This window comes from Sciurus vulgaris (genome assembly GCF_902686455.1).
Source record: "Sciurus vulgaris genome assembly, chromosome: 1".
Taxonomy (NCBI): Eukaryota; Metazoa; Chordata; class Mammalia; order Rodentia; family Sciuridae; genus Sciurus; species Sciurus vulgaris.
The window spans coordinates 169,504,499-169,648,677 of NC_136461.1; the positions used below are offsets into that span (position 1 = coordinate 169,504,499).

Consider the following 144,179-nt stretch of genomic DNA (forward strand, 5'->3'; position numbering starts at 1 on the left):
AGGCCCACTGCAACCCTGGACTAGGTGCTTCGTTTTCTCGCTGAAGAACTTTCCCTGAACGGGGAAAGCGCCTCTTGGATCTAGCGTCAAACTGAGCGGTCTGTCTAGGCAGCCCAAAAGAGGAGTGGCCTGAGGGCTGGCCACGCCCCTTTCGCCAACTGAGACGACGATTGGTCCGGAGGCGCGGTGGGGACGCAGGGAGGCGGACCCAGGAGCTCAGTTCCGGCTCGCGCCGCCATTTTGGGCCGTGTGAGCTTCTCAGACGTTCCGATTGTGTCCTCTCTCTGGGTCGGTTCGGCAGACCACAGGCTCGGGGCCTGCGTTCGAGTGTCAGGTTGGAGCCCGGAAACGCCTCTGGTGGTAGCGGCGGCGGAGGCAGGATGAGCGCGGAGGCTGCGGACCGGGAGGCGGCCACCTCCAGTCGGCCCTGCACCCCGCCGCAGACCTGCTGGTTCGAGTTCCTGCTGGAGGAGTCGTTGTTGGAGAAGCATCTGCGCAAGCCCTGCCCGGGTAAGCGTCGCACCTGCAGCTTTTGGGTGGTCAGGATTTCTGGGCCACCGAAGCTTGTCGGGGCCTCTAGCAAACCCCCTTGGATTAAATATCCCTGTGCCGGGATGCAGCCGCGGAGGGTCGCAGAAAACCTCGAAACAAGGCCCTTTCGCCCTCTGTAGACCCTTTTCACTGTTTGGGGTTTTAGTACGGTTCCAGTGGCTGTTTGGGTCGGGGAGGGTGGCCGGAACCCCCCATCCCCACCCGCAGTGCTGGACGTTGAACTCAGAGGGAGATCAGCGCCACTGGGCTAGGTCTCCAGCCCTGTTTTGAGATAGGGTGTCACTAAGTTGCCCAGACTGGCCTTGAACTTGTGGTCTTCTTGCCTCAGCTCCCGGAGTAACTGGGATTACAGGCGTGCTCCACCGCATCCGGCACCCGAACCCTATCTGTACAAACCCGGGGTGGTATAAATTCAGGGAGGTGAGGAGGAACCACCTGTTCTGATGCAGAGCCTGACGCTAGTTATTGTCTTAGATTCTTGTTTAACTCTTTTGTTCTTCAGTGAGAGAATTTTATATTCCAGAGCTGGCTGTGTGTTACAATCTTTGAAAGCAGGAACTGCTATACAACTGCAAGTTGGTTATTACATAGTGATGGTAATGCTTAATATTTCACTTAAATGGGCGTTTTGGGGGAAAGGAGGGAAACTTCAAGCATTTCTGGAAAGAGGTAATGGTATGAAAACCTAAGTTTCTTGCTTTAGTTCAGATCCAAATATAGATTGACTCTAACAGGCTGGCCTTAACCAAAGGTTGTCTTCAGAGACTAGTGTGAGAAGTTAGTGTACTTTACATAGGCAGTTTTATTACATATACTGTGTCTTTTTAGTTCATTTCATTTGACAGAAATCAATTGTTTTCCAGGCACTGTACTTAATTCTTTACATCTGTTATCTGAATTAATTCAGTCGCAGAATAATCCTGTGACATAGGCGGTATTATTCCTCTTTTGCATTGGAGGGAGCAGGTGCAGAGAGGTAACTTATTGGAGAGTCCTCTAACTGTCGACTCAATAGTTCTACAACCTGCACCTCTTTCCTCTAATTGGCATTGGTCATTTGCTGAACTGGGAATGACTACATTCTTTCCTGTGAAGTGCTTTCTTCTGTACTGTTTTATCCCTTCTTCCTTACCCATGCTTCTAGATCTTCTTCTTTAACCCCTAGGTGTATTTCTTATATATTGTATTTCTTAGTCTTTATAGCTGCACAGCTGTTTGGATTCCATTTATGACAAAACAGGGCTGGGGATATAGCTCCGTTGGTAGAGTGCTTGCCTCACAAGCACAAGGCCCTGGGTTCAATCCCCAGCCCTGAAAAAAATAAGATTTATGACAAACAAAAACAGTACGGTGAATTCTTTTTGTGTCTCCATCATTAAAATTTAAATTTAGGAATTTATTTTCTTTTAAATCCTAGATCCTGCACCAGTTCAACTTATAGTTCAGTTTTTGGAACAGGCTTCCAAACCTTCAGTTAATGAACAAAACCAGGTTCAACCTCCACCTGATAACAAGAGAAATCGTATTTTAAAACTTCTTGCTCTTAAAGTTGCTGCACATTTGAAGTGGGACTTAGACATATTAGAGAAAAGGTATAAAGATTTACATGAAATTTCATTCGGAGTACTATTTTCATATTTTTATTTCTGTGTATGTATTTAGGATATTGGCCTTTAAAATGAAAATTTTTTTCTTATGTTTTCTTGGTAAAATATGCAAGTATTTTTCACAAAGTACAAAAAGCATTTAAAGCAGGGTGTGCCTAGAGTTCCAGCACTTGGAGACTGAGGTGGGAGGATCACTTGAGCCCAAGAGTTAGAGACCAGGGTGGACAACATGGAAACTATTAAAATGTTGATTTGGCTGGATATGGTGGCACCAGCCTGTAATCTCAGCAATTTGGGAGACTGAGACAGGAGGATCACAAGTGCCAGCCCAGTCTCAGCAATTTAGTGAGACTCTGACTCAAAAAATAATAAAGATTGGGGATGTGGCTCACTGGTAAAGTGTCTGTGGTTCTGTGGTACCAAAAAAAAAAAAAAAAAAGACTGATTTTAATTTGGGCTTTTTTGTTTAAAAAACAAATACTGTCAGGCCCATGGTTAGGAAAATTATTTGCTTTCATCCCCTTCTTAGTTTAAAAAGAAATATGTCATAGAAAATAGGGAAAATTTCAGAAAAGAAATGATTCTGAAGAGAAGTACTTTTTAACATTTTCTTGTTTTTGGTATGTTTTTGGGTTTTCAGTGCTGAAAATTGAACCCAGGGCCTCAGGAATGTTAGGCAAGTGCCCTACTGCTAAACCACACCCCCAGCTCTTTACATTTTTCCTTTTGGTCCTGGGGATACCCAGAGACACTTACCCCTAGCCCTTTTTGTTTTTTATTTTGTGACAAGATCTTACCAAGTTACTTAGGGCCTCACTGCATTGAGGCTGGCTTTAAACTTTTGATCCTCCTGCCTCAGTCTCCCAATCTCTGGGATTACAGGCATGTGCCACTGGGCTCAGCTGCCATTTACGTTTTTAAACAAAGTAGTGATTATATCTTGTGTACTGTTTTGATTTTTTTTCACTTAACATCATTAATTGTTTCTTAATTGACAGTCATTTTGTTTGTTTCTAGTTTTTCACTATTATAAATCCCAGGCTCTTAAATATCTTTGCCCATGAACTTTATTTGTATTTGAGGTATGTTTTTAGGATTTAAATTGCTTGATCATGTGATACACTGTTTTTCTTTTTATTCCCTGGATTCTAGGGATCAAACCTAGGGCCTCTCCCATGCTAGGCAAGTGTTCTACCACTGTGTACAACCTTAGCCCTCCAGATGGATAGTCGGACAGTTGATGATAATAAGCAAATTTAAAATTTTTAGATGTGGAATATATATTATACTGTGATGATGTTAAAAGTTAATTTTCTGAGATATAATCTAAAATATTTACAATTTGGAAAATGGGTTAGATTAGAAATGAAACATTGGTCATTTGCTGATAATTGTTGAAGGCGGATGATAGGGGTTCATGTTCTACTTTTTGTATATGTTTAATTTTTTTTTTTTGTAATTAAAAGCTTAAAAAGTTTTTTTGAAATTTGATAGGCAGACCTGAAGATTTGACCTTTTGGAACAACGTAGTTATTTTCAGTGATGATTTAGAATTGTATATTCTGTGCTTCTGAAGCAGTTAACATGCAAATGTGTACCTTTTGTTTCTTTTAAGTTTGTCTGTTCCAGTATTGAATATGCTTCTAAATGAACTGCTTTGCATCAGTAAAGTTCCTCCTGGGACAAAGCATGTAGACATGGATCTGGCCACTTTACCTCCAACCACTGCCATGGCTATACTTCTCTACAATAGATGGTAAATTATTTCATAAACCCAGAATGTGCTGGGCAACCTCTGTTTTATTGAACTCTGGCTTTCAGGGTTGTGCTTTTAAGGCTGTCCTGCCCTAGGGGATTCTCAGAGGATCTTTGGAGCTATGAGTGTTTTGATAGCGCAAATTTGCGAATGTGTATATTAAAAGCATGCTACTAAAGTGTATATACATATATATCTATGTATACATATATATGTATAAAATATATGTCAAGACTTCAAAGATTTATGCTACAAATCTAAGTAGTATTTGAAGAAATAATCGAAGTGACATTTATTGGTATATTAAATTTTGTTTTTCCTGTCTTTTCTTCAGGGCAATTAGGACAATTGTTCAAAGTAGTTTTCCTGTCAAGCAGGCAAAACCTGGACCCCCTCAGTTAAGTGTGTAAGTTGGCATATATGACCCTTGCTTGGCATTTTTTAATCAGAATTAAAAAAAAATTTGCAAGTTTTAAATAAACTGTTATAGATGAAGCAGAGCAGAGGGCCTACATAAAGGTTTATTTGGAGGAGTTAAGAGGGTTGGAGAATCAGATAGTGCTCTAGAAATCTGGGATAGAGAGCACTGAAGAGGTAGGGGAGCATTTTAGGAATTGTGCCATTCATCTGAAAGTAGTGTATTTTTTTTTTTTTTTTTTCAAAATCAAAGCTAATTACAAAAATTTGAACATGAAGTTTTAAGTTTAATTCTTAAATTTCAGGTAATAGTTTATCCTCATTTAGTGATCAAAAGCATACTTTCTAACTTTATAGAAATGAGCTTTTGTTGTCAGTAAGTTTTACTCTTGAGAATTTTGTTATGCAAAGCAGATGAGAAAATACTGGCAAATTATTGAGCCTCCATAAAAGTAGGTATTTTGTGTGTGTGTGTTTTTAAGCATGAAAAGTAGTAGCATTAAAATACTTAAGCTCACCTTAAAAAATGATGCTTTTCAATTTAGAATTTTTTAGTCTTGAGAATAACATTTGAATGATCTTTATTTATCTTTTAGTATGAATCAGATGCAACAGGAAAAAGAGTTAACAGAAAACATTTTGAAAGTGGTAAGTATTGGCATTAGTTACATCGTAACAGTCCTGGATTACATTTTTAGCATGAATAGATGCATCTTCTAAGGTATGTGAGAGTTGTTGAGGTCTAGATGCATTGACAGAAATTTTTACTCTTAGAATGTAGATAGTACTACACTCAATTATACAGGTTTCAACTCCAGTGGTAGAGTACTCTTATCACCAATTCTGTTGTTGAATGTTTCATGATTTAAGAAATCAGTTTACAGGTGATATATTATATATTGTGTTTCTAAAAATTCCACAAGAAACATATATAACTTTGTCTTTTAAAATTATTCCTATAATCATGCTGGGCATGGTGCTGCACACTTGTAATCCCAGCAGCTCAGGAGGCTGAGGCTTAGACTGGAGGATCACAGTTCAAATCCAGCCTCAGTAAAAGTGAGGCACTAAGCAACTCAGTGAGACCCGGTCTCTAAGTAAAAATACAAAATAGGACTAGGGATGTGGCTCAGTGATCAAGTGCCCCTGAGTTCAATCCCCAGTACCCCTATCTCCCAAAGAAATTATTCCTATATTCAGAAAATTGTAATTTTGGGGGTTGGGGGAGGTTGCTGGGAATTGAACCCAGGATTTACACTCGTGGTAGCAGGCACTTTACCCCTGAGCTGTACACCCCAGTCCATACCATTTTTTAAAAAAAATGATGATTTCCTGTAATTTAAATATTATTTCTGTTTAATACCTACAGTATCCCAGAGATATTATAAAGGGAGGGATGGTAAATAATCTTTATCTGTAGACAAGAAATATGCTGTAGAACTTGGAATAGGGAAACAAAAACCCTGAGTCATTTTACCTAGTGCCTAGTAAAATGATTGGTGCTTTGAGGCATATAGACATTTCTTGAATAGAAGTGGAGCAATGCAAATTTTTATTATTTGTTATTAATTTTTGGTATCATGGATTGAACCCAGCGGCACTTTGCCACTGAGACATATCCCCAACCCTTTTTTATATTAGAGACAGGGTCTCATTGAGTTGCTTAAGGTCTCGATAAATTGCTGAGGCTGGCTTTGAACTCATGATCCTCCTGCCTCAGCCTCTCAAATTCTCTGGTATTACAGATGTGCATCACTACACCATTGCAAATTTTTATTTTTAATTTTGTTTTTTGTACTGGGGATTGAACCCAGGGGTGCCTTGCCACTGAGCTACATCCCCAGCCATTTAAAATTTTTTTCTATTTTGAGACAGGGTCTTGCTAACTTACTTAAGGCCTCTCTCATTTGCTGAGGCTGATCTCAAGCTTGGAATCCTGCCTCAGCTTTCTGAGTCGCCAGGATTGCAGGCATGTACCACCACACCCAGCAGTGCAAATTTTAAAATAATTTTTACTAACCTTTTATGAAAAAAAGCAATATTTTCTGTATTTTGTTTTCTGATTTCATAGTAGGAACTTTTAATTTTTAAATTTTTTTCCTTTAAGATAACTTCATTTCCGTAAATTTAATTATATTCTTGCTGTGTTGGAAGTTTTTTTTTTTTTTTTTTTTTTTTTTTTTTTTTTAAACTAGCTCAGTACCCAAGCTACTAAATATCTTGTAAATATTTTTTGGTTAATATAATCACTATTTTTGTATTTTAATTCATTTATTGTATTTTATAGCTAAAAGAACAAGCTGCTGATTCTATTTTAGTACTGGAAGCAGCCCTAAAATTAAACAAGGATCTTTATGTCCATACAATGAGAACTCTAGATTTGTTGGCTGTGGAACCTGGCATGGTAAATGGAGAGACCGAGAGTTCTACTGCAGGATTGAAAATCAAAACTGAGGAAATGCAATGCCAGGTATTTATTTCTATATTTTATTACTGCATGACAAAATTTTTTGTTTAATATGAGATCATTCTGATACGTTTAATTGAACTTATTTCTGCCTTTTCGGTTTTGACTGAAGATGCTATTAAGTTTGAATTTATATTTTACACAATTTATAAGATTTGAGATTTTTCTAAAAAGGAAAATTTCATGTGCTCTATTATCTCTGAAATAGTTTTCCAATTGTATTTAGAAGACAGTTTAAATACTAGAATACAGTGAGTGTAAGACTGATTTGCAGTTTATTCATGACATTAGAAGTCTAATTAGATCAAAACTAAACAAAACCTTCCAAACTACTATTTTGCTATACTGAAAATCTAGGCTGCTAGAGAAAATATCTAGCTTTTTGTTGTTTTTGTATTGGGGGTAGAATCCAGGAGTATTCTACCACTGAGCTATATCCCAAGCCCTTCTTATTTAAAAAAAAATTTTTTGATACTAGGGATTGAACCCAGAGGTGCTTTACCACTGAGCTATACCCCCAGTCCTTTTTATTTTTTTTAAATTTTGAGACAGGGTCTTGCTAAGTTGCTGAGACTGGCCTTCAACTTGTGATACTCCTGCCTCAGCCTCCCAAATCCCTCGGATTACAGTATGCATTACCTTGCCTGGCTTCTGCATTTTACTGACATAGAACCTTGAGTACAATAGAAATTTTAAAGTGGTCATTGAGTACTACCTAAAGAGGTCCCTTAGATTAGTACCTTTAATCTATATTCTTTGTGTAAATTGGTATGAATATTTTCATCACTAATTCTGGAAAGGGGCAGAAGTAGTTAACATGGTGTTGTAAAGGGACTTTTCAGATTTGTTGACTCCACAGTTGAAGGTAATAAGTTTTTCAAAACCTGGTGAGATAAGAGTTCATAGGAAAAAAGAAAAGTTTGTAGTAGTAATCATTGATGAAACTTGCATGTGAGAATGTTTCTGGTATTTACTGTGTATCTTATAGTCTTTCAGAATCTGTTTTAAAAGCTGTTGGTGCTGTGTGGTGGCTCATGGTTGTAATCTCAGTGACTCAGGAGGCAGAGGTGGGAAGATTACAGGTTCAAGGCCATTCTCAGCAGCTCAGCGAGCCCCTAAGCAATTTAGGGAGACCCTCTCTCAAAATAAAAAGTAATAAGGGGTAGGGATGTAGCTCAGTGGTTAAAGTGCATCTGAATTCCATTCCCAAAAGAACAAAAACAAATGAACAAACTGTTGGCAACACTTCTGATCTGATCTTCACCACATGGTGGTTGACATAACCTGGGGGCGGGCAGGGGGGAAACAGCTGGGCTGGAGTTGTGGCTCAGTGATAAATCGCTTGCCTGGCATGTGTGAGGCCTTGGGTTCAATACTCTGTACCACGTATAAATAAATAAAATAAAAGATCCATTGACAACTAAAAAATATTTAGAAAACAAAACTATAAAACACTTAGATGTGCTAGGTTAGTTTTATCAGATATTCTCTTAATTACATAGCTGAGTTATAATTCCTGTTTTCGGAATTGAAAATTAGTGGTAATAACTGATTTTGCCACATGGTAATGTTTAAAGAATCTTTATAATACTAAAATTCACTTAAGATTCAAAAGTATTTGTATCATTTACCATAAAACGAAGGCTTGCTGAACTTCTGTAATCCCAGTTACTCAGGAGGCTCAGGCAGGATTGCAAGTTTGACACCAGCCAGGCGACTTAGACCTTAATGTGAGTGAGGTCCTGGGTTTAATCCCCAGTATCACTGGTGGGGGTTGGGGGAGGGAGCTGTTTCTGTCTAGTGTAGTTGGTTTCATTATCTCATTTTTAGTTTTGTTTTTCAGTCTATTGACTACCTTATAACTATAGAATGTAAGCTCATTTTAATGGCTTATTATTTACTGTAGTAAAACTTGAAAAAGAACTTAATTTTTTTGTATTCTCTTTGCCTGGAAAGGAGAATTACATTAAACTATTGTGTGTGTGTGTGTGTGTGTGTGTGTGTGTGTGTGTTTTAATCCTTTAGCACCCTTCACTGCAGATATAAGAGGCTCTCTAGAATGAAAATCAGGCAGATATTTGATGTTGACTAAATAGTACAAAGCAGTGTAGAGGCTGATGAGAATTAACCTTGATTCATTGAACAGAATAAACTGTGTATGAAGTATAACAATAAAGAAGTGTTCCATAATGAGTACCAGACACCATTATAGCTTAGGTATTTGAAAGAAGAATAAGCATTCGGTGGCTAAGTTTGGTTTGGCATAAATGGAAATAAGGTGTGTAGAATGAAGTTCACTTGTTCCTAGGATACTGTGTGAATGGGAAATTGAGAGGACTGATGTGATTACAATACAGGAAAAGAGACTTTGAGAGAAAAATTAAGGCAGATGCTGGGATCCTTAAAGATTGGTCAGTGAGATTGTACTTTCTCCTATATGGCCAGGGTGGGGAGGTTGGTGGGGGGATAATTGAAGAACTTTTAAGTCAGCTCAAGTAGACTTACATGGGGACAGGTGAGCTCAGTGGTAGAGTGCATGCAAAGCACTGTCTTCATTCCCTAGCACCAAAATAAATAAAACAACTGCTTTCTCAGCCATGTGTAGAATAAACGTGCTGCATAATATTAGGAGTCTAGGAATCTGGATTTAAGCCTGGGCTCTGCTAGTGTTTGGTTCCATGTTTTCCATGTCACTCTCTGGAACCTATATTTTTGTTTTGGTATTGGAATTTGAGTCCAGGGCCCTTTATCACTGAGCTGTATCCTGGTCCTTTTTTAAAATTTTGAGATAGTGTCTTGCCAAGCCGCCGAGGGTCTCACTAAGTTGCTGACCTTAAAATTTGTAATCCTCCTCCCTCAGCCTTCCAAGTCACTGGGATTATAGGTGTGTGCCACTCCTGGCAGGACCTTAGTATTCTTTACTTTTAAAATATTTTTTTAGTTGTTGATGGACCTTTGTTTATTTATTTATATGCAGTGCTGAGAATTGAACCCAGTGCCTTATACATGCCAGGCAAGTGCTCTGCCACTGAGCACAGTCCCAGCCTTGGACCTTAGTATTCTTTAAATGACCAAAGTGACTAAATCTGAGTTGTCTTTGAGGTAGGTGTGCTTTTAGTGAATCTGGGCATCAGTCTAAAAAAAGTTCCTGGAAAAATATAGAAATTATGCCTTTAGAAAAAGACAACTGGAAAAGTAGTATTTTTAGCCATCAATCTAAATTCCTGTTTAGTTGGTCTATTATTATAATAGATTTTTGTTTTCCTCCTCATTTGGGGGACTCCCTAGCATCTGTTCCCCTCTTCTATGCTAGAAGAATTCCTTATCTTTGGGACTTGGTGGAAAGCAGACCCTGCTTCTTAGGTTAGAAACTCAAAACTAAATAGTGACTTAGTGTCACTAAGCTTCATCCAGCTTGAAGGTAGGCATATCACAGATGAGTACAGTTAATTTAAACTGAATTAGCATCCTATAGATAGAAGAAGTGGGACTGATAGACAATCTGTTGTGGTAGGCAGTAGCAGCATCACTAGTTAAATCTAGTTTCAAGGGGCAGTACTTGGAGAATGCAGCGGCCACCTTTGGTGTCAAGTACTGGTGGCATAAGCCACCAGTGGTGGGTGACATAAGCTGTGGAATCTAGTGTTGAGATGGGTTACAGTGGTATCCACACCAGTTTTGGATCTTGTCCTGACTACTTGACTCACTTGCCTCTTTTGTTTTCCTCACCTGATTCTTTGGCCTTCACAATAGTTTTATAGGCTAACAGAAATCTTATCATTAAATGAGTTTTCTGCTTAAGTGAGTTGGAGTTGGTTTCTATTTTATTATTCATCAACAAAAATTTTTTTTTTTACCCTTATCTTTTTTCCTTTGTTTTCCTGACATAAAGATCATTTTGAGTTCTGTCAACTTTAAGGTCTGTGGAAAATTATTAAGCAATTGGTATTCATTCCATTTTAGGTATGTTACGATTTGGGTGCAGCATACTTCCAGCAAGGCTCCACAAATTCAGCAGTTTACGAAAATGCCAGAGAAAAATTTTTTAGAACCAAAGAACTAATTGCAGAGGTAAATACAATCATCATCTATAGATTTTTTGGCTTTAATTTTCCTGAAGATTAAAAACATTTTGGGGGGGGAGGGTATTGTAGTTCAGTGATAGCATACTTAGCATGGGGAAGGCCCTGGTTCAGTCCTCAGCAGTACCACTAACAGAAAAAAAACCTCAGTGTGTTCAGTTGCACTAAATTTGAAGAGTTCAAAAAAGTACTAAAAACTGGTTTAAAAAAAAAAAAATCTATATTACTACTACCTGGAAGTAACCCCTTTTACTTTTTTTTTCCCCCTCCCCTCTGAGGGGCTGGCGATTCGAACCCAGGTCCTTGTGCATGCTAGGCAAGTGCTATCCAACAAGAGCTATTTTTCAGCTCTCCCTTTTGCCTTTTAATCATATTTTCTTCTTTCTGTATGTTCTTTTTAAAATATATTTAGTTATAGATAGCATAGTACCTTTATTTATTTATTTTTATGTAGTGTTGAGGATGGAACCCAGTGCCTCACCCATGCCAGGCAGCCCCTTTCTGTATGTCCTTAAACAATTCAGCTCATATTGTATTGTATTTTGTATCTTGCTTAAGTCTTTGAAAAGGCCTTTTAAATTTATCATTCTGATAAGTGTGTGATTTTTTTGTTTTGTTTTGTTTTGTTTTTGGTACCAGGGATTGAACTTAACCACTGAGCCACATTCCCAACCCTATTTTGTATTTATTTAGAGGCAAAGTCTCACTGAGTTGCTTAGTGCCTCACTGTTGCTTAGGCTCGCTTTGAACTTGTGATCCTCATGCCTCCCAAGCAACTGGGATTTCAGATGTGTGCCACCGTGCCTGACTTTGTGGGTGTTCTTTGATTGACTTTATTTCCTTTATGTTTGGGCACTTAAGTTATTTACTCTTCTTTTATTTTTATTTTTATTTGGAATTAAACCCAGGAGTGCTCTACTACTGAGCTACCTCCCCAGCCCTTTTTAATTTTTAATTTTATTTATTTTTATTTATTTATTTATTTATTTTTGGGTGCTGGGGATCGAACCCAGGGCCTTGTGCTTGCAAGGTAGCACTCTACCGATTGAGCTATCTCCCCAGCCCCTTTTATTTTGTTTTGAGATAGGGTATTGCTAAGTTGTCCAGGCTAGCCTTGAACTTATTATGCTCCTGCCTCAGCCTCCCAAATAGCTGAGATGATAGGTGTGCACCATGATTCCTGGCTATGTTATTCACGCTTTTTTTTTTTTTTTTTTTTTTAATTTAGTATTTTTCTAGATGTTGATGGACTTTTTTTAATGTGGTGCTGAGAATCAAACCCAGTGCCTCACACATGCTAGGCAAGTGTTCTATCACTGAGCCACAACCCAGCCCAGGTTATAGTCACTCTTTATTATAAAGCTATATTTGTGTATTAAGAATAAACTTCTGTTCAGATTTTAGAATTGTTTAATTCTTATAAATACTTACCATGTCATTGTTGGTTTTTTTTTTTTTTTTTTTTTTTTTTTTTGTGGTGCTGGGAATTGAACCCAGGCCTTGTGCATGCAAAGCAAGTACTCTGCCATCTGAGCTATATCCCCAGCCCTAGTGGTTATTTTTTAAAAGCAATAAATTTGTAAAACCAAATTGCTTTCCAACTTTATTTTTCTGATCAGTAGTGTTTTACACTGCATTTACTGAATCAGTGTATTTAATCATTAGTATTAAAATTTATTTTGTTAATAGGGAGAAATATAATATCTTTAAAAATTTACCTCAATTCCTACTGAGGATAGACTTTAAATCTGATTATTGCTGGACATGGTAGCATATGTGTGTAGTCCCAGAGACAGGGGGCTGAGGCAGGAAGATCACAAATTTGTGCCATACGTGGTGGGTTAGTAAGGTCCTCAGCACCTCAGTGAGACTGTCTCAAAATAAAAAGGATGGGGATGTAGCTCAGGAGTAAAGTGTGCCTCAGGGTTCAATCCTCAGTAGAACACTTGTCTAGCATGTGTGAGGCCCTGAATTCAGTACTGCTATATTGATTGAGATGACTACATTTTAAGATTTATAACTATGTTTTTGTATGCCATGTGCTTGGAAACATCCCTGCTTCAATCTCTTCTTTCCTTAGAGAAATTAAAATGCCTTTGAGATTTAATTTAGTTTGTTCTTTTCTGTGTGTGTGTGTGTGTGTGTGTGTTAATGGGAATCAAACTCAGGGCTTCATGCATGCTAAGCAAGTGTTCTACTATGGAGCTTTTACCCTTAGACTAGATATTTTATAGATCTATTAGGAATTCCAATTTAACCTTGCCCAAGGAGCTCATCAGATTTCTAATTCAGTGTGTTTTCTTAAGTATAGTAATGTAAAACCCTCACTTTCTCAAATGTGTCTCTTAAAAAAGATGTTTTTGGTAGCAGCATTTCTTTTCTTCCTAATTGAAGAGTTAGAGTTTTCTGTACTATCTCCTTTGCATTTCTGACTCACATGTATTTAAAAATATTTAAGCTTGTTTTTAACATTGTTCACTCTTTGTTAATGTCTTATTTGTCATGCCTGGATAGAGAAATAATAATGTCTTCCTTTTTTAATTTGACCCCAAAACTTTAAACCAGGGGTTGGCAAAAAAAAAAAAAAAAAAAAAAAAATTTGGTGTGGGAGGGGTAAAGGGGCAGGTGGTAAATACATTAGACTTTGTGGTCCATATTCAGTTTTTGTCTGACCTTCTTTTTTGTTATCATTTACAATCCTAAAAATTGTTTTTATCTCAGTGAACTAATAAACAATAGACCACAGACTGCATTTGTCCTATGAACAGTAGTTTGCTGATCCCTCCTTTAAATGTTTAACCTTTTTATTTTTTATGGTTCTTCCAGATTATAACTTTCTGTTATCATTTTCTTGTACTGTTAAGAACATTAAGGGGGTACTAGATTATTGTTTATATTACATTAATGGATAATGATATATAACTCTTACTTTACAGATAGGTTCATTATCTCTTCATTGTACCATAGATGAGAAGCGGTTAGCTGGCTATTGTCAAGCATGTGATGTTCTTGTACCTTCTTCTGATAGTACCTCTCAACAATTGACTCCATATAGTCAAGTCCACATTTGTTTGAGATCTGGTAACTATCAGGTAAGATATAGATGGGGATGCACTGGTGTAGCTGAAAAGTTTTGGAAGCCAGACAAAAAAAACTGAGTTCCAGTCGTGATTTTACCATTTACCAGTTGTATGATTTGGGCACATCACTTAAATCCACCGACTGGCTTAAAAAGTAGTGGTAATAGTTGCCACATTTCGTAAGTGTTACACAGATGTTTTTTTATTGTTGATATTGTCCTTTTTTGACCGAATAGAATTTGCCCATCATCAATTAATTCTGTAAGAAACTCTGGAAACAGAACTTTTAACTTAAGTTATAGGTAGATAGCTTTTAGTTTTATGGATCCTGAAGATTTTTGTTCTTTTTGAAAGTATATTTTTGTATCATAGCTTTATTCACCTTTGTAATACTACAGCAGGAGGAGAGTATGAACAAAGTGGTTTTGTTAGGTTGTTACGCTCATTTGCAAAGCCTACTTGCTCTTAAGCTTGGTTGTCATCTCAGGGTGTTGAGCTATCTTGCACCTCAGTGCTTATCTTTAGCTTTGTAATGAAATCACTGGAAGTTAGAGTGTGTACTTTGAAGTATTTATTGGAAAACTTTCATTCTAGAGAGTGAACAGTGCCTTCATGTTATTTAACTCAAAACTGAAATCATGAAATGACAAAGCTGTAACTTACTTTCAGTTTTATGTTTCCATAGATGAAGGGGTGGCGGGCACAACACTTTCTTCCCTTGTTCCTGATTCTTCTTTTAATATTGCTTTCCCCTATGTTAGAAAATTAAATTTTCTTTTTTAAGAAGTATATTTTTAGTTGTAAATGGACAAAATACCTTTATTTAGTTAGTTATATGTGGTGCTGAGGATTGAACCCAGTGCCTCACAGGTGCTAGGCAAGCACTCTACCACTGAGCCAAAACCCCAGCCCTGAGAAAACTAAATTTTCTTCTTTCTTTCTTTCTTTTTTTATATTAGGATTGAACTCAGGGGCACTTAACCACAGAGCCACCTCCCCAGCCCTTTTTATTTTTGATTCTGAGACCAGGTCTTTCTAAATTGCTTAGGGTCTCGATAAATTGCTGAGTCTGACTTTGAATTTGTGATCCTCCTACTTCAACCTCCTGAGCTGTTGGAATTATAGGTGTGAGACACTGCACCTGGCAGAAAATTAAATATTCTTGAACATGAATTATAGATGTGGGAGAATTAAGTCTAGAGATCTTTCGGTTAACCACTCTCTAGAGCAGACTTATAGACGAGGGTCCATATGGTAATATACCGATTTTTTTTTTTTTTTTTTTCTCTCTTCTCTGGGAATCATTGAACCCAGGGCCTCACTCATGCTAGGCAAGTGCTATACCACTGAACTACAAGCTGCCCAGGTTGACCTCAGATTTGCTCTCCTCCTTCCTTCGCCTTCCCAGTGCTAGAATTATAGACAAGTAGCTGGGTTTATAAGCCCAGTGGTTCTACAGTTTGAAAACACTTTTATCAGCACTTTGGTGGTAGTGACTGATTAGCTTCGTTTTCAGAAATCCTCTTCCCATCTCCCCACCCTATCACCCCTTCTTTCTTTTTTTCGTTTTCCATTGCTTGGCAAGACTAAGAGGAAAAAGAATAACTTCAATAATGTGGGTATTTTTATAATTGACTAATATTTTAATATCATTTACATTTACTAGAATTTTTTTAGTATATGTTTTTTCTAGATGATTTAAATTATTTTTTAAAATATTTGTTCTGTGAAGCAAATTTAAAGTTTAAAAATTTTTTTATAAAGAGGTTGGATTGCTTCTTACTGATTTATTTTCCCCTACCTCTCATTTTTTGATCCATGATTTTCAATTTTAAAAAAAAGGGAGGATTTTTTTTTTTTTTTTTTTTTTTGATATCGGGGATTGAACTCAGGGGTCACTGAACCACTGAGCCACATCCCCAGCCCTGTTCTGTATTTTGTTTAGAGACGCTGAGTTGCTTAGCGCCTCACTGTTGCTGAGGCTGCTTTGAACTTGAGATCCTCCCATCTTTGCCTCCTGACCTGCTGGGATTACAGTTATGCACCACTGTGCCTGGAAGGATAATTTTTTTTTATATAATTTTTTTATTTGTTTTTTTAATATATGAATGACTGCAGAGTATATTTTGACATATTATACATACATGGAGTATAACTTATTCTAATTAGGATTCCATTCTTGTGGTTGTACATGATGGGGAGTTTCAGTGGCAGATGATTTTTATTCTTTTTTTTTTTTTGCGGTGCTGGGGATCGAACGCAGGGCCTTAGGCTTGCAAGGCAAGCGCTCTACCAACTGAGCTATGTTCTCAGCCTCGATGATGATTTTTATTCTTAATCTAATTTTAGAAGTTTAGAAAGAGAATGTTTTCCCAGTAAAATATATTTATGATATTCTTCAATTTGTATTTTCCAGTATAGAAAGAATTTTTTAAAGTAAAAAAACTGCCATGATTTTTGAAATGGATACAATTTTATATATGTGTTCTAGGAGGTAATACAGATTTTCATTGAAGATAATTTAACCTTCAGTTTACCTGTCCAGTTCCGGCAATCAGTGCTAAGAGAACTCTTTCAGAAAGCTCAACAAGGGTGAGTAAGTTGACAAATTACTTTTCAGGTTTTGAACAAAAGAGCAAGTGCTTTCTGGTTTTGAAAAACCTATCTCCAGTTTATCTACAAATCTTTGACATTACTTTCACTTTTGTTAATATAAGGGAATACAACCAAAGGATACATTCTAAAGTTGTTTTTCTAGTTTGTTTTAAAAGTGCTTTCAGGGAGAAAGTTACACAAAGCAGAATTAATTCTGTAGCCTAATCTGTAACTAATTATCCCCTGATGAATGAAAAACCTATTCTTTTTTTCCCCCTGACTTGGTATATGATATTTACTAGTTTGTTTGAATATCCTGAAATCTTCTTAAGTAAGATTACCTGGGCTGGGGATGTAGCTCAGTAGTAGACTTGCTTAGCATATGTAAGGCCCTGAGTTTGATCCCCAGTTCTGGAAAGGGAAAGATTAAAAATGACAAAAGGAATAAATGACTCATTTTTGTGAATTTATTGTTGTAATGTACACCTTTTAAAAAATAATAAATAAAAATAACAGTGGATCTACTTTTTTACAGAAATGAAGCTCTAGATGAAATCTGTTTTAAAGTCTGTGCCTGCAACACAGTCCGTGATATATTGGAAGGTAGAACAATTAGTGTTCAATTTAACCAGCTGTTTCTTAGACCTAACAGAGAAAAAATAGACTTTCTTCTTGAGGTAAGATATTGTTCCCCTTTAGATTCATAATTAAATTTAATTAATTTGGTACTGGGGAATTAAACCTAGAGGCACTTTACCACTGATCCACATCTTCACCCCTTATTTTGAGTCAGGGTCTCAGTAAGTTGTTTAGAGCTTTGCTTAATTGCTGAGGCTGGCCTTGAACTTGTGATCCTCCTGCTTCAGTCTCCCAAGTTACTGGGATTAAAGGTGTGTGCCACCAAACTCAGCCATAATTCATAATTTTGCTTTTAAGTTTACCAGTGTCCCTTTACTATCTTTATTTACCTTCCTTTTCTGTGGCGGGTAGTTGATACTCTTGACAGACTGCTCTTCTACTTCATCTTCACTGTAGCTCTTTTGAGTTCCCCTCCTCCATATTTCTTCTACAGTTTTTATTGGATTTTTTTTGATCCTGCATTGACTTTTGTCCTCTCTTTAATGATTTTGTTTACACAACATTTGTCCTTGACTCTTTCATTTTCTCAATCCATATTTCATTCTCATACAGAGCTTCAGTCACCTGTTAAGTCATTGTGCACTAGAAATTCTCAAATCATTCCTCTAGTCTGTAATGTGAGCTGCAGAATCTGTGTTTTACTGGATTTCTCTACCTTTTTTTTTTTTTTTTTTTTAAAGGTACTGGGGATTGAACCTGAGGACACTTAATCACTGAGCTACATGCCTGCCCCTTTTTTAATTTTTAAATTTTTTGTTACCAGGGGATTGAACCCAGGGGCACTTAACCACTGTGCCACATTCCCAGCCCTTTTTATTTTTTATCTTATGACAGAGTCTCACTAAGTTACTTAGGGCCTCACTAATTTGCTTAGGCTGACTTTGAACTTACAATCCTCCTTTCTCAGCCTCCTCAGCCACTGGGATTACAGGTGTGCACACTACCATACCCAGCCCACCTTTTTAATTTTTTATTTTGAGATGGGATCTCACTAAGTTGATGAGGACCTCACTAAGGCTGCCCTCAAACTTGAGATCCTCCTGGCTCAGCCTCTGAACTTGCTAGGATTGCAGGTGTATACCACCATGCCTGGCTGAGTTTCTTTACCTCTTAACAGTTTGTTTGTTTGTTTGTTTTTTTGTATTAGACAATTAAACTCGGGGCACTCAACCGCTGAGCCACATCTCCAGCCCTATTTTGTATTTTATTTAGAGACAAGGTCTCACTGAGTTGCTCAGTGCCTCACTGTTGCTGAGACTGGCTTTGAAATCTTAATGATTTTGATGTAATAGGCACTGAGAGAACTTGAAAAATAATACCGCTTAATCAAAAATAGAGCATTGCCAGCATTCTAGAAGCCCTTCTTATGCTCTTTAGCAAACTCTCAGCTTTATCCTGAGGTAACCACTACCCCCCCTTTTTGTGTGTGTGTGTGTGTGTGTGTGTGTGTGTGTGTGTGTGTGATAACCACTTCTTTGCTTACCTTTGAAAATACCCGAAAGCATATTATTTGTCTATTTTGAACTTCATGTAAATGAAATCATAGAATATGATTTCTCACCTTTTTTACTGAACATTAAATTTGTGAAATTTATTCAAGATGTGTTCAGATACAGTTTTGTTTTGTTTTTTCCTCATTGCTGGAAGGTGTTAAAACTTTATATGGACTATGCCATAATTTATTTATGAAATGATGATGGACATTTGTGTTGCTTATTGTTTTTGGCAGTTATGTTGTTTGGAACATACTTGCGCATATATCCAGGTGCACACTTACACCAGTTTATGTTACATATCGAGGGAAAGTATGTCCACAACAATATAATATCAGAGATGATTGTTTGATGGTATCTCATTGAGATTTTAATTTCCATTTCCATATTGCTGAGATTTGACAACTTTTCATTTGTTTTATTTATTTATTTCCATGGTTCTATTGACTGAACCCCGGGCCTCCTGCATGCTGGGCAAGCATTCTACCAGAGGTACATCTCCTGCCCTTGTTTTTGTTGATATGAATTTTGTCTTTTGAGGTAGCTATTCCAAATGTTGTGCCTCATTTTTCTATTAGGTTGTCTTTTTTGTCTTTTTGGAAGGAGGTTTTGTTTTTTGTTTTTGTTTTTGTTTTTTCCTTTCTTTATAGGAGTTCTTTATTCTTTCTTTTACTAGTTTTAAATGTTGCGGATATCTTCTCTGAGTTTGACTTCTTTCGGTCTTATATTGTTCCAAATTTTAATATAGTCAAATTACCAATCTTTTCCTTTATGGTAGTGATTTCTGTGTGTTCAACATAGCTTTTCCTATCCTAGGGTATAAAGATAGTCTTCTCTTTTTGTCTAAAGCTTGATGTCATAGCCTTCTTTCCACAGTTAGGTGTTTTTAATCCAAAAATCCTTGATTTTTGTGTAACGTGAAGTCAGAGGTCAGGTGTCATTTTTCTTTTTTACCTGACTACCCATTTTTTCCAGCACAATTTATTATTTACTTCCATCTTTTGTTGTTGTTGTTATTATTTTTTACCAGTCTAGGGCCACCTCTTTTCTGTGCCAAGTGTGGATTTGTCACTGTGTCCCCCCCCCCCCGTCTCTGTTGGGAATATAACCCAGGGTCTTATGTGTGCTAAGTAAGTGCTCTTACCACTGAGCTATACCCCAGTCTGACTAATTTATTGTATGTAGTAATATTTAGTGTTATTGGTTTTTCTTATAACTCTTCCTTATCTGATTATGAAAGTTTCTTTCTATTCTTAAGTCACTGAGGGCTCTTTTAAATTGTGAATGATTTCTAGGTTTATTAAGTGCTTTTCCTGTGTATATTGAGATCTCAAAATTTTTTAATTTGGTAAAGTTTATTGATTTACATGTATTATATAGATCACCTCATGTTTAATAAATATATATATATATATATATATAGAGAGAGAGAGAGAGAGAGAGAGAGAGAGAGAGATGGAAAATATATCTGCATGTCTGCAACAAACCCAACTAGGTCATAATCTTTTTTAGATATAGCTTAATTTGATATGCTAATATTTGTAAGTTTTTTTTTTTTTAACATTCATGTGTGAGATAGATTGATGCATATACTTTTCTTATCCTGTATTTGATTTTTGGTGTTAAATAACAAATCACTTAGGGCATTTTCTTTCTTTCTTTCTTTCTTTTTTTTTTTTTCAGTATGGAGTATGTTAAAATGAAGTCACTGATTCCCCCCCCCCCCCCCCGTATTGGATAGAATTTACCAATGAAGCCTGGGCTGAAGACTATTTGTGATATTTTTGACACTCATTCAATTCATTATTGATTATAGAGCTATTCTGTTTTTTCTTTTTTTCTTGGGTTAGTTTTAGGAAGTTATTTTCTAAGAATTTGTTCACTTCATCTAAATTTTTACGTTTATTAACATTTTTATTGTTTACAGCATTTATAGATGTCTACTAGTCATGTTCTTATATCAATAACTTTTAAAAAATAAGGTGAAATTCCCATAACATATGCTCATATTTATCATAAATTAAATATTTTCTGTTGTTCCATGACACCTGTACAATGCATCTCTGTATGAGACCAGTTATGAAAGGAAATTCAAGTGTAAATTTCCATTAGAAGATGTCTTACAGATGATTGCGAACAATAGAAATTCATGTGTACAATTGAGCAAAATTATTAGAATATAAGCATATTGTATATAATACTCCAAGATGCTCAGATATGATTTGTACTGATAATTTAATCAAAAAATGGTATTGAGCGTAGTACTTATCAAATTGTTTTGTTTGTTTTATTGATATCAGCGATTGAACACAGAGGTGCTCAACCACTGAGCTTCATCCCCAACCCTTTTTATTTTTTATTTTGAGACAGGGTCTTGCCAACTTGCTTAGGGCCTTATTAAGTTGCTGAGACTGGCTTTTGAATTCATGATCCTCTTTCCTCAGCCTCCCGAGCCACTGGGAGTACAGGTGTGTGCCACCAAGCCCAACTGTTTGCTTTTTGAGACAGGTTCTCAGTAGTGTTGCTCAGGCTGGCCTTGTATTTCTTTTTTTGTTTGTTTGCTACCACGGATTGAACCCAAGGGCACTTAACCACTGAGCTACATCCCTAACCCTTTTTAATTTTTACTTGGAAACAGGGTCTTGCTACATTGCTTAGGGCCACACTAAATTGCTAAGACTGGCTTTGAACTTGCAATCCTCTTGCCTTAGTCTCCTGAGCTGCTGGCATTATAGGCATATGGGACCATGCCCAGCTTGGCCTTGTATTTCTTGACTCAGGCAGTCCTCCTGCATCAGCCTGCCAAGTATTTGACAATACCGGAAAACATTACCATGCTTGGCTTCTGTTATTTTAATAACAGCTTCAGTGAGTTATATTTCATACACCATGGGGTCCACCTAAAGTGTACAGTTTAGTAGTTTTCTTTACCCTCACCAAATCTCTTATTCACTCCTCTTTTTTTCTAAATCATCCCAAGCTTAGAATATACTTTCCTTTTTTTTTTTTTTTTTTTTTTTTTAATTTTACAACTACAGTCCCAGACCTTTTTCTTTTCTTTTTTTGAGATAGGTTCTTGCTAAGTGTCTGAGGCTGGCCTTGAGTTTGTAGTCCTCCTGCCTCAGTCTCCCAGATTACTGGCATTATAGGTGTGGTCCACTGTGTATGGCTCTCAGAATCTACTTACTTTCTGTAGATTTGTCCATGTTGGACTTGCCATATGAATTTTAAAACATTTTTTACAGACTGCATTTTGATTCATTGTAGATGACGTAGAGGAGGAAAATGGGGGGGTATAAAAAATGGTGGAATGAGACAGACATCATTACCCTATGAACACGTATGATTACACGAATGGTATGAATCTACATTGTGTCAACCACAGAAACTAAACAATGTACCCCATTTGTGTTTAATAGTTGGTCTTTTTTAACTGGCTTCTTTCACTCGGTGTAACATTCTCATGGTTCATATTGTAGCCTTTATCACTTATTCCTTTTTTAATTAATATTCCATTTTTCATTTATCGATTTGATGGACTTCAGCTTGTATAGTTTTTGTTTTTGTTTAGAAAATATTTAACACTTTGCCATTAGGAGCTCTTACATTAGTTACATTTTATTTTGTCTTCTTGTAAGTACTATTTAAGGAGGACTCTTAATCTATAGAATAAATTTAGAATAATTGAAAATATTGTTTGTACATAACTGATGTTCCCACAGTTAGTTTCCATTATTATTTTTATTGTTTATTTTTTCACCTTTGGTTATTTTCTCATCATTGGTTCTGTATTCATTAGCTGTTACTGATCATTGTTGTCAACTGTTTCTCACAGGAACTGTTGATTCCTACAGCTTATTACTTCATGTAATCTGGCTATATACCTTAAAAATTCTGAGACAATACTCTAATATATTAAATTATTTGTAGTAAATTATTCTTTACTACCCGTAAATACCTGCAGTTATTATAACAGACATTCTCTTTTTGTAGTGAATTCTTATTCATTGGTCTTATCTCTTGTCTTAAATTACTTAATCAGATCTGTGATTACTTTGGTTGAAACAGGAAAATTCAATTGTTTTAAATCAAAACTTTTAAAACTGATCTACATTTTTTAAAGTGCTTATATTCAAATGAAATTACTCAAATTCCTAGGTATGTTCAAGATCAATAAATTTAGAAAAAGCTTCAGATTGTCTGAAAGGAAATATGGCTGCTTTTCTAAAGTAAGTACCTTTCTCTTTTTTTAACCTTTGAACTTAATCCTGTGAGAAAGTATCTTTTATTACCTTTTTCTATTTGTCCTGTATATCTTAAAATCAGGCAGTAACTTGTATTGGAAAAGCCAGTTAAGTTCAAATTTGTGTAGCTAAGTGAAACTTTTGGATTACATAGTTACTTTTCTTATATATCATAGCACTGGTATTAAAATTTTAAATAATGACCAAAGGGAAATTTTAAAATCTATTTAAAGACATTGCGATATAATTTATGAAATAATAGCTTTTTAAAATGGCTTATTAATAGAAATTGATTCATATGATTATTTTCCTCAAACTAAATTATACACTTTTTTGTTTTATAATATTTCTTACTGATCTAGGAATGTGTGTCTGGGGTTGGAAGATCTGCAGTATGTTTTCATGATTTCTTCACATGAGCTTTTCATTACATTGTTGAAAGATGAAGAACGAAAGCTTCTTGTTGATCAGATGAGGAAGAGATCCCCTAGAGTAAATCTGTGCATTAAACCTGTAACTTCATTTTATGATATCCCAGGTTAGCACTCTAGTCTGCCAGCTAGACTGTTGACACATTTTTGCCCCTCTATTCAAATTTACATTGAAATATATTTAAGGATTCCCTTTCACTTGTTTTGGTTTATACTTTATAGATATTTACCTGTCTGCTATAGTTAAGATTTCAGATTTCTGTATAAGCAGTTAAGTGGTAGGACTCTGTCGAGCCTATGGTTAATAAACAATCTTTTATGAAGCCAAGATTTTGGATGAGTACATAAAATCTTGATGGAGAAATAGACCAAGATAACCCCACTGCTAAGTTGTTGGAATTAAAAACAAGAAGGGAAGGGGAGTGGTAAGGGATAGTGGGCCAAGAAAGATGAAAATTTTGATTTTAGCCTTTATCATTGTGCTGCCATCTGTTGGCCAAACATTCAGCTTTGGCAACATTGCCATTTTTGCTTATTTATTTAATGATTTTTCTCCCATTTTTGCCCTAATTCATAAAAAGTGGAAGTGCAGGCCATACAGCCCATCTCGTAGAGTGCCTGCCTCTCATGCTGGAGGCCTGGGTTCGAGTCCTCAGCACTCTGGGATTGTGGAAATAACAAACAAACGAAACCAACCTTCCATAAAAAGTGGGAAATACAGTGCTGTTTATTAATTAAAAACCATGAACTTCAAAACTTAGTATAGATGAGGCAAAGAATTCAGTTAGTTTAACATAAGCACAATTTTAGCTACTTTGACCCTCACTAAATTTAAATTGGTTGACTGACCAGTAATAAAGGAAAAAGTAGTAACATTAACACATGTGAAATGCTAGAAATATATTATTGAAGACTGACAACTGAGAGATTTTTTTTTTGGTATGTGGTACTGGGGATTGAACCCAGGGCCTTGTGCATGCAAGGCAAGCACTCTACTGAGCTACAACTCAGCCCTATAATTAGAATTTTAATGATCATTTTGGCTCTTTTCCCTCTTTTCCTTTCTCCTCAAAAAACCCACATGTTCAATGTTTATTATTCAAAAGTTAAATTTCCTACATGCTTTCATTTACACATTATGTTCAAAAATAGAAATCTCTGTACATGAATTATTCTTTCCATGTATTGTGAATATTCTTTCCATGAACCAGTTACTGACTTTCACTTTGTTTATATTTGCACTGTTTTTCACATACATTCACTTACTAATGCAGATGTATTTCAAATTATGGTAGGTTTTCTATGTGAAGATAAAGTTAATATATAACTTACATTATGTTGAATGAGTCAGTTCTCAAAACAATAGCTGCTTTCAACTTTGAATACTTACAGATATCCAGCTTTAGTTGTCATTCTCATAGGTTTACATGTATCTTTGAGTTAAATCATTATTAAATGGAACTCTTTTCTTAGCCTCAGCAAGTGTCAACATTGGTCAGTTGGAACATCAGCTTATATTGTCAGTGGATCCCTGGAGGATTCGACAGATTTTAATTGAATTACATGGTATGACTTCAGAGCGTCAGTTTTGGACAGTGTCTAATAAGGTAAGAAACCCTCTGTTAAGAATCCGTGTGAGGGGCTGGGGTTGTAGCTCAGTGGTGGAGTACTTGCCTAGCATGTGTGAGGCACTGGGTTTGATTCTTAGCACTACATAGAAGTAAATATCTTAAAAAAAGAAAAAAAAAGTGTGAATTAATCTTCGTTTTTTTAATCTAATCTATTAGAAGACCTGTCCTCTGGCCTTTTTGAGAGAAAGGACCCATTTTACTTAATTTTATAGTCGTCACCTGACCATAATTGTACATTTAACATACATTGGCAGAAAAAATTGAAAGTGTCCAAAAAAAAAAAAAACCCTAAAACCTCAAAAAACTATTAAATCAGTAACATCTGGGCTGGAGTTGTGGCTCAGTGGTAGAGTGCTTGCCTAGCATGTATGGGGCACTGGGTTCAATTCTCAGCACCACATATAGATAAATAAAATAAAGGTCCATTAACAACTAAAAAATTTTTTTAAAAATCAGTAACATCTAAAAATGAGTTTATATTTTGTTGCTGAAGTATCTATATGCATTTTAAATGTAGCTATAAATATATGTATAATGTATATTACCTATAATAATCTATAGCTAATATTAAGTACTGTTTAGGGTCCTTTTCTTCCCTGACCAGTGCTGGTTATCAAACCCAGGGCTTTGCTATTGCTAGGAAAACAGTCTACCACTGAACTATGCCTTGGGCCTTTGTTTTTAGTTTGTTTATTTGTTTATTTATTTAAATTTTTTTAAAAATTGTAGATGGACACAATACCTTTATTTTATTTATTTTTATGTGATGCTGGGGATGAAACCCACTGCCTCACACGATCTAGGGAAGTGCTCTCCCACTCAGCTGTAATCCCAGCCCCTTGTTTTTACTTTATTTTGTGTGGTATGTAGTACTGAGGATCAAACCTAGGAGTGCTCTGCCTCTTGAACTATATCTCCAGCCTTCCAACTTATGATCCTGAGTAGCTGAAATTATAGGCATTCACCACCTTGCTCAACTTGGTTTTGCTTTTTAATACTGTCTTCAAATCTGAAGCCTGCACCATGGAATCTCAGTGTATTAAAAGTTCTTCATAGAACATTTTTGGCTTTAAATGTTCTTTTAAAATGTCCCATCTAATTTATTTACCTATTTCTGAGGTTATCTATTTAAATATCTTGCAAGAAAAGTGCAAATGAAAATAGCTTTTAAAGCCCCATTTCATCCCGGTGTGGTGGCACAGGACTATAATCCCAGCGGCTTGGGAGACTAAGGCAGGAGGATCGTGAGTTCAAAGCCAGCCTCAGCAACTTAGGGAGGCCCTGAGGAATTCATTGAGACCCTTCTATAAATAAAATATATAAAGGGACTGGGGTTGTGGCTGAGTGGTTAAGTGCCCTGGGTTCAGTCCCAGGTAGCAAAAAACAAAACAAAACACCATTTCAGTGAAAGATAGCTTAGGCATAAAATAAACCACAGATGTAGGAGAAATATGTGGCCGTGCTTCTAATTAACTGCATACTACTCCTCCACCTGAAGGAGTAGTGGAAAAGCAACCAGAAATTCATTTATAATTTTAAGGGACTTAAACATATTTAAGCACAGTGAAATGAAAAATTATTCTAAACATTAGTTGGTCTTCCTTGCTGTTGACATTATTTATTAGTATTAATTTTTAAGGTGAAGAAATATAGCATAATAGTTAGAGAAGCAATTCTGAGGCTTAACTGCCTAAGTTTGAATTCCATCTCTGTACTTAACTAGTGCCATTATCTTAGAAAAGTTAACTTCTGTGTGCCTCAGTTTTCTCATTTGTGAAGTGGGGATAATAGTACCCATTTCATAGTATTATGAGGATAGCATAAGTTAAAACAAAGCTTCTAAATTTTATACATGCTTTCATTAACACATTAGGTTCAAAAGAAGGAATCTGTATATGAATTAATTTCTTCAGAAAGTTCTGATCCATGTAATTATTATTGCTCATCATAGTGAAAATGTTCATTTTGATTAGCATTTCATTATTTCTGTCATTTTTCTTTCTCTTTGAAAAATGATCTGTAAATGATTTTTCCCCCCAGTGCTAGGTCTTGAACCCAGGGATTCTCTACCACTGAGATATATCCCCAGCCCTTTTTATTTCATTTTTGAGATCAGGTCTTGCTAAGTTATTGAGTATCTCACCAAGTTGCTAAGGCTTACCTCAAACTTGCAGACCTCCCAAGTTGCTGGGGTTACAGGTGTGTGCCTGGTTTATGAATGATTTTATTTTTTTATGTTTGAATGTTACAGAAAGATTCTCATCTAGATTTGGCTTTCTTTGTTCTGTATTTTAATTTCTTCTAGTGGGAAATACCTTCTGTGTATAGTGGCGTTATCCTAGGAATTAAGGACAGTTTAACAAGAGATTTAGTATACATTCTCATGGCCAAAGGCTTACACTGCAGTACTGTTAAGGTGAGTAAAAGTGTGCATAAAATGCTTGTTATGAATATGCTTTAATAATTTTAGCAAAAAGTTAGGAATTAAAACATGTTATCTTTTCCTGGTCTTAAAATCATAGTGTAGACCTAAAAAGATTGGCCTAAAATTCCATTGAAAAGGCATTTTAGTCATATTTTTCTTTTACCCTTATAATTACACTGCAGTTGTTTCAGACATGTGGGTACCACTTTTATACCTTTTTAAAAGTGTAGATAGCAGGCATGGTGGTGCATGCCTTGTGGTTCAGCTACGTAGGAGGCTGAGGCAGGAGGATCACTTGAGTCCAGTAGTTAGGACCAGCCTGGGCAACATTGTGAGACCTCATTTGTCTCTTTTTTTTTTTTTTTTTTTTTTGCGGTACTGGGAATTGAACCCAGGGCCTTGTGCTTGCAAGGCAAACACTCTACCAACTGAGCTATATCCCCAGCCCGAGACCTCATTTCTTGAGTGAATGAATTTAGAGAGCATGAAAAGGTATCCTTTATATTCTTTACGATTTAGTTAGTAAGAGTGTATAAAAGGATTTAAAAAAATTGTTCAAATTACTTTTATAGTATATTTTATATAAAGAATATACAGTCTGAGAAGTTGAAGCATGAGCATAAGTCATTATGAGTGTAATTGTGCAACTAACAGTTTTCCTATTACGTAGGAAGCTTTAAGGTAGCATTTGGAAGGCAGGACTCCTGAGCTGAAGCTGAGGCTTAAATCAGGTAGCTATTTAAAGAAAGTCAAAGACATTGAAGACAGAGGATAATACCATTAGTAAAAGTTGAAAGATAAGAAAGAATGGTACGTGTGGGGATTGGAAGCAGTTCCCTTGATTACAGTGTTGTTAGGCAGGTAGTAAGGTAGCTGGGAAATTAAGATTCACACTGAGAAGACTCCTGTGAGCTTTATTAAAGAGATTGGTGTTTCTGGACCAGCAGTCCTACCTGAATCACACAGCTAGAAGTAGTCTAAGAAATAGACATTGTAGTTTAAGGAAGCAGTTCCTAGCTTCGCAACTTAATTTTTTTCCCTAAAATTGGCCTGAAAACATACACTTAGAATCCACGTGTAGTGTCAGTTCTCCATTCCCACCTCTGTTTTCACACTTACCCTTTTCCTGCTGACTAAACTACATGGGGTGGGAGAGCAGTATAATGTAACCAAGTTTTGAAACCAAGTGGTATAAATCCTCTGGTTTTGTTGTATTTGAAAGTCATGTTGGCTGTTATTGGTAGTTTGCTTTTTCATATAAATTTTAGAATTAGCTTTTTAGTGGCTAAATAAGAGTCTGCTATAGTTTTGATTCAGATTGAGATAAGTACAAATAAATTTGGAGAAAATTGCTATTTTAATCTTGTTTATGTACATAAGCATACTTTTATTTATGTCTTTATTCTCATCAGTTTGTCATTTTCATTGTACAACTCTAACACATGTTGTTGGATTTATCCCTAAATGTATGTTCTTAAAAATATAAAGTGTAGGGCTGGGGATATGGCTCAGTTGGTAGAGTGCTTGTCTCACAAGCACAAGGCCCTGGGTTGAATCCCCAGCACCACACACACACACACACACACAAAAAAATTTGCAAAAAAAAAAAAAGTAATATAAAGTATAATTCATTATTTGAAAGCCAGTATTTTCGATACAGCAGGAATTAATCCTTTGTATTTCCTTAAACTTAAGCTTTGAATTCACATACAAAGTAAGTACTTTTACAAGAGTAAGTAGAAAGTGAGCAAAAAAAAAATCTTCCTTTTTTTTTTTCTTTTGTTTGGACCAAAGGGGTATTTGAACCCAGGGGTATTTAACCATTGATCCACATCCCTAGACCTTTTTATTTTATTTTCTTATTTTGAGACAGGGTCTCAATAAGTTCTTAAGGACCTTGCTAATTTGCTGAGTCTGGCTTTGAACTTGTGATCCTCCTGCCTCAGTCTGCCATGCCGCTGGGATTACTGGTGTCCACCGTCATGCCTGGCTTGAGCAAAGAATCTTGAAGATAGTACTCTAGACCAGTGGCTCTTTTAAGTCTGCACTAGCAGGGCCTGTAATAGGAATTTGTTAGAAATGCACATATTTGAACCTGACTCTAGACATGCTGAATCATAAACTCTTGAGGGATAGGGTCTAGGATCCTATTGTAATAAGCTCTCAGGGTAGCTGTAATACAAATTAAAGTTTGAGAATTGCTGCTTTAGACCAACACTGATCAGTGGAAACATAATGTGGGACATGTATGTAATTTGTAATTTTTTAGTAACTCACATTTATTCTCGGTTTGTGTATTTTTAGTGCTGTGAATTGAACCCAGGACCTCATGCATGCTAGACAAGTATTCTACCAGTGAGCTGTATCCCCAGCCCTGTAGCCTGCATTTTTTAAAAATTTATTTATTTAATTTTTTTGTTCTCATTAGTTATATGTGACAATAGAATGCATTTATGCATTTTGATAAATCATACATAATGGAATATAATTTCTCATTTTTCCAATTACACATGTTGTAGGATTATAGCCCCCATTTTAAAAAGTAAAAATACAGTGATTTTAATGATACATTTAATTTGAATTATTATAATATCAAAATTATTTCAATGTGTAATCAGTATACTATATTGAGATATTTTGCATTCTTTTTCTTACCTGAGAGCTGTGTTCAAAATATACCATTTGATACTATAATTACCTCAGTTTGGACTGATCACATATTGTATGTGTAATAGCCATTTGGTAGCAAGTGGCTGCTGTATTGGACACTATCACTAGACAAATTGTCATTGACATTTTAATGGGAGGCATGTAATTGGCAGCTTTTCTTATACATCTAAAATAGCATATATTGGATACAAAGAGTATTCTGCAATTTTATATACATTAATTCTTTTGTTTATTCACTAAAAATTGTGTCAGAGGTAAAGAATCAGAAATTCAAAGTATTAAATTGTCCAAGATCACACAACTGGTAAGTGGCACAGTAGGAAGGAATAAAAAGAAGAGAACACCCTATAGAAGTATTTAGGGGGTACAATCTAGGGATTGGTGACTGATTTGATGTGGACAGCAAGAGGGAAAAAAGAATCAAGGATGATGCTTAGGTTTCTGGTTTGGGTCTCAGAGATGGCAATCTCAGTGAAATGTTCAGGAAACTTTTTAAAAGGCATATTATGGACTGTTTTGGCTTTTTTGTTTTTTGTTTGCTGGTGCTCAGGATCAAACCCTGAGTCTCAAGAGCTTTATTGCTGAGCTACATCCCCATCCCTTATGAGTTTATTTTTGCAATGTGTAATTTGAGACTGCAATTGGAAACATAATCCTGAAGCATGGGGAATGGTCTGGATTGGAGATTCCAGTGTGGGGTCATGGAAGATAACCCAAGAATTCACAGAGCATGGAGCTCAAGGGAATGCAACATTGGGTCCAAGAAAGAATGGTGTGATAGATATGGGGAAGTCAGATCTGGAAAGGGAAAAGAGAATGTTTCAAAAAATAAATAAATAAAAGTGCACAGCACTCGAAGGTAACTGAAAAATGTTTAATTGATTAGAAAACCTTTGGTTTGTGAAAGTTATTTCTTTGTAGTGATGGGAGTACAGTCAGATTATTAAAATGAATAAGACATGGAGAAAGATAATGAGTGAAAATTAGTCCTTAGAAAACTTGGGATAAGTAAATGCTAGAGAAAAAGATAATCTGGCTTCACTCCTTGAGATGAGCATTGTTAATCATTTAAATTAATTCTTTGTACTGAAGACACACTTTTTTTACTCTAAAGAAAAGGGACTCAGGCTATTCTGTTATTTCTTTTATAGGACTTTTCCCATGCTAAACAGCTATTTGCTGCTTGTTTGGAGTTGGTAACAGAGTTCTCACCAAAACTTCGTCAGGTCATGCTGAATGAGATGTTACTTTTGGATATTCATACACATGAAGCTGGAACAGGGCAGTCAGGGGAGAGACCTCCCTCTGACCTTATTAGTAGGGTACGAGGATATCTGGAAATGAGGCTTCCTGGTAAGACTGGTTCACAAAGTCAAATTCAGAAATTCAGTACCTAAGTAAGTGTGGGAATAGCAGTTAAAAAAAATGACTTTTTACTATCTATAAAAATTTCTCTAACAGAATTTTATTTGGCATTCATTTGAGAACATTGGGGAAAATGGAGGAAACTACTTCCTAGAATTTCTATAACACAGTACTACAAACTGGGTGATTTAAAACAAAAATTTATTGTCTCACAACACTGGAAGTTAGATGTCTGAAATCGAGGCGTTTCAGGCCATTCTTCCTCCAAAGGCTCTCTACCTCTTCCTGATTACCTCCCAGCAATCTTTGGTATTCCTTGGCTTGTAGCTAGATGTATCCAGTCTCTCTTTGTCTTTATGAAGCATCCTCTCTTGTGGTTGTGTCTTCTCTTCTTAAAAGGATATCAGTCATTTGATTTGGGGCCTACCTTAAACCAGCATGGCCTCATCTCAACTAGTTATATCTGCATAAACCCTGTTTTCAAATAAGGTCACATTCTAAAGTTCCAGGAGTCCATGAATTTTTATGGAACTATTCAGTGTGCTATAAAAGCTATATTGCAGTGATTTTGTTTTGTTTTTGAAATAGGGTCTTGCCATGTTTCCCAGGTTGCCCTGAAATTCCTAGGTTCAAGTGATCTCCTGCCTCAGCTTCATGAGTAGGTAGGGCTCTTGGTGTGTACCACCACACCCAGCTTATACTGTAGATTCAGGATAGTCTGTTAAAGAATCAAAATGTCCTTAGGAATACAAATTGAAGGTTTATTTCCCATAAAATGTCCTTGTATTGATTGTCAGTGTTCAAGGAGTTCATTTATGGCCACTTTAGAACAGAGTTTGAGTGCTCAATTCCACTGATAAATATTTTTTTATGAAAATTACCATATAGGACCAGATGTGGTGGTACACACCTGGGGAGGCTGAAGAAGGAGTATCACAAGTTGAGGCCAGCCTGGGCAACTTAGTGAGACTTTGTCTCAAAAAGGGGTGGTGTGTACCTCAGATGTAGCGTGGTACTCTACATGTTTAATACTATAACTAATAAAATTGAGTTGTAAAGAAATGTGCCCATGGGCTGGGGATATAGCTCAGCTGTTAGAGTGCTTGCCTTGCATGCACAAAGCCCTGGGTTAAATCCCCAGCACCACCAAAAAAAAAAAAAAAAGAATTGTGCCCAAATAGTTAACTCTGGCCCACTAGGGAACTTATGAGTCAATTATACTCTGATTTCCCACAGGGGGCAGGTAGTCATGAATCACAATCTTTTTAGCATTGTAGGTAGAATACCTTGGAGAGATTTAATGCATTAGTCCCCTTTGGTATCATAATGTCTTTTGGTGGGTAGTAGGGATTGAACCTACAGGGACTTTTCCACTGAGCCACATCCCCAGCCCTTTTTATTTTGAGACAGGGTCTCACTAAGTTGCTTAGGGCCTTGTTGTGTTGCTGAAGCTAGCTTCGAACTTATGATCCTCCTGCCTCAGCCTCTGGAGTTGCTGGGATTATAGGCATTTGCCACAAGCCCAGTGATACCATATTTTTTATAAGAATTGATTTAGTAATATGCTGGCACTAAGTGTTGATGGACACATGCTTGTTGTATATGTACTTTTTAAAGGTAAGTTGGTCTTCATACATGATTTTTCTCAGAAGTTTAAAACCTTAACATTTATTAGTGTTAGCTACATGTCAGACATTGTTCTAAGAACGTTAGTTGCCTCATTTAGTCCTCACAGCAGCTTTGTCAAATAGTTATTGTTGCATTATCCCCATTGTGTAAATCAAGTAACTGAGGTTAGAAAGTTTAAAGCATTGCCCAAAGTTACAAGGTAAGAGAGTGAACTATGATTTTATTAATCCCTCAGTCCAGCATTTAAGCCTGTGCTCTTACTCTTTGAAATTGGTGGAAGTGACTTAATAGTTAATAGTTGATGGTACTTCCCCTCCCTCACTTTTTTTGGGCTGGCGATCGAATCCAGGACCTCCCACATCCTAGGTGAACACTGCCACTGAACCACTCTCCCAGTTCCTTTATGACTTTTTTGGGGGTGTGGGTAATCAGGGATTGAACCCAAGAGTGCTTAACCACTGAGACATAGCCGCCCCAGCCCTTTTTATTTTTTATTTTGAAACAGGGTCTCACTAAGTTGTTGAGACTATCTTTTGAACTCATGATCCTCCTGCCTCAGCCTCCCAAGCCACTGGGATTACAGGCGTGAGCTACTTCAACTGGCTTCTTCCGAATGATCTTTTTCTTTTTTTTTTTTTGTGGTACTGGGGATTGAACCCAGGGCCTTGTGCTTGCAAGGCAAACACTCTACCAACTGAGCTATATCCCCAGCCCCTGAATGACCTTTTTGATTTAACAGTTTGGAGGTCATACCCCTTTTTTCCATTTCGTTTCATAAGGGGTTTATAATCTGTATATAGTTTATGTAAACTTTTAGCTTGTTGAATTTTCGACTTGTCCTATTGCTTGTGCTAGTTACCTGAGTTGAGAATAGACTTCTGCCTCTGACATTCTAGCTCTGCACCTCAGTGCCAGTGTAAGAGTTGATGTTGGTAGGCATGGTTTCTCCAGAGGTCAAGAGAGGGGGAGGGGATTGTCACCTGCCACCTTCTCTTCACTCCTTTTTTAAGGAAAAGAAACATCAGTTTTGCACAAGTTAGATGCATGCCCTCTATAGTACACAGAGAAGCACTCTCTTTTTTTTTTGTTGTTGTAAACAAATAGGATACATGTTGTTTCTCTGTACATGGCGTAAAGGCATACCATTTGTGTAATCATAAATTTACATAGGGTAATGTTGTTTGATTCATTCTGTTATTTTTTCCCTTCCCTCCACCCCTCCCATCCCTCTTTTCCCTCTATACAGTCCTTCCTTCCTCCAATCTTGCCCCCCTCCCTAACCCTAACTCTAACCCTAACACTAACCCCTCCCTCCCCCCATTATGTGTCATCATCCACTTATTAGCGATATCATTCGTCCTTTGGTTTTTTGAGATTGGCTTATCTCACTTAGCATGATATTCTCCAATTTCATCCATTTGCCTGCAAATGCCATAATTTTATCATTCTTTGTGGCTGAGTAATATTCCATTTTGTGTGTGTGTGTGTGTGTGTGTGTGTGTGTGTGTGTGTGTGTATATATATATATATATATATTCACCACAGTTTCTGTATCCATTCATCAATTGAAGGACATCTAGGTTGGTTCCACAATCTGGCTATTGTTAATTGAGCAGCTGTGAACATTGATGTGGCTGTATCTCTGTAGTATGCTGATTTTAAGTCCTTTGGGTATAGGCCAAGGAGTGGGATAGCTGGGTCAAATGGTGGTTCCATTCCAAGTTTTCTAAGGAATCTCCACACTGCTTTCCAGAGTGGCTGCACTGATTTGCGGCCCCACCAGCAACATATGAGTGTACCTTTCTCCCCGCATCCTCGCCAACACCTGTTGTTGCTTGTATTTTTGATAATCGCCATTCTAATTGGGGTGAGATGGAATCTTAGGGTGATTTGATTTGCATTTCTTTTATTACTAGAGATGTTGAACATTTTTCCATATGTTTGTTGATTGCTTGTAGATCATCTTCTGTGAAGTGTCTATTCATTTCCTTAGCCCATTTGTTGATTGGGTTATTTGTATTCTTGGTGTAGAGTTTTTTGAGTTCTTTATAGATTCTGGAGATTAGTGCTCTATCTGAAGTATGATTGGCAAAGATTTTCTCCCACTCTGTAGGCTTTCTTCGCATTGCTGATAGTTTCCTTTGCTGAGAGAAAACTTTTTAGTTTGAATCTATCCCAGTTATTGATTCTTGCTTTTATTTTTTGTGCTATTGGAGTCCTGTTGAGGAAGTCTGGTCCTAAGCCGACATGTTGAAGATCTGGACCTACTTTTTCTTCTATAATCTGCAGGGTCTCTGGTCTGATTCCGAGGTCCTTAATCCATTTTGAGTTTAGTTTTGTGCATGGTGAGAGATATGGGTTTAGTTTCATTCTGTTGCATATGGATTTCCAATTCTCCCAGCACCATTTGTTGAAGATGCTATCTTTTCTCCATTGCATATTTTTGGCCCCTTTGTCTAGTATGAGAAAATTGTATTTATTTGGGTTTGTGTCCGTGTCCTCTATTCTGTACCATTGATCTACCTTTCTGTTTTGTTACCAATACCATGCCGTTTTTGTTACTATTGCTTTGTAGTAGAGTTGAAGATCTGGTATTGCGATACCCCCTGTTTCACTCTTCCTGCTAAGGATTGCTTTAGCTATTCTGGGTTTCTTATTCTTCCAGATGAATTTCATAATTGCTTGCTCTATTTCTGTAAGGTATATCATTGGGATTTTAATTGGAATTGCATTGAATCTGTACAGCACTTTTGGTAGTATGGCCATTTTGACAATATTAATTCTTCCTATCCAAGAACATGGGAGATCTTTCCATCTTCTAAGGTTTTCTTCAATTGCTTTCTTTAGTGTTCTGTAGTTCTCATTGTAGAGGTCTTTCACCTCTTTTGTGAGATTCATTCCCAAGTATTTTATTTTTTTCAAGGCTATTGTGAATGGAGTAGTTTTCCTAATTATTCTTTCCGAAGATTCATCACTTATGTATAAAAATGCATTAGATTTATGTGCATTGATCTTATATTCTGCTCCTTTACTGAATTCACTTGTGAGTTCTAAAAGTTTTCTGGTGGAATTTCCTGGTTCCTCTAAGTATATAATCATATCATCAGCAAATAGGGATAGTTTGAGTTCTTCTTTTCCTATTCGTATCCCTTTAATTTCTTTGGTCTGTCTAATTGCTCTGGCTAGAGTTTCAAGGAAGATATTGAATAGAAGTGGTGAAAGAGGGCATCCTGCCTTGTTCCAGTTTTTAGGGGGAATGGAGAAGCACTCTTTTACATGGGTTGACCTAGTTTTATTTTAGGGAACAGGAAGTGAACTTAACTGACAACAGATCCAACCTTTCAGTTATAGTAGAAATAAGAGGAGGACATTAATTTTTCTAATACTACTTATGTATTTTAGGAGAGAGCCCCAAGTCTTAATATCTGTAGCTAAGTAGGGTAACTATTCAGACACATTTCCTTTTTGTTTGTCAATTTCAGCTAATTTGAATGTTAGACCAACTTTGGCTATTAAAGCCTATGACAAAGCATATGACTTTGCATTTTTAATGAATAACTGTATTGTCAGTACCTTAGGGCAGTTCTAATCTCTAAATCACTGACTCTCAAGCTGTATCAGAATCCAGCTCCCTACATTGATTCTCCTTTAAGCATCATTGCGCTAGCGAGCCAGCGTAACTGATGAAGAGAACTGGTGAATAAAGGAGGCCTTCGAGCCAAGCCCTGCCTTCAGCAAGATGAATAGAACAGTAACAGGCATGCATTTGGGGAACTATTTGTCTTCATTCTGTCTTTAGATGATGATGCAGATAATGTATTTTTATTTTGTTTTGCTGTGCTTTGCATATTTTTCATCCCCTCACATCCTTTTTTGGAATAAAGTGAGATAAAAATAGCCATAGGCACTGTCCAAGAAATATAAAAAGATTGAGGAATACAATTAGCTTGAAAAGGGGGAGCTCATGTTGATTTAACATTGTTAGTTGGGATTTAATTTGGTTTCTTTTTCCTAAAATACATTAAAATCTGAAATTACGTATTTTGAGCTATGAACTTTTGCAACATATTAGGATATATTTAATTATTTCAAAGGAAATGTTGAAAACGACTGATTTTTCTTACTTTTTTATTTGAAATTCTTTGTAGTATGGTAAATATTTTTTGAATGAGTAAATGACTTATGAATATTACATTTGAATCAGAAAAAATTAAAAAGAATAAACAGATGTATTGCAATTTTGTATAGTTTACCTATTTTCTGTAAACATGCTAAAAGTTTATACCGTACGATTTTGTACTTGTATAATTATTTTCTGCTCATTCGAATTACAAGTTTCTACAAGACAGGTACCAACTTTTAGACTTTAAGAGTGGATTATTGGGCTCTGAGGGATAATTTGCCTGATTAATAATTAATAATAGAGACTATGGACATGTATTGTTGAGAAATGTTAAACTTTATAGAGAAGAGTATAAAATATTAGCATTACTTTATTTTTCTTCTGTAGCTTTTTAAAAAAATTCATTTGAAATCTGAGCAGATGTTATGATGATTATGCCAACCATTTGTTTTTTAGATATTCCTCTTCGTCAGGTAGTAGCTGAGGAATGTGTTGCTTTTATGTTAAACTGGAGAGAAAATGAATATCTTACACTGCAAGTTCCTGCATTTCTCCTTCAGAGTAATCCATATGTAAAGGTAATTAAGGTTTTATCTAAATAAAGTGATTTTTAAAATGGTATTATACCTGTTTCTTTATACTACTTTGGGAAGTTGCCTAATTTTTATGATACAGTGTAAGAAGGGACAGATGTGTCTAGTTAAAATCATAGTATTTGATAATTCATGCGCTTGACTTTGCCCCTTTGAATATTTCTAATGCCCTATAACTCATGAAGATACAAATGCAAATGATGTGGTTAACAGACAACAATTTGGTATAATCGTAATGTAGCAAGAGGTTAGGTAAGGCTTGCTTCAAATGCTGTGTTTAAACTATAGAACCAGTGATGCTCTATACATTTTCCATTTGAACATCTTACCTTTCTTTAGAATCAATTTATTATTCTTAGTTTGATATGCCTGAATCTGTGTCATGTGTATTAATGAATTAGCATAGTTTTCACAGTGTATCATTTATTGAATTATTTTGATTATTCTGTTTGACCAAAAAAGTAGGAAAAGCATCAATTTTCATCTTTGTCATAGATCTTGCCTTTTCGCAAGAGAATCCACCTTAAGCAGTGGGCACCTCATGAGAAAACTTTCTAGGTACAGTTTGGTGGAACTGGGGTTTTCAGATGAACTTGAAATTATCCCTGCCACTGAACCCCCAAAGGAGCCATGATGTATAAAATTTAATGAGTAAGGACAGAGGGCTCTCTTTTACTTTGAAATTGTGGAAAGAAAATTCTAAATTTGACATAAACCTGGTTTTCTCCTCTGTATTTTGGGCTTTTTTTTTTTCTGCCTGTTGCTTTCAACCCATCACTGTTTTGGAGTTCTTCCTATGTCTTAGGTCATTAAGGCTGCCTTTAATCAGTCAACCCTTTCTGTAATCTTGCTTCATTATAGCTCATATTAGCAGTAGCTCCATCCCCAGGTGTGACCATTTTTGTTAGAGAAAAGTTGCTTTAAGGGCTGGAGTTGTAGTTTAGTGGTAGAGGCCCTGGGTTCAGTTCCCAGCACCAAAAAGAAAAAAGTTGTTTATTCCTTTTTCTGCCAACTTTTAATTTCCTTACTCTTTTCCTGTTTATAAAATGAGTAAAGGTAACAAATGTGTTTGTGCACATGTGTAAGCACTATTTTCATCTCAGCTTTGAACTTTCACCACAGTTAAGGTCATGGTGTGTGCTTTCCATTATATACTTTATTATTATTATTATTTTTAATTGTGGTGCTGGGGATTGAGCCCAGGGCTTCATGCATTACTAGGCAAGCACTGTACCACTGAGCTACATCTCCAGCCCTTTTTATTTTGAGACAGGGTCTCATTAAGTTACCAAGCTGGCCTCAAACTTGGGATTCTCCTGTCTCAAACTCTGAATAGTTGGGATTACAGATGTATGCTACCACACCCAGCTATGTACATTTTCTTAAAAAGATACATCATACTATGTGTGTTGGGCGCTTTTCCCCGCACCTAATCACTTATCTCTTTGTATTCATTATCTCATTTTTTGTCCTCATTAGCCTGGTTTCTGATCTCTTAGATTATAATTGTTCAAAAAATGATGAGGTTTATATAGTAGAACCAGTGGATTCGCTTCCTCAGATTCAGATCTGTCACTATATTGAGTGTAAGCCCTGAATTCCTCAGAAGTTTTATTGAATACACAGCATAAAATAACTGCTTGGTATGTTTGGGCAATAACCATCTTTCTTCAGTGTGCCCTAATAATAGGACTGTCACGTAGGATATAATGGATTATCTTTTGTCTATTTTCTGTTTGTTTTTCATGTTATAGCTTGGACAGCTTTTAGCAGCGACATGCAAAGAACTTCCAGGCCCTAAAGAAAGTAGACGGACTGCTAAAGACCTTTGGGAAGTTGTTGTTCAGATTTGTAGTGTGTCCAGTCAGCACAAACGAGGAAATGATGGCAGAGTTAGTTTAATAAAGCAGAGGGAATCTACATTAGGTATAATGTATCGGTATGTGTTGGTGTGTTTCTATCAGTTACAAGTTTTTGCATTCTCAATGATTTATACTCTCTGAACTGTTTCAAGAACATCTACCTTTATCCTGTATATCATAAAGATGAATTATCTTAAGAATTCTATGGTTCTCCTTTCTGATGAACTTATCTGCATGGCCACTTTGGAAAATATTTAAGAGAACAGCCTACCAATAACTGATTAATTTAATCAGCCACAACTCAAAATCTCAGGTTGGATAGTACTAAATATCTGAGATTGGATGGTACCAAAGAATTCTAGGGCAGAATTGTGAAGCCTGACTTTAATTCTTGCTTGAAAAACTTAATGTCATTTAATTAATGTTCACAACCTGAGTTTCATTCGTTAAATGTTGTTGTAAGGAATTAAAAAGTCAATTTTTTGAGGTAGTTGGAATGAAAGCACTAGTTGGAAAGAGATCAAAAGTCATGAGTGGGGCTGAAGGTAAGTCAGTGGTGAAGCACTTGCCTTGCATGTTAGGTACAAATCTGTTAGGATCATGTAGACAACTTGTATTTCTGTATTAAAACAGAAGAAATGTTTACTAGGTTATTACAATAGTATATATTATACTCCTTTTTGTACATGTAGAATTGGAGAGTTAAGAATAAACCTTCCCATGTAATTTTCATTCTTATTTTTTAAAATGTCTGATATTGTGTATACAACAATTTTTTTTTGTAGGAGTGAACTACTTTCTTTTATCAAAAAATTACGGGTAAGTTTTATTAATATTGATCTAATTACTTTTGCTGATTTTTGTAGAATGCTAAAATATATTGAGTACCTCAAATGGCTGAATAATTAACTTTTTAATGTGTTCATCTGCAGCAATTCAGTTCTTACTGGGGATGAGATAATCTGAATAGAGAAATTTACTTTGTATTTACCATGTTATATTAAATAGAGCAGGTATTTTTTAAATCATAAAGACATTTCCACAATAGGGCTAGATGTGTGAAGCCTGGCTTCAACTTTTGCTTGAAAGATTTAGTGTTGGATTGAAGAAATAGCCCGTATTGGAGAGTTCTCGCCTAGCATGTTCAAGGGCCGTGGTTCGAATCCCAGGCGCGCGGAGGGGAGGGGGGGGGATTTAATGTCATTTTTATCTAATGTTCATGACCCAGGATTTGTCCTTTAAATATTATGTTAGGAATAAAAAGTCAATTTTTTGAGGCAGTAGGAAGTTCTAGTTGGAAAGAGATCAAAAGTGTAGCTTAGTGGTAGAGCACTTGCCCTGCATGCTGGAGGTCCTGGGGTTGATCCCTTAATACCACCCAGAATGAGGATTTGAGCCTGGAGAGAGAACACCATATACCAAACTTCTAAATATAGTAATTGTTATGTAAATTATATGTTCCGATTTTTGTGTGTGTGAGATTAAAAATAAAGTTGATCTTTAATAGGTTCTAAAATAAAACAGATGCTAAATTCCAAAAGACAAGGGTCTTTTGAAGAAAATACTTGGTGTCTCTGAGATTGATAGGAGAAATATTAAATAGATATATTTATGTGTATCGTGTGTGTGTGTGTGTGTGTATGTGTGTGTAAACATATGCACACTATTTTAAGATTTTTTTTCCCCCCCTCCTAGGAACCATTGGTTTTGACTATTATTTTATCACTGTTTGTGAAACTTCACAATGTTCGGGTCAGTATTTTATAATTTCATGTTTAAAGATATTTGAAAGAAATTTCTTTTTAAATCATATTTTTTTTTTTTTTTTAAAAGGAAGACATAGTGAATGATATCACAGCTGAACACATTTCTATTTGGCCATCTTCCATTCCCAAGTAAGTAATCATTCAGCTTATAATATATTAAATTAAACTAGTTATATATTTAATGTATATAATATTAATACATATAATATGTATTATGTATATTTAATGTATATATCGTATATTAAATTAGTTATATATTTAGAAATCATCCTCGTATTAATATCCTTAGGTAATTTAATCGAAAGGTATGAATTTATTAGGATTCTACATACAACTTTGTGTTTCTCTGTTATAGTAATTGCCTTCCTAAAAATTAGGAGAAGGCCCTAGATAGAATATCTAAGTTTTCTGGTGAAGTTTTTTGGATCCTCTAATTATAGAATCATGTCATTGGCAAGTCTGAATATCTAAGATGTTCTGATTTTTAGTCAATAGAATTGAAAAGTCATCTACCATTTGAAAATCATTTGTTTCATACATAATTCCTTATAGATCTCTTCTAATACCATGATTACCAGTCCCTTTAATTGCCATAGAAGTTTATTTAATTACTTAGGAAATCCTCTCTCACTTTCATCACCTGAGAATCCAATAAAATGATGGGAAAATTTTTTTAGAAGAGAAAATAATTTTTTTTCTGAAAGAATAAGCTTTCACATGTTTTTTCTTCCTATATGTAACAACTTCTCATACAGAAGAGTTCACTTGTTTCCTGTCAGAAGTTTCTTTCCTTCCCTGCTGTCCCTTCCAGTTTTCTTATTTTGTACTTAAAGGGTAGGCCCTCCAGTCTGGAGGGCTCTAAATGGCATCCTTGAGGAGAAAAAGATTTTAGTAGATTGGTGAGTAGGCAGTAAAATGAGCACAATTTCTTCTCAGTCTTAGAGATTGGAAGCAGCTCTAAATCTCCTATAGGAATTTGGGGAGTCAGAGGGGTGAGTGTCCTTGCCCTCGACTTAATAAAGGTTATTTTTTGTACCGGGGATTGAACTCAGGGGCACTCAACCATTGAGCCACATCCCCAGCCCTATTTTGTATTTTACTTAGAGATAGGGTCTCACTGAGTTGCTTAGTGCCTCGCTGTTGCTGATGCTGGCTTTGAACTCTAGATCCTCCTGCCTCAGTCTCCAGAGCTGCTGGGATTATAGGCACGTGCACCACGCCCCACAATAAGGGTTTTCCCCCACCAAAGGAATACCATGCTTCATGAAACAAATGCATGTGCTTTGCAGCATTCTTACTGCAAATTCCATCATAATATCTTTCTTAATTTTTGTGTAAAATTCAGTATGTTAGATAGCAGTCCAGGAATCAGGTAAAGAGAATTTTACTAGGGATTGAACCCGGGCCCTCATACTAGACTACACCCCAAGCCCTTAATTGTGCTTTTTTTTTTTTTTTTTTTTTGATGGTACTGAGAATTGAAGCCAGGGGTTCTTTACCTCTGAACTATACCCCTGTTCCTTTTTATCTTTTATTTTGAAACTGGATCTCACTAAATTATTGAGACTGACCGACGAATTGTGATCCTTCTGCCTCAGCTTCACGAATCCCTGGGATTACAGGTGTGCGCCAACATGCACAGCCGAGAGTCTTTTGATTCCAAGAATAGCATTCCAACAATGGCGAGAATGGCATGGGATTAAATATTGCTATTTTAAAACTCGCTGCTGTGTAGATAGAATTCTTAGACAACATCTTGTAGGTATTTTTAAAATTAACCATAAACCAATTTAACTCATTTTATTGTAAATAAATGGGGATTTGCTGCTAACACCACATCTTTTTTCCCCTATTCTCAGTGGTATTATGGTAAAATCAAACACCTGTGGGCAATAGAAGTACTTTGTCAAGTTAACTTTATAAATTAGATAGAATCCTGACTTGAACCTTTTGTATGTCTGAATCCAGAACCTGTTTTCTTTTCTTTTCTTTTTTTTTGGTGGTGCTGGGGATTGAACCCAGGGCCTTGTGCTTGTGAGGCAAGCATTCTACCAACTGAGCTATCTCCCCAGCCCCTAGAACCTATTTTCTACCACTGAACCTTTCTGTTTCTGGGAGGGAGGAGCCCTCAGCTTTGTTTCTGGCTTTTACTGTCACTGTCTATCTTCTGGTTCTGTATCTCCAGTCCTCCCCTCTTACCCAGGATCAGAGCAGCTGGACATGTTTCCTACCTGTTCCTTGACTCTTGCTACTACCAAAAGTACTGAAGTGTCATACTTGTCACAAATAAACCTTAACCCCATTAGGGCCAGTATAAAATCTAATCTAGGAGTCACTCTTGCAAGAAGCCATAGGTAGATTTAAGGTCTCATGGCAGTATTAGGGTTTGAGCCCTTGTTGTTTGTGGCTTCTTTTAGATAATAGAACTTAAAAAGCATTCAGGGAAATTCTATGAATCCTTCTCTTGTGTTGACTATAAATTGTCCTCTAATAGGTAAGGTAAAGATTTTATCACATTTATGACCATAAGAGTTTAGACTTAATCTTTCTGTTTTTAGTAAATGCGTATATCTAATTTGAAGTTGACTTTTAAAATAGAATTAATGTTAAGTATCTTTCCTTTAGCCTTCAATCTGTGGACTTTGAAGCTGTAGCAATCACAGTGAAAGAACTAGTTCGATATACACTTAGTATAAATCCAAACAACCATTCCTGGTTAATTATTCAGGCAGACATTTATTTTGGTAAGTGAACCTATTTTGCTTTGGTGACACTATTAGAAGTAAAAGTAAATATATTACACATTTTATTACAATAGTTTTATTAAACTCTGTAGGTATTCTTGGTAATTATTAGTATTCTTGGAGATGAATTCCTAATTTCCCTCCCCCTTACTGATTATGTGTTAAAATATTCCAACTTGATAGGAAATTTTTAGTATTTCTTTTACTATACAGATCAAATAAAAATTCAGACTGGTATCATTTCAGGATCTTTCTTTTTCTAGAAGTTGATTTAAAAATATATATATTTTTAGTTGTAGATGAATATAATACCTTTATTTTTATTTTCATGTTGTGCTGAGGATTGAACCCAATACCTCACATGTGCTAGGCAAGTACTGTACCACTGAGCTATAGCCCCAGCCCTAGAAGTCGATTTTTTAAAAGAGAAAGTTCAAACTTTAAAGGTGAAAGGGATAGTATAATGAACTCCTATTTATCTACCATTCAGCTTTAATGATAATTTATTCATGGTTAGTTCTGTTTCTTCTGTACCCCTTTCTACATCCTTCCCCTCTCCTCCAGATTTTCTGAAGTAAATAACTGCTGGTTTTCAATGTTCATTTTCATCCCAGACCCAGAAGAGTTTAATCACCAAGACCTTAATATAGATATGCAGAATAAGTATATTGGTTCTGAACTACCCCCCAAAATTTGGATGTTTCTAATTGAATATTTGGGAAATAAATACCTCCAGATACTGAATTCTGTACTAATAAATTTGGTGAGAAATTGGAAGTAAATTTTTGGTTAATCAGTTTTAGGAGGCAAAAAATCTGCATCACTTTATTTGGGTGGTGGTGGTACTAGAGATTGAACCTAGGTACTCACACATTTCGTGCAAGTGCTCTACCAGAGCTACATCCTTAACTCTCTTCTTTTTGGGTACTGGGGATTGAACCCAGGGATGCTTAACTATTGAGCTACATCCCCAGCCATTTTTTAAGTTTCCTAGGTGTTGCTAAGTTGCTAAGGTTGGCTTTGAACTTGTGATCTTCCTGCCTCAACCTCCCAAGCTGCATGCCACTGTGCCCAGCTATTATATTGATGTTTTAAAATGTGACTAAAAAAAGGCAGGCTTTCTTGGTATTGTCCTAAATAAGTACAGTTTTATCCCCATATCTGTCATTTGAATCTGCCTTTGTTAACTAATAAAAGAGACCTTCTCCCCGCCACCCCCCAACTCTTGTCTAATGACAAGTAATTTTTACCTCTGTTTACTACTTCAGCAACAAATCAGTATTCGGCAGCTCTTCACTATTACCTCCAGGCAGGAGCTGTGTGTTCTGATTTTTTTAATAAGGCTGTGCCTCCAGATGTTTACACAGACCAGGTAAGTTCTTTTGTGTGCTTCCTCTCTTTTTACCTACCTTTACATAGTTTTCTTCCTGAGCCCTTTTTTGGCTATTTGGCCATTTCTGTGTATGTGATGATAAACTCCCAAGTTGATAGGTCTAGACCAGATTGCTGTCCATATTTTCTTTACCTTTTTTTCCCCCCTTTTTTTTTGACTGTCCATATTTTCAGTGTCCATATTTCTAGTGCCTGTTGGTGTTTTGATTTCCCCCAACACCTCAAATTTAATCTGTCTAAAACTTGGTTCCATTTTACCAGGCTTCTCTCCTAATAAGTTCACCTGCTCTTAAAACAAACAAACAGACAAAACAAAAACTCTGGAGAGTACCGAATGCTTTTATTTAAACACTTGAGACAACTAAGCCCAATCCTTAGCATTGTCCTTGGCTCTTTTCCTTACTTAGTGATCCTGCCACCAGTATCCATTCAGCTTTCAAATCATGTTGACTGTCTCTCCTAAATCTCCAGTTCTTTCCCTTGTTGGGTGAATGCCTAAGTGGGTGTGTACACTTACAGTAGATAACACGATACAGGTAAAGAAATTAGTCAAATCCATCATCTTCCATAATTATCCCCCCTTTGTGCTAAGAGCACTTATAATCTGTTTTTTAAAAATTTTTGGTTTTTTAGTTGTAGTTGGATACAGTATCTTTATTTTATTTAATTATGTGGTACTGAGGATTGAATCCAGTGCCTCACACATGCAAGGTAAGCACTCTACCACTGGGCCACAACCTAAAATCTATTTTATTAGCGGATTTTTACTATATATTATTATTTTTGTGTGTGTGGTGCTGGGGAGCAAACCCAGGCTTGCATGTGGTAGGTATGTGCTCTACCACTGAGCTATATCCCTACTCCTACTGGGTGCTGCTACTAACTATATGCCTGATACTGAATATTAGATCTGTAGACTTACTCATTCTACCTGATTGCAAATTTGTGCCCTTTGACCTCTTTCTGTATTTATTCCCACTTCCAGATTCCAGTATCAATTTTTTTTTCCTTTTCTGTTAGTATGCATTGCTGTTTCTTCTGATTTGGCCACAAGTACTTAACAAATGCATTTTTGGGTACTCAAAATAGTTTTTTAAATGATTTAGCATTTTTTATTAGTTTTGTTTTTTTGTAGCACTTTTAGATTCACAGCACAATTGAGTTATGATATATCCTCTGTTTTCCCTGCTCCTACAACTTGCCCTCTGTTTACCTTATACTGAAATGGTGCATTTATTATAGTCTGTGGTTAATAGTTTTTAAAAGTAATCAGTTTTGTTTTTTGTAGGTAATAAAACGAATGATCAAGTGTTGTTCTTTGCTGAACTGCCACACACAGGTTAGTTTATAATATGGCATTGGCTTATTTTCATATATATTAGGGTTTATAATAGGTATTAGGCATTGCATTGGGAAGCAGCTTTCATTTATCATGTCAGGATTACTTAATTTTAAGGTGTTAGAAGTTTTGCAAATTTATATTTTTTAGTTTATAGAATCTTAACTAAAAGTATGAATTAGAAAACATTGATCTTTAAATCTTGTGAATAGAAAAGGAGCATTCTCAAGTATGTATTCTTATATTTAAGATTAGATACATTAGCCATTAGGGAAATGCAATCAAAACTACAAATAATCAGATACCACTTCTCACCTACTAGGATGGCTGTAATCAAGATATCTAATAATAGCTGTTGTTGATGAGGATGTAGAGAAATTAAGAATCCTTGTGCTGGTAGAAATATAAAATGGCACAGCTTCTGTAAAATGATTTAGCACTTCCTCAGAATGTTAAATATAGAACTTCGGTGTGGTCATGTGGTCATGTATGCTTGTAATCCCAGTGACTTGGCAGGCTGACCCAAGAAGATTGCAAGTTCAAAGCCAGCCTTGGGAACTCAGCAAGAACCTGTCTCAAGATGATTAATATCTAAAATATATAAAGAACTCAGAAAACTTTACGCCAAAGAATCAAATAACCCAATTAATAAATAAACATGAATTAAACCCACACTTCTCAAAAGAAGAAATACAAATGGCCAGCAAATATGTATAAATGTTCAAAATCATTAGCAATTAGGGGAATGCAGGTCAAAACTACACTCGCTCCAGTCAGAATGACAGTCATCAAGAACATAATAATAAATACTGGAGACACTTTTACACTCTTGGTGGGATTGTAAATTAGTACAACCACTATGGAAAATCCTCAAAAGACTAGGCATGGCACCACCATATGATCCAGCCATACTACTCCCATGTATTTACCCTAAATTAAAGCCATCATACTACAGTGATATGAACATACCCATGTTTATAGTAGCTCAGTTCATGATAGCCAAACTATGGTACCAGTCTAAGTGGCCATCAACAGATGAATGGGTAAAGAAAATGTGGCATTACATACAGTGGAGTTTTATTCATCCATAAAGAAAAATGAAATTGTCATTTGCAGGAAGATGGAACTAGAGACCATTACATTAAATGTGATGTCATACTCAGAAAGTCAAGGCACTGTGTTTCATATGGAGTCCAGAGCAGAAAAAGGAAAAGGTGGGAGTGGATCTCATGGGAATCAAAGGGAGATCAGTAGAGGAAAGTGACCAAGGGATTGGGGGGGAAATGTTTAGGAGTGAAATTGGCTAAATTATTATATTTTGTGCATGTAGGAATATGTAGCAACAAATCCCATTATATGTACAATTATATATAGAACTAATTAAAAAAAATGAAGATAAAAATCTGTCTCAAAATTGATAAAGGACTGAGGCTATAGCTTGGTAGAGCACCCCTGTGTTCAGTCCTCAGTACAGAAAAAATTCAGACACAGAAATTATCATATGACCCAACACTTCCATTTCTATGTAAATATCCATCAGAATTGAAAACACATCCACAGAAAAAGTTGTTCATATGAATGTTGATAATAGCCAAAAAGTAGAAACACAGTATCATTTACTGTAGCCAAAAAATAGAAAGAAAAAAAAAACAAACCCTTTGTCCATCAAACAGTGAATGGTTTAATAAAATGTGGCATATTCATACAGAGAAATACTATTCAGCCATAAAAAGGAACTAGTTATGGCTACCTCCTGCACCACGGAGGATTCTTGAAAGATTATGCTAAGTAAAAGATACAAAATGCCACATACTGTATGATTGCATTCATATAAAATGTCCAGAACAGTTGAGACAGGGTCTGGCTAACTTACCCAGGGTGGCCTCAAATTTAGCAATCCTGATGCTCCTACTGCAGCTTCCTGAGTAGCTGGGATTATAGGCTTAACCACCTTGCCTAGCAGAGTGGGCAGATCTTTAGAGACAGAACATAGTTTAATGGTTTTCAGAGTCTTGAGAGACAAGGAAATGGAAAGTTAATGCTCATGGGTGTGTGTTTTTTGGGGGGGGTCAGGGAGGGATGGGTTGGTAATGAAAGTATTTTAGAATTAAACATAATAGTTGTACAGTTTTGCAAATAAACAGAACTATTGAATTGTGTACTTTCAAGAGGCTTATTTTTATGGTATGTGAAAATGTAAAAAATATTTCTAAAGTTTTTTAAAGAGATGAACATTATGACTTACATACTGATTGAAATGGACGCTTTCTATGTTAAGTAGACAGGCAGCCTAAATTTTGCTAAGTGAGCATCCATACTTGCCAGCTGTGAAAGGTTTATTTTCATGTTCTATATGCCCTTGAATGTCATACTTTCTTTTAGCAGTTTTCCATTCCCCCCAGTTCAATTTTCTGAACTTGGCTTTTGCCAAAGTATTGAAATAATGATAAAAATTTTGTGATTTAGGTCACTGATGAAAAAAATGTAAAGACAGACACTTGGATAAAGGTTTTTGAAATTAAAATGAGATGGCATTAATAAATATGAACTGACCCACTGTGATATGCAAGGCTTCTTAAGGAATACATTCTTCACATAAAAATAATTAAAGATTATCCTCCAAATCCAGGAGTGTCATTGTTATATGAAACCATTTTCCAATCTTTGTTTATGTAGGTGGCAATTTTATGTCAGTTCCTCAGAGAAATTGACTACAAGACAGCCTTTAAATCACTACAGGAACAAAACAGGTATGAATTTTTTTTTTTTTTTTTTTTTTTTTAAATAAGATGTTTCTTCAGTTTTTCTGCATAAGAAAATAGTAACTGAATTCTGTTTTTCAGTCATGATGCTATGGACTCCTACTATGACTACATTTGGGATGTTACCATCTTGGAATACTTGACCTGTATCCTGCCATCCAGTCTGTGATGTTAGAAGCCAACTTTTATGGATTAGTTTTTCATATTGTGGATTTTATCATGATATTTAATACTATACTATTAGATTTATTATTCTTAACTGATTTATGTAGATCTTCATCATAAGAGAGGAGAAACAGATAAAAGACAAATTGCGGTAAGTTACCTTAGATTTTTCTTCAATGATGTACTTAATTTCTAGAATATTAAATAATTAACATTTATACCAACAACAAAAACTTTAGTATGTTCATTCACTGCCAGAATTTGGTTATCAGTGTTTACTTTTTAAAAGATCTTTTTTTGATATATGAGCTATTTCATCTCAGGTTTTTTCTTTTTCTATTTCTTTTTCTTTTTGGTACCGGGGATTGAACTCAGGGGCACTTAACTACTCAGCCACATCCTCAGCCCTATTCTATATTTTATTCAGAGACAGGGTCTCACTGAGTTGCTTACTGCCTTGCTTTTGCTGAGGCTGGCTTTGAACTTGCAATCCTCCTGTCTCAGCCTTCAGAGCCACTGGGATTAAAGGCATGCGCCACTATGTCCAGCCTCAGTTTTTTTAAAAATGATATTATTTCAGGCTGGGGATATAACTCAGTTAATAGAGTGCTTGCCTCGCAAGTGCAAGGCCCTGGGTTCAATCCCCAGCACCGCAAAAAAAAAAAAAAAAAAAAAAAAAGATTATTTCTGTTGCAGATCTTCAGATGGCTTCTCCTATCACACAGAAGTCAAAGTTCTTATAATGGCCTACAAGGCCACATATAACTTGACTTCCTGCTTACACAACTTACTTTCCTCCCCTCCTAATTTCTGCCACAGATAACTCTACTGTTCTTTGCACATTGATCCCCTAAGGGTCTTTGGGATTTTCTTTTCTAGGAAGGGTCAACTTCCCTCTTGCCTATCAGTTGTCACCTTCTTAGGGGTCATTTTTTACTGACCATTTATACCATGTCCCACTTTTTCCCTCTAATTACTCTTAGGTGTTTCTCTGTTATACCAGTATTTGATATATACTGGTATATTATTGTCTCTTTCCCCATGAGGATAAGGTCTTGGTTTGCTCAGAATGGTACATGGCACACAGTAGGAGCCCAGTGTTTGGTTGGTTGGTTTAGATTTTTGTGTCTGTGATGGGGATTGAACCCAGAGGTGCTCAACCACTGAGCTACATATCCTCAATCCTTTTGTATTGTTTATTTTGAGACATAGTCCCATTAAGTTGCCAGGGTTGGCCTCAAACTTGAGTTCCTCCAGTAACTGGGGGCTACAGAGGTTCATAGGACGCCTACCATCCAATGGCTTTGGACTAGATGAATTATTTAAATTTGGCTTTGTGCCAAAATATTTTAAATTTAAATTTAATGGTTTATATTATAACTTAACTGCTGAATCAGTATCACCACAGATAATTTTCTACTCTTATATTAACAAAACTATGCTGTTAGTGTGTTTTAAATCTTTACATTTGGACAAAATTGTGCACTTTTTGTTTAGTGGAAACAAACTGATAATAGCATCATTAAAAAAGGGAAAAGGATAAACATGAAGCTAGCTCCCTTGTCTGAAGGCCACTCATGCTGCCATTTCCAGTGCGCTTGGGGCTAGAAGGCAATATTGAAATGTCCTCCGCTCTCCCTTATTTCTAAGCCATTTCTACTTTTTTTTTTTTTTTTTTTTTTTTAAACTAATGATTGAACCCAGCAGTGCTTTACCACTGAGCTACAATCCCCAGTGCTTTTAATTTTTTCAGTTAGAGTCTTGCTCAATTGCTGAATCTGGCCTCAAATTTGTGATCCTCTTACCTAAGCCTCCTGAGTCTTCTGAGATTGCAGGCATGCAGCACTGTGTCCAGCAAGCCATTTCTTTTTGTAACATTTTTTAAAAGCCCTGTCTCTTTTGAAGCTTATATATACCTCCTTACTCTCATTTAACTTATTTCTCTATGTACATCAAAAGACACATGATGAACTTTCCCTAGGTTTATAGGTCCTTGCCAACTTCAGTTATATCAATTATCACCTTTACTGTTTGCCAGCCACCCACTCCCATGACTGTGTCTTACTGTTAGCCACAATTGTTGTATGTGAGGTTTTATATTGAAATTTAATCCACCAACAACGTTCTTCTGATTTCATGTCTCTTGTGCTCCTCATGGTCATTGAGACGTTCAGGTATGTGACTAGTTTCCCCCCACTTTGTTAGCCATTTGTCTTACCTTCCTTTCCTGCTTATCCTCTGTACAGCAAATACCAGTCAGTGTACTGTGAGCGATACTGATTCAGGCAGTTTGAGGTGGGGCCCTGGGATCTAATTTAACTAATCCAACTTCCGAGGTAGTTTGATGATAAAACAGGTTTGGGAACCCTAGCTAACCATGATTGACTGTCAGGACTATTCTTTGATCGTGGCTTTTAGCAGCTTTTTTTGTTCTTTACCTCTTCTGGAAAAGTCCTGATCCAGATCTTGGTGGAAATTTGAGTGTCCTACAACCATGCCACCACCAAACCACAGTCTACAACACTGTCTCTTTAGCTCTTCTAAGTGGTCTTCATTCTTTTCAGAACTGTTTTAGACTTCCCATTAAGCCCCTTCCTCGCTACCTTTTCCATTTTTAGTAATTTCCTTGGCTCTTGTATGCTTGGGAATAGGTCAGAACAAAGACTGACAAGCCTTATCCTCATGGCTTTTTCTACCTTTAAAATAATCTACAACTGCATTCATCTTTAAGTCAACTCTTCAGTTAGTAAGAGGTTATTCTATTCTTTGTTGAAGGCAGATTTTATGCTTTCGATTCTGTCCCCTTGAGGATCTTTTAGTCATCTCTTTTCCTATATTGTTAACCTTTTTTTCATGGTCTGTAAACTATTTCATCCTTAATAAAAACTTTTCTTGACCCTGCCTCCCCCTCTAGCCACCTCTCATCCCTCTAGTTTTATTTTTTTATTTGTTCTAATTAGTTATACATGACAGAATACATTTATGCACTTTTGATATATCATACATAAGTGGGGTATAATTTCTCATTTCTCTGATTGTACATGTTGTAGAATTACATTGGTCATGCAGTCATAAATGTACATAAGGTAATAATGTCTGTGTTTCATTCTACTGTCCCCATATCCCCTCCCCTCCTTGCCCTCCCTTCTACCTAAAGTAAATCTGTTCTTCGCTAGTGCCCTACCCTCTCATTTTGAATTAGCACCCACATATCAGAAAACATTTGGCCTTTGGTTTTTTGGGATTGGCTTATACTCTCCAACTCCATCCATTTACTGGCAAATGCCATTTCATTCTTCTTTATGACTGAGTAATATTCCAGTGTGTGTGTGTGTGTGTGTGTGTGTGTGTATGTGTGTGTATGTATTGGTTCATCTGTTGAAGGTCATCTAGGTTGGTTTCATAGTTTAGCAATTGTGAGTTGAGCTGCTGTAAACATTGATGTGACTACATCACTATAGTGTGTTGATTTTAATTCCTCTGGGTATATGCTGAGGAGTGGGATAGCCAGGTCAAATGGTGGTTCCATCCCAAGATTTCTGAGGAATCACCATACTGCCTTCCATAGTGGTTGTACCAATTTGCAGTCCCACCAGCAATGTGTGTACCTTTCCCCCCATACCCTTGCCAGCATTTATTGTTGCCTGTACTTACCTCAACATTGTAAAAGTTACATATGCTAAAACCCAAGGCCAGCATGATTCTAAACAGAAATTGAAAGCATTCCCTTTAAAAACTGGAACAAGGTAAGGATCCCCTCTTTCACCACTTCTATTCAACATAGTCCTTGAAATTCTAGCCAGAGCAATTAGAAGAAAGAAATTAAAGGTGTACAAATAGGTAAAGAAGAACTCAAACTATCACTATTTGCTGATGATTATATATTTAAATGTCCCAAAAATCCCACCAGAAAACTTGTAGAATAAATGAATTCAGCAAAGTAGCAGAATATAAAATCAACACCCATAAATCAAATGTGTTCTTCTACCTCTAGTTTTTTGACGCTCATTAGCCCAGTGCAATTTGCCTTTGGTCATCACAACTCTTAAAAGTGTTCTTAAGGGTTACCGAATGCAAACGCCAGTGGATACTTTCCACTCCCTTTCCTACTTGTTTACATTTTCTTCCTTCTTGAAATTCTTGATTCCTTTGGCACCCCTGACAGTATTTTTATTCAGTTCTTCCTCCTGTTTTTTTCTTTCTTATGGACATGTCCTACCCACTGGTAACATTAGTTTTCCCAAGGTGTTAGTCCAAGGGCTAGTTTCTTATCATCCTTCATTCTTCCTAGTTAATCCTATCCACTCATGGTATGACTACCACTCACATGAGATGTATTTATTTCTCTTAGATATGACTTCTATTTCATTTTCTCATGCTTTGGACTTTATAACCAATTATCTTTTGGATACCTTGTTTGTACAAATCTTTAGTTATATCCCATTACAGCACCTTTTTAATTTTGAACCCAGTGGGGGCTTAACCACGTCCCCAGCCCTTTTTTTTTTTTTTTTTTTTTTTTTTTAATATTTAGGGAGGGTCTCCATTAAATTGCTGAGGCTGACTTTGAACTTATGATCCTTCTGCTTCAGCCTTCTGAGTCACTGGGATTACAGGTGTATGTCACTTTCCCCAGTCTACTTCTGGCTTTTGTAGCATGTCTTCTTTCATATTGAAATGGCATCATACAGCAGTTTGTATTGCCTAACCTCCCTTACCTACCTGATGATCATTTCTAAATAGTCACAGCTCCTTTCAAGCCACCTATGAGAATAGTCTTAGCAAATAAGGTCTAGTTATTGGTTATTTTAAAATCCAAAGGGTAGGTTGTAAGGTCCAAAAATATTCTCACTAAATACTCCATAGCAGTAGCATAGCACTCTATGGATATTTAGTAGGTTGAAATACTTCTTTCTAATCATGGAAAGTTGAATCACAATAGGCTCTTTTTAAAAAAAATGTATTTTTAATTTAATTTAATTTTTTTGATACTGGGGTTGAACTCAGGGACACTTGACCCCTGAGTCACATCCCCAGCCCTATTTTTGTATTTTATTTAGAGACAAGGTCTGCACTGAGTTGCTTAGCTCCTTGCTTTTGCTGAGGCTGGCTTTGAACTCTCAGTCCTCTTGTCTCAGCTTCCTGTGCTGCTGAGATTACAGGTGTGAGCCACTGTGACCAGCTCACAATAGGTTTTTATAGTGCTAAATAACTTGCTATTTTTGCACATTAAAAATGTAAAGCCCTTGGGGCTGGGGCTCTGGTCCAGTGGCAGAGAGCCTACCATGTGTGAGGCACTGGGTTCAATCCTTAGCACCACATAAAATAAATAAAAAGGCATTCTGTCCATGTACAACTAAAAATTTTTAAAAAAATGTAAAGCCCTAGAACATGAATTGTGATTTTCCCAACTATTTTTAGCCCTTTGAGCTACTTATTTTTATTAGAGCTTTATACATAGTAGTTGGATTCATCCTGGCAAACTCATCCATGCACGGAAATGGATTTTAATTCATGGTTCCCCCACTTTTCTGTCCTCCAGTCCCTCTCCCATTCTATTAGACTTCCTTTTGCTTGTCTTTTAATTTGTATTTGATCAGTTCTTTATCTTCCTTCCCTCCCCCTTTCCTTTTTTTTTACTCTAGCTTCTGCATATGAGAGAAAACATTTCACCTTCGAGTTTTGCTAATTTCATTTAGCATGATAGTCCCCATTTTCCAGAAAATGCCATCATTTCATTCTTCTTTTTAAAACAATTTTTTTAGATGCTGACAGAACTTTAATTTTATTCATTTATTTATATGTGGTGCTGAGAATCAAATCCAGTGCCTCATATATGCCTGGCAAGTGCTCTACCACTGAGCCACAACCCTAGCCCCCATAATTTCATTATGGCTGAGTAGATCTCGTGTGTGTGTGTGTGTGTGTATACATACCACAGTTTCTTAATCCATTAATCTGTTGACAGGCATCTGGGTTGATTCCATAATTTAGCTATTGTGCTGCTATTAACATTGATTTGGCTATGTTGCTGTAGTATGCCAATTTTAGATCTTTTGGGGAAATACCAAGGAGTGGGATAGCTGGGTCATATGGTAGTTCCATCCCTAGTTTTTTGAGGAATCTCCATACTGCTTTCCAGAGTGGTTGTGCTAGTCTGCATTCCCACCAATAATGTGACAAGTGTACCTTTTTTAGGAATCTTAACTGTAAGTTAAGGTAATTTGGTATTGAATTATTATAATCAAATATGGATTTACTTAACTGTAATAAAATGCAACTCAAAAAATTATTGCACCATAGTTACAATTTTTTAATTTTTTGTCTTTGTTATTGATGAACCTTTATTTATTTATATGTTGTGCTGGAGAATTAAACACAGTGCCTCACACGAGGCTAGCACTCAACCATGAGCCACAACCGTAGCCCATGGTGCAACAATCTTGAGTGGCTCAAAAAAACCATGTTAACTTCTCCACAGCTCTTGGGTTTTATAGTTAGACTCATTTAGAGATTGAGTTAATCATTAAACTAATTTCATTATTGTTTGCAAATAATTTTATATTGTATATATTAGCTAGACTCAAGACTTAATTTTGACCAGACCTCTAATAATACCATTTTTCTGTTTTGAGAAGATCAAAGCCATCGGCCAGACAGAATTGAATGCAAGCAACCCAGAAGAAGTGTTACAGCTGGCAGCACAGAGAAGGAAAAAAAAGTTTCTCCAAGCAATGGCAAAACTTTACTTTTAAGCAGTCAGTTAAAAGTTTTTTAACTTTTATTTTTTAAACAATGGGCTAAAAATAAACAGTATTAAAAGATTAAGTTTATATAATACATATATACACATTTAGTGGTGTTTTCTTTTCAGACAATACTGAAACAAATAGTTTAAAACTATACAAAAGACTTAACACATTAACTGTAGCCTTACTTTACAGTTTCTTCAAAGGGAGAAGAGATTCACATGTCTGGTAACAAATTAGCAATCTAGGATAATGTTTTAGTAATTAAATCTACTTCTGAGGCTGAACTTTGTCTTTAAAAAAGCTAATTTAAGGTAAATAGTAGCTAGTCAATATACAGCAAGTTCTGTCTTTTTTTTTTAATAAATAGATTTGTCGGCATACATTTAATAGTTTTCTGACTTAAGAAAATAGCTTAAGTGTTAATCTTTATCACTTTGACACTGTTCTTATCTCATAATGTAGGAATTTAAAATGGACCTTAACAGTTTTACAAACATAAATAAAGCCTTAGTCACACTAAATTTAAATTAAAAAAAAAAAATCCTTAGGGATATCTTAGGAGTAATAAAGTGACTTTCTCATATAAATAGTTTGAAAAAGTACTTAAGTTTTTCACCAAATTGTGTTATACAAAAAGGTCATTATAAAGCAACCTCTATATCAAGATAAAGCCCCAAATAGGAGCCACAACATTTATCTTATTTTTAATTTCTTTGGTACTCCCACTGTTTAGAGTAGTTTAAGCCATCATGTTTATTGAAGCCTTACTGGTAAAGAGTATTATGTCAAGGCAAATAAGCAAGTTAAAAAACATTATATCTCACCATTTGTAAAAATTCAAGTTTTATAATAGTTTGCTACTATAGGTTTAGATAAATTAGTCACCTTATTACAAAACTAAATCTTGGTAAACAAGTTTAAATTTTATTTTTAAGAACCAAATTGCACAAGTCAAGAGTATAGGAATTTTGAGAATCTAAAAGCTAGATTCAAAGTATTGTATCACTTAATGTACCCTTTAAGGTAGCACTTACCTAGTCTAAACCTCCAATGATAAAATTCTTAGTTTATCACGATAAACATAGTAACACTGAACCCAGAAATAATGGTCGCTGGCTTCTCTCCCATAGATTTGTGAATGAAGTCGTAAACATGTTTGGCCTTCTTTAACAGCTAATACAGGAAGTGAATATCTTCTTTAAGGCCAATTTCAAGTGGTTTTTTAATCAAAGAATGGCAGTGTAACTTCTGAATTGCCAAGGACAATCACAGCATTATTTTCCTGTGAAAACTTTAGTTCAGTTGTATGAAATTCTAGCAATACTTGCTCAGTTCCAACTTGTTTGCCAAGTTAACTTCTTTAGTGTTTTCCTGGTGGTTTTTCAGTGCTCTTCGGTGGTGTCATAATGCCCCCGTTGCACACTGGTGACAACTGTCCCCCTTTTCTGAAGGTGTTTACATAATTTACTTCATCCTATACACGTGAAGAAATCATGTAGCAATTAACAGCTAAGATAAAGCATTGATATAGTGAAACAAAGTCAAACCAGATTTCCAGTATCCATTTGAGACTATTCTGGCCAAACACAATGGTCCCTTTATGTCTTTGAAACTGTGAAGTCATTCTGAAGACTGAATGGTTTGAACTAACTGCAGCATACTGTGTGTGTGGGTGAGAGGGGGAATTTTAAACACTTACCTAGACTATTGTCATTGATCTTGAGATGCTTCACAAATCCTGATTTGACTTCAAAATGAGTTTTTAAAAAAATGTTCTTTAGTATTAGGGATTTTTTTAACCTAGGGGCAGTTTATCACTGAGGTACATCCTCAGCCCTTTTTTGTTTATTAGTTTGAGACAGGGTCTGCTAAGTTGCTGAGGCTGGCCTTAAACTTATGCTGCTCCTCCTGAGCTGATGGAATTGCAGTACCACTGTGCCTGGCTAAAATAATTTTATTAACTTCTCTACACTCTGAAAACATGGGGCCCATTACTTTCTCCTTATAACTGCTGAAGTTGTATTCCATAGTATGCTATCAGTTTCAAGGCTTACTAGATAGCAAAATCAAAACAAAAAACCCACAAGACATACCAGCATAGCCAAATAATTTGTATGTGTCTGGATATTATGTCTGTCTTCCGTAGGTATCTTCTTAAAAGTCTTTAGCTTCACTGGACTAGTACTTTTTACTACACTGACAAAAGGCACCATCCAGTCTACACATTCTGAGATGATGTCCCATTCCAAACCTAGATTGAAAAAGTTGGAAAATTCAAGGCTGTATATCACAAACTTTCTTATATATGCCTAAAGTACTTCAGTTATTTAAAAAGTCATTTTAAAACAAAATTAGTAAGCTTAGCTAAGGTCAAAACAGATTATCACTCTCAGACTATCTTTTAAATAATATGACTGTCTTTAAAAAAAAAGTATAACCAGTATCTTGTACATATGAAACTGAAACTATTAAATCCCAAAGAACTCTTAAAGCCCAACTATAATTGTGTTGATTCACTTCAAATGGACTTAAATTGTATTTGGCCTTTGTGATTTGTGGAGACTCAGTATTATAAGGTGTTTATAAGAGAGAAGAAAAATCACTAAACTGCTAACTTTGGTAGGATATTAAAGTTCATATGGTCCCATTAGAAGTTGTGAACAGGTAAGAAGAAAACAAAATAGTGTCTTACCTGAGGCTTTCTTGACCACTTCAATGGAGGTAAAATGGCACAAGGCAGCAGCTGCCAGTATTCTGTACTGGAACTCTAAGGAGTCAATGGCTAGAATACACAGATCTAAAAGCTAACAAATGAAGACAGTATAAGTAATTTAGAAGAAGGGTGAATACTACATGTTACTACTAACATTAGCTAACATTTTTGATGTATATTATGTGGACCATATGCCAGGAATTGTTAAATTGCTTAAAGTTTCAAAGAAAAATTAACCATCACCTTGAAGGAAGTCAAGTTTTGGGGTAGTAACTACGCTAGAGTAGGGAGTAACTAGAGTAGGAAAAGACTTGTGCTGCAGTGTGATATGTATTAGCAGAAGGGGTACTTACTTAATCCAAATTAGAAAAGGTAGTAAAGGTTTCTGATACCTTACATGAGTGTCTTAAAGAAGGCAGTCAGGAAGATTGGGAGGTAGAGAATGTTCGAGATAGAAGAATGTGACTTGGAACTGAAGAAGTGTGGAAAACCTAAGGTGAAAAATAAGTACCCTTTCTTATTCAAAAAAGGGGGTAGCTAAAGGTCCAGATTAGATCATAAAGGGCCTTTAGGAAGTTAGAAAGTTATCCTACAGGTGTATAATTCAATCTACTGGAAGACTTAAATCACAAAAGTTACATTTCAAGAAAGATACCTCCAACTGCAGTGGAATGTACAGACTGGCATGCAACATGTTTAAAAATCAAGAAGCAGTACAATCTAGGCAGTAAAAGAACTGAACAAGTAGCAGTGGTGTAAGACAGCTACATTTCAGAGGTTTGAGGTGACACAATGAGTTCAGTAGAATAAAACTTTAGTAGAAATGAGAAGTGAAATATCACCATAGATGAAGCATAGCTTTTTTTTCTTTTTTCTTTTTTTTTTTTTGCGGTGCTGGGAATGAACCAGGGTCTTGTGCATGCAAGGCAAGCACTCTACCCACTGAGCTATCTCCCCAGCCCTGAAGCATAGCTTATTGGAAGTAATTGGGACCAGAAATATTTCCAATTTCAGATTTTTAAAAAGGATTTTGGAATATTTACATATACATAATAAGACTTGGGGATGACACCCAAGTTTAACTGTAATTCATTTGTTTTATATATACATACCTTATACACATAGCCTGAATTTTATAAAATGTTTTTAGGGTGACTGTAATTTACAACCTGTTACAAGAGGTCAGTGAAATTTTCCATTTGAGACGTCAGCATTCAAAAAATTCCTAATTGGAGCATTTCAGATTTTTGGATTACAGATCTCAATCTCTGTTATGTACCTCTAGATAAATAAACTTTCCATATTGTTTCAGCTTATCAAAGGTTTACTCCCTCTATCAAAAGGGCATAACTGCCTAGAAAATCTGAGGTACTGCGAACTGACTGAAAAGCCTTTCTTAGAAACTTTTTTACAAGATGAGCCAATTACTATATTGGCTGTTCAGTTTTAGTATTCATAATGTGCCTGTTAGATTTAGGACACAAAATTTAAGCTAGGTAATTTAATACTCATCCCAAATCCACTTTTATTTCTAGTCCATAGGTAAGATTTTCTCATCCTATGTAGAATAAAAATAATTTTCTTCACTAATGTATATGCTAAAAACTTCAGCCTTAAGTTATTATTTTAAGCAATAGGCAAGAAAGAATGGGATATTCCTCCTCCTCTGGTACCTCGGTTAGACTATTTGTTATATGCTGACCTATGAAAAATTAGTTTGAATGCAAGTTTTAAAAAAAGATCCTATAACAAAATAAGGTGATTTAGAGTCTGATGAAATTTAACTTAAATAGGTACCCTGTGCATTCAAGTATACAGAGAACAAGAGAATCATACAGAATAATTCCATAATATAAAGCTTAACAGTGACTGGCTGAAAAATACTTTTCATCATTTTATATCAAGAAGAAGTATTCAACTCTATTTTGGACTCCTAAAGAATGAAATACTCTTAAAAGTTTAAGAACTTTGTTGTCCAGAATTATTAAACAACAAATATTGGGACATAATTTTACATGCTCCAAATTTTATTATAGTCAAGAGTATTTCAATATGCCATTATTTTGTTGTGTAGCCTATTTAAGACTATATATATATATATACATATAAGACTATATATATAAGACTATATATATACATATAAGACTATATATATATATATATATATATATATATACTCTAAACCTGTAATAAACAGTAGCATTAACATATACTCAACAACAGTGTAAATACCTGAGCTATTTGAATGAATGTTTCCTGAGAATACTGAGGTAGAAGAACTTTAGGAGCATCTTTAAGAGCATCAACTTGAAGAAAGAGATTTAACCAGGAGATGATTGTTACAGGACAGAGTTCCCATTTTAAAGCCTGTTAATGAAATTTAAAAATGCCCATTAATAAATGTACATACGTATGCCACATTACACAGAATATAAGAGGCTAAATAAATTTCCCTCCAAGCCACAACTGTTTTATTTTGATGTATTATTAGAACAGGATGCCAATAATCGCAAAACCTTAGTTTTGACTATAGTATTTTGAAATACTGAGTCACAAAGTCATAGAAATAAGGACATAATTATTACCTTTAATATAATGAGTTCCATCCTTAAGATATCCTCTTCACTGCAAGCACCATCAGTGACATAAGCAAACTCTTGGAGTTTTGGAGCGTAGATTTCCTTTAAATTGGAATTTTTTATTAGCCCCAATTGAGATTGATATTAAAAGAATTCTATACAAACCACATACAGGCTTCAGTTTTAAGAACTTCACAAAGTGATTATAAATCTTAGTAAACTTATTCTATAACCCAAACTACCTTAGTTACTTTTCATATCTAGGTATATAAATTGGTAACTATTATCAAGATTTATTTTCCTAGAATTGGCTTTGAATTTCAGTTAATAAACAACTAGAATATATTAACCAGTTATTTCAGTTAAACAAAAGCCTGCCAGAAACAGTGGTGTATTCCTATAATCCAAACTACTCAGAAGGCTGAGGTAGGATGATGACAAGTTAAAGGCCAGCCTCAGCTACTTAGTAAGATCCTGTTTAAAAATAAAGAGTTGGGGATGTAGCTCAGTGGTAGAGTACTCCTGGGTTCAATCCCCAGTACCACACACACACAAACTCATTTTAAGATTGTCTAGTATGTTGGTCTTGTCACACCAAACAAGACACTATGTACAAAAATATGATTATTCAAAAAATATGGGGTGGCAAGTATAGCTCTGGGGTAGAGCTCGTCGTATCTTACATGCCCAAGTCCTGGGTTCAATCCCCACCATCACAAAGAAAACAAAACAAAAAACAACAACAAAAAAAACACCACCAACCAAACAAAAAAACTTACTGCAGTTTGGCTGACAGGTCGATCTTAGTCCAGAGAAGGACTAGAATGATCAAAGAATTAAAAGAGATGCCTGGGCTGGGGTCATGGCTCAGTGGTAGAGTGCTTGCCTAGCATGTGTGAGGCACTGGGTTCAATTCTCAGCACCACATAAAAATAAATGAAGGTCTATCAACATTTAAAAAATATATACACTTAATAAAAAAAAAAAAAAAAAAAGAGTTGCCTAACGAGGGTCACAAGTTTGAAGCCAGCCTTGGCAACTTAGTGAAACCATGTCTCAAAAATAAAAAAATGGAAACAGGCTGTGGATGTAGTTCAGTGGTAGAGCACCCTCTAGGTTTGGTCCCTAGTACTGCAAAAAAGAAAAGATTGAGGCCTGCCATATAGGACAGGTTAAATATCGGGATTTCAGCCTAGAAAGATATGGTATGATTTCACATAAGAACAAGCTGAGTTATGAGTCAACTACAAACGGATGTGCCAAATTTGGCAGAACTTGGGGATAGCCCTTCTGCTCAAAAACATTTGGAAGGAAAGTACGGTTCAGGAAATTATATGATCACAGTCTCTCTCCCACCCTTAAAATAATACCAGCAGCAAAAAGTATTGCTGATACTCATAATGTTTAAGAAAAGTAGATTGAGGTTACATGGAAGGAAAATAAGGAATTGCCTTCATCATGATACCACCATTAGATAAAAATACTAGCCTTGACAGAATTATTCTAACCCAACATAGCATTTCTTTCATTTCATCAGCTCTTTAGTTTTCAAAGACCATTCCATTGCATCCAAATGCCATAATTATGTGTATAAAAACAGCATTGATATCTCGTTTGTCAGAATTATCCACAGAACATCTCACCTGTATAATAATCTCAGGAGTCCACACCAGAGACTTATATAGGCTCAGACACTACAGAAGAACTGTATTTTTTTTCCCATTTCTATCATAATGTTCAGAAAATGTACTAAGGCACAAAACCATTCACTCTAAAGAGTTAATATAAAAAATGATGGTATTATCTGGGATTAATATGTTAACTGGAAAACAAGTTTGGGATCAATATATTCATGGATGAACTTTGAGAACTCACCTCAAGTTTGGAAGCAATGAATAATGAGGTAATTCCAATAAGTTGAAGCATATTTTTGTTTATATCCTTTTGTGTCAACATAAATCTATCAAAAAAATCTTGTGCAAGATAAAACGTTTCCCTATGAAGTGTGTATACTTCACATACCTAGGGAAAGAGTCCAAACATTTCATTGTTACCCTCAGATTTTCCCCAATTTAGAAAGTCATTGCAGCATACCAGACTTTAGAATGTTAAGCCACACTTTACTTTTTAGAATACCAAAGCTAAGATAGGAAAGAAAAAAAAATTTAATATGTACTAAGAGGATAAAAAAGCCTATTATCGTCCTTATTTCTCTTCAGTAGTTTTATAGGTTTTTTGGTTTTTTTTTTTTTTTTTTCTTTTTTCTTTTTTGGTAGCAGGGATTGAACCCAGGGGCACTTAACCACTGAGCCACGTCACTAGCCCTTTTTTATTTTTCTAACTTTTGAGACAGGGTCTTGCTAAGTTGCTGAGGCTGACTGAATTTGCGATCCTCCCGCCTCAGCCTCCTGAACTGCTGGGATTGCAGGTGTGTGCCACCATACCACCTTTTTTTTTTCTTCACATTTTTACCTCAGTTATTTTTCATATTTTACTGCATTGGCTAAGAATATAGAATACTGAGTAACCCTGGTGGAGAGAAAAATCTTTATCCATTGTTGCTGACTTTAGTGGAAACTGCCCAAATGTTTCACTGTTGTCACTACTAATAATAACTAGTACCATTTCCTTAAAGGGGAGAATAACTGTAAAGTAGGTGTAATTATACCCATTTTGGAGATGAGGAAATGAACAGAAATAGAGTTCCTAATAAACAATGACTGTTAAGGAAATCTCTCATTCCTACCTCACTCCATCCCCCCTACCCTTACTGAGGATTGAACCTAGGGCTGCACTATCCTGGGCTACATTCCCCAGCCCCTTTTATTTTTTTGAGACAGGATTTTGCTAAGTTGCCCAGGGTGGCCTTGAGCTTGCAATCCTCCTTTCTCAGCCCCTAGTTGCTAGGATTAAAGGCATATACCCACTGTACTTATTGCTCACTACCTATTTTAAAATCAAGAATGAATGCTGAATTAAAAAAAAAAAAAAAAAAACTCTTGCATCTGAGATCTTAGGCTTTTTCTTAAACTATTATGGTAATAAATTGATAGATTTTTTCAAATGTTGAGTCATCTTTGCATTCATAGAAAGAAAAAATGTTATTAAGGCAGATTTTAACACTGTTTGATTTTATGTTTTGTATGGTTTTGCATATATGTAATTTTATTTAAGGAAAGACAGGAAACACTGGATATGACAACCCAACCACTGATAAAAATCAGTGTGACATAAAAAGTAAAAACATTAAGTAGATGCTCAGAAAAAGTCAAAACCCTGCCTGGGAGTGTAGCTCAGGTAAAACGCATGCCCTGTGTTCAATGCTTAGCACCCAAAATGAAAAAAAATCAAAACCCAACAACCTAAGCACCTTGCTAGGTGCAGTGGCACATACCTGTAAAAAGGCAGGAAAAAGGCAAATTTGAAGCCAGCCTCAGCAACATAGTGAGACGCTGTCTCAAAAAATAAATAAGGGCTGGGCAGAGTGGTATAGGCCTATAATCCTAGTGGTTTGGGAAGCTGAGGCAGGAGGATGTGAGTTTAAAGCCAGCCTCAGCAATTTAGTGAGGCCCTAAGCCCAAACCAGGAATTCTGAATTGGGCTTGGGTTGTATATAGTGGCTGTGTCCTTCCGACTTTACCCTTTGTTTTGATACTGCGAACTGAACCCAGGGCCTTGAACCTGCTAAGTACATACTCTACCATGAAGCTACACACCCAGTCCCTGAATTTATTTATACAGTTTTATTCCACTTTGGGTACCACCAACTGTAGGAAGTACCCCCCAAAAGATGGCTTGCTGGCAATGGATAATATATCCTGAGGGCACATTTACATTTGAATAATTTTCCATTACATAGAGATAAAGGCAATTTCTTTTACTGGAACATACCTCTAAAAGCCAGTCTAGAAGTATTGACCTCATCTGTGGTTCCAAGTCAGAATGCAGAACTTCAAAATGCTTGTCATGAACATATCTGCTTTCTTTTTTTAGCATGTTTAGCCAAACCTCCTTTGAACATCCCCAGCTATGAGAAGGGGGAAAACAATTTAAATTATGTGATCTAAGTAATATACAAACTGTTTACACAGCATAAATCTAACTTTCAGTTAGAATTTGAAAGAAGCTCTTAAATTAGGGAAAAAAAAATTTTACCTTAATTTTTAGAAACCATTTCTTTTGCATGAGAAATAAAACCTGAAATAATCAGTAACCTTGATTATGATAAGTTAGTAATTTTCAAAGAGTGCTTTTTCATCTCACTTATTTACAGTTACTAAAAGGTTACTGTTTCAGATAACCAAGTTTTCTGAAGAGCAATTTTAAAAAGCTAAATATTGAAATTATATGAACACAGTGAAGGCAAGTCTTAATACCTATAAACAGATCATCAACAGTATGGTCACTTATAATTGGGGTAGGGTGGGACAGAGTTTAGGGGAGGAAAATTGATGTGTTTAAGTATTTGATTTCATGAATTTGCTTACTAAAGTCAAATACAAGTTACTATGGTACATGTTTTATATAGGCTGTACCTCTTAGTCATATTCATGGACTAGAAAAAAGAAGTATAGGCCCTACTAAGCTCAGTAAGCACACAACAATTGAAAATGCTGTCCATGTTAAAATACTTCCATCTTAATTTAGATAAATTCCATTAAAATTCAGTCTGCTAAATCTGATAGTATTCAGGAAGCAAATAAAAATAATTTTGTAGTGTTTTAAATACCCATGTCATTTGCAAATAGCACTACTCAAAATATGTGTGGAATTACTAGTAAAGAAAGCAATTTTTGAACAAGTTTATTTTATAATAAATGATGATACATGACACTATTCTGTACAATTTAATCTTTGATATAAATTACTGAAATTTTTCTTACCTTAAATCTGGCAAGGGTGAAGGATTAATAAAAAGATTTTTAAATCTGTAATTTGTAAATCTGGAAAAGTCGCTTGTTCCTATTTCTTTGTGGGGTGTTTCAATGATAATGCAAGGACTGATTCCCCCAGATAATACAGGTGGCCAACAATTCTGTCATGAAAAGAAAAAGATCTATTTGTGCAATAGGAAACCTTAGTTTTTGTCCTGGATCTTTCATAAATGAAGGTTAATATTTCTAAACCATCTGTAGTTTTAGCTAACATAGCTGACAATCTACCTAATTTGACATTCATATTTTATAAAAAGCTATACAACTCATGGATCTTCATAAAGTAACAGGATGTTTTAGATAAAAATACAGTTCTGGTAATACAAGACACAAGGTATTGAAGGAGAAGAGTAATAACAAAATGCTCCTGTAATGTAAGATACCAGTCACTCTGAAGGTAAGAAGCAAGGATATCTTTTTAAATTAAAACAACAAAAGAACTCTTTTAAAGTTAAGCCTTTCCCATACTTTAGAATACGTGAAGGCAGAAACCTTAAAAATGGAACCAAGTGAAATAGATCACTTACTTAGGGGACCCTTTCTCCAATAATGCTGGTTTCAAAGGGAATCATTGTCTCTAAGTGCTGTCCTATAACACATAGGAAGAAAAGGTAGCAAAAGGCTGGATGCCAGGCTGTCAGTGATCTCACATTCTGTTTATGCCAGAGTAGCAGCTATTAGGACCCTTTGCTACAGTATGAGGGAACAAAGAGCAGGCAGATTGGGCGGGCCCTGGTACCCAGGCAGCTCCAAGAGGGAGGGATTTACAAAAAGAAACCAGCTGCTTTAAGGCAAATTTACTCTGCAGCTGTGGTTGGATTCAGGAACATATAAAGTCCTTTCTTGCTGACCTCTGGGGACATTATAAAAGCGTCAGAGGAGTCTTTCTATTGCAAAGCAAAAATACAATTCTATTCATTTGTCTTCCCCTGTATTTTTTTCTCCCAAACCCACCCAATCCAGTTCTGCATTACCCTAATCTCATACTGATGTTTCTTGGTGACCTCCTCTCTTCTTTTTTTGACATCCTGAAAAACAGAAATGACCACTGGTAAACTAAGACTGTATGAAGAAATTTCCTCCAGTTCTCTTTCTTTCCCCTTAAATCACCTGTGCTGTTTTTCTCTTCTTGGGCTGGATTATCTGGACTTCTTGGGGAGAGTCTGGCTGGCTGGGCTGAGCATGCTGCTTAGCTTGTAAACGGCTACTGCGGTGAATTTTTAAGAAGGAAGTTTAATTAGTAAGTCATGTGTTTCAAAGGTAGCAGCTAATTTTGAAGCATGTCTCCAAGACAAATGTTACCTGCGTCTTGACATTCTCTTTCAGGTGTATGAAACCTCCTGCAGGGGTTGGGGGAGAAAAACCAGTTAAGTACATTGTCATCCATATTCTCCAAGTGCCCATTAGAGCTGATTCAGAGGTTACAGTTAAGTCCTTCAGAAGGTGGCCTGGGTCATTTTGCCATGCTGTCTTCTGCACTATATTAGTTATCTCATAGTAATTAATTTTGGACACATGCCTTCATTTCCTCAACTAAGTGTACAGAACGGGAGCGTCTTCAAAATTTACAAAGAACCTCCAGCACCCTGAACGCGCAGCGAGGCAGGTCTCCCCCAAACGAGTTTTTCTGGGTCCTCCACCCTCTCCCCAGTATAACCAGAGTAGAACTGGGACAGTGCTCCCACATCCCCCTCCCGTCGTGGACCGACTGCGAGAGGGGGTTGTGGAGGCGAAACGCAGTGGAGAAGCCGGTTCCGCGCCAATTTGGAGAGCGGCAGTGGCGGGGAAGCAGGGGGCGGAGGGAACTAAGACTGGTGTCACGTCCTCCAGTCTCCTTTCCCTCCTTCCCAAACCCATCAGGCTCTGCCCGCCACTTAGAGGGGCACCGAGATCCCAACTCCAGATGGTGGATGGAGGGAAAGAAAGTGAGTTTAAAGAAAGGGGGATATGGTGCAGGTCGGTAACTTTTCTTCCCGTGAAGGGATCCCAGATCCCCATCCTCTCTCCCGCTAAGAGCTCCCCAAATGGAGGCTGGGTAGAGAAGCCCGCGGAATGAGGGACTTTACCGTAGCCTCTCAGGGTCTGCCCTCCACCCCAAGGCGCTTCCCCATCCCCTGCCAAGGCTCCTGCCAAGGTCGGAACTCGGAGACCCATTCTTCCCATTCGCCTAGTTTTCCGCCTTCCCACCTCTCCTCCCTCCAGGCTCCCGCCCGCACAGTGGATCAGCCCGGGCTTTCTTTCCTCTAGCATCCCCCCTAAACCCAGCAACTCCTCACCGCCAGACTCGCTACCGCTTCGCTCAGCTGGCGCCGGCGCCAACCCAATATATAGGCCGGGCCGGGCCCGCCCCGCACGCATGCGCCTCAGACTGACACCTCCGACAGCGCGCTCCCCTCCCCCGTCCGCGCGCGCGCCCCTCCCGCCTGCGCACCGCGCCCTGCCTTCAGTGCGCGCGGACGCACCCCGAACGACTGCAGAGTCTGCTCGCTGAGGCCCGCGTCCCACGTTCCCAGTGCTCCACTTCACCTGCCCGTGCGCCCGGGCAGCAGCGAGGAGTCTCGCAGAGGCTCCTCCTCCAGGTTGGCTCCCAACCGCTCGGCTCTCGCATCTCCCGCCAGTTTGCTCCTGACCCCTCCCACAGTAACTCCCGAATCTTGGGGGCATCCTACGGTTTTATCTCGGCATTCGCTCAGGGATAGGTGACTTGAGTGAGTACAGAAGGGCCAGGAGGAGGCCAACCTGTGCTGCGCCCGGGTTGTCGCGGCAGGGCTTCTGAGAGCCAAGTCTTTCCCGGGAGACTCGGAGACCATGAGGGCCCGCCCCTCTGGGAGGAGCAAGGCTCCTGGATGACAAGATGGCCAATGGGAGGCGAGAACTACAGCACAACGTGGAGCCGCTGCAGAATGTAAACACAGCCGGGGCGCGCGGCGGGCCACGTGCGTTCTTGCGCGCTGCAGCCCCGGGCGTGCTCTGCCATCCCAAGCGGCCACGCTCAGGGGAGATATCTCCAGCTTGCGGGCCAAGGTGCGTATCAACCCTAACATCCTGCTCCCTGCTGCGCCTACTGGGTTACCCTCTCCGAGGGTGGGATTCTTCCTCAACCGCCGCCCTGCTCCTACCCTGCAACTTGCATCCCGCAATCCCCGCGCGGGAAACGCTCGCGCCACGCCGTTCCTTCCCTTTCTCTTCTTAGCCTTCAAGTCCAGGGCCCCGAGAGCAAAACCCCTCTCCGGAGAGATTCCGGAGCGTTCCTCATCCCACGAATGTTGTGACTCTCTAAGGGCCCAGCCGGAGGATTAACAGCTACCACCACGTGCAGGCCCGGAACCCGCCGGTCCGCCGCGTCCTGCCCCGCCCCGCTGCCTAGCGCGCCCTGCAGAGCCCGCGCGAGCCACTTGGGCGGGAGGGAGCCGCCCTCCTCGCTAATGGGAGGCGGCAAATCCCGCTCATTTCCTTTCCTTTATTCCTTTATTCAAGTTTAGGGGTCCCCTAGCTACGTCTCTTAGCGCCCCGGCCCCAGCGCCCCCTTGCACTTCTCCAGTTCGGACGTGCGGGGTGATACTCCGCAAACAGGTTTTGCGGCGGGAGACAGCTCCCGGAACAAAGACCTTCGAGGCAGAGGAGCCGTTTGAAAGCTTCCTGGAACCTCGGCAGCTCGGGTTGGACGTCGTTTGGGCGCTTCTGTGTCCTGCCTAGATGAACCGTGGGAGAGGGCGGAGAGACGCACTCCCTCCCCGGCCTCAGCAAAGGCTCCTCCTGAGATTCACCCGGACGCGGCCCGCCAGAAGGACCCCGGCTTCCTATTCAGGCCTTTTGTGCTGCGCCGCTCGTTAGGGCCCCAGATCATAAGAACCAGTGCTTTCCGGGCCTACAAAATAATTTTTCACACTTTCCCTTTCGATTCTTAGGACAGTCTCCGGATGCTGGCCAAAGAATGATTTTTCTAGTTTTACATGGAACAGCCCTGCCCAGGTTGATATAGAATCAAAATGTCCATACCTTGTCTGTTTCAAGAAACTTTTTATTATTTATAATACTTGTGATGACTCTCGGTAGGGCAGGAGTTACCTCTCTTTTGCAGTCGCTCAAAACCCTTTTACCACGTAAAGCTTAGCGATCTAATCCATAATGACAAAAAAGGAGGCTGTCTTCCAACAAGTGTTTTAGTCCAGCATGAGCAAAACTGGTGACCTATATGAGTGAACCTCATCATTAAAATATACTGAAAACCAGAGATGTCATTAACATCTGTCGGGTGAATCTTTGAGTATTGTGTGTCCAGCACTGGTGTTCACTAAATTAATTGTAAGCAAGACATTGTTACTAGAAATGAACTTGAGTCATACCCTTGACTGTTTTATGGACCTAGTGCAATTGTAGTAAGGAAGAAATTAGAGCAATCCCCAAACAGCTTTGTACGTAGAGGAATAGAGTGTTTGCTGCCATTTTACAAGTACTTGGTTAGTGGATCTGTAAAAACCATGGGCTTTCCTCTCAGATCATCTAGGTTCCAACCTTGTGCTGCTCCAAGTTACCAATCCCTCTGAGCATGGGTTTTTTCTAGAAAAGTTATGAGACATTCCTCTCAAGGGCTGTTTTAAAGATTAAATTTTATAATGTACCTATATGTACCTGTCGCAAGGTATAGAGCTCAGTAAGCACTAGCTCTTCTTGCTCTTCACTACTCTTACTACCCCCCTTACTAGTAGAAATTGTTTCAGCATTCTGAACAAAATAGAAAGCTGCTTTATAAAATTTATGTTTCCCAGAATTTTGTTCATGTAGTTATCCTTTGTTGGACACCTACTCTAAGAATCATCTTTCAATGTCATCTGTTTTATAATTTTATAATGTTCATTTTTTTACTTTCTTTTCCCAGTCATCCCAGTTTTAAAATTCATCTACTTTGAAACATTAAATTTCTTTATACTTGTAATAATTTTAGAAAATTTGACTTTTTCTTTCCTTTTTTTCTGTACTGGTGATTGAATCCAACACCTTGTGCATGCTAGGCAAGTGCTCTGCCACTAAACTACATCCCCAGCCCTTTTTATTTTGAGACCAGGTCTCATTAATTTGCCAAGGCTGACCTCAAACTTGATATCCTCTTGCCTCAGCCTCCTGAATAGCCTCAGCTATTACAGGCATGCACCCCTACGCCTAGCCAGAAGTTTTGACATTTTTTAAAGTATATTTTCCCTGTTGTATATGTCCTAAAATAAACTCTTGGCCTCTATGGTGCTTCATTTACATAATGCTTTTTATTCCCATTAATTTTTTTTGTGGGGGTGATGGTAAGAAGTGGTTTTTGTTTTTTTTTTTTTTTTTTTTTTTGTGGTGGTGGTTGCACTGGGATCAAACCCAGGAACTCTCAGCTACATCTCAGTCTTTTAATTATTTTTTGTTTAGGGACAGCATCTTGCTGAGTTGCTGCAGTTGGCCTGAAATTTGTGATCCTCCTGCTTCAGTCTCCAGGATAACTGGCATTACAGGCATGCACCCCTCTGTCCGGCCCAGAAATATTCTTTTTTTTTTTTTTTTTTTTTTCCGCTACTGGGGATCGAACTCAAGGCCTTGTGCCTGCGAGGCAAGCACTCTACCAGCTGAACTATCTCCCCAGCTCCAGAAATATTCTTGAAGGAACAGTTTTTTAAGAAATCAAGCTGGGTGTGGTGGTATGCACCTGTAGTCCCAGCTATTAGGGAGGCCAGGGTGGGAGGATTGATTAAGCCCAGGAGTTTGAAACCAGCCTGGGCAACATAGCAAGACCCTGTTTCAAAACAAGATAAAACAAAAATCAGGCTCAGCCTACCCATTTCTTTCTTCTATGCCTTTGCTATACCTCCTATGTGTATAGACTTCTCAGATCCTTTTCTCTGTGCTCTATGGGTACCCTCCTCACAAGACAATAATTATCTTTTCACTCGAGCTCAGTCTTGGACCTTTTGTTCATCTTTTTATAGCCAGTACCTAACGGTGCAGAGGCCTGCAGAATTGGACCTTGGTAAATGGTGATTTGAGTCATGCCTGGGCTATCTTATAATAGAACTTTGTCTCCAGGTTAGAGTGACAAAAGATAGGAGGATGGTGAATTAGTCCCAATAAAAATCAGGGTTTTTTTTTTTTTTTCTCTTACTAATAGACTTTAAAAATAGTTTTGCAGAAAAGATGAGCCAATAGAACATAGCTTCATATACTCTTGCAGCCTCATTTCATGCAGTTTCCCCTATTACTGACACCTCATGTGGCACATTTATTACTCTATGATACATTTGTTATTAATGAATCAGTGTGATGCATTATTGCTAAAATCCATATTTTCCTTAGGTTTCTTTAGTTTTTACCCATTTTTTTTTTTTTAAATCATTCCATGTTCTCATCCAGAATGCATCACATTCAGATGTCCTGTCTCCTTAAGTTCCTCTTGATTGTGACAGTATCTCGGACTTGCCTTGTTTTTGATGACCTTGGCAGTTTTGAGGAGAGCTGGCAAAGCAATTTTTAGGAATTCTTTTGGAATATGATGTTTATCTCATGTTAGACTGGGGTTGAGGGTTTCGAGGAGGCCCATCATAGAGGTGAAGGACCATTTTATCCCCCTACCCCCAGTATTGGGTACTGAACCCAGGGTGCTCTACCACTGAGCTACATCCCAAGCCCTTTTTATTTATTTATTTATTTTTTGAGACCGGGTTTCCCTAATTTGTCAAGGCTGGTCTCAAACTTGTGAATCTCCTGCCTCTGCCTCCCCAGTCCTGATATTGCAGGCATGTGTCACTGCATCCTGCCACAGTACCATTTTCATCACCTTGATTTAAGGGTGATGCATACTGTCATGATTTATCATTGCTGATGTTGACCTTGATTACCTGGCTGAGGTAGTGTTTGTCCAGTTGTATCATTGTAAAGTGACTCTTTTTCCTCCCTTCTGTACTGTGCTCTTTTGGAAAGAAGTCAGTGCCTAAGCACATACTTAAAGAGTCGGGGATAATGCTTCTCCTGTAAAGTGAAGTATCTGCATTATTTGAATTTCTTCTGCATTGGTGATTCATCTCTTCTGTTTAACTTATTCAATCATTTATTTATATCAGTATGTACTCATAAATATTTACTTTATACTTGAACTATAATTCAGTACTTTATCTTCTTGCTCAAATTGTTCAGTTTTGGCCATGGTAGTTTTAATCTTTTATATTTGGCTTTTAATACGTAGTCATGAAACTGATTTGAGGCTAAGCAAAAATGAATCACGCCTAATGAGAATTAGTGTTCCTCGCGTAAGAAGAAAGGAATAAAATGTTTTTCCCATTTAATAAAACTTGCTTATTACTCGTGCTTATCCAGAATAAATATCTAGGCGGCTGTGGTAGTGCATGCCTGTCATCCCTGTGGCTCAGGAGACTGAAGCAGGAAGATCCCAAGTTTGAGAGTGACCTCAGTAACTTAGTAAGGCCCTAAGCAACTTAGCAAGACCCTGTCTCAAAATGAAAAATAAAAAGGACTGTGAGGGGATGTAGCTTACTGGTAAAGCACCTGTGGGCTCAATCCCCAGTACCAGAAATTAATATGATCATAAATACATATTTATATATTTTATGCATTTTATTTTATACATGAAATAAAAATCTATCCAAATTTTAGCAGTAGATTACCAATTAAACCATTCCTTTTATTGCCTCATCAAGTGCATTCTTTTTTTTCACTTTTTTTTCTTTTTTTGTGGTGCTGGGGATTGAACCCAGGGCCTTATGCTTGCAAGACAAGCATTCTACCAACTGAGCTATATCCCCAGCCCTCATCAAGTGCATTCTTAAGTGAAACTGCTTGTTTTGTTTTTTAATTGAGTGATGACAATGAAGAATATGACTATTGAAAAAGTTTGTTTTAGCTTATGCCAAGGCACTAGCAGTTTTAGCCACCATTGTTTCTGCAGCATCACAATAAATGTAAGCATAGTAAAAAGACAGATGTCTTAATTTTGTTATTAAAGAAAACAAATTTTATAAGCTAGTTTTGACTTTACGGTCCATCTGAAAGAGTCTTTGGGTTTCTCAGCAGTCCATAGAACAGAAGAGCTGCAGATCTAGTTGTTCAAACCAGAATCCTGGGAATCAACTTAGTCGTTCTGTTTTCTGAGCTCCATGATCACAGTTAACATTTCTTGAGTAAGGTAATGTGCTAAACTGTGCCCCGAGCATTAACTTCTTTAGGTCCTTCCTCATCACTGGGGCAGGAGTTGTTACTGTCATCCTGTTTTTACGGATGAGGAAGCTAAGACACAGATAATTTGCCTAGGATCCATAGTGGAGTCTGACTCTAGTGCCCGAGTGCTGTGCTCCCTCCAGTTGTCATCAAATCCTTTTCTGTTTCCATTTTATTTCCAGATTAAACTGTTGTTTTCCCTGCCTTGGCTCAGGACTCCAGTCTCCTTAGTGCGGTGAAATTCTAACTGGCTTTCCAGATACATGTTGCCCCTTCCAGTTGGCTTTGCGGATGTATCGCCAAAGCACTTTCCTAAACACAGATCTGCCTGTGCTGCTACGCTGGTTAAAACCCTTCTGTGGGTCGCCTCTAACACACAGGGCCTCTGGCACTGGGGAAAGCAGTCTAGCCACATGCCGATTCTCCACACCCTCTACCCTTTTCCCCTTTAGACTCTTGCACCTATACCCCTCATTCTCCGCACCTCCACTCCAGTTTATCCATTGATACTCAAACACGTACTCCCTCCTCTGGAATGCTGTGCTTCCTGCCCTAAGATGGGGGCTTATCCCTTACAGTCCTCCCTCCTAGACTGCCCTTGCCTGGTTGTGAGAAACTGCTGGGGGAGGGACTGTCTTTTATCATTGCAGGCCCTGGGGGATAGCTAGGTGACCCCAGCCCCCTTTGTGGGCTAGAAGAGGGGCAGCAGAGGTGTGCACACGGGCTGGCCCTCCTAACCAGACTCCAGTTGGCACCTTAGTGGGCTCATCAGTCTTCCTTTGCAGTAGCAGAGAGGCTCCTGGCCTCTGGGAACTCCAGAAGGATAGAGTCTAGAAGTAGCCTGGCTCTGCAGATGGTGGCCTGTGGCCAGCTCCCTCAGCATTCCCAATTCTCCATGGTAAGAAAAGCAAAGGAAACCAGGGTGACATTAGAAATCCAGGAGCTCTGGGTGGAAGTCGATGCAGGCAGGAGGGTGAGAGTGCTCTGGGAGTGCTCCCATTTACTCTGGGGACATTGGCAGGTACAAGGAATCACTGCTGTCCACCAGGTCTACCTTCCGTAGGGTGGGGACAGATTTAATGCACAACAGATTATCTATTGTTAAGCACTACAGAAAAAATAAGGTGCTATGGTAGAGGAGAAGGGGATGACATTTTAGCTAATTCATTACTTCAGCAAATGCTGGGACATAGTGGTAAAGTGAACAAAAATTCCTGACCCCCTAGAACTCAATTCCAGTTGTGAGGAGGTTGTGGAGGGGGCAGTCATGGAATGACAGACACTGCAGATGGTAATAAGAACTAAGAAGGACAAGAACAGCAGGCTGAGGATGTGATGGGTGGTACAGTATTAGGTGGATGTTCAGGGAAGACTTCTGGTGTGACATTTGAGCAGAGAACTGTGAAGTGGGAATAATCCGGACAGATAAGAGTGTTCCAGGCAGGGAATCAGCAAGGCCAGAGTATGTTGGCATGTTTAATGAACGAGGGGGTCTTCTGTATGGCTGGAATGTAGTAGGGAGAAGAGATGCAGGGGGTGGGAATGTTGCAAAAGGGTCCCGCTGGCCGCTGTGTGGAAAGAGCCCAAGCCGGGTGAGTCAGGAGACCTGAAGCTGGAAGTCTGTGCAGATGGAATAGATGCTGACAGCCCAGGGGCCCATCAAAGGCCAGCTGCAAGATGAATGGCTGTCACAGGGAGGAGGAGCTGCAGGCAGGATGAAATCAAGAGTAGGTTTTGGATAGGTTAAATGTTAAAACTTTTCCTTTGTTTTATTATGAAAAGATTTAAAATGTTAAGCAGTGTTGGAAGGATTCTGTAATGAGCACCCACGTACCCACCACCTATATTTCCACCATCATTTTGCCATGCTTCCTTTATCTCTTCTCTCCCCATCTATTGTTTCATCTTTTATTTTTGGTACCTTAAAACAATGGAGAACTTGGTACACTTCCCCCTAAATATTCTAGGATGCATAATATTAACAGATTTCAGATTTTAATACTTACTGAGTTTTTCTTTGCAGGGCAAAATTTATTTTCAGTGAAAATATAAACTTTTTTTTTTTTTTTTGAGGTGCTGGGGATTGTTCCAAGCATCTAGGTAAACGTTCTGTTACTGAGCTTTGCCCTGCAGCCTGAAAAGTATAAATCACAAGTATTTATTTGTTTTTTTTTTTTTTTTTTTTTTTTGAGACAGGGTCCAAGTTGTCCAGGCTGGACTTACACACACAATCCTCCTGCCTCAGCCTCCCCAATAGTTGGGGTTAGAGTTGTGAGCAACTTCACATGGCTGCAGTGTATACTTCTTCTTTTTTTTAATTGGTGCTTTACCACTGAGCCACATCCCCAGCCCTTTTTATTTTTAATTTTGTGACAGGGTCTCTCTAAATTGCTGAGGCCGGCCTGAACTTGCAATCGTCCTTCCTGCCTCAGCCTCCAGAGTTGCTGGGATTACAGGTGTGCACCACCACGCCCAGCTGTTGGACATGCTCTTAATAGACTTGGGTAACCCAAACTCCTCTGGGTTATAGAACATTACTATCACTCCCAGAAAGTCTCCTTTCCCCCTTTTAACCTCCCTATAGGCAACCACTGTTGTGATTTTTTTCCACTATAGATTGGTGTTACCTAACCTGAACTTTACAGAGATGGAATCATGCATGCGTACTTCTTTATGCCAGGTTTCTCTCGCTTGGCACAGTGTATTTGAGTTTCATCTGTGTTGCTGCATTTTTCATGCCTTGTTCCTTTTCATTGCTGGGTCTTGCAGTGTATGCATGTGGTACAGTTTTGTATTTTAGTTTTTAGTTATTATAATTAAAGGTGCCATGCACGTTCTTGCATGTCTAAAATAAATCATTCTGTGGACATATATATTCATTTCTTTAACACCTGAGAGTAGAATTTCAGGTCATAGGGTAGGTATATGTTTTAGTTTTATTTAGAACAAAACGAAAACTCTTGGACTATCTCTGAATTCTCTCTATTTCCATCAATGAAAGAAAAGTAAAAACATTGTGGTATGGTCATATTATGGGATATGGTGCAATAGTTAAAATGAAGTAGAACCACAGGTATCAAAAGGGATAAATTTTTAAAACAATGTTTGGCAAAAAAAACAAAAGCAAATTGTGGATCAAAACATTCCATAGGATACAATTTTTATAAAGTTTGAAAGCATGTGAAACAAGTAGTTATGGATACATGCTTATGAAGTAATTACATAAGAGCATGCTTGCAAAATTAGTCATTGATTCTACTGGAATCTTTGACTAATCGTGGAATCTCTAGAGAATTTTGTAATAGGCTTCAGCTCTATCCCAAAAGTTATTTTTTTAAAAACCTCAGAAGCTGTCATGCTAAGATGTTAAGATTTGATAAAGCTAAGAGATGAAACACGTTCCATCACCGATGTGGATTTCTGTGTTGTTTGTTTCTGGTGGCTGGTCCCAGGGACCTCCTCCTGAACTGTTTGTCTACTCAATTCACCTCTGCCCTCTGCTTCTGATGGTAAGTGAGGCGGGGCCGAGCCTGCAGGTGGGGAACCTCACTGTCCTCTCTCCCTCCTGGGCCTGGCTGTCATGGCCAGCACAGCTGGGAACAGCTCCTTGGAGACTGCAGTGGGGGAGGTCCCGGGACAAAGAGCACCTCTGACCTGCTCCCGGTCAGCCTTGAGGCAGCCTCGGCCTCCTTCCCTTTTAGTTCCTGAATCTAGCTCTGTCGTGTGGGCCAAGCTCTCCCTCCAGTCCCAGTCCCAAACCTTACCCAAAATCGAGCCGTATTTTAAAATATGTGTTCTGTTCCATCGTTTTGTTTTTGTCTTCAGGGACTCTACATTTGCATGATTTCATTTATCCGTCTTCTCTGTCACTCCTCTCCTTTAAATTTTTTTTCTCCATTATTTTCTTCACTTTTCTTCTTCCTGTTCTTTATGTCTTTCACAGTGGCTCTAACAGTGGTATGTTTTCTCCCTTGGGTTTCTTGTGATTTGATTTTCATTTCTCAACATTTTTGTCTATTTCCCCATTTCTTTTCTAAATCTCCCAGTTTCACAAATGTCACCTTGTATTGCCTTGACCATCCCTTCCTGGAGTTGTTTCTTCTTTGTCATTTCCTGTGTAGCTGCCATTGCCTCATTACATTTTTTTTAAAGTCACAATAGAATTTTGGATTAAAATTATCTTCTGCTTGGTGGCAACATTTTCCTGATGATTCCCTCCCCACCCCCCGGGGAAGTTTCACTACTCCTTTTCAATCCCACCCCTCCTGCCCCAACACAGTACCTTTTAAGGACATTTTTCTTATGATGCTTTTAGTTGGATGTTGAGTTACAACTTTTTATCATTTGATTTTGGATGAGTTGCATTTTTCTAAATCAACAATTAGAACCTTGTGACGGGAGAGGAGAGGTAGCCTTCCTGGATCCTCAGCCCAAGGGCTCTCTCCTCTGTTGTTACAATGGTGTATACTCCCTTTATGTGTCTCTGTGTCCTCTGACGTCAGGATCCTAATATGACTCTGACAGGCGCCTATAACAGACCGGAGCTGACACTGAGGCACCTGCCCCTTCCCGCAGATGACAAGGCTCCTCTCCTGTTGGAAGTGGTACTTCCCTCGGCTGCCCTGCGTCTTCCAGGTTCACCTGACTGCTTGCTTCTGCAGTGTCTGACTTCTGGGTCCTCCTCACCACAGTCAGTTCTGATCCAGGGTGAGTCCTCTCCCCCTTGGAAGGCTGGGACCTGCCACCTCTTGGATTTCCATGCAACTCCTGGTATTCCCTTTGGTTTACTTGCTGGCTGGGACTGACTACACGCAGCATGAAATGAGTGAACTCTCTCACTTCCTTGTTTCGCGGAGATGCAATTTGTAGGCATCTCCTGTCCTTCATTCATGTTGCCCTGTAGGTTTTCAGGAGCAGTGAAAAACCTGAATGAAGCCAGCACTGTGCTCCCATCTGGCTTGCAGAGCCCTCTGCAGGCACACAGGGCCCTGCCCAGCGTGGCCCTGTGCTCCCTGTGGTTTTTCTCTGTGCTCTTAGCTCCTGCCACTGTCCAGCCAAACTGAGGGACTTAGCATCCTGGGCGCTTATCTGCCACATTCCTTCCTCATCGTCCCTGCTGCTTTCCATACTGCAGTGCCCACTCGGGGGCCTTTTTATGACAACTTTTGTGTTAGTGACCCAGCCCATATTTCTCCCTTCCCCTTCTCTGGGATCAGGATCTAACACCACCACCCTAATAGGGCAGGTGCATGAGCCCAGTTTTTTAATCATGGTTCCCTTCCCTTGGCAACAGTGATTGTTCAGGTCAAGATAAATGTCCAAGCGGGGTTGGCGTCCTTCCCTGAACTGTCCCTCCACTGCTGTAGCTCAGAGTTCACACTGCACAGAATCTAATCACAGGAAGTCTGTCCAGCAGGAATGACTTTACCAGGCCTGCAGGGAAGAGAGATTCCATTGTGTGGTCCTGCACATCACTCTGAGTCAAAACCAGACAATAGGAGGAGTACAAACTTTACTGGTAGAAAGGCAATTTTTTTTTTTTTTTGGTCCTAGGTATTGAACCCTTGGGTGGTTAACCACTGAGCCACATCTCTGGCCCTTTTTATTTGTGTCAGGGTCTCACTTAGTTGCTGAGGCTGGCCTTAACCCTGCAATCCTCCTGTCTCAGTGTCCCAAGTCTCAAGGATTAGAAGCATGTGCCACAATGCCCAGCCCTTTTTAAATTTTGTGACAGGGTCTCATTAAGTTACGTAGGGCTTCACCAGTTTGCGAGGCTAGCCTTGAACTAGTGATCCTCCTGCCTCAGCCACCTGAGTAGCTGGGATTACAGATGTGCACTACGATGCCCAGTGAAACATCATTCTTGAACCACCAAACAGACAAAATAAATTAGAGATATTTTGTGCAAGAATGAGTGTTCATACATTCCTGTTGTAAAATGAACTGCTTTATCTTTCAGGAATGCTGCCTATCAAAATAAAAATGGGTCTTAGAATAGTAATGTTGCTTTTGTTCATTTATCAAGGTTCGCATTTGTGAGGATGTGTTCAAGAAAGTTTATAGTAGCTTTATTTGTAATAGCAATTTGTATTTTATTAGGATATATAAAATAAAGTATGGTTCATCTGTAGATATCATGAATATCTAGACTGTATCATGTTTTTTTTTAATTAGTAAGATTACCTTGTGGGCTTGAAGGGTTATCTATAATACAAATGATAAAGTGCAGGGTGATTTTTTTTTTTTTTTTTTTGCAGAGTGATATTAATGGAATGATCTTCCGGGAAAAAGAAGGAAATCTTGTGTTTATATGATTGAGTCTAGAGAAAGAAGTGGCAAGGCACCATCTCTGCTATTAAAATTTGTTAGCTCAGGGGTGGAGCTGGGCAGGGGAAGAAGCACTGACACACAAGCATGACCTGTATTGTGATATCTTTTGTGATATCTTTTTTTTTTTTTGCGGTGCTGGGGATCGAACCCAGGGACTTGTGCTTGCAATATAAGCACTCTGCCGACTGAGCTATCTCCCCAGCCCAAAATCTGCATACCTACCTGATTTGGGATAGGGGTCTTTTTTTTTTTTTTTTTTTTTTGCAGCGGTGGGGATTGAACCCGGGGCCTTGTGCTTCCAGGCAAGCTCTCTACCAACTGAGCTATATCCCCAGCCCTGGGGTGATATCTTTTAATAGAGTGAAAAATTTGACATGGATGGATGACTATAATCCAGTTTCTGATAGGACTTGTGAGGTTTGGCAGATTGCTTCACCTCAGTCCTCCTCTGTAGAACGTACTCCATAGTTTCTGATTAAAGGACAGAAAACATGCAGCACATTGTAATCCTTCTATAAATGTCAGGGTTTTTTCCTGCTACACAAGCAATTTGTTGTTGAGTATTAGTACACAAAAAACATGTGGTCTCTGCTGCCGCTGAGTGTTCTCCTGATGTTCTCATCTTGGTCTGAGCCTGCCTACCAAAGAGATGGATTAGTGTCTCTCTGAGAAAAAAAATTATATATATATATATATATATATATATATATAATATATACATATATAACTTTATATATGTATATTATATAATATATATATTACATATTTATCGGGGATAATCCCTCCCCCACCCCAAATCTTTTTAGAGATAAAATAAGAATAATTTACTGTGGTGCCTTGGCCTCCGATTGTTTGCCTGCTACCCCTGTTATTATCACAAAGCCAGCTGAGAGGAAGGAAGAGGGCCTCTGAATAGCTGACCCAGCTGTCTGCAGTTTGGGCTCTTGCCAGATGATCTCCTGGTGTTTTCGACCACCTAAAGAAGCTTCTCCAGCCTCCGCACAGTAGTGAGAACGTGAGCATAGGCACCCAGAGAGCAGCCAGAAGTGAGAGTCTGGGCTGAGCCCAGGGCTGCGCAGAAGACTAAAACAAACACATGAACTCAGGAGGCTCAGGGGTCACAGGGAACAGCTGTGTTCATCTTGACCATGCCACTCATTGCGGGGACGCTAATGGATTCTTCATTTGCTTTTGTAAAGGCCCCTGTTTAGAGTACTCCATCTAGAAGTATTACCCCCAGATTAGACAGTCTTCAGTTTTGCTGATTAAGAAGTATCAGTGATCTTGGGCTGGGGAGATAGCTCAGTTGGTAGAGCTCTTGTCGCGCCGCTAAAAAAAAAAAAAGTATCAGTGATCTTTATACTATGAGGGGGAAAAATATACAGTTAGAAATCTGCATAACCAACTGTGACAGGGGTTAGAAATTACTCAGAAAGGATCACAGTGGTGTGATTTCCCACAAGTGCACTGTTTGCTCTTTTGAGTGAAGTAAGGTTCACAATCTATAATCCCAAATCTCTGGGGCCTGAGGAGTTTTGGAGTTCAGAGCTTTTCAGATATTTTGGAAGGTGGCGTGCACGTGGCTGTGCTGTTCGTTCTACAACAGTCCTGGCAAGTGCAAAGCAACACACCATAATCAAACCTTAGTATTTCCACAGTGAGATGTTGGAGCACTAGTTAGGACAAACAATGAAGTCTTCTTAAATAATAAACTGGTGAGTGAAATAGTGGAATATGCAGAGTGCAAAACATTTTGTGAACCTTTCAGTAGATTCAGGGTTAAGTTCAGCATACACAAATTTCAGACCTGAGTGCTTGTGGTTCTTGTGCTTCCTGGAGGAGAGGAACATCTGCCTGTTCCCAGCAGAGTCCAGGGTAGATGCCCCATTCTAGCAGGAGCAGGGATAAGTGCAGGGCTCTGGCAGGTGCCCTCTTTAAGGACTTTCTCTGGGTCTTATGTCTCATTTTTTGGTTTTCCATCTAAGCAGACTCTGATTAAGAAAACTGCCATAAACTCCCGTTCACTGATAAGTTAGGCGACATGGAGGCCACACTGATCACGCATCTTCACTGTATTATCCAGCGTGTTCCTCCACCTGTTTACAGTTTCCTCTTCGTTATCACTGTCCTCATGATTATCTACATTTAAAACCATTCAGTACTACTGGATAAAGTCTATACTTACAGAGTTTACCCGTTTTCCCACTGTTTTTGTCAGCTTTTTTTGCTGCTGTGACTAAAAGGCCCAATAAGAACAATTATAGAGGTGGAAAAACTTATTTTGGGGCTCACAGTTTAGAGGTCTCAGTGCATGGAAAGCTGGCTCCATTCCTTGGGGCTTGAGGTGAGGCAGAACAACATGGCAGAAGAGTGTGGTGGAGGGAAGCAGCTCACACGATGATCAGGAAGCAGAGAGAGACTCTACTCACCAGATACAAAATCTATACCCTAACGGCCATGCCCCCAGGGACCCCCCTCCAGCCACACCCTACCCACCTTCAGTTACCAGTCAGTTAATCCCATCAGGGGATTAATCCACTGATTGGGTTAAGGTTCTCATAACCCAGTCATTTCTTCTCTAAACCTTGTGCTCACAGATGAGCCTTTGGGACTCACCTCATGTCAAAACTATAACATCCACTGATGGCCTTTTCCTGTTCTAGGATCCAATCCCAGGTACCCCATCACATTTTGTCATCTTGTCTCCTCAGTCCCCTCTGATCTATGACAGTTCTGTCTTGCCTTGTTTTTCATGATCTTGAAACTTGAGTAGTACTGGTCAGGTTTTTTGTACACATTCCTCAGTTTGAGCAGCTGACGTTCTCTCGTGATTAGTGGGTGGTTATGCATCATATCAGTGCCAAGCCCTCACCCCCCTGTTTGAAGATCGAACCCGGGCCTCCTACATGCCATGCAATGCAAGCCACCCCACCACTGAGCCACATCCTTGGCCCCAGCCAAGCATTTTTAATATAGATTTATTAACATCATTCCAAGCCTTAGCAACTATATTAATAGCATCCTGAAGACAACTTTTCCAGAAAGCCTCCTTGGGAGGCCCTTGTTAACTGCAGTAAGCAAGCAGCCAGGGTGTGTGTGTGTGCGTGTGCGCGCATGTGCGTGCGTTAGTATGTTTCATTCTGAACCCAGTAGCATCCTACCTCTGAGCTACATCCCCAGCCTTTTTTTTTTTTTTTTTTTGAGACAGCGTCTCAAAGTTGCCCAGGCTGGCCTTGAACTTGCAGTCCTCCTGCCTCAGCTTCCTAAGTGGTGCCCAGCTAGAACAATTCTTGTTTTCTAGGTGTTTTTGTTTGGCTCTTCATGGCTGGTAAAATCCCACATGGTGAGACATGGTAAGTAGTTTGGAATGTGGTTTTATCTTAGTTATACATTCACTTCTTGTTGAATCTATTCAACCACATGGTAAGTAGTTTGGGATGTGGTGCACTTCTACAGGAACAGTAAAATGTAACTGAACTGCTCTTCCTGATCAGCTTGTCCACAGGGAGCCCAAGCCTCTGCCACGAAGCACTTATTGATCCCTCAGGTTCATTGGTTACCCACGTTTCATTAGCATGGTAAAGGAGGGCAAATGACACATACCTGCCAAACATCGTGGACTTACACTTTCCAGTCTCTGCCAATTTTAACGAATGTGACCGGCAACAGTGGCACTCCAAGAACAGCCCACCTTCATCTCAGCGCCTACAGGTGCTCAGCCATCAGCTTTGTCAGTGCTTTTCCAGAGTGTAGCACCAGAGGGAATGTGGTGTATCAGCATTGTCAATTTGTTCAAGGCTGAGGTTTTCATCATACGTGAATGTGTCGAATTTTCCCATGCATTTGATTAGTAGGCGCTTCTTCGATTTTATTTTCAGATTATTTACACAACAGTGTTTTGTTGTTACACGATACTGGGAACAGAACCTAGGGGTGCTCCACCACTGAGTTTCAATCCTGGCCCTTTTTATTTGTTGAGACAAAGTCTTGCTCAGTTGCCCAGGCTGACCTTGAACTTGCAGTCCTCCTTCCTTAGTCCTGAGTTGCTGGGATTACAGGTATGTGCCTTTATGCCGGACCATAGTGTTTCTGAAATTTCTGCAGCTGGTTGATAGGAATGGTCACACACCCCTTCATGATTCAGGTGTTTGTGGTATATTCTAGAGGTAGTCTAGTTATACATTTACTTCTTGTTGAATCCATTCAACCAACACCTGGTAAAGATCTTCAGTTTTTGCCCTTTGGAATTGTTCTCTTTTCATTTATTCTTATTTGTCAACACTATAAACTTGACTTCTGTTTCTTTGTGCCATAAATGATGGTGGTTCTGTTTCATGATCTGCTGTGAATGTGTGCGGGGATCAAGCCTCCAGTGACATCTCTCTATGCCGTTGTGAATGAGAGATGCTGCTTTTCTTCTTTTTTATCTTCTCACTATTACCTATAAGGCTATCTTTGACTCCGTTTGTTTTCATGGTTACAAAAGAACAACAACAAAAAAGCAACACAATATTATGTGTGGCAAAGTAAGTTTTGGTGCCAAACTTAGGGAATGTCTTTGAGTTTTAAGAGCTTTCACACTTCAGAATTGCAAATAAGGAATTATGGATGGAATTTGGGAGGAGAAAAATTTTTACATGTTGAAAGAAATATCAGTTCCCAGCTCCGTTCATTAGACATTTTCTGAGCACCTAGGACAGTGACTCCCAGTTCTCAACCAGAGACCCCTTTAATCTTGAATCCATGTGTATTACTACTCTCAAACAAAAGTCCTAACTGATGTGGGCAATCAGCTTAAGCACAGTGAAATGACGTCATTTATAGATACTTGGCCCTCTATACCAACTGAAGTTAAATTTGTATCTATAGGTTTAATATACCATAGTTTAAATATGTTGTGTATATTTATGTGTAGTACATATAGATATATAAAAACATGGAGATATATATATACATATATTATATGTAATTACTAGTTTTACATCAAGTTCAAGGGTCTTTGGCTACAAACCATCATATTTCCCAGAATTTTCCAAAAGCAAATATATGGTTCTTAAAGGTACAAAAGTGAACAGTAGCTGAATGACATACAAAATGGAGTCATGGGTGTCCTCGTCACTTAGGACGAGGGCAAGTAGCAGTAAAGGTTGGACTTCAGGGGAATGAGTGTTTAAGAAGAAGCAGGGAAGAAATAGGAAGACCGTACCAGCATTTTTGTAGGTGGGCGAGAGATTGCCCAGGTGCCCTGGTCTCTGTTCTCCCTCTTCAGTAGTAGATCCCCTAGTTTAGCTAAAGACTCCACTTCCTGTTTCCCCTTGCAGTTAGGAGAGGCCATTGAATTCTAGTTTGTGGAATGTCATTGAGGCACACGTGTGGTGAGTTTGAAGGCTGTTGAGCGGCTGAGGGAAGTAGCAAGATGGTACAGAAAAGAGAAATAAAGCCCTGTGTGCTTCCTCAGAGTCTGATGTACTATTTCTTCCTCTATCGTCTCCCAATAGCAGTTCAACACTGAGCCTGAGGTGAACTTCACTGAGCAGCACAGAGGCAGGCCCTATCCTTGTCCTGAGGGATCTGTGCCCTCAGCAGCAGGAAATTCCCTTTAATAGGGCCACTGTACCCTCATCCATCCAACTGAGGGGATGTGGCCTGTGCCCTGGTTTTTACACCTCAGATGCCACCCAGTCTTGGCTGTCGTCCTGATCAGCCACTTCATTTTAGGATTTACACTTAAAGACATCACTACAGTGTAGGCCACATATTAGCTTACTCTACTTATTAACAAAAACAACCACAAAGAATAAACTTGAGACAATGTCTCTGAACAGTGTATATCCGTTTTTAAGCTCTTGTAATAAAAAGCAGCCCTACTACACTAACTAAGGTTTTGAGGCCTCCTGTTTCTGCTTTGTCCAGAGTACCCACCTGTGAGAGCCTAGGAGGCATTTTCTTACCTCCCTTTTTTGGTACCGAGGACAAAACCCAAGGCCTCACACATGCTAGACCACTGAGCTACATGCCAAGCTGCGGAGCCATTTACTAATGTCCTTGCATTAGCTTTGTATCCTCAAGGTAGTCCAGCTACTGGGATTGACTGTAACACAGGCTTTGCTGTGGAATAGGACCAGAATCCACAGTTCTCACACTAGTTTGTTTAATCTTAATATAACACTTGGAAAAGAAATTAAAAAGTTTTGCCAAAATCAACAATAAAATACACAAAAGAATTACTGCAATGAATTATTTTTGTGTAATAACCAGCTGGTTGCATTACTGGTATGTGTATTGATTGTCAAGTGCACCTCCAAAATGGATTTAAAAATAGAAATTCAACCAAAGAATCTAAGAAAAAATTTAGTATGTTAACCCTATGGAGATAAAGGCTTTAGAAAATGTCAGAGAAACATACAGATTCTATTAAAAAGGTGGGGGGGACAAACTTTACTTTTTTTGGAGCATGAACATAAAGTTATTCTACTCTCACACCCTCCCCTACATGTTGTGACCACCCTCATTAATGTTTTACAAATCTGATTTTGTGATGAAGCATGTAAGAGACAATTCTTGAGCTTATTCACTTTGCTTTAAGAATCCAGAATACATGCAACTTTTTGTCCTGTTTGCTTTTATAGTTCAAGAACATTAACAGAGGCCTGTTCATGCCAGTGATCCCTCAGATATTTCTGTAGGTCTCTGGGGCTGCAAATGGCCATTTTCTCTCTAGCACATGCTGCCAAATACAAGTTTTGTCAAATGCTTTTGGATCAGCAAAACTTTCTTTTGAAAGCTGTCTCTTGGTTCCAAGACTTTTGAACTCGTTCTAGATATTTTTTCAGAATGAAGTACTGCCTGACTTAAAACCAGGAGCTTCTAAGTTTCTGACCTAACCTTGTGACTCACTTCCTGATGATGCCATCGACAGCCATGCTCATCAAGACACAAAGCCACCCTTGAAGGATGACACTGCTCTGACCACCAGGTGCCCTGGCCTGCCCTCTCCAGGGTTTCCAGAAGTACTGGCTCAGGGTGGGCCCCAGGCAGCCCCCGATGCCATTGCATCAGACTCTGCTGTGGTACTTTCAGAGGTTTGGTTTGTCACTGGTCAGCTCCTGAATTAGGAGTCATCTTCTACATTTAGAAACTCTGCCAGCTGTCTTTAGAATTTTGGGAGAGCCGTACAAAATATCACTTTATTTATTTCTACATTGTTATGACATAACTTGACTATAGTTGTCAAATGTTTCTTTGACAGGAATCATTTTATCCTTGTAATTAGTGTTAGAGAGCAACCACGTGCAGGGGCGCAGACCAGGTTTTGCCCGCCTGAGACCTCCTCGCCCTTAGCTTGCCTCCTCCTGCCTTCCTGCTCTCGTGCCACTCACACGCGGGTTCCTATCCTCACGGCACCTCCACCTCTTGAGGTGTTTAGCAAATGCTGACCAACTATTAAAATGCATTTCTCTTCCTGTGTGGACATATCTCTGATTTTAATTTAGTTAAATGTTAAATTTTATTTAAAACTTTAAGGCCAAGGTATATTGAAGCCATTTTGAGGCACATTCTCTTTGGCCAGATAATTCAACTGCAAAAAGCAAAATAACAAACAAACCCCAGAAAACCTCTGAACACTGCAATTTTATTCATGTTCCTCCGTAGAGGAGGTAAATTCCTCTCTTCTTTTAGGACTGTTGCTTTAAACCCACATTATTTCCAGTTTAACCTGAAAAATGTCACCCTTCTAGATATACCAGTGTAATTATTTGAATAAAAACCTTTTTTTTGGCAGGGGGTTCAGGTATCAAGGATGGAGCCCAGGTGCTCTTAACCACTGAGCTACATTCCAAGCCCTTTTTTATTTTATTTATTTATTTATTTAAGAAAAAACAGAGAACAACTTTACTTGAAGGATTCTTTGTGATGAAAAGCAGAAATAATTCTAAAACACCCTGAATAGATAGATAGAGGCCACAAAAGAAAACTAACCACATATTTCATATTAAGATTGCCAGTGGCTGAGCAAAGGACCCTGGCATGTTGGACATTCTTTTTTATATATATAATTTATTTATTTTGATTCATTGTAAACAAATGGGGTACAACTTGCTTCTCTGGCTGTACATGAAGTAGTCTACCATTTGTGTGATCGCACGTGTACGTGGGTCATGATGTTGTCTCCTTCTGTTACTTTTCCTCCCTCTTCCCCTCCCGCCCTTCTTTTTCCTCTATACAATCCATCCTTTCTCCATTCTTGAAAAACATGGAACACTTCACGAATTTGCGTGTCATCCTTGCGCAGGGGCCTTGCTAATCTTTTCTATGTCTTTCCAATTTTAGTTTATGGGCTGCCGAAGCGAGCCCCCTTTTTTATTTTTTAATTTGAGACACAGTCTTGCTAGGTTGCTTAGGGCCTTGCTAAGGTGCTAAGGCTGACTTTGAACTTGTGATCCTCCTGGCTTAGGTTCCTGAGCTCGGGAGATGACAGACGTGTGGCACTGTGAATAAAAGCATTAATTCAATGGCAATTACCTCACTCTTTGATTGATATTTCCTTTAATGACTGGTGGAACTTTGGGAGGTTAACTCATGTTGTACAGTTCCCATGATTTGTTCCATCATTTTCAGAGAAATCAGAAATTTGTAGCCTTGAACCTACCCGCCTGTTTTCTGGGTCACTTAGTACACCCCAGGTGCAGAGGCTCCTGAAAGCCCTCCGGAGAGTGACATCTGCCTCTCCCAGTTCACACTGAAACCCCCTTGTGGCCCTGAACAGCACTACGCTGGCTCCCACAGGCCACGTTCTGCTTCTGCAGAATGTCCTGAGTAACATGCAGGAGAGCCCGATGTTACCAGTCCCTCTGAAAACTAAGGATTCCAGGTGTTTTACCTTGTCTGGATTCATTCTGCACAATCAGCATTGCAAACTTACCAAGATAGCAATGAAGTCCTCAACAGCACATTGAAAAATTAAGTCTATAGGACCTAAAGTTTCTAAATCAAGATACAGCCAATTCTGCCAGGTGTGGTGGCGCATACCAGTAATCCCAGGGGCTCGGGAGGCTGAGGCAGGAGGATCACAAGTTCAAAGCCAGCCTCAGCTACTTAGCGAGGCCCTAAGCAAGTTAGCAAAACCTGTCTCAAAATAAAAAGGGCTAGGGATGTGACTCAGTGGTTAAGCACCCCTGGGTTCAATCCCAGTATCAAGAAGAAGAAGAAGGAGGAGGAGGAGGGGGAGGGAAGGAGGGAAGGAGAAGGAGAAGAAGAAAAGGAAAGGAAAGGAAAGAAAAAAAAAAAAAAAAGAGCCAACAGCCAATTCAGGAAGAATCTGTGAACATGATATATGTATATCCCATAGTCAATTCACTTTGGCAGGTCACACCTTACACTAAATGTGGAGGATGTGGGCCTCTACAGTTTTAAGAGGGGCTACTCTGGGTTGCAGTTTGATAGTGATCACACTCCATATGGTGATAATGATATGGCAAAATCAGACCCAGTTGTAAACGAAGTTGCAAGAATGTTATCTTGAGAAACCAAAGCCTGGGCAAAAGCCCAGTTCCCCTCCCCTTCCAGACCCTCCTTCAGGAAGCCTAATTAACCGGTCCTGCCTTTTGGGATGTAAATAATCTGGATTTCATCCTTTCGAAATGTAAACAGCCCTGTGCCAGGCTTTCAGACAGATCTTATCTGTTTCTGTCAATGTGCTCTATGCCCATGCCACTCTTTCAGTCACGTAGATAGGAATTTATTTTTATTTTTATTTTTTTCATTAAATTTTAAAAAATTTTTACAGACTGCATTTTGATTCATTGTACACAAATGGGGTACAACTTTTCATTTCTGTGGTTGTACATGATGTAGATTCACACCATTCACGTGATCATGCGTATACATAGGGTGATACTGTCTGTTTCATTCTACTGTCTTTCCATCCCCCACCCCCTCCCACCATTTTCCTCTACACCATCCAAATTTCCTTCATCTCCCCCCCCCCCTTGTTATGTATCGTCATCCACTTATCAGAGAAAACATTCGACCTTTGGTTTTTGGGGCTTAGCCTATTTCACTTAGCATGATATTTTCCAACTTCATCCATTTACCAGCAAATGCCATAATTTTATTCTCAGTTTATACCTAAAGGACTTAAAATCAGCATACTACAGTGATGCAGCCACATCAATGTTCATAGCAGCTCAATTCACAATAGCTAGATTGTGAAATCAACTGATATGCCCTTCACTTGAGGAATGGATAAAGAAACTGTGGTGTATATACACAATGGAATATTATTCAGCCATAAAGAAGGATAGGAATTTTTTTAAAAGAAAAAAGCCCCTGATGATAGGCTGGGTCTAAGATGACACCAAATAACCTATAAATGTTGATCAGGACTCAGATTTTGGAGTTTGTTTTCCTCTGGGTCTGCCATCAGAAAATAAACTTTGTAGTGTCACTTGCTGCTTCTCAACCAGCCTGTTTCCTGACAATTCTGGGGTCTCCTTCACCAAGGGGGCGAATGGCAACCATCACCTAGACTCTCTGGAGAGTCAGACCAACCCCTGCACAGTCTTCCGGACAAAGGTAAGGTTCCAGGATCCAGGATGTAGCCAGGCCTGTCCATGAGGACAGAAGGGGACCATGATCACCCCCCTGGCCACCTGTGATCACCTCCCCTGGCCACCTGAAATGGAGCCGTCAGTGCTGGGAACGCCCAGAGCAGGGAGGAAATGTTTTGAACTCTTGAGTGTTCATGTGAGTGAATGCAAAACTATCTGTGGCTCCATGGCTTTGTGCTATGGAGTCCGAGTGAGAACCTGTGGTTCTGTGGTGACTTCATACAGCATAATGGCAATTCTTGTCCTGTAACAGGACCTCTGACCCGTCTGGGGTTTATGCAGGTGTGCCTTCAGCCAGGAAGGACCCAAGAGCCTTTCAGGGACACAGTCAGGTGGACACCTTGACCTCTCTTGTCTGTCTTGCAGCATCTGCACAGGAGGGGACACGGGAGGAACACAGTCTAAACCTACAGTCCGGGATGTATGATTAAAAATGTCACAAAGTGCTGCTCTGGTGATTATGGAATTAGACTGACAAAGGGCCAATTCTGCATTCTCTGTGAGCTTGAATGGCCTGCTTTTGGTGTTGATTGGCCTCCAGAAGGCGCCTCCGTGCCCCCACCATCCAGGCAGTTCACCACGTTGTCACTGGAGCCCCCGGCCACCTGGGTCCGTTTCCTTATGGACTCCTGGCTCCAGGTTACCCAGACTCTGCCCTCACAGCATGCGTGCAGTTCTGCTAACTCCAAGGGCCAGCGCAGGGTCTGTTGGCCAGAAGCACGATGACTCCACAGCCACCAAGCTCATCCATCAAGAGAAGCCGGAAGAGGAGCTGTTGCTCCCGCCACCCTACATACCCACTGCTCCACCGCAGGCCCCCAGTCAACCTGCCTGACACACCTCTCATCTGTCTTCCTGGCCGCAGCCCCACCTCCACCAGAAGACCCTAGTACCGAACCTGTGGACATGGCTGAGGTCCACGCAGCAGCCACAAACCCTCCAGCTGCCCCTGCACGTGACTCACGGGCCCCACAGGTCAATGCAGACAGCACCGTTTAAGAAGGGAGCTCCACTTTCTACTACCAGCCTTTCAGCACTACTGACCTGAATGGGAAGTGCTGTTCCCCTTCTGACTCAGAAAAGCCCCGAGCACTAATAGATCTCTTGGAGTCAATTTCCAACGTTGACTCGGGGAGGCTGCCGCCAGCTGCTCCTACCCTCTTTAATACTGAGGAGAGGAGACAGATTTTGACAGAAGCCCCAACCATGGCTCTGGGAACAGGCCCTCTGGACAAGAGGTGGATGATGAAACCTGGGCATGAACGTCAGCCCCAGAGGAGGACCCTGCCTGGGACCACAACTCAGAAGAGGGACGGAATCAGCTAGAACACTGTCGAGTCGCCAGACTCCTCGGAGTCTGGTCAGGTGCAAAGAAGCCCACAACATGTCTAAAACAGCCACAGTACTACAGAAGCCAGAAGAGCCCACTCTGGAGTTTTACAAAAGGCTCTGTGAAGCCTTTCGAAATTTCACCCCTCATCCAGAAGTCCCAGAGAATCAGTGCGTGGTGAACACAGCCTTCATGGCCCAGCCCAGTCCAGATATCACGAAGGAACTCCAGAAGGTAGATGGATTTGCAGGTACGAACACTTCTCAGCTGCTTGAGGTGGCTGACAAGGTCTTCGTCAACCAGGACACAGAGAGGCAGACAGATGCCTGAAACAAAAGTGTCCCTCCTAGAGGCAGCACTTGGATGTCTGGGCCCAGTCAGATGGTCTGAACCACTTCACAAGAACCAGGTGCCTAAAAGTCACCTCCCTACCACCACCACCAACACACACACACACACACACACACACACACTGAAGGACCAATGTGTGTACTGCAAGGAACTAGGCCATTGGAGAAATGAATGCCCAGACTAAAAGGGCCGGACCTATTCAGAAAAACCCACTGCTGAATCAGGAAGGCTGATATCAGGTGGAACCTGGCACAGCGGCCTTATTCTCTGACCAGGATGGACTCTGGTCCCTGGCCCCTGGAAGTCCATGGTCATGGTCAAAATGATAGTGGGGGCCACCCAATGACATTCATGGTTGACACGGTGCTGAACATTCCATGGTCACCAGCCCATCACCCCCATTCACTGGATAAAAGATTACCTTAACAGAGGCAACTGGCACACAGACAGCTAGACCTTTCTATAAATGCTGCACCAGCTAACGAAGGGGGTATCTGTTGTCTCCTGAGTTCCTATACTTGCCAGACTGCCTGGTTCCTGTCCTCGGAAGGGAGCACAGATCACCTTCACCCCCAAAGGTCCCACCTGCCTGACTCTAGGAAAAGAACCCAGGTCACACTACCCTGAGGAGTTGAAGAGAGACTCTATGCTCAAAACCAGGCTGCCACTAAGAATCCTTCCTCCCTGCTTCAAGAATTCCCCATGGTTTGGGCAGAAAACAACCTTCCTGGATTGGCCAAGAATTGACCCCTGTTAGTTGCTGAACTGAAACCAGAAGCAGAGCCCATCAGACTGAAACAATATCCCCTTACAAGGGAAGCATACTTTGGGATAAGGAAGCACCTCCAGAGACTCAAGAGACTGGGATCTTGATCAAGGCCAGTCCCCCTGAAACAGTGCCCTGCTGCCAGTGCAAACACCACACAGCAACGATTACCGACCCGTCCAGGACCTCTGAGCAGCTAAAGAGGCAGTGGTCACTCTCCACCCAGTGGTACCAAATCCCTACACTCCTCGGCTTGAGTCCCCCCAGCTAAAGGGTTCACATTCCTGAACCTAAAGGTCTCTGATTAGCCCCATCAGCCAAGCCCTCCTTGCGTTTGAATGGGAGGACCCAGAGACTGGGAAGAAGACTCAGCTGACTTGGACTGACTTCCCCAAGGCTTCAAGAATTCTCTGGCCCTACCTGGAGAGGTCCAGGCAGGGATCTAACTGTGGACCACCTAAACTGTGCCCTCCTACAGTATGCAGATAACCTCCTCTTGTCCCACCCAGATGGAGAGGCCTGCTGGGCCGGAACTAAAGCCCTACTGACCCTCCTTTTGGAGGCTGGTTATAGTCTCCTGGAAAAAGGCCCAAATCTGCCAAAAACAAGTAAAATATCTTGGGTTTCCCATTACACCAAGCTCTCGGTCCTTAGGACCTGAATGGAAATAAGTGTCTGTTCAGTCCCCAGGCCTAACACCAGGAAAAAAACCCGAGTCTTGGGAGTGGCTGGCTTTTGTTGGATCTGGATCCCCAGGTCTTCGATGCTGGCTAAGCCATTTTATGAGGTCACCAAGGGGTCAGAAAATGACCCCTTATGCTGGCAAACCAAACAGGAGCACCCTTTACAGGAGATTAAGGTGCAGCTAAGGGGCTGGGGTTGTAGCTCAGTGGTAGAGCACTTGCCTGGCAAGTGTGAGGCACTAGGTTCAATTCTCAGCATCACATATAAATAAATAAAATAAAGGTCCATCGAAAGCTAAAAATAAAATAGCTAAGAACTTTACCAAAAAAAAGTTACAGTTCACCTTGGCACCAGCTATTGGACTACCCGACATAACAAGGCCATTCAACCTTTTTGTGGCAAAGAAAAACAGGACTTCCCTTGAGGTCCTCACCCAAGAACTTGGCCCCTGGTGGTGGCCAGTGGCTTATTTATCAAGACCACTGGACTTGGTGGCAATGGGCTGGCCCCTGTGCCTAAGAGCTCTGGCAGCCACTGTGATCTTCGTCCAGGAGGCCGACAAGATGATGCTCAGAATATCAGTGTAAAAGTTCCCCATGTTATAATTGCCCTGATGGACTGCAGGGGGCACCGATGGCTGACCAGTGTGCAGATGGCCCACCACCAAGGGCCATTATGTGAGAATGGCGCTGTATAAAATTGGAAACTGTGCCCCTCAAACCCCGCATCCTTCCTGCTGGCCAAACTGGGACCCCCGCTCACAACTGCAAAGGCCTGATAGATGAAGTTTGCTCCAGCCGGCCTGACCTGACTGACCAGCCTCTCCAGAATCTGGATCTCACCCTGTTCACAGATGACAGCAGCTTCATACAGGATGGACAAAGCATGGCCGGATACGCAGTAAACTCAGAGAGACGTAGTGGAAGCAGGAGCGCTGCCTCAGGGGTGGTCAGCCAATGGGTGGGGTTATGGGCCCTGATCAGAGCCTTAGAGTATGCTGCTACCCAGCAAGTCAACGTTTACCCCGACTCTAAATATACCTTTGCCACTTTGCATGTGCATGGGGCCATCTGTATGGAAAGAGGACTTCCTCAGCAGGAGGTAAAGAAATACTCAGACTTCTAGAGGCAGTCTGGAAGCCAGCACAGGTGTCCTGAGCACCAGAAAGGGACCAACTAGGTGAGCCGAGGAAATAGAGTGACTGATCAGGTGGCCAAAGAAGCTGCTCAGTGTCAAGACATCACCCCTAAAGCAGCCCAGGCTGCCCAAATGTCCTGAACTACCCTAAGTACACCAAAAAAGAACATTAATGGGTTGCCATAAAAGGGGGACAACAAACTTCTGAGGAATGATTTTCCAACCATTGGTCAAAGCTGTCAAACTGCTCCTTAGGCTCAGATGGCTCTGTGACCATACTAGTTAGCAGAGTTCTGATGTTAGGCCGAGGGATGGTGAACATGCCAGACCACTGAGTTTTCATCCCACATGGTCTGGGATCTCAGGTGGTTCTTCAACACTGGGACATGGATCACCTAGGAAAAAACTAGATTGGATGCTTTGCTTAGCAGGTACTACTACATGGCCAAACTTCCTACTCTATGCAACCGGTCAGACAGAGGTGTGGGATTTGTGCCAGAAATAATGCTAACCAGCAGCCAGCTCAGCCTCCAGGGGTCCAGGTCCTTGGGACTTCACCTTCTGAAGACACAGAGGTTTACTTCACTGAAGTCAGACCAAGTAGAGGATACCAGTACCTGCTGGTAATGCTGTGCACCCACTCAGGATTGGTAGAGGCCTGTTTTTGTCAACTTTTTCACTGCTGTGACTAAAAGACCTGACCAGAACAATGGTGGAGAAGGAAAAGTTTATTTAGGGGCTCTTGGTTTCAGAGGTCTCAGTCCAGAGAAGGCAGGCTCCGTTCCTCGGGGCTCGAGGTGAGGCAGAACATCATGGCGGAAGAGTAGCAGAGGGCACTCACAGGGTGATCAGAAAGCAGAGAGAGAGAGAGGGTCTACACTCAGCAGATACAAAATATATGCCCCAAAGGTATACCCCCAATCACCCACCTTCTCCAGCCACATCCTACCCACCTTCAGTGGTTAATACCCCATCAGGGTATTAATTCACTGATTGGGTTAAGGCTCTCATAACCTTAACCTCTAATCCTTGTATTGTCTCACAAATGAGCTTTTGGGGGATACCTCACATTCAAACCATAATAAGACCATACCCATCTGGACAGAACAGGCCTGAGAAGTGACTAAAATTCTTGTTAAAAGAACTCATCCCCAGATATGGTCTGCCCCTGTCCATCACGTCAGACAATAGACCAGCCTTCGTCACTGAAGTCATTCAGAACCTCTCCCAATGCTGGAAATCAAATGGAAGCTGCAGGCTGACTGTAGATCACAGAGTTCAGGGAAAGGTGAACATATAAACGACACCCTAAAGACCTTCCTGGCTAAACTCTGTCAGGAAGCAGGTTTTAGGGGTACATCTCCCTGTGGCTCTCCTTCAGGTCTGCTGTACACTTCAAAGCACAGGGTATTCCCCATGTGAGATCCTGTTTGGATGACCCCCACCTGGAATAAATAAACTAAGGCAGGGATCCCCATCAGATAGGTGAACTTGGCCTGTCCCAGCAGCTCCAGGCTCTGGGGAAAAACCTTCACCAGATATCTAGAAGTGTCCAGAAGAGGGCCCCCCTCTCACTCAGAAACGAAGTACACCCACATCAGTCCAGAGACTCTATGGATTAAAAACTGGAAGAAGAAACCACTTCAACCCCACTGGCAGGGAGACCCCATATTGTCACAGTGACCTGTCCCACTGCCACTGAAGTTGCTGGAATAAACCCACGGACACAACCCTCAAGTTAAAAAGGCAGCTGTTACCAAGAAATCCCCTATCTGGACGTCTGAGACCAACTCCAGAAATCCATTCAGCTTGACCTCGGGAGGGCTCCCTGTGACAGCTCTGCCCCAGCCACCCCAGATGCCAACCTGCCACTAATGAGACCTGCGGAAACATCAGTCCTGTTCCAGTTGCCAACCTGGAGGCTGACTGGTCAACGCATGGCAAAAGCTTGAGGAATTCAACAGAGTACAAATGGCAGTGGTCACCATGTCCCCCTGCTTCACTGGGACATATGACATTAATTGCTTTGCTGTTTTCTGCAGGTTCAACTTCATCAGCCCCAAACAACTGGAACTGAATACAGAAGGTTGCTTAATAACTTGTGTCTTATTAAGTTCTGGGACAATGGGTCACAGCCCCCTTCACTATGCTCCTGTCATCAATTCTTTTCTCCCTCCTGGGACAACTGGCTCCATGCATGTATCAAAACAGGCCCCTGCGCTTTCTGCCTCCATGAGGGACAAAGCTATGCAACAGGACCAACATGCCCGATCTGCTGGGCTGCATTTCCTCCTGAGGAATGTTCCCCCACCTGTTCCTATTCCCAGACTTAAAATATTTACCGAAAAATGCCAAGTAAATGCTGCCTGGCAGAAAAGGTCTTTCCCTGTCACAAAGGCAGAAAGATATATTAGACAGGAAACAAAACAGTTTGGGAATATTGGATATTCCCAGACTGAGATTGCCCTAAGGTTTCAGGCCTCACATTTTGGAAAACTGACCCAGGCAATTGGACCCTATCTAGATTCAATTCAAGTAAGATTTAAACACTAGCTGTTTCATATCCTAACGCAACTTACAACCTTCTCAATGATCTAAACCCCCATTTAGCAAAAGACTGCTGACTCCGCTTACCCCTAGAGGCTCCCTGGTACCAGGCCACACCAGCGTCCCTACCAGATTTGACCAGCAACGGCTCTTTCCTGGACCCTTCTCTAGCAAGACCTCTTTTGCAAAGAGTAGTACTGTCTCAAAATGCTCCATTACGCATTACCCTGTAAAGATCAGAGAGACTCATTTGAATCAATCCCGGTGGGAAGCCTGGCTAATAACCAGTGCATCCAAACTATTGAAGACAAATGGGCTGATGATCTCATGTGGGCCAGCAGGATGTGCTGTTGTCCTCACCCAGGCCTTGACTTTGTATATGGAATGGATGCCTCTTTATGCTTACCAACTGGATGGAAAAGGACCTGTGCCTTGGTTTTCCTCACCCCTCAAATAGACAGAGTCCCCAATCACCAGACCTTCATTGTACCTTTAACAGCACATACACAAATAAAATAAAATGAGCAATCCAGTTCATTCTGCTGCTAGTTGGTCTGGGAATTATGGATGAAATAGGAAGAGGAATGGCAGGGATTGCCTCACCAGCCAGTTTCTATAATCAACTATCTAGGGATATGGAAGATGACATAGAGCAAGTGACCAAATCAACAGTGGCCATGCAAGACCAGTTAGACTCCTTAGCATCAGTAGTCGTACAAAACTGGAGAGGACTAGATTTGATAACAGCTGAAAGGGGAGGACTTTGCCTTTTCTTAAATGAAGAATGCTGCTTTTTACGTTAACCAGTCAGGGATAGACATGGCTCAACAACTCAAAGAAAGAGTTACAGAAAGAATTAGCTAATGACGAGAATTAGCTAACGCTTGGAGCATTTGGAGCGAGATCTAGAGCTGGACTTCCTGGCTCCTGCTGGCCAGACCCTCCTCCCCCTCCCCCCGCACTCCTGTTTGGTCCCTGCATCCTTATGCTGACCCAATTCGTGTCCTCTTGCCTACAGACCATGAAGTTCCAAATGGTCCTCCAGGGGTACCAGCAGTTTAACTTAAAAGACATGAACAGAGGTGATACCCTTAAGAAAGTTAAGAGGGCATTAAAGCGGGGGGATGAGATGGCAAAATCAGACCCAGATGTAAAATGAAATTTCAGTTCCCTGTGGGAAAGGTCATTTCCTCCCCCACCAAGAGCCTTTCTCCAGAAAGCCCAATTAACCACTTATACTTCACAAATACCTTCATAATTTACAAACAGAAATTTCTCACAGTTCTGGAGGCTGGGAAATCCACAATCCAGACACTCACAGATTTAGTTTCTAATGAAATCTCATTCTTGCCTTTCAAGATGGCACTTCAGGCCTGGTCGGGTGGTGCATGCCTGTAACCCCAGCGATTCGGGAGGCTGAGGCAGGAGGATCATGGGTTCAAAGCCAGCCTCAACAACTTAGTGAGGCCCTAAGCAACTTAGTGAGACCCTGTTTCAAAAAGGGCTGGGGATATGGCTCAGTGGTTAAGCACCCCTACATTCTCAGTACCCCCAGCATTCCCCTGCCCTGCACAAAAAAGATACCTCCTGCTGCCTTCTGACATCCAGCAAGGGGGGAAAGGGGCCAGGCATGTATACGAAGCCTCTTTTATAAAGGCATTAATCTCATTTATTTATTTCTTTTTCTTTTTTTTATTAAAATATATTTTATTTTTACAGACACATTTTGATTCATTGTACACAAATGGGGTACATTAATCCCATTTATGAGGGCAGAATCTTCATGGTCCAATTCCTGTAGCAATAATTGAAGTCCCTGCGGGTTCCACTCCAGGATCATGCAAGAATCCCAGCATGTGGTATAGGAAAACAAGGGGAGGGCTGGGGTTTGCACCTACTGTAAATGCCACTGTTGCTACAGCAAGGAGGTCCCACTGCTGTTGAACACCTGCCCTCAGGCTAGGGTACTCCTAATATCACACCAGAGCTCATTGCGCTTACCCTCCACCCCCAACCCCACTTGCCCCTGGAGAGGCATGCTGCCCACAAGGCCATGTTGCATCCTGACCAGCCTCTGCAAGCAGCCCACACTGGGATTCTACACTTAATTGGGTTAAGTCTCTGTAGAAGTGAAAGTCTTGAATTCCTGCCCCTGCTCAGAGTTTCAGCCACCCGTTGGTCTCATCTCCACACTTAAAGCAACTCACCTCCATCTTCTCAGGCTCCAAAACCAACCAACTTGCTCCTCTTCAGTGAGGATAGAGAAAAAGCTATTTAATTGTTTTACTGAAATCCAAGGGAACATATGAACAGCCTAGTCAGGAGTGATGGAAAACCCAACCCCAACAAGCTTAGGCAAAAAGATTTGCTCATAATTCTCCAGGGCAGAGCTTGGTCAAGGTATTAAATGGTGTGGTCAAGTCTTAGTTTTTCTCCTTTACCTCTAGTACATTGGCTCTGACCACCTCCCTGCTGTGGAGCAAGATGGTCATTGTAGTTCTTTTTTTTTTTTTTTTTTTAAATTTATTTGTTCTAATTAGTTAGCTGTACATGACAGTAGAATGCATTTATACATTTTAATAGATCATACATAAATAAAGTGTAATCTCATTTTTCTGATTATACATATTGCAGGATCACATCAGTCTTTCAGTCATACTTGTATGTACATGAGCTAATAAAGTCTGTTTCACTCTATCATTCCTTCCCCCATTCCCCTTCTCTTCCCTTTACTCCCCTCTACCTAATATAAAGTCACTATTCTTCTCTATCCCCCTCCTCCTTATTGTGAATTAACTTCCACACATCAGAGAAAACATTCGGCCTTTGGTTTTTTGGGTTTGGCATATTTCACTTAGCATGATATTCTCTGACTACATCCATTTACCAGCAAATGCCAGAATTTCATTCTTCTTTAAAACTGACTAATATATCACATGTGATATATATATATATATATATCACATTTTCTTTATCCATTCATCTGTTGAAGGGCAGCGAGATTGGTTCCAGAGTTTCGCTATTATAAGTGAGCAGCTATAAACACTGATGTGGCCATGTCACTATAGTATGCTGATTTTAAGTCCTTTGGGTATAAACCAAGGAGTAAGATAATTGGGTCAAATGTTGGTTCCATTCCAAGTTTTCTGAGGAAACTTCATACTGCTTTGTAGTTTTGGTTCAGATGTTCCTTGCTGATGTCAAGTGGACATGAGTCTCAGTCTTTCTCCCAGAGTCCCAGAAAGAACCTTGACTGGGGCACAACCCTATCCTTGAGCTAGCCTGTGACTAGGGAAATGATCTGATGGGTCAGGCCCCAATCATATGCTCACAATAGAACTGGGAAGAGTTACTACCAGCTGATATTAATGTGGAGAGAGAGGTTTCCCTATGAGAAAATTAGGATGCTGTTGTCAGAAGAAGGGAAATGGTGCAGAATGTCCATAAAACATCTTTGCTTCACTGGATTCTTTTAATTTATATTTTTATTTTGTAGTTGTAATGTCAACAGAATGCCTTTATTTTATTTATTTATTTTGTGTGGTGCTGAGGACTGAACCCAGTTCCTCACTCGTGCTAGGCAAGCGCTCTGCCACTGAGCCCCAGTCTCAGCCCCACTGGATGTTTTAGTTCATTACAGATGTACCTTTTTTCTTTTCTTTTTGGTGCTGGGGATTGAACCTGGGGACACTTAACCACTGAGCCACATCCCCAGTCCTTAGTATTTTTTTATTTTGCGACAGGGTCTCACTATGTAGCTAAGGCTGGCCTCCAACTTGTGATCCTCCTGCCTCAGTCCCTCACGTTGCTGGGATTACAGGTGTGTGCCATCAGGCCCAGCACAACTATACTCACTTTCTAACCTCTGTCAGGGTGACGATGCTGTATGGGGGACAAGCAGGTTCCACAGGAGCCCACGCAGGGCCTCCCACCCGTAAGCCTCATTGCTCCATGAAACCAGCAGAGAGGAGGCTGGCATGGATTATAGCTATGGTCTCAGAATGTGTTCCCTGGACTAGTTGTAGCAGAATCTCCTGGGAATTTGTTAGAAATACACATTCTCAGGCCTCATTCTAGACTTACTGAACAAAAGTCTTCTGAGGTGGCCCAAGCCCTCTGAGTAACTCCGATGGCCAGTTTGAGAACCGTTAGTTAGGGCTTTGCTGTTCACAGTATGTCCTGTGAGCTAGAGCGTGGGCATCACCTGGGAGCTAACCTGTGAGGACTGCAGAATCTCTCTGGCCCAACAGCAAACCTACTCGATGTGAATCTGCATTTTTTTTTTTAATTTAAAAATTTTTTAAATTTTCAGACTGCATTTCAATTCATTGTATACATTTTTAATAAGATCCCCCAGGTGGTTTGTATGCATATTAAAGTTTGATAAATATTTTGTTTGGGAGTGTTGAAGAGAACAGAAAAGGGGAATTACATAGAGTTGACCAGTTGCACACAGATGGTCTGCCAAACTGGCCTCCTGGGCATGCGCCCCCTCCGTGTTTCATGGCCCCTGCTCCCACCCACAAGTGTGTGATCTTCCTCTTGCAGACCTGAGGCTGCTCAAGAGGAGAAACGCAGATCGCCGGACGATTGGAAGTTAGCCGAGCAGGCAATGGAGAGTCCTTACCACTCCCCATCATCTTTTCATCCCAGCAGAGGGATTCAGAGATAAAGATCTGCGTTGTGATGGGCTCTAGCTGTGGAGTGTTGATCTTCCCCACGGATTGCTTCACGTGGGAGTTATTCTCTGGGCTTCCTGTTCAAGTATTCTGACATGTTTACTGCTCAGTTCAAACCAGAGTCCCTCAACAGGGTGCATTAGTTACGTAGGGAAGGCCACACTGCCGTAATGTTTGTTAGATTGTGTCTGCTTTCATCTGGAAGAAAATTCATTGAGAATTCCCCAAACTAACAAGGCTAAGAAATAGTATTGAATTCTATATTTTTATTTGATTTTATATTTACATTATCACTGCATTGTAATTGTACATAACAGTGGAATTCATGGTGCCATATTTGTGCATGCACATAATTTGTTTAATCTCATTCCCCAATATCTTCCTTTTCCTTTTCCCTGATCCACAAGTTCTACTCTACTGATCCCCTATTGTTATCCTCTATTTTGTGTGCGTGTGTGTGTAGGATTCACTGTGGTATTTGTACATGGACATAATTTGGTAGATTTCATTCCCCAGTACTTCCCCTTGCCCTCCCCTCCTCCCTCCTGATCCCCTTCCTCTACTCCATTGGTCAAATATAGAATTCATTCCCTTCTATTTTCAAATTCCATGCCTCCCTTCACCTTCCCCCTTTTTAGTTTCTCTCTCTCTCTCTCTCTCTCTCTCTCTCTCTCTCTCTCTCTCTCACACACACACACACACACACACACAGACACACACCCACATCTGGATGTGAGAGAAAGTATACTACCCTTGACTTTCTGAGTCGGGCTTAATTCATCTAGCATGACATCATCTCCAGTTCTGTCCATTTGCCAGCAAAATACAAATTTCATTTTTCTTTATAGTTGAGTAAAACTCTGTTGTGTATTTATACCATATTTTCTTTATCTTTTCATCTGTTGACATGCACCTAGACTGGTTCCACAACTTGGCTATTATGAATTGTGTCGCTATAAATATTGATGTGCCTGTATCATCATAATATGCTGATTTTAGTTTCTTTTGGATAAATACTGAGGAGTGGGGTACGTGGGTCATATTGTGGTTCCATTCCTAGTCTTTCAAAGACTCTCCATACTTCTTTCCAAAGTGCTTGTACTAATTTGCAGTGCACCATCATTGTATAAGTGTACCTTTCCCCCCACATCCTTGATAGCATTGTTATTTGTATTTTTTATGATTGTCATTCTAACTGCAGTAAAATCTCAGTGTAGTTTGTTTGTTTGTTTTGGCACTGAGGGCTGAACCCAGGGGCACTCTATCACTGGACTATATCCCCAGGCTTTTTATTTTTGATACAGGATTTCCCTAAGTTGTTTAGAGCCTTACTAAGTTGCTGAGGCTGGGCACAAACTTGTGAACCTCCTGCCTCAGCCTCCCAAGTCACTGAGATTGCAGGTGTGTGCCACTGTGCCCAGCTCGGTGTAGTTTTGATTTACATTTCCGTGATTGCTAAGGATGTTGAATATATTTTCATATATTAGTTGCCATTTTTATTTCCTCTTTTGAGAAATGTCTGCTTAGAGCACCTGTCCATTTCTTGATTGGGTTGTTTTTCTTACATATTCTGGATGTTAATCCCATGTCTAAAGAGGAAATGGCAAAGATTTCCCCCCATTCTGAAGGCTGTCTTCACACTCATTTCCTTTGCTGTGAAGAAGCTTGCTAACTCGATGCCATCTTATGCTTAGTTTTATTTCTTGAACTTTGGAGTCTTATTAAGAAGGTTGGCGCCTTATCGGTATGTTGGAGTGCTATCCCTGTGCTTTCTTCTAGCAGTTGAAATGTTTTTGGTCTAATTCCTACATCTTTGATCCGCTTTTGAGTTTTTTGTGCAGGGTGGGAGATAGGGATCTAGTTTCATTCTACATATGGATGTTCATTTGTCCAAAAGGCTAACTTTTCTCCCATGTAGGTTTGTGGCACTGCTATAGTGTAGGTATGAGGTGTCCTCCAAAAGCTCAGGTGTGAGACAATTCAAGAAAGTTTATAAGTTCAATGATTGGGTTATGACAGCCTTAACCTCATCAGTGCATTAGTCCCCTGACAGGGATCAACTTGGCCGTAACGGAAGGCAGGTAGTGTGTGGTTGGAGGAGGTGGGTCATTGGGGGGTTGCCTTGGGGCATATATTTTGTCCTTGTGAGAGAGATCTCTCTGCTTTCCTCCACCAGTCCCTTCCACCATGATGTACTGCCCTCACCTCTAGCCCAGAGAGACCTCTGAAACTGTGAAACCCAAATAAACTTTTCCTCCTCTACAATTGTTCTTGTCAGGTCTTTTGGTCACAGTGGTGAAAAAGCTGACTAAAACAGGCCCCTTTGTAAAGGATTTACACCTGTGTCTATCTGGATTTGTCTGTCTTCTATTCCACTTGTCTTTTTATGCCAGCACCACGCTACTTTTGTTATTAAAGCTCTGTAGGATAGATTAAGGTCAGGTACTGTGACACCTCTAGCATTACTTTTATTGCTCACTATTGCTCTGGCTATTCTGGGTATTTTATTCTTCCACGTAATTTTTAGAACTTTTCTAGTTCCGTGAAGAATATCATCAGTTTGATGGTAATTGCACTGAATCTGTACATTGCTTTTGGTAATGTGGCCATTTTGACAATATTAATTCTGCCTATCCAAGGATATGGAAAGGTCTTTCCATTTTTTAAGATCTCCAACTGCTTTCTTCAGTGTTCAATAATTTTCATTGTAGAGTTTTTTTTTTAGGCCTTTGAGAATGAAATTGTTTTTCTGATCTCTTTCTCAATGGAGCCATTATTGGAGTATAGGAAAGCTATTGATTTTTGTGTTTACCTTGTATCCTGCTACTTTGCTGAATTTGTCAGCTCTAGAAGTCTTTTGGATCTTCTAAGTACAGAATCATGTCATCAGCAAACAGTTTGACTTACTCCTTTCCTATTTGTATCTCTTTAATTTCCTTCCCTTGCCTGATTGCTCTGGCTAGTTTCGAGTACTACATCAAATAGAAGTGGCGAGAGTGGACATCCTTGCCTTGCTCCTGATTTTAGAAATGCTTTTCCCCATTCAGTATGATGTTGGCTTTGGGTTTGTCATCTACAGCCATTACAATGTTGGGGTAAGCTCCTTCAATCCCTAGTTCATTCAGTGTTTTTAACATAAATGGGTGCTATAATTGATGAAGGCTTTTTCTGCATCTGTTGTGACAATTATGTTGATATTTTTCCCTTTTTGTCTATTTATGTGACAAATGATATTTATTGATTTGTGTATGCTGAACCAACCTTGCATTCCTGGGATAAATCCAACTTGACCATGGTGTACAATCTTCTTAAATGTGTTTCTGAATATGGTTTGCTAATGTTTTACTAAGGATTTTTGCACCTATGCTCATCAGAGATATTGGTCTGCAGTTTTCTTTTACTTGATGTGTCTTTATCTGGTTTTGGTATTGGGGTGGTGCTGGCTTCACAGAATGAATTTGGGAATATTCCCTACCTTTCTGTTTTACAAAGTAATTTGAGAAGGAATGGCAATAGTTCTTCTTTAAAGGTCTGAGAATCCATCTGTTTCTGGACTTTTCTAAACTGGAAGGCTTTTATTACAGCTTCAACCTCATATATTTGTATTTTTTTTAAAATGTAGATTGATTGCATGAAAATATACTGGTTGGGGGATTATTCACACTCTAATTCCTGTTCACATAAATGATTATTCATTCATATACTAATTTTATACAAGCTTTTAAAAAAGTATTTAAAGTACATATTAAAAAGCAGAACTAAACAGCAAGTATTTTAAATTAGTTGTACCTACCTTCAAGACTGATGATCATAAAGATTAAAATAAAACAATCTGACAAGTGTGACGTTAAAGGACATTTTATTTACTGACAGAATAAAAACCATAACTCCGGGCAGTGCAAAATGCACCACTGAACCCGATTACAAAGTACTGGTGTTAATACACAATGTTTAAGCAATGCTACACTTATTTTTGGCAAAGTGCTGTATTGTTCACTCTGTATAAAACTGACCATCTATGAACCAATCAGTATAAAAAATTTCCATTAAAAACAAAAAAAATTTAGACAGTGGCTCAAGAAAACAAGCTGCCATTTATGCATAGATTGATGTCTATAGGATATAACCTAACCAAATGTCCCTTTTGAGTTTTCAAGTTGATGAAAAAAAAGGTGTGTCCAGGAATACATTAAGAAGGCACATAGTACAATCTACAACACTTTTCAGTTTCCGTAACTTATGCCCTGCCCTTGAAAAGCAAATGTGTTCACCGTTTTACTTGAGAAAAACATAAAGCCACTTTTTAAAAAATAACACACAGAATTATTAATTAAAGTTCAAAACCTCTGGAGGAAACAACCAAAAGGGAAACAAAACCACTCACACACTGCAAGCCTGAATACACACCAACCTCCCCAAGTGCTGGTTTGGTTTTTACACAAGTCCACCTAGAAAACTAGAACTTCAGGCAAACACAGAGCAAAACTGGGCATTTAACAATTACACATTTTTTAAAAATGTCATAAGGAAAATTCTCAACAATATACAAACATTATCCACATAAGCTGCCTTCTTCGGAATAGGAACTTCTCTTTCCACATAAAGGACACTGTTACAAAGAAAAGTTCTCCTGATCTGTACCTTGCAGGTACCCCTTTCTCCATTTGAACCTCTTTAATCGGTGTCAGATTTCAAGTGAAATTGCTACGTGGCAAGGCTGACACCATTTTATTATGTAAGTTTTCTAAATAAAGCATTTTATATAAAATTTTAAGCTTTAAAATAAGTAGATAGGGATGTCATTTACAATACATCAGCATGGCAGATGGCTGCGAAACTATCCATGATAGGAACCCCTCTTTAAAAGAGCTAAACTAGCATTTGTGGGCCTTATAAAACAAAAGATGCTTTCAAGGTAACGTGACAAACATACTAGTATCTCCCAGTACAAGGAGCAGTCTCTTAACTGATTCTAAAACAGAAACTAATACTTGCAAACTTTTCTCACTAATCTATTTAAATGCAGATGTCTATCTTCTAGTTGGATTCCTTCATTTTTTGTTTCCAACTCAAAGAAGATGAGAACCATGAAGATGTCCTTCCTTGCTCTTTTTTTAAGAATATAAAAAAGAAAACACATTTCCTTAAGGAAGAAGAAGAGAGAGCAATGTAATTCAAATTTCAACACACTAGCATTAAGAAACCAGTCTACTATACAGATTTGAGAAGCAAGAACAACAGGCAATGCTGAATGGCCCTCTCAAGTTTTAAGTAAACCATCTTCTTGCTGGAATCAAAGAACTGACAGAACAGAGAAGGTATGTAAACAGGAACAATTTGCATGGGAATTGGAAAAATATACAGGAAACTAATGTCTGTGTGTTGCGGGGAGCTCCCTGCAATGGGAAGTCTAAAATCCAATCACGTTGCATTTTCTGCAAAAAATTCCCCACCCACCCAGCCACATAAAGCATTGCTACAGAAGATAAATAATGGATAGCTAATCTTCAACTTACAGTGCAGAACGTAATTCGATTAGCTGAGGCAGAAAAAGTAATAAACATAGGGTATACATTATAAAATATTTTATTAATGAAAACATAAACTTTGATGAATGTGGTGCATTGTAAAAGGTCAGAAATCTATTCATGAAGCACTGCCTGTGTGCACCACATATTCCAGACTTTTTCCAAGTAACATTCTATGTTATCAGTTTAGAAACAGAGCTCCTAAATTCAGAGGGGTCTTATTTCTCACTGCCTGAATTTTTAAGTAATATGCACAAATGTGCATTGTAAACCACTAATAATCACAACAGCAAAAATAGCAATCAACTCACAAAATGCATTTTGGCCATGTGACAAAGAATACGTAACAAGTCAACATTCTGTTATTGGCCTTGTGTCTTACACATGGTCAATGCCTCTTAAACATCTCACGACCAAAAACTTCAGCTGAATTATGTAGCCATTTTCTTCAATTTTTACATGTGCCAATTTTAGACAGAAATCTTAGATACTGCCATGAAACCACAGTATTCTACTACAGGTGGTAAGGTAATCCTAATTCTGAGGAAAAAAACAAAAAACAAACAAACAAAAAAAAAAACAGCGACTGAATTTTTTTGTTTTCCAAGTATAAACCATAAAAAAACAAGGCCCAGATAAGGCAAACAAAAAGTCAATAACTGATAGAGATGTAAATGTATTTAAGGTATCAAGAAGTCTGAAATAAAAAGTAGTTTAAAAAAAAAAGTCTATTGAAATTTATATACAAATCTGTTCATGCTGCCTAACAAATTCTCATGGCTGAACTTCTGTAGCTTGTGAGGTACTAACAACTTGCATGCAATGTACAAAAGAGGCCCTGAAGGCAGAAGCTTAGATCCAAAAGACACCTTGCTGGTCTGTTTTCAAGTTACCAATGTGAGGCCCTAGAACAGACGTGGTGTAACACATACACACCTTCATGAAATCTCTCCCAACTCTGGTAAACACGAATAGTAACAAATAACTTCTCAGTTTGACAAAACTTTACAGACTTGGCCCCTAAATAGAAAACAAATAAATAAAAGGGGAAGTCCATAGAAAACGAATAAAGAAAGAGGGGGATTTAGACTCTTGTTCTAAGGAGACATCTGGCACTTCATTACAGCCAGTGGAAGAACAATCTAAACCACCAACTAACCACATATTTGACCTCTTTCAACTCTAATTCCCCAGTCTAGTCAGAAAGAGCACAGCTCTTCCTGAAAGTCTCCCAGGGTTCCCTACATCAAGCTGCTACAGCGTTAGTGACAATTAATACTTCACAGGACTATTATGCTGCCTTTTCCTTGAGAACATTTCATAGACATGTGCTCATTTACTTAGGATTGAGGAGATGGACAAACAAGCTGTTTGATTATGCAGGCAGTGCTACTCTTCTGTCAGGAGCATGAGCTTTCAGATGTGAATGCGTTTAAGTTAATTCAGAGGAAGTCCGCAGTGAGGGCGGGGACAGCTCCGCAGAAGCCATCACAGTGGTGAGAAATGAAGCAACTGGCTAGAGGTGCAGAAAGAGTCAAGTTAACTGGCCTTCATGTGAGCTGAACCCTGCGCCCTGGCCTCATTAGCACCAACACCGTGAAGAACAATTGTGGCAGAAAACTGCGACAGCCCTCCATCACTAGATTCAGTAGAAAGGCCCTTGGAAGTTCACACGAGGTCCAGTCGTAGACAGCCCCGTTTCCCATCAGTGTGCGATCCTCACAACAACCCTGTGAGGGGGTGAATGTTATTACTCTCCTGTTGTGGAGGAAATAGGGGCCAAAGTGGTTCAAGATTTTGCCTGAAAACAAAAAATGAAAACTCAAGGAAGCCACCTGTCACTCTTCTCACAGGTGCGAGGAAGACGTCACCAGAAGTCCCCCCTCACCCTTGCTTGTCCCTTGGCAGGACAAGTTCCACATCAGAGGTTTTCACTGTTTCTAGAAATAAGAAGTCCATCACTTTTCTTGTGGGGAGAGAGAAGTATGAAAAGTCACTCAAGTGTCTGGACAACTACATCTGAATTTACAGCTGCTATAAGGAGGAGAGTGGGCAGAGCTCACAGGAAAGAATCCAAACAACTTAAATATGGACTAATGGGTTACTTACAGACATGAGTTTTTTCAAATATAATTTCACAGGTCTAATTTCTTCCCTCTGCACATGAGACAAGTGCTTTTGTCCATGACACCTGATCTGTACCACATCACGTAGTCCCATCGGAATTACTGAATGACTGTTTACTAAAGCTTAATGTACCTGAATTCCACGATGAACTGCATGACTAATCTGGAAAAAAGAAAATCACATACAGAAAATATCAAGTTTTCTTTCAAAAGAAAGTCCAGCCATAATTCCATTATATCCATGGCAACTATCACCTGTTAATGCTCATGTTAGTGTGTAAAAATGTATTCATTATATACAGAAAAGATTATCAAGTACTGGTCAATAAAGTGTATGGCTGACCCTGAGAATAAATTTTTGCTTACTCAAAAGATTAAGTAATACAAAATAAAATGAAAATTGAAAGATGCCTATTCTTGTATTTGGGGGAAGAAATGTCTTTAAAACGCCGACTAACTTGTGTACACCTTAATAGATTTAAAGACATCCCCAAACACCAAACACTGTAAATGTATTGACATATTTCCAAAAATATTTTGAAAAAGTTTACAAAAAAGTAAATGTTAGGAGCAAGGCATTATGTGATACACGGCATAGAAATCTGGTTTTTAAGATAGTGTCTAAATACACCCATAAACTATGTGATTGGTCATCGACTGGCTATGGAGACAGCATTTTCATTGTACATATACGTACATCCCCACACAGATGCACAGACCAAGAGAAGCCAACCAGCAAAACTTGAAATTCTTAGTAATTGTACTGACGTGGGCAGGGCTGATGAACCACCCAGCCACTGTGCCTGACTTGCCGGGAGTGGCAATCCCTGGTAAGATTTTGGCGACGAAGACTATTTCTGTTCAGAGACTGCCTTTCACCATGTTCTTTTATCCACTGAGAAGGGCGAAAGCTCTTGGGTTGTTCCAGAAAAGTTGTATGAGCAGCAAGAGCTGCGACATAGCAGTGGATGTGCTGCCCCACCTCACTCTGGGCTTCCACTCTGAAACAGAAAAGTAGGATGCCTTGAAAAACAAAGTATGTGATTAAGAAAACTCAAAAAGACACTTTGCAATTCAGTTGGACACATTAGTTTGTTTGTGGTTGGATGAGCATCTCATGGCTGACAGACAAGTTTATGTTTTGTGAACACTGACAGTGGTAGAAAGGAGAAGCCAACTTTTAATAGAAATATGTTGTACAGTTCACAGATGAAGTAGACTGTATATGTTTTATACTTTGAATTAAATCAAGTTTTTCTAGGAGGGGAACTAACACTTTTTGAATTTCTGCATTTGCCAACTTTTTTTTGGAAGTACCTACTTTTTTTCTTACCATTATTATTTTTTTCCACAGTACTTGGGATTAACGTAAGGGTGTTCCACCATGAGCTACCTCCCCAACCCTTTCTAAATTTTGTTTTAACTTTGGTTGCCTATGCTGGCCTTGAATTTGTGATCCTCCTGCTTCAGCCTCCTGAGCAGCTAGAGTTACAGATGTGTGCCACACTGTGCGGGGCAGTCACCAAAATGTGTTTTGTGGTGCTGGGGATTGAACCCAGGCCTTGTGCACATGAGGCAAGCACTCTGCCAACTGAGCTATATCCCCAGCCCTCACCATAATCTTAAAAGGAAAAAAATTTTTTTTCTTTGGTACTGGGAATTGAACCCAGGGACCCTGTACCACTGAGCTGCATCCCCAGATCTTTTTATTTTTGATTTTGCAGGGTCTCGCTAAGTTACTGAGGCTGGGTTCAAACTTGTGATCCTCCTGCCTCAGTTTCCTGAGTCATAGGGATTCATAGGTGTGTGCCACTGTGCCTGGCAGGAAAATATTTTAATTCCCAAATTTCATTGATCAGAATGAACTGTGCCAAGAGCACATTCACGTGCTTTCTGTCTACAAATAAAATATTCTAGGAAGTATGTTTTAAGCCCACATGTCATGGAAGTATATGCATAAGGAAATTCTACTGACAACATTTTCTAATAAGAAGCCACTGCTTATATAGACGACAACTCCCAAGTTTTACTTATATTATGACAGGGCACATTTTGGAATGGCATTTACATGTTGAGGTTGCAAGATCTCATCATCTCAAAATATGGCTACACACCACTATAGTTATTGTGTGTCCTCTATATTAAAAGAGAATCAAGTAGAATTGGTCTAGACTATATTAATATACAACCTGAAGGGTTTTAAGTTTCTATTTTTTTGTAGCGCTGGGGATCAAACCCAGGGCCATCCTTATGCTGCCCATGTGCTCTACCACTGAGCTAAGCATCTAGTCCAAGTTTTAAAATAGTTAAGGGTTATTTTACACAGGAAGAGCGGTTACATGCTTTGCTGGAAAACACTTTTAACACACCTGTGCATATATTTAAATTCGAATTAAAACAGGTTTCATTAAGAAACTGAGAGAGGGCTGGGTGTTCAGCTCGGTGGAGCACTTGCCCAGCTTGTCCAAGGCGCTGGGTTCATTCCCAGCATCACACATGAAATAGAAACTAACAGGAGTTAATATGAAGAAGTGGTTCATAAAAGGTGGGATCTGAGTACCTAGCCTCCCTATGCAAACTAGTAACAGAGATCACACAGTCTCAAAGGTAAGTATACTTACTCTGCGCCCGTGAGTCTTATAAGCAGCTTTTCCTGGCCCTACAAATGTTAAATGGTGAACTATTAAATCACTAGTAAGATTTAAAATGCTATTTTAATTTTACTGTTAGGACGTGGTCAACTTTTCTTTATTAAAACTGATTTACTATAGGTTATTAAAAGTACATATATTACTTAAGATTATAATAGCTCATAAACTTTCACAAACAATATGTATAAAGGCTAAAATGCAATAAAATGCACATGCCAAAGCTCATTATAATTATAAAGCACCTTACTTTTACGTGCTTTATGGTAATATCCCTGAGGACAGACAGAATGGTAGCAATTTAACTTTTGAAAGACATATGGTTTATTGCCTGCTTAGAAAACACAGATTTTTGTCATCGTCATTATTGTCGTTTTGTGATGCTGGGGACAGAACCCAGGGTCTCACGCATGAGAGGCAAATGCCCTACCACTGAGTTCTATCTTTCATCCCTAGAAAACATGGATGTTTACTACTCCTTTAGCCTCCTAATTTTCATAACATCACATTCTATCTGGATGCAGTGCGCCTTAGAATTTCAAATCCAAAAATATGAATGTTAAAAAAATTTAGTTACTATTATAAAACTATAATAATTTACAGGATTTTCCTAGTATAAAAAGAATTCATATAAAGTTTGGTACATTCTTTTGATAATTTATGGAAAAATACTATTTAACTATTCTATCTAACATGAATGCAAAATATAAAACAAGAGAAAAACATTTTCACTGCATCAAAACCACAAATACATTATAACCAGATACAGTACATGATCCTGGATTGGATACTTGTTTGGAAAAACTTGAAAAAAGAAAATGTCAGTACAATTTGGGTAGTAGTGTAAAAATTTACTGAAGCAAAATGGTGATCACTGTCTAAACAAGCAGGTTTTAAACAGTATATATAGCCTGGTCCCATTTGGGGTAAAAGCAAGTATATGATTATGTAGGTATGGTCACATATAGAAAAAACAACCTGGAAGGATCTACCTTAGGGTATATATTCACCTTTGGATCATGAGAATGTCATTTCAAATTTTAAATGTTCACATATTTGCATTTCCTGTATTTCTATAATAGTATGTTATTTTACAAAGCTGCTCACTAAAGACATATACATGTACTTTTAAAAAATGAAAAGTAAATATACAAATGCCAGTAAGTTTAAAGTATTAATCATGCTAAATTTCTGAGTAAAATTTCTTAAAGATTGGAATTAGGAGGGAAGAATTTTTAAGACTCGAAGAAATTAAAACAACTACAAAGCAACTAAATCAATATCACCTTCAAAAGTTTTGAATTTTTGTTGGAATGCCTGAAGCACCTCTTGACACAAATATGAGGCTAAACAAGTGTCAGTTAGATGGACATCTCCCTCCAAGGATCTTACCCAGTCTACAACCTGCATAATTTAACTACATAAGCACATTATTTTTTCATTTTGGTACAAGCAAAATGAAATATGTTTAACCTCACAAAAGATCATTACAATATTGAGACTTGATAGGGCAGCAAACTTCGGTAAAGTTAAGAGTTTCCTGGGCCTTGTATATGTCTGGCAAACAGGAAACAGAATATATACACAATGATCTTCTTGGTGGAGTCAGGGCCTGGACAATCTAGAAAGAGGCCCTTTGGATGACAGTGAATTGCTTTGAAGTATCCAAATTCATCTGGACCTTTGACCTAAAAGAAGGAATTAAGTTGATGCCAACATCCCCAAAATGCTTTAATGTCACTAGGAACATGTTACTGAAATGCATAATGAACTAGCTGGACTGGGCTAATAATTAACATGGTGATGGGGCATTATTTTAGTGGGTGGGGGCAATCTCAGATATATTCCTTGGATATGTTCTCTGTATAAAAGCCATGGAATATCTGGAAGTTTGTTTTGGAACATCATCATCTTCATTCACTGGGTACCCTGCCTGAATTTACCAGGCCCTCTCTACCCATCTGAAATTCAGACAGAGCACTTAAGACCACTTGGACCCCCATAAAACAACCAACCATCATTTCGGTGTGAAATTTTTGCCTCTGTAAGGTTGAAGATAAGTCTTTGAACAAATATTTTGGTAAAAGTCTTTTTTTATTTCATGTTTAAGATTTTTTAGGTTTTCAAGTTTAAGCACCATTTAATGTGGCCTAGTGAGGAATATGTAGAAAAAAGTAAGACATAAGACATACTGTTAAGTGTGTTAAGACACACTGTTCTAGCCAAATTTGATACTTTAGATGATCCAGTTTATAGTGTGCCCGAATTATATTCTAAGATACTTGGCAGAAATGCCAGTCTTTTATTTTCCTTCAGTAGAATTTTATAAAACAATTTTATAAATGAGAGCTATTACTTAACTGTAACCATGCTAACACTTTCCAAAAAATCTAAAATGTATTTTCATACCACTTATCACCTGTGCACTATGCACATGCCTTCATAAATCTCTAACAGAATTACTTTTGCATCTCCTAAAAACTTAGCTTTGAATTGTAGCAGAAATAAAGAAAACACATGCTCAGCCGACTACCTGCAGAGAATAAACTTCTTGCAACATACCTGGGACTACTTGGGTTGTGAAATTCATCAGTCCCACAGCTGGCCTCACTGAGCCCAGGGCAGGAGTTATGCACAGCATAGACAGACATGCTGGGATGTTCGATGAGAAGGTTTTCCATAGGACTTGTTTCCACCTTGATAGTGGTTAATCCACCTGCAGTAAAACATGGGGGAGGGGTGATAAACCAGCTCTCCTCCATTGGACAGGACTCAAACTGGAGGAAACAGGAATCACTTGTATCAGCCAAGCATTCCAGAGATGCAGGTAAACAGGAAAAAACTGAAGGGTGCTCTGTAGGTGATTCTTCACTGATGTCTTCTTCTTCTTCTTCCTCTGCTGAGAAACCAGTGCAAGTATCTAGATAGCAGTCCACATTGCAGTTGACATCCATGGGAGGATGATCATCACAGTGAGCAGTCACGGTGGAGCCACCCATCAAAGTCACAGCACAGAAAAAGGAGAGACAAGACTGTTAGCTGATGATTACACTCCTCCCTTTATTTAGTTCAGAAACAAAATAATATATATTTATTCACAATGTTGTAAAATAATTTCCCAGTACTATATGTTGGGGAATGGGGGAATATTACACTGGCTTTGCAGGAATGGTTTTAGGACTGTTTCTATTCCCCCAAATAAACATATAATAAGCCATAAAGGTTACTGCTTGTCTAATATGAGGTTTTCCTATTAAAGGGCCTCTGATTGGATCAGGCTGTACAAGTTACAAAACTGGAAAGCCTGACATCAATCAATTTTACTGACTGATCATCTGGCCCAAAATGTTTGCTGAATTTTTTTTCTTTAGAAAATGTTTGTTTATACTTTTTTTTTTTTTTTTTTCTTTTTTGGATACCAGGGATTGAACTCAGGGACACTCAACCACTGAGCGCCAGCCCTATTTTGTATTTTATATAAAGACAGAGTCTGAGTTGCTTAGCACCTCACTTTTGCTGAGGTTGGCTTTGAACTCCTGATTCTCCTGCTTTAGTCTCCCAAGCTGCTGGGATTACAGGCATGTGCCACTGTGCCTGGCCTTGTTTACTCACTTTTAAGGCTTAAAAATCATCAGTTACTAGTTTACTTATGCAAAAAATGACATGTGAGAGTTTACTTTTGCTGTGAAGATTAAACCTTGAGTATATCTCACCAATGAAATCAACAAGAATCCATTCATCATCTTCTTTCTCGCTAAATTCTGGTTCTTGGTTGGAAGAAGTATTGACTTCACCCACAAACATTTTATTCAGCCTCTGGAACATTATTAAGGCAAGATTGAGACTTTGGCTGGGTGTATTTATAGCTGAGATTTCAAAATTCTATCTTCAGTTAACCCAACAGCACAGACAGGAGATTAAAGTGCACAGGGTGCTTATTCAGCTTAGGTGAGAAGCAAGAAAAGTCATCATTCCTAAAATAAAACAGAAAGAGGAGGTTATTCCAAATCAGCATATATTTACACATGTACATTTTACAAGAGTACACATATCCTCAGATGAAAGCGCTCACTTTAGCCTACATTCTACAGCTAGTCTCTTCCTGCAGGAGTCAAACCTGAGACATGCAATATCTCTTATTTATAAAACATCATGAATTGAGTATCCAAATGCAATCTACACACATCTTAAAATGCAAAATAAAAAGGCAGGAGTTGTTTTTCTCACACCTATGCTTTTATAAAGAATGAATTTGAAAAATATATTTCAAACTACAGGGCTAGCGGTATAGCCCAGTAGTAGAGCTCTTGCCAAGTATGCATGAGGCCTAGGGTTAAATTCCTAGCATTGCCAACACACACACACACACACACACACACCCTTTACTTCATACAGTAGTTCCTCTCTGATATAAGCAAAAACTACATATGAAGAGTCTTGTTATATGAGGCTCCAATGCCCAGAAGTCTTCCAGTGAACACAGCAACTGTGCCTGGTGACCACTACTGTGCCAGGCCCCAGTTTTCCCTGGCTCTGTTTCCCTTCCATTCCATAATTCTTGTCTATGATTTTAAGCATAACTGACTACATTTAAAATCTATAAGCATTGCACACTTCGGCCTCTAAGATAATCCCTGTATCTGGCATGGAGAAATTTACACTGTAGAAAACTGAGCGGGGCAGCAAGTGGAGCTGGAGACACCCTTCCCTATGGAGCAGCTCAGCTGGGGGTTTGGACCCTGGCGCTCTGCCGACCGAGATTTAGGAAGTTATGCGACTTCAGGTGTGAAGAGTTCTTACTTCAGGGAGTTCTAGTGAATTCTAAATGAGAAAATCCAGTTTGCTTGATCTTATCACAGAGTTTCAGATTTATTTATCCATTTTCACCTGCTTACTAGATAGCATATTAAACTGCTCACATATCAAGAGTTTTTAATCCCCTACTTATTCATCAACACTGCCCTCTGACACCTTCTCAGTAAGCAGAAGTAGCCCCAGCAGTCACTGAGGCAGAGAGCCAAGCAGCTACCCTTCACTCCTTCTGCTGCCTCCTGCCCACCCAGCTCTCAAACTACCAGCAAACCCTGTGCACTCTGGCCGCACAGGTAGCTCAAATCTACCCACAGCCCTTCATCACTCTCATCCTAGTTGAAGCCAACTTGTCTCCCCAGGACTTTGCCAAAACCACCTTCTAAACAGTCTCCCTCATCTTACTCTTGTTAACTGGGTTAATGCAGGCAATGTGTTTGGTACACATATACTTGGCACAAAGATTTCTGTCTAGGTCAACTATTAGTCTATAAATATTTACTGGGCACCTCTTAGGTATCAGGCACATACTGAGCACAGGGGAGATGGCAGTGAACGAGGCCCTCCCACAGCAGGTGACATGACCTGGTGGGATGAAGTCATGCATGAAGAATACTGAACAGCCCTCAGATTGTTCTGAGTGTACTCCTGCAGTAAATGGCTTTAACCGTGTGGCAGCCAAGACCAGGAAGGAAGTGAGGATGACAAGGAACACTATGGAAGAAAGTAGATAAGTAAGAATGTGGTTCGAGATCCAGATGGAAGGTGATGAGAGCTGTCTGGGGGCTAAGCAGGAACCAGATCCTGCAAGGCTTTTTAAGGTGGAAGTTAAGAGGGTAGAGGGAGACAGGAAGACTAGATTTCTGCCTTGGCTAACTAAGGGATAGTGGCACATTTAGGGGGACCAGTATTGCAGAAGAAACAGGTTGGGCATTGTGGACACGCTGCATTTGGGGAGTCTGCATGATGATGCATCTGGAGATGTCTAGTTGGCAGCTGAGTACGGGACACTGGAGTTCAGGAGTATGGTCTTAGCTGGGGGAACAGATCTGGGATTTTTCAACACAAAGGGGATGATAGAAATCCTAAGAATGGATGAGATTGCCCAGGGATGGTGAAAAGAACCTCACTAATCAGTTTTTATTGCAAGAATCAGCTTTGAATAACATCAGACTCTTGACATTTCACTTTCAAAATCATCATCTTCAGCTATGAAAGTAGTTGAGAGATGTAGCTGAAGAGACTCTTGCTGAGTTTGATTCCTTGTGTATAAACGAGACTGTTCCAGTTGTTTCCCACACAACTACAAAGGTAAAACAGTTCAAATAAAAGACATTAGGACACTCTGTGGTCACAATTCATCATCCTCAGTCATTAATTAAAAGAGGGTAAACAGGAAGTATTACTTGCATAATCAGTCTTCCTGAAATCTTCTGGAAAGCAACATGGCCAAATCATGAAAATTGGGAGCTCTAGCTTGAGAACTTAAATTCAGCTGTATGGTCCATATAAGACATTAATAGTGGGCTTTGGAGGCTGGGGGTGTAGCTCAGTGGTAGAGCGCTTGCCTAGCACATGTGATACACTGGGTTCGATCCTCAGCATCACATAAAGATAAATAAAATAAAGATGTCCATCTACAACTAAAAAAAAAAAAGAAATTTTTTTAAAGTGGGCTGTGTAGTTTGCATGACCTACTATGATATGATCGTTTCGTCCCCAAAGATGAGCCAATCCCAGTTCTGATATAAATGAATACTTTTGAACATGTAAGCTAGGAGGAAAAAAGACATTTTCTAATAATTCCTGAGAACACAGTACTGGATTCTGAGTCTGTATCAGCTAAGTAGCTGGAGCTGCTGGGTGAGGAGGGTGCACCCTATAGGGGGGACCCTTGCTAGTCCTGAATGAGTGCCTTGTCCTCCACTTGTGATGCTGCCTGAGGGCAAGGTTCTGGGGCCCAGGCCAGATTAGTAGCAACTACAGGGCAGAAAATGGAAAACATTGCTGGGGCAGCTGCAGAGTTCCTAAGTACAAAGTACCCCTCTGGCTACACCTCCAAACCCATGGAGTGGAAACTGCCTTGTACCTGGAACACGTACAGCTCTGCCGGAGCAGCTCCTGAGGAGCAGCACAGGCCAGTGATTTTTTTTATGCCTCCAGGTGTCCCATGTCTTCAAGGACATCAAACCTGAGGTGGGCAGAGTGCAGAAGCCCAGTCAGGTGAGGGAGGGAAGAGCTTCATTTGCCTCGAGTCACTGCTGGTATTTACTTGACATATACCTGCTGGGTCCTGTTTGAAAGGACCCAAAATGGAGTCTCAGGGGAAGAGTAGGAGCACTGGCCTGGGTACCAGCAGCAGCTCTGGCTCTAACACAGGTGGGTGGAATTATACAATTTGGCTCTTCAGAGTCTTAGGGTCATTGTTGGAAAAATGGGCAGACAGCATCAGGTTGCCTAATGGAGATCCCCACAAGCTTCGAGCTCAGCAAAGCAGTGAGACTGGTCTAACTATACAGAGCGCAATTCCTTCAGTCCTGTTTTCTGTGGGTGTCGCAAAGGACAAGGAGCTTCTGGATAGACCCTCATACATTAAAACTGTCCAGTGAGGTGGCCTCCAGGCACATAAGGTGAACAAATACATGAAATGTGACTAGTGTAGTTGAGGCACAGAATTTTTCATTTAAATCCACTTAAATTTAAAACTTGATATTTGAGTCAAACTTTGGAAAACTTTCAAGTAAGTATGTTTGGAACAATTAGGGTCAACTGTAAACTTCAGATATCTAAATACACATCAAGTATTTCCAATGAGAATTTTGCATCTGAATTGATATGTTGTGTATGAAGTATACAGTGCAGTGCATTTGAAAGACTTAGAACCAAATAAAGTAAAACAGCTCCTTAATGATTTTTACCTTGATTACCTGTCAAAATAATAAATATTGGACATATTAGGTTAAATAAACTATTAACAAAATTAATTTCATGTTTCTTTTTCCTTTTTCAACATGGCTACTAGAAAGTTTAAAATATATGTGGCTCATGTTGTAATTTCTATTGTAAGTGCTGTTTCAGGAAAATCTCCTTAAGGGCCTATCCTCCCACCGATGATGACCGGAGACCCTGCATAGTCACTCCTTCTCTTGACCTTGGCTCTTATACAGGGGTGGAGGCTCTCAGAGGGGGCTGGGTCTATTTGGAGCTCAAAAGCAAAGTAGTGCTTTAGACTTTTCTCCACCCGACACAGTCACTGACTATTTGATATTCACAATTCTAGGACAATGATAAAACTAAAAGGAAAGTTCCAGAAGAGCATAAATTCTAGAAGACACATTTACAACTCCTGAATTTAGCAAAGAGGTAGGTGTAAAGAAGGCTGGGTGGGGCAACATGTCTTTGAGGCACCTGCAAGGTCTAAGCTGGAAACAGCCTCAGCCCAACAAGACCTCAGTGGAGAAAAGAAACAAAGTGTCCAGGCCCAAGCATTAGAAGGCTGTTTCAGTCCCTGGCCTGCCTGGCTCAAAATACCTCCACCCCTTCCCTTTTAAAAATAAATTATATTTTTTCATTATAAAATAAGCAAAGTCACATTAGAATGTTGAGAAAGCAAGTTAGTAATCATTCCATTGTCTTGTTGCAATTGTTGTTAGCATGTTGGTGTATTCTGATCTTTTTCTTCTACAAGGTTTCTTTTTATCATAGTTGTAGCCTAGTGAATGCACAATTTTGTATCTTGCTTTGTTACTTAGCATTTTATCATTGGTGTTCTTCATATTATCATACTAGTAGAAAAGTTCTTCTGGGAGCTGAGTTCAATATTTATGGATAAGACCATTCAGTTTGAGAACTTCGAATGCATTTACTTGGTTGGAAGACCTTGTGAGTATAACTTATCTTCTCATTTTTGAGGCAGGTAATACACAAGAAGTAAGTAAAGGTCAACTCCAGAGGTAGCCTGCTTCCTTAGAAATTTTGGCTCTGTGCTGTAACCAAAGTGAATTCAGGATATTTAGTAACCTCTTGATGGGACAAATACCTCAAGTCCCTGTCACACTGATAAGTGTTCTACAAATTGTAGCTCTAATTATTATATAGACAGTTCACAGATAAAACATCCTTAACATAGGATGATAGTTATATTACCTACTTCTCGGTGCCAATGTGAGGATTAGGTGTGTAACACTCAGAACAGTGCCTGGCACATAGCAGGGCATTTGTAACTATTAACTACGAGTTCATTCCAAGCCAGCTGTGAGAATGTGGGCTGGCTTTGGGCCTGTTTTATCTATAAACTGTCTACACAATAATTAGAGCTACAACTTATAAAATACTTATGTGTGACAGGGACTTGAGGTACTTGTCCCATTTTACTGATGAGGTAATTGAAGCTCAGAAATTAATTTGCTCAAAAGCGACAGAGCCAGTCACAGGTGGAGGCAGCATTAGAGCAGGAGTCCCTTTGATTTCACTTCTTTTTCTCTGCACATGATCTCTTAGGCTCCACCTAGCCACAGCTCTGTTCTATGAACTTTGGAGAACAGCACTTTTCAGTTGATTTTGGCTGCCAGTAGGCGGCACCAAAAAAGCAACATTTTCAAACTTAAAAAAAAAAAAAAACACAAAAAACAACCACAACTTTGATGAGTGTAGCTGTGGCTCCTTGACAGCTTTGAAATATCAGATGGCTAAACACACCTTCCTTGAAAAGCAGCCTCAAAAGTATTCTACCACTAGTTTCGAAAAATAAAGATGTTGATTCAAGTAATTAAAAAAAAAAAAATCGATCTGCAGAAATAACCAAGCCAAGAAAGTTGTCTTTGTTCCTTCCACATCTCCTCAGTCTGGTCCCCTAGTTTACACTGCAGGTTAAGCCCCTAGGGAGCCACTGCTATCTTCCCTCAAAGCTGAGCAGTGGGAAAAGGCAACAGTGGGATGTTAACCTTGAATTTTAAAAGCGGAGCCATGCCTAAGAAAAACATACAAGGGGGCAGAAAAGAACAAAAGATAGGATGAGAAAACAAAAGAGACCTGGTCACAGAAATTATGTCCTGGTTTCAGGCAGGGACCTTTGAAAATTATGCTGCCAGTTCAGAATAATAGTGGTTGCAACCTAAAATCAAAAGCTTCCCAGTACTTTTTCCACCTACAAAAGAAAAACGGATTTCATTTACCAAGCAAGTGATTTCAGGTTCTTGGGGGCGGTCTTATGATCTCTGTTTAATGACCCTAGGATCACACCCTCTCCCTTTTTTCTCAGTACTACTTTGCATTGAGAAAAGACTCTTTTAGCCAGGGACGCCCAAGTCCTTCAGAGCTACAGATGGAAAGGGGCTCCTCCTTAATCTACTCTAAACTGGAATTAACCTACTGAGCAGATGTGCTCAGAAATATGATCAAACCTAGAATTTCCACGTCAATTCATCTGCAACTTTGAAACAGTGAACATCATTTTCTTTTAATGGGCTGTGTGGCCCTTAAATTACTGAATCTCTCTGTGCCTTGGGTCTCCTATCTATAAATAAGACAGGCCTGCTTCATAGGGTTATGGTGAGGACCATCTGGGACAATGTATTTAAGCCCTCAGCTTAGTAGATGGCACATTCTAAGTACCAGTGATCAAAATGATTAGGCTTTAAATGACGGGGAAGAATGTCCTCTTTCCACAGGTGCAACTTCAAACCGTGGTGCGTCAGCTCAGGTCGGGTCAGGGAACAGGTCGCCGACAGGCGGACACTCAGGCAGGGGCGGGTCCCGGCTAACGGAGCAGGTTTCCTGGTGCTGCGCTCCGGTGCGCGACCCTCTGCTGGGAAGGCAGGCAGAGGGGCAGGAGCGCAGCGCGGGGAGGCGGCGGAGCGCGGGGCCGCGAGTGCACACGCCGCTGCCTCGGAGCGACGCGTCCGGGCGGCGTGGAGCCCCGACGCCAAGCCCCGAGCGGGCGAGCCCATCCAACGGCCGAGCGCCGGAGGAGGAGTGGAAGAGGGTGAGGAGGAGGAGAAAGAGGGGGAGGTCCTGCCGCGGCCAAAAAAACAGGCCACGCTCGGGGGAGGAGGCAGAAACCGAACACCCAACCGCCGCCCAGCGCCGGGGCTCGGTCCGGCCCGAGTCCGCACCCCGGGCCGCGGGGGCCGGCTGAGCGCCAGCCAGGCGCGGGCGGCGGCGAGCCGGGGAGCGAGAGCCGGCCCCCCCGAGGACAGGGCGCGCGGCGGGCTCCGCCGGGCCCGGGGCCCCGCCGGCGACGCCGCGGCCCCGGCCCCGGCCCCGCCCGCACTTACGTGGGCCCGAGCTGCAGCGGGGGTGCGGCGCCGAGGCTCCGCGGCTCGGCGGGGCGGGCGCGCTGCGGGGCTGCTGAGGTAGCTGCGGCGGGGCCGGGCTGCGCCTCGCTCGGGTCCGGGGTGGCGGGCGCGGGGCCGGCTCCAGCCCTCCTGTTGCTGCCCTGGACGCCGCCGGCCCGTCCAGGTCCTTTTGTTGTTGTGCAGCGCTTGGAACAGCTGATCGCCCGCTCCGCCCGCCGTCGGGCCCGGTCGCCCCGCCCCAGGGCCGCGCCAGGCTGGGCCCCACCAATCGGCGGCGCGGGAGCCCCGGGGCCGCCCTGCGAGAGGTTGTCACCAACGCACGTGACCTGGCGCGGAGCCCGCAACGCTCCCGACTCAGGAACAAGCCCGGGCAACAAAGCCGGGAGTCGAGCGTGCTGCCCCGGGCGAGTAGGGGCGTCGGGCCGGGGCCCCCGCACTGGCGCTGCGGGAAGGAGAGCAGGAAGGAGTGCGAGGAAGAGCGGCAAGACCGGGTGTCACGAGTTCTTGGGGGCACTGGGAACGTGGAACAGTTCTATCCTCTAAGAGGAAAGTTTAGGTGGCCGAGAGTGACTCCAAGATCCCATTCCGTCCCGTGTAGGGTAAGCCTGTAGACACCGTGCCCAAGGCAAACCCGCTCTGGGCATTCCTGGTAAGGAAGTCGGAGCCGGATAGAGGGTGCCAGCCCACACAATCTTTTTAAGATATGCTGTGTTAACACACGGGGAGCTGACTGAACTTGCCCCTAGGATCCTGCCTATGGACAGGGCAGAAGCCAGGCAAACATGCCATCAGCCCAGGCCTGAAGGCAGAGAACAGGAACCACAGGGCCCTCTCTTCCAGCAGAAAAGAACAACCCTGGGTGAAGCAGAGTTAGGCGAGCTGCTTCTTTTCCAGGCTATGCAGCTAAGCTCTCATGTGGCCCAAATAGTTTATGGCCTCTCTTCTGCTCACATACCTGCAAACTGTGGATAGTCACACGGGGCCTGTGCAGCCTACCTACTCACCAGACTATTTATAGTGAGAAAGTGAGACAGTGACTTAAAAAATACTTTACACACCAAAACTCCGTGCACATACAGGTAGATTAATTGTCTGGCAGAGGAGTCAACGTTGATGCCTGGCAGTTCTCTGGATCCTGCATGAATAGAGATGTAGACCTTTGACCCAAGTGAAATGTATAGCAACCATTGAGAGGTCTGTCTACCATACATTACAGTAGAAAGATTTTCACACTCTGACCCTCACAAGGATCCTGTAGTCAGTTCATTTCCAATAATACTTGTTTTAAAGAATATATAAATTAAAGTTCAGGGAATTGTCTGAAGGAAATTATGATTAAAATATGATGGTCATCTGACCTTATAAGTTAGAAGACTGTCGTTTGTGGACTGGATAGTCTCACAGAATTGAAGGTGGACTGGGTTTTAGATTTTGGCAAATCAGGTTCATCTTAATATTTTCTCTCAAATTCAGTGCTATGTTAGGAGTCTCCTTAGGAGTCCATGAAGAAACCATCTTTCTATTCAGAGCCAAAGTATGATAACAATTATTAGGGCCTTTTTTTTTTTTTTTTTTTTTTTTCAGTGCTGGGGATTGAACCCAGGGACACTTTACCACTGAGTTACACCCCCAGTTCTTTTTATTTTTTATTTTGAGACAGGGTCTTGCTAAGTTGCTGAGGATGACCTTGAACTTGTGATCCTTCTGCCTCAGTCTCCTGAGTTGCTGGGCCTATAGGCATGTGCCATGCACCCAGCAAGGGTCTAATTTTTTAAAAGTCAAAAAGTTCTATCTTTTTTCATGTCAATAAGTTTTATTTCATTTAAAGGCAACATGTGAAAGCATACTAATACCATGTTATGACAGAGAAAACAATGTGAGGTAGATGATGTTCCCAAAGATGGCCACCACAATCTCTCCTTTGCCACAAAGTAGAATAGTTACCCTCCCCTTGAAGCTGGGCTGTCCTAGCTACTGCTTTGATTAATAGAATGTGGTAGAAATAATGTTCTGATACTTCCATGCCTGGACACTAAGGAAAACTGACAGCTTCTGCTTTGTATTCTAGGGAAAGCCAGTCACCATGGAAGGAGACACCATCATGCTGTGAAGAAGCCCAAGCTAACATGTGGAGAGGCCACATGGTAAGAGAGAGAGAGAGAGAGAGAGAGATGTTTGACCAGCCCCTAGCTGTCCAGTCTATCTCAGCTGAGGTACCAGACATGAGTGTAAAAGCCCTCCAGGAAGTTCAGCTTCAGCAGACACCACATGAAGCAAGTGGAAGTAAGGCATCCCCACTGAGTCCTGCCAAAACATCATATATGGAGTAAACATTATTATTGTCTTAGAGCACTAAATGTTGGAGGATTTTTTATTGTATTTTGTTTGTTGTTTGTGTTGCTCAGGGCCTCAAGCATGCTAGGCAAGAACTATACTAGTGAGCTACGTCTCCAACCTTTAGAATATTTTTAAAAAATATTTTCAATTGTAGATGGATCAGTACCTTTATTTTATTTATTTTTATGTGGTGCTGAGAATTGAAGCCAGTGCCTCACATGTGCTAGGCAAGTGCTCTACGCCTGAGCTACAACCCCAGCCCTTATTTTTTTAAAAATAGCAATAGATAACCAAAACACAAAGCTAAAATATTAGAAAGGCCCATCACAGATCTACCACCTCTAAACTCCACACAGTATAGTTTTTGTGATTTGAAAAACAATGTATTGGGTGGGGGGTTTAGTTCAGAGGTGAAGCACTTGCTTGGTATATGTGAGACGCCCTGGGTTCGATCCCCAGCACTGCAAAGAAAAAAAATCTTATCTCAGGAGTCATTTGCTTTCTATTTACTCTCTTGCTGATTTATAATCTTGCCACCTGGTACTTGTTTATCGCAGTGATGTACCAAGGGATGGGGGGTGGGGAGGAAGCTTAGGAGAAGTCTGTCCTGTGAGGGAGGACTTTATCACTGTCCTGTACTTTATCACTGACATTGTTTGGAACTATTAGGGCATGAAGATATTAAAAAGCAGATTGACTTTTAGTCAGTTTTATTGTTGTTCTTAAATTCTCTACAGACATAAAGTAAAATAAAACAAAACACTTCATTACCCATTGCCTGCACCTAGGGTGAATCCCTCTCCCTGCTGCCCTCCATGGTAGGCCACTCGTTTACATTCATACATGCAGTGAGACTCAGGAGTAGTGTCATCCACAGCAGAGAGCTCAATGGACACAACCAAACTGTCAGAGCAGAGGGCGGCAAACCAGTCTCTCATCTGTTGGCTGACAAAGACCCAGCCAGTTCCCTGCCTGGGCAGATCCAGTCACTTTAACCATCCTTTAATTCATAGGATAATACTTAGAGTGTTGCTATAGTACCCAGTTCCAGGCTGACCCCCTGCTGTGGGGTGCCCCTTTCCCTATCTGTCAGAGTACCCTCGTCTGTTTCCCATGGAGCTCAATACACTCCCTTATCTACCCAAACAAAAGGGATTCAACCTCAAGTTTTGTTGGAAGGATCACGCGGCAGGACCACATTTATGCCAACATCCAGATACAATGCAACTGATGCTCCCGCCTCCTGTTCACGAAGGCAGGCTGTGACCATCATCCTGCCAATTGCACCCAGGCTGCTAAAGACTCTTGTTTCCCACCACACCACAGGAGAACCCCATAGGAGATAACCTTGTGACTCAACGCAACAGGTTATCCAGTCTGTGCTGTGGAAAATCCCCAAGTGAAGTCCACTTAGGTCATTTTCAATCTATCCATCAACAAATCATGTCTTTTGGGCTTTGACTATGTACTCAGCATGTTACCAAGTGTCTGGAAAAGACAGTAAAAACATTTTTATTTATTTATTTTTAGTACCAGGCGTTGAACCCAGTGTGCTTACCCTTTAAGTCACATCCCCAGCTTTTTTTGTATTTTATTTAGAGACAGGGTGTTGCTGAGTTGCTTAGAGCCTTCCTAAGTTGCTGAGGCTGACTTTGAACTTGTGATCCTCCTGCCTCAGCCTCCTGAGCCACTGGGATTACAGGCATGTGCTGCCACACCCATCTAGAAAAAACATTTTAAAAAATTGTATTGTAATCACTTAGAATTCCAGTGAAATCTATTGTTCTAAGGGAAAGGAAAAAAATTTCTCTGGACCAGAAAGCATGAAAGAGAAGGAAGCAAGAGATTGAGTGAGTTTCACTTTTTGGAATACAAACAGAAAACAGAAATCTAACTGGACTGTCAGTTTACTCAGAAAGAAGTCAGGAATTATTCCAGGGTTATAAGTATAATAGGTATTTGTGATCCTGCAACCTTTGTGACTTCTGTGTATTAGTTTTTCAGTTTTTGTTTTGCTTTGTCTTTTTGGCGCTGGCCTTGCGCATGTTGGACATGCACAGTATCACTGAGCTGGAACCCTGTCCCTTTTTTTTTTTTAACCCTATTTCCACATGGTGATTAGAAGTAAAGCCTTTAAAGTACTAAGGACCTGTGTGCTGTCAGAGACACCAGAAAGGAGCAGGAGGTGCCCCACTTCATTCAGCAACCCGTATTGGGGAGAAGAGCCCTTGAGAACTGGGGGGGCATATGCTGGGTGTTGGCTGGTCAGTGTCAGTCCCCCAGGCCTGTGGTGCTTTCTCCAGTTTCTGTAAAGTCCTGAATTTAAAGACTTTTTGGCTTCTGGATGAATACCTAGTTAAGTGAATTATTTAGAATTATATTAAAACTTATCCTTACAGAAGAGCAGAAAGCAAGGTCATCCCTGAATGAATGTATGCTATATGTTGTTCTTCCACACACCTTCCCAGTCCCAAGGGGCCTGGAAGGGACCCACTGTGTGGGGTAGGCCCCCTCGGGATCTGGGGCGGTTGTCGGGGATTAACCGAAGTGTGTGAGCACAGGTCTTTTTTAACTCCTGCTGCCCAGCCTACCTCTACACTCTCACCACTCTTCTGGACTCTGCCCAACAGGCTGCGTGGGCCAGAGGCAGCCCAGGGGGAGAATGTAACCATGAATTGCTCTGTTATGGGGACAGCTTGATCAGGAGTGTTTCTCTGCCGGACAAAGGAAGATGCGGACAATATGATCGCTGCTCACATAAGCTCCACCCTACCTCAGTAATCTACCTGTTTCAGAAAAGTTGTTTATCGGGTTATCCTTTTTTGCTTAAACTACCTACCTTAAGTATCCATTACATTCTGCAAGATTAATTTGTGTTCTTAAATATCCAGGTTTGTCATGGTCTTGGCATTGCCAGGCTTAAACATTTTGATAAGCTGAGGTAGGGTTTTTGATTTCTAGTCCTTTGGGACCTCTTCTGCCTTACTCCTCTTTGGTAGGGGTAAATCATTTTTTTCCCTTTGCAGCTCAGATAAGTAGTGTAGTCCCATAAAAGCTGAATGTCATCCACTCATTCATTCAGGCCACAAAGTACCTATTGTGTTCACAGCATTCATTCACTCATTCATTCAACAATTACTTAATGAGCAATTAGTCTATGCCACATACCAGAGATGGAGCAGTGAACAAAAGACTGTCTCAGCCCTCAAGAACCTTCCATCTAGCAGAGAAACTACAATAATCAAGTTAATATATAATATAATGGGTGCTGTGAAGAAAAACAAAGCTGGGTAAAAATCTAGGGAAGTTGATGGAGGGGCACAGGTAGGATGGTCAGACTGAACAGCAAGAACTGAAGGGCATGAGGGGAACAGTGGTCCAGGCAGCAGGAAGAGCAGTTGCAACAGCCTGAGGCAGGAGGGTCCTTGGTGTGCTCAAGGAAGAGCACTGTGCTAGCACTCACACTGTAACTGAGAGTTTGGCAGGATCTGGTATCTTCTGTTACCTCTCCAGATCCGTTGGTCTGCAGATTGAAGAGGACTGGCCATAGAACTTGTAATTCCTTTGCAATCTTTTGGGTTTTTGCAACACTTCCTTTTCAAAAGGCATATAGATCCTTGAAAAGTAACTGTGTTTATAGTTAGAACATGGAACTGCATTTCAGAGTGCTGAGAACAGGTTTCACAGAAGGGGCTGCAGGGAATCAATCCTGCTGCAAGTGGGGAAAGCAGAAGCACTTTTTATGCTCCCTGGCAAAGAAAGAAGGAAGGACCAGGTAACTATGGAGTCCCTTTTCTGGAATGGGGACAGTAACTTGTCTTCTGAGAGCCTCTGTATCCTCACTGGTAGAAGAGGGAAAATAAAAACAATCCAGACGATCAAGGCAGAAAAGTGCCTGACCGGTGCAGGTGATCAATAAGTGTGTTCCCACCAGCACATAGATCCTTCTTATTTTAAGGATTTTTATGTCTGATCCGTGTGTGGAAATAGGATTAAAAAAAATATTTTAAAAACCCTGAAGTTTACATATTTAATAGCATTTGGGAACTTGAGGTACTGAAAAAAAAAAACAACAAAGTAAACAGCAAAATAGCCTCAACTTCTTTCTTTCCTGAGTTTGTAAGCAGGTGGCAAGACCTCTGCTTGGATTTGTGCCTCTCTGACCCATATTATATATTGTCTGAATGGGAAAATAAGCCACTCCCTAGCACACACTGATACACCTGAATCACTTTATCTGTCCAAACATCAATGTAATCGAAACCAATCAGTCCCTGAAAATAAACTCGGCTAGTATTCATACCATCTATAACTCATAATAGAACTCAAAGTGAGAAGCAGCTGAATGTAATGGTTAAGAGTACTAGTTCCGGAATCAGGCCTTAGTGCAAGTGTATGACTTTGGGCTTGACCTCATTTAACCTTAGTTCCTGATTCATAAATGGGGATGATAAAAATCTTTTTTTTGGTAGTTCTGAGGATTAACTGAGATGACATATATTAAAATATCTGATACAATGCTTGGCCCTACTGTAAGAGCTTATAAAATTCGTAAGTGTAACCTGAGTGTGCTGAGTTCTCTGACCTTTGGGCAAGTGCTCGGTGAGAGGGTATCAAAGAAGGTCTCTCCAGAAAGTGAGTTTTGAGCCAAGCCCTGAATGACATAAGGAGCCAGAGAGCTCTGTGAAGCCCTAAGCAATAACTAATAGTAGAGACAGAAGGAACAGTGAGTGACAGCACCCACCCAGGGGTAGAGGGCAAGCATTGTGGCTGGAGGACAGCAAGGGAAGGGGACCATGGAAGGAGACCAGCCCAGAGAGGTGAATCCCTCTAATGGTTGAAATGGACATGTACAAGCCAGGCATGATGGGGCACACCTGTATTCCCAGCTACTTGCGAGGCTGAGGCAGGAAGATCACAAATTTGAGGCCAGCCCAGGCAATGTAGCAAAACTCCATCTCAAAATTATTAAAAAAGAAAAAAGGAAAGAGAAAGAAAGGACTGGGGCTTTAGCTCAGTGGTAGAGTGCTCCTGGGCTCAATCCCCAATACCACAAAAATAAATAAAACAAATAAAAAAGAAATGAAGGTTTATTTTGAAAGTAGAGACAATGAGGCTGCTCAGTGGATTAGAAGGAGGTATGATGGATCAGCCAGGGTAATGCTTGGGTTTCTGACCTTGATGGAAAGGGCATGGGGAGAAACAGGAGAGGATCCTGGGGCCGTGTCGAATTTGAAAGGTTCTTTAAATATCCAGGTGGGCATGTCTGAGACAACTGAGTAGTTGGGTCTGGGGGCTCAAGGGAATAGTGGGAGTATTCCCAACTGAGACAAATGTCCAGCTTTCCAGTTTTCTAATAGTATTCAAAGCCACAGAGTGTGAGAAATGAGCTAGGAAGAGATTATGGACAGAGAAGAGGGCTGAGGCTCTAACATTTGGAAGAAAGAAGGATAAGGACTATGCAGCCAAGAAGTCTGAAGGAGTAGCCTATGGGTTGAGTGAAAAATGAAAGTGTAAAATGACCTGGAATCCCAGTGCTGACAATGTCTTCCAAAGGGAAGTGTCGCCAACTGCAGAGAAGCCCAATCCCAAGAGGACAGCCGAGGATCTCCCTGAATCCAGAGAAATCACAGCCAGTAATGACCTTGACACGGTGGTTCTGGAGACTGTGGAATCCTGACAGGAGTGGGTTAAAAAGAGAAAGGAAAATCACCAGAAACAGATTGGGGCCAAGGAGGGGAATGGATGGTCCAAGTGTATTTGTTTGCTGGGTCTGTCGTAGCAAAGTACCACAGACAGTGGCTTAAGAATGGAAGTAGTTTTCTCTCAGTTTTGGAGACTGAACATCTGAGACCAAGGTGTGGGCAGGGCTGGCTTCCCCGGAGGCCTCTCTCCTTGGCCTGACAGCCTTCTGCCTGGGTGCTCCCATGCCCTGTGTATTGCCTGTGTCCTAATCTCTTCTCGTATGGACACCATTCATACTGGATTAGGCCCACCTGAGTGGCCTGGTCTTCACTCAATGACCTCCTTAAAGGCCTTGCCTCCAAATGCAGTCATTCTGAGGTACCATGGATTAGGCCTGCCACATGTAAATTTGAGAGGAGAACACAATTGAGCCAATACCACTAAACAATCCTTTTAAAAGGAATTTTGCTTTAAAGGAGATCGCAGAAACTAGAAGGAAGTGGGGAGACAGAGAAATTGTGTCCTAATCTTAAAATTTCTACTATGGGAGAAATGAGGCCTGCTGGTTTTGGCACGACCAAAGGTATGGTGGAGAAGCTGTAACTGACTGCAGGAGAAACGGGGGTAATTGCAGTAGCAAAACCTACCTGAGAAGGCAAGGAATCAAGAGGTGTTAGATAACTTACTCGTGTCACATAACCTGTGAGTGATGGGGCCTGCACTTGACCCCCCAGGGAGAGTCATTCTGAGACTCTTGAGTTCCACCAAATTATAGTTCAGTCCTGTCCTTGGGAGCAACAAGAACCAGAACATTCCTCCAGAACATAGAGAAGGAAACACATTAACATATCAAATGACAGTCATCCTGGCTTCCTGCATACTAGATATTCAGGGCTCACAGAGGGCAAAGTAGGTCAGTGGGTTCACAGGAGGGAAGATGAGGATGAGCAGGTGGGGCTGTTTGCCTGACTGATGAACTAAAACTCCCTCAGGAAGTCCAGTTCAAAGGTGGTTGAATATTTTGAATCCACCACCCAGTCTTGGCCGGTTTGAACTGAACTTGGTCAACTTGGTGTTGAACTTGGCAAGTCACCACCAGCCATTTCAAAGTGTTACATCATTAGCTTTCCGTATGCAGATTGTATCCTCTGTCACCAGTGCCAAGGGACACGTAGCTTTGTGATTTTGCTTCTACAAACTCTCTTATCGCAGCACTTTTGTGTTGCAGCCTGTATGTTAAACAAATCAGTCAATCAATAAACCTTGGCTTCACATTTTGTGCAAATTTAACAGATACAGACAAAGTCTCTTAGCTACTGCACAACTGCTGTGTCACCAGGTGACAACACAGCCACATTCCCAGCATTTCCTCTCAACACTGTGGTTTTCACCTGAATAGCCAGGTCAAACTTCCAGCCTTGGTAGGGCTTTGCTGTTTTGGTCACGGCGGTTTCCAGACCTGTGCAGTTTATCTGAAGGCAAATGTGGGTATAATTTGGTGCCTTGGTACCGTTGATGACTCGTCTAAGTTCACCCAACAAAACCCCTCCCGACTGTTACAGGGGCAGCTGTTGAGGAACGAGCAAACAAGGAACTGAGGGAGAGGTTTGATAGAGCCAGGGATGGCTGCCTGACCGAGTGCTCAGACAATGGCATCCCAGTATTTTTAATCCAAATGGCAGACCACTAAATCCCTTGCATTTGTTTCATATCTTCTTACCCAGCTTTCTGCTAAAGGCTCCATTTCATTCTCCTCCAAAGTGTTTGTTTTGAAACCACCTATGTCCTCCTTCCTCTCATGGAAACCACCTGTGGCAGCCACCCCTGGAGCTGCTGCTGCAAACATTTGTTTTTGATAAGGGTGCATTTTGAACGTCTGTGGTTTCAATTTCTATTTTTGTACCTGACTGTTGTAACTTTTCGATCTCTTCATACCTTTTATGGGTAGCTTTGCATTTCCCAGGCTTTGGTACTCTGCCCAACACGTCGGCTACATAAACTGTGACAAGACTATTGCAAAATTCTTCCATCATTATTACCCCCAGAAAATGTCTTGTGATAGGCCAAAACTCTAAGAGGTCAAGCGCATGGACCTTTTCAGCCTTGTATCTTATCTGCAGTTATTCCCAAACACCAGAAACTATGCCAAGAGAATAGCCTTTTTCTGAAATTTTGACTTGCAGTACAGAGCAGCACAATGATATATACCACTCATTCCCAAATAGAAATTTCCTCTGTGTATTAGTCAGGGTCCTCCACTGACAAATAAGATTCACTACTATACTCAAGTTTTATTTTGTTCTGAACTCTAGGCCTACATCATTTAAAACTTCTCCTTTACTTTCATTCATTCAACAAACACTCTTAGTATTTTAAATCAGAAATTTGTTTAATGATTTACAGTTTTTAATTACATTATTTAAATTGGTCCACATGACAATTCAGAGAACAAAATCAGGGCAACCATTGTTCCCATTTTACAGATCAGAAAACTAAGTTCTCCCGGCTAGCAAGTAATCAAACTTTTCCTAAAAAATGGGTGTGATGCAATTCACAATAGCCAAATTATGGAATCAGCCCAGATGCCCATCAATAGATGAGTGGATTAAGAACATGTGGTATATATGCACAGTGGAGTTTTACCCAGCCATAAAGAAGAATGAAATGATGGCATTTGCAAGTAAATGGATGGAACAGGAGAACATCATGCTAAGTGAAATAAGCCAGACTTAGTAAATCAGTGGTCAAATGTTTTCTCTCATGTGGAAGCTAGAGCGAAATAAGGGGAAAAGGGAATCAGTGGAGTAGAAAAAGGAGATGGAAAGGGAACATGGAGGGAATGGGAGAGGAAATGTGGAATGAATTTAACAAAATCATGTTATGTGCTTTCATAAATATACCACAGGGAATTTCACCTGTATATGCATGTGGAAAGTGCCAATCAAGGATAGATAAAAGGATGAGCAAGGGGAAGATCAGTAGAGGGGCAGGTGGGTAGGAGAGGGGCAGTGAGGGAGAAACAGGGACTGAAAGGGAGTGGATCAGATTCCATGAATGTGATTTTCTCAGATGAACCCAGCTACTATGTATAAGTCTAATATATGTCCTAGGTGTAATGCTCTAATCTAAACAAATGCGTGACAGGAATTCTGGTCCAGGATTTTTTTCCTGCCATAATACTGATCATCATTATGGCTCTGATTCTCCAGCTTTAGTTGCATTCAATTCCCCTGGAGGGTGTGTTACAACAGCATTTCTGGTTCAGTAGGTCTGGGGTGAAGCCCAAGAAAGTCATCATTCACACTCATGGTCCTCTGCTTTCTCCCTTGCAGTTAGAGGTGGCCCTCTGACCTAGTTCTAGCTATTGAGATGTCAGGAGTCTTCTGGGAAAACCTGTGCTGGGAAAACTGTTTCCTTTTCACACCTCCTGGTTCTTCCTGCCTAGAACATGTATGCAACACTGAGAGGCCTAGAAGCCACATTATTTATGACCAGTATTTTAAAATCAGCATGATAGGAAGAGGCTGGAACCCTGATGACTGTGGACTCCTTTCCTCCAGTCTTCTTCTTATATGAGAAAAATAAATCTCCTATTATTTAAGCCACTGTAGTGAATCTGTGTTCCTTACAGCCAAAAGCATCTCGAAGTGATAAAGAGAAAAAGAAGAATAAAAAGTTGTGTGATGGTCTGAGGACATGGCGTTACACAAGCATTTTTTAGGCCCTTTTCTATAGCTGACATTGTGCTAAATGAGAGGGAGTTCCTGCCCCTCGAGGTGTTCCTACTCAAGGTGAAAAGGGCACCAAATAAACACAAAAATAATACATTTTGACACTGAGAGGTATAAAGAGAATGCTACAGAAATGCTCAGGAGGAGCTCTTCCCAGGGAGGTCAGTGAATGCTCCCAAGAGGTGACCTCTGAGCAAGGTCCTGAAGGATGCATAAAATTCTGTCAGATAAAGAAAAGGCGGGGGGGAACCAACTTTCTCCACTGTGTCTCTTCTCTCCCCTACCCTTGGGGTTCAGGGCCTGACCCAGCTGGGGTGTATTAGGATTAGGGTTGTCATGGAATTTATAGTTAGACAATGTAGGATTCCAAAGCCCAAGCTTCTAGCAGGACCAGCTGCAAAAAACTCAAAATTATAAAGAACAGAGGGAAGTTGTGCCGGTTAGCAATAAAACACCCTGACAGCTGGTCTGGGAAGCCAGAAATCGGGCTGAAAGACAAGAGCAGGAGAACAGAAGGCACTTGGGGCAGACAGGACAGTAGCCCCAGAAGATCAGTGGAAGCTACTTCTCAATCAGGACAGAAACTGAGCACATAAGCTGAACGATTCAATAAATACCCCACTTTGCTCTCATTGTGTTAGTCTTCTTAGGTTTGCTATAACAGAATACCTGGGACTGGATAATTTATAATGAACAGAAATTTTCTTGGCATGTGGTTCTGGAGGCTGAAAAGTCCAGAGTCGAGGGGAACATATCTATGAGGAACTTCTTGCTGCATCATCCCATGGTGGAAGGAAGAAGGCAAGAGAGCTCATGTGAATGAAGGAGGAAGAGCACTGAGCCCATCCTTTTATCAGGAACTTACTTCCAAGGTAACTAACCCTCTTGGTGATACCATACGAATCCATTCGTGAGAGCTGAGCCCTCATTGATCTTCTCACCTCTTGAAGCCCCCACCTCCCAACTCTGTTGCACTGGAGATTAAGTTTCCCACACAGGAACTTTGGGGGAGCATTGAAACCATAGCACTTACCATTCAATTTCATTTTCACTCTCAGCCCCCATCCTGTTAGAGTTGTGGGAAATTCAAACTTAGTCCTTCCTGGGGCTTCCCCTGCACCCAAGGCTAGGCTAAGATTCTGGTGTCTTACTCAACCTGCAGGGCCCGACAGGCCCCTGAGCTGCTTTTTTCTGTGACACAGGAATCTAGCTGAAGGATGCCATCTCCGTGGTGTATCCCTGACATTTCCATAAAGCACTTGATGCATCCTTTGGTGCTTCTGGAAAGCAGGGCACAGGTTATTGCTTCTGGTGGGCCCCAGAGACTTCTCTTTCCTCTCTCCAGGCCCAGGCATCTCTTCTTATTCTAGGAAGTTACCTCTGCTGTCCACCTGCCCAACTTTCCCCAAGACCAAGAACAGATCCTTTTTAGAAGAAGTAGAGGAAAAGGGTTAAAAAAAAAGCGGGGCCGGGGGGGGGGGGGGACAAACTTTCAATTACTGGGCAACACATGGATGGCAATTCTGCATCAAAGGACGTAGTACAGAACATACACATTCCAACAGGCACGAAGACAGAGTCAGGAGAGGTCTGGTGGGTTTGGAGAATGGTGAGTCTCTGGGGAACAAGAAGGAAGAAACTTGAGGGAATACAAAGAGATAAGACTTGGATGTCCATTTGCAGAATTTGGATTTTATTCTGAAGGTAACAGAAGCCAGGAAAATTCAATAATCTATGTTGAGACATGATTTTTTTTTTTTTTTTTTTTTTTTTTAAAGGCTCCACTCTGGTAGAAGGGTAGGAGATTAAGTTGTGAGGAGCCTCTGGCTGGCTCCAGAGATAAGCCAGATGTGGGCTAATAAGAGGGTAACCCAGAGAGTAGCAAGAGAGACTGAAAGACATAGTCACAGTTCTGGGAGAAAATCAGCTGAACTTGGTCATTGATTGGCTATGAGAGAATGATGGTGATGACAGAGAAAGAAGTTAAAGATTCCAAGATTTTATCTTAGAAGGCTAGGCAGTGAGTAGCCAGTTATCCAAGATTTAGAAGACAGTGGGCATAATAGGGAATGGGGACAGGTGATGGGAAGAAGAGAACTCGGCAAACTTAGCACTGGTCATATGCCAGGCACTGTTTTACATACAAAAACCATATGAAGTAGTAGTACTATTCCCATTTCACAGCTAAGAAAACTAGAGCTCAGAGATGTCATTCACCCTGTGAGCTTCACATGTGAGGGTTACACCTGTCAGGTCTGTGTTATGCGACAAATCACAGGAAAGGCAAGGAGCAAGGCTAGGATTGTTTCTCCCCTCATGGAGTTCAGAGGTGAGGTTCCCGGGTCACGGTTGGCTTCATTAGAGTGCAGACTCTTTCTTTCTTCTTCCACACTTTGTGTGTTTCATCTCACAAAATGACCTCTTTAAGTCCCACATTCTATTTCAGACAGCAGGGAAGAGGAAGGACCAAAAGAAGAAGGTGTCTGCCAGCCAAGTGAGTCTGTTTTTTGGGAAGTCTTTCCAGAAGACCCATTATGTAATTTCCACTTATACTGGCTGAATTTGGAACCATCTTCAGGGAAAACTGGAGGTGTGGTTCTTTAGCTAGGCTCCTTACTGTGCCAACTAAACCAGGTCCTCTTGGTAGGGAATGAAAGAATGGAAACTGGGTAGGCCTGAAACTCTATCAAAGTGAGGAGGTGGAGGAAAGAAATAGACAAAGAACATTTGAAGAGAGAGACAGAAAGGAGAAAAGATCCCATGAAAATTATACTGGTTAGGATGATTTTAGTTTCATTATTGAAAATCCAGCCCAAATTAGCTTACACTTTGCTCAAGTAACAAAAACAAAAATTGCAGATAGTGCAGGTGTGTCCACTAGGGCTTTGACATCACACCTTTGCTTTTCTTGGATCTTCCCCTGTGTTGGCCTTGTATTCAGACTGGCTTTACAAATAAATGGTAATAAGGCAGTATAAGCAGTTTCAAGATTCATATGCCTTCCACACTATGCAGAGCAAGACAGGTCATCTTTCTGACAAAATTCCTGAAATGCATTTGTTAATTCAGAAATATTTCTGAGTACTACTGTGTGCCAGACACATTTTGTGTGTTGGAGATGATGTGAATAAAACAAACAGGGTTCCTGCCCTACTGGGCCTTGTTCTCGCCCTCCTTTGCAGTCCAACAAATTATCCCCGAAGTGAGAGGTTTAGAACAACACTTATCATTCCATCATTTCTGTGGGTCAGGAATCTAGGTGTGGTTTAGATGAGTGTCTCTGACATGAAGACTCATAAGGGTGCAATCAGGGTATCAGCTGGGGCTACGGTCATCTCAGGGCCAACTGGGGGAGGATCTGTCCCCTGGCTCACTCGTGGCTGTTGGTGGAAGACATCAATTCACTGCAATGTGAGCCTCTCTACTCTCCTGGGGTTAGGGAATGGGAAGATGGATACAAGTTAGTCTTTTAACAAAATCTCAGAAGTGACATCTGTTACTTTGGTCATATTCTGTTTGTCTTGAAGTACATCACTAAGTCTAGCCCACACTTAGGAGAAGGGGATTCTTCACAAGGGCATGTGTGTCAGGAGCTGGGGCTCATGGGGAACCACTTGGAGGCTGCTTCCACAGAGTTATATTCGAGTCAGTGAAAAGAATAAACAGACACATATGTCAGGTGGTGATAAACACTTTAGAGAAAAAAAGAAGCAAGTTAAGGGAAGTCCTTTCTCATTCAGTGACATTGGAGTAGAGTCTGAAGCAGTGGAGGTCGCAAGCTATGTGGGGGTCTGTGGGAGAAGATTCCAACTAGAGGGAAGAGCAGGTGCAAACTCCCTGAGACAGGAAGATGCTTAGTGTCTTTAATGAGTCACACAAACCAATATGGCTAGGCCTAAGTGAGCAAGGGAAGAGAACACGTCAGAGAAGTAGGGTGGGATTATGAAGATCACATAGAGACAGTGGAAAAGCAGAGACCTTTCCAGAAGGTTCTGAGCCATACTGTGACATGATCTGCCTTACTTTTAAAAAGTCTGTAGTACAGGGAATAGATGGTATAAGGGTGGAGAGTGAAAGCAGGAAGACCAGCTGAGATTCCACTGCCATGGCAGGTAAGAGAGCAAAGACTTAGGTTGGATGGTATGAGTGGAAGTGGGGAGAAGTGATTGGACTCCAGATATGTTTGGTAGGATTTGCTGGTGGGTGGGTCTTAGGGTATGACAGAAAGGAGTCATAGATGTTGCAGGCCTTTAAGAATGAGCATCCCTAAAGTTGAGGTCACCATTTACTGGGATGGGAAGAACAAGTCAGAGAGAGTGGATCAAGAATTTGACTTTAGGGCTGGGGTTGTGGCTCAGTGGTAGAGTACTCATGTAGCATGCTGAGGCCCTGGATTCTATCCTCAGCAGCACATAAAAATAAAATAAAGGTATTGTGTCCAACTACAACTAAAACAAAATATTTTTAAAAAAAGAATGTGACTTTAGTCTTCTGGCCATGTTAATTTGAAGTGCTTGTTAGACAGCTAAGAGGAGATGCTGCAGAGAAAGGTGGTGTCTGGAGGGCCGGTGAGAGGCCCAGATTGGCAATAGAAATTAACATCAACATCCAAGTTGCTATTGAAAGCAAGGAGACTAGGGCTACAGTGTAGCTCAGCAGTGGAGCATGTACAGGGTTCACAGTTCAATCACCAGCACTGGAAAAAGAAAGTCATGGGACTAGATGAGATGATTCACCTGGGGAATAAATATTCATGGAGCAGAGAAGACATCTCTGGACTGAGTCCTGGAGCACCTGTAAGTTTTAGAAATGAGAGGATGGGGAGAATCTGAGGGATCAAGAAGAGCAGCAGATGAGAAAGGACAAATGACTCTGGAAAGACCACCAATGGGGTCCACCACGTAGAGCAGGAAGAGGTGCTCTCAATCTTTCAGATGCCACCACAACGCAGGTGGGCTGCTGGATTTGGAAGGTGGTGAAAGGACATTGACTGCTTTAGAGATAGCTGCTTGCACAGAGTTGTATAGTCAGTGGCTGGGCAATGGTGGGTTATGGAGGGAGAGGAGTGAAAAAAGGGACCTGGGAGATATGGAGATCTCAAGAATTTCAAAGTTAGAAATAATAAAAGCAAGAAGCAAAATACTAATTATTGTAAAATTAGAAAATGTGTACATCAATTTAAAAAAAAAGAAACACTAACTTGGAGATCCAAAAAGGCAGACTAGAGGGAGGCTGCGTTCCTTGTCACTCCATAACTTGGATTTCAAGCAGAGGATATCTGTTTCTTGGTGAGGCAGTTTTTGCAGCTTATCGATCCCCTGCTGTTTACCCCATTTGTCTACTGTGATCACCTGCAGTCAGCCAGCATATCGACTACTTTTTGAGTGCAGATTGATCACATGGAGACAGGGGAAAAGCAAACACCTTACCAGAAGGTTCTGAGCCATACTGTGACATGATCTGCCTTACTTTTAAAAGTCTGTAGTACAGGGAATAGATGGTATAAGGGTGGAGAGTGAAAGCAGGAAGACCAGCTGAGATTCCACTGCCATGGCAGGTAAGAGAGCAAAGACTTAGGTCTGGTGCCTACCATCCGCCATTTGCCTGTCGCTTGCCTGTCCATCGCCTGCCTTTCACCTACCCATCACCCACTGCCTGAGGTTCACCTCCCGATCCTCCAGCAACAGTCAGCAGACTGACCACAGACCGCCAGTGGAGCACCAGCTGCCTGCTGTTGCCAGGAAGTTCACTGTCACAGTACCTGCAGGTTTGGTTACATGTGGCTGCTGCCATTTTGGGACAACAGCAGAACTTGTAGGGGCCCTGGCTGGACTGACCAAGCCCTGTCTCCAGGATCCCTCAGCCCGACCTATCACTCCCTGTCTCCGGGGCCCTCACATTGACTGACTGCTCCCTACCACCAGGACCCCCAGACTGACTGATTACACCCCACCTCCAGGATCCTGCAACCAGACCAACAACACCCCACCTCCAGGATCCCTGCCCAACCAACCACACCCTGCCTCCAGGACCTCCAACTGACCACGCCCACACCCAGAGCTGCAGCTCCCCATATGCCAACACATTTGGAAGCCAGAGCGGCCATCTTGGATAATCCTGGAAGCTGTGTCTCCCATCTTTTGGTGGGGCAAATCCCATCAAGAGACACCTGTGGAGACTGGAAGCTCATTGTCAGGTACCTCTCATATATCAGGCTATGGAAGACTGGGAGATCTGAATACTATATGACTGTTATAATGTAGATTTTCTTTTTTCTCCTCATTGAAAAATTTTGTTTTTATTTCTTTCCTTTTCTCGCTCTCTTTTCCTTTTGTTTAACTGTTCTCTCAGAGTCTCTTTCTCCCTTTTCCCATGTAACAACTGACTTCTTTTGATTACACTCTCACTCTTTCTATGATCTAGAACTTCTATATATTCTTTTCTTATCCCATTAATAGTTACATCCTACACCCCTTCACATCCTCTTTGTCCTCCATTAGAAACTGTAGATCTTATGGCAAATCTATTTGTTATACTAAAGATAATAATTGAACTCATTCTGTTTATTATGACAATATCGTTAACGTCCTCATAGGGGCTATTTGGTTCCGAGTTGCATACTGTCTGACCTGGGCACTGCTAATATTGATCTCCCCCTTAAAGAAAAGGTTTTAGAAACCTATAGGGTCACTATAAGCCTATGGGGGGAAACTGCAATACCCCAGATCTGCACTGCTACAGGGGAAGATACATGAACAACATGAAAAAACAAGGGAAGAAGATGATCCAAATAAACCTAGATTCAAGGGCTGGGGATATAGCTCAGTTGGTAGAGTGCTTGCTAGTAGAAGAAATGTCAGAAAAGGACTTCAGATTATACACAATTAAAATGATTCGTGAAGCAAAGATGAGATAAGAGAGCAAATGCAAACAATGAATGATCATACCAATAAGAAGTTGGAAGAGAAACTGCAGGAAGCAAAAGATCATTTCAACAAAGAGATAGAGATTCTCAAAAAAAAAAAAAAAAAAAAAAAAACCAAACCAAAAAAACCAGAAATTCTTGAAATGAAGGAAACAATAAACCAAATAAAAACTCAATGAAAAGCATCACCAACAGACTAGACCACTTGGAAGACAGAACCTTAGAAAATGAAGACAAACTATTTAATCTTGAAAATAAAGTTGCCCAAACAGAAAAGATGGTAAGAAATCATGAACGGAATCTCTAAGAACTATGGGACATCATGAAAAAACCTAATTTAAGAATTACTGGGATTGAGGAAGGCGTAGAGATACAAACCAAAGGAATGAACAACCTATTCAATGAAATAATGTCAGAAAACTTCTCAAACCTGAAGAATGAAATGGAAAATCAAATACAAGATGCTTACAGAACACCAAATGCACAAAATCACAACAGATCCACACCAAGGCACATTATAATGAAAATGACTAACATACAAAATAAAGATAGGATTTTGAAGGCTGCAAGAGAAAAGCATCACATTACATACAGGGGGAAACCCATACAGATATCAGCAGATTTCTCTGCCCAGACTCTAAAAGCTAGAAG

At 40.1% G+C, this 144,179-nt stretch overlaps 3 protein-coding genes and 1 long non-coding RNA gene across 9 annotated transcripts; 2 read left to right on the forward strand and 2 right to left on the reverse strand.

The window, feature by feature from the left end:
* The first annotated feature begins 216 nt into the window (after positions 1 to 216).
* INTS8 (integrator complex subunit 8) lies at positions 217 to 56,671 on the forward strand. The gene is made up of 27 exons (XM_079116851.1): positions 217 to 510; positions 1,970 to 2,144; positions 3,775 to 3,915; positions 4,250 to 4,321; positions 4,929 to 4,980; positions 6,620 to 6,802; positions 10,763 to 10,870; positions 13,818 to 13,973; positions 16,453 to 16,553; positions 17,092 to 17,233; positions 22,847 to 22,917; positions 23,295 to 23,470; positions 24,837 to 24,970; positions 27,300 to 27,410; positions 31,241 to 31,442; positions 37,663 to 37,784; positions 39,554 to 39,738; positions 40,447 to 40,480; positions 41,357 to 41,413; positions 41,495 to 41,556; positions 44,053 to 44,171; positions 45,440 to 45,543; positions 46,852 to 46,902; positions 49,579 to 49,652; positions 49,746 to 49,810; positions 49,937 to 49,980; positions 56,468 to 56,671. The coding sequence occupies exons 1-27, from the start codon at positions 381 to 383 to the stop codon at positions 56,582 to 56,584; spliced, it is 2,988 nt and encodes a 995-aa protein (XP_078972977.1). The 5' UTR covers positions 217 to 380; the 3' UTR covers positions 56,585 to 56,671.
* Positions 56,672 to 56,812: 141 nt separating this feature from the next.
* Positions 56,813 to 70,051, reverse strand: CCNE2 (cyclin E2). Of its 5 annotated transcripts, none has more exons than XM_079117031.1 (12): positions 69,927 to 70,051; positions 68,110 to 68,147; positions 67,918 to 68,011; positions 67,782 to 67,835; positions 66,757 to 66,908; positions 65,765 to 65,900; positions 63,749 to 63,895; positions 61,880 to 61,975; positions 61,527 to 61,661; positions 59,274 to 59,385; positions 58,675 to 58,832; positions 56,813 to 58,055 (listed from the first exon to the last, which is right to left on the reverse strand). In XM_079117031.1, exons 2-12 carry the CDS (start codon positions 68,121 to 68,123, stop codon positions 57,942 to 57,944), a joined length of 1,212 nt encoding a protein of 403 aa, XP_078973157.1. In that variant the 5' UTR covers positions 68,124 to 68,147; positions 69,927 to 70,051; the 3' UTR covers positions 56,813 to 57,941. The 5 variants fall into 5 exon arrangements, with proteins under 5 accessions (XP_078973157.1, XP_078973155.1, XP_078973156.1 ...); XM_079117029.1 differs by having other exon boundaries at positions 67,918 to 68,014; XM_079117030.1 differs by lacking the exon at positions 69,927 to 70,051 and adding an exon at positions 69,270 to 69,452.
* A 37,234-nt stretch (positions 70,052 to 107,285) lies between these two features.
* On the reverse strand, positions 107,286 to 125,011 carry TP53INP1 (tumor protein p53 inducible nuclear protein 1). 2 transcript variants are annotated; one of them, XM_079117084.1, is made up of 5 exons: positions 124,830 to 125,011; positions 117,459 to 117,719; positions 116,308 to 116,665; positions 113,719 to 113,756; positions 111,957 to 112,098 (listed from the first exon to the last, which is right to left on the reverse strand). In XM_079117084.1, exons 2-4 carry the CDS (start codon positions 117,568 to 117,570, stop codon positions 113,735 to 113,737), a joined length of 492 nt encoding a protein of 163 aa, XP_078973210.1. In that variant the 5' UTR covers positions 117,571 to 117,719; positions 124,830 to 125,011; the 3' UTR covers positions 111,957 to 112,098; positions 113,719 to 113,734. The 2 variants fall into 2 exon arrangements, with proteins under 2 accessions (XP_078973209.1, XP_078973210.1); XM_079117083.1 differs by lacking the exon at positions 113,719 to 113,756 and having other exon boundaries at positions 107,286 to 112,098; positions 124,830 to 125,008.
* A 183-nt stretch (positions 125,012 to 125,194) lies between these two features.
* Positions 125,195 to 127,199, forward strand: LOC306647624. The gene is made up of 2 exons (XR_013760140.1): positions 125,195 to 125,449; positions 126,919 to 127,199. It is a non-coding gene; the product is annotated as an uncharacterized lncRNA (long non-coding RNA).
* Positions 127,200 to 144,179: the final 16,980 nt, after the last annotated feature.

Excerpts from the sequence above, each read along its gene's own strand:
- TP53INP1 (XM_079117083.1), bottom strand. The coding sequence starts at position 117,570 with ATGTTCCAGAGGCTGAATAAAATGTTTGTGGGTGAAGTCAATACTTCT. Across the intron at positions 116,666-117,458 it reads GATTCTTGTTGATTTCATTG|ATACTTGCACTGGTTTCTCA; the intron begins GTGAGATATACT and ends ACTGCTATCTAG. Across the intron at positions 112,099-116,307 it reads CACAACCCAAGTAGTCCCAG|AGTGGAAGCCCAGAGTGAGG; the intron begins GTATGTTGCAAG and ends TTTCTGTTTCAG.
- INTS8 (XM_079116851.1), top strand. The coding sequence starts at position 381 with ATGAGCGCGGAGGCTGCGGACCGGGAGGCGGCCACCTCCAGTCGGCCC. Across the intron at positions 13,974-16,452 it reads TGAGATCTGGTAACTATCAG|GAGGTAATACAGATTTTCAT; the intron begins GTAAGATATAGA and ends TATGTGTTCTAG. Across the intron at positions 22,918-23,294 it reads AATATGGCTGCTTTTCTAAA|GAATGTGTGTCTGGGGTTGG; the intron begins GTAAGTACCTTT and ends TTACTGATCTAG.
- CCNE2 (XM_079117029.1), bottom strand. Across the intron at positions 67,836-67,917 it reads AGAAGAGAAAAACAGCACAG|GATGTCAAAAAAAGAAGAGA; the intron begins GTGATTTAAGGG and ends TCTGTTTTTCAG. Across the intron at positions 61,662-61,879 it reads TGGAACTCATTATATTAAAG|GCTTTAAAATGGGAACTCTG; the intron begins GTAATAATTATG and ends TTTCATTAACAG.